Source organism: Cervus canadensis, chromosome 29 (assembly GCF_019320065.1).
Source record: "Cervus canadensis isolate Bull #8, Minnesota chromosome 29, ASM1932006v1, whole genome shotgun sequence".
NCBI lineage: Eukaryota > Metazoa > Chordata > Mammalia > Artiodactyla > Cervidae > Cervus > Cervus canadensis.
The window spans coordinates 37,595,500-37,736,042 of record NC_057414.1 but is presented as its reverse complement, the minus strand read 5'-3'; the positions used below and the strand labels follow the sequence as shown (position 1 = coordinate 37,736,042).

General features: G+C 55.5%; 2 protein-coding genes across 10 annotated transcripts in view; one reads left to right on the top strand and one right to left on the bottom strand.

Annotated features, from left to right (window-relative positions):
• Positions 1 to 708, bottom strand: part of DAGLA (diacylglycerol lipase alpha) — a 75,838-nt gene extending 75,130 nt beyond the window's left edge. Inside the window, exon 1 of one of the 2 annotated variants that reach the window (XM_043451933.1) lies at positions 576 to 708. The gene's annotated coding sequence lies outside the window, so the exon portion shown is untranslated. The remainder of the gene's footprint in view (positions 1 to 575) is intronic. The other variant, XM_043451937.1, reaches the window with a different exon arrangement.
• A 74,939-nt stretch (positions 709 to 75,647) lies between these two features.
• SYT7 (synaptotagmin 7) lies at positions 75,648 to 138,569 on the top strand. Of its 8 annotated transcripts, XM_043452015.1 has the most exons (13): positions 75,648 to 76,039; positions 101,296 to 101,399; positions 105,957 to 106,036; positions 109,744 to 109,875; positions 110,770 to 110,997; positions 114,418 to 114,786; positions 118,686 to 118,808; positions 123,618 to 123,753; positions 128,184 to 128,454; positions 131,350 to 131,519; positions 132,161 to 132,275; positions 132,785 to 132,984; positions 135,093 to 138,569. In XM_043452015.1, exons 1-13 carry the CDS (start codon positions 76,009 to 76,011, stop codon positions 135,195 to 135,197), a joined length of 2,064 nt encoding a protein of 687 aa, XP_043307950.1. In that variant the 5' UTR covers positions 75,648 to 76,008; the 3' UTR covers positions 135,198 to 138,569. The 8 variants fall into 8 exon arrangements, with proteins under 8 accessions (XP_043307950.1, XP_043307952.1, XP_043307953.1 ...); XM_043452017.1 differs by lacking the exon at positions 110,770 to 110,997; XM_043452018.1 differs by lacking the exon at positions 114,418 to 114,786.
• The last annotated feature ends 1,974 nt before the right edge of the window (positions 138,570 to 140,543 follow it).

Genomic DNA, 140,543 nt, shown 5'->3' with positions numbered 1-140,543 from the left:
TCCCCTCGCAGGGCCAGGCTGCCCCAGCACTAGGCTGTGCCAGGGCCATTTCTCACAGTCACAGCCAGGAACTCCTGCCATGCTGAGGACACACATTCTTCAAGCCCTGGGTGCCATCACTCCAGACCATCTCAAGGCCAGAACCACTGGACACCTTACTAATGAGAGCATTTCCTCACACCCCTGCCGAGGGCACCACCATGCGCCCACCAGCTGGCCACCGCCACCCCAGCAGGAGTCCGATGGCCGGGCCCATCACCTGCCCGCACAGAGGGCTGCGCCCGCCTCACACCTGGGCGGCCACCACCACACCAAGGTGGGGGTGAGTCTCCTTCTGACACCCGTGCCGGGAAAACCACGCTGCCCACGCCCGCGCCACGCATGTCACCCTTCCCGCATCGGTGCCAGGGGCTCCACGGATCCCACACCTGTCACGGGCGCGCGCGGCAGCCGCACCTCCGCCTGCGGACCCGTCGGGCGGGCCATCGCGCGCCTTGGACACTGCCCAGCTGCCGCGCCGCTCTCACCGCGCCCAAGCCCAGGGCCCGGCCCGCCGCACCCGCGTCCCCCTTTACCTCCAGCCCGCCGCAGGGCTCGGCCCGCCGCCACCACCGCGACCGCCACCTCCATCCTGGGCTCCCCAAGGCCCCGATTCACTAACGCCGCTTCCGCAGGGCGCCGGCGCCGGCGCGAAGGCCGCCTCCGCCCCCCGGGGGACGCTGCGTCCTTTACGTAAACCCCACTCCGCCGCCAGCGGTGACCATGGCGACGGCCGTGGGGTGGCAGCGCCCCCTGGTGCCAGGGAGGGGAGTGGCGCCGAGGCAGGAGGGAGCGGAGTCTTTCGCGGGCTGGGGCCCGGAGCGTGGGGGCGGTGGGCGCCGGGCTTCTGCCGCCGCTGGGGCTCCGTGGGCGGCCGGGAGGGGCACGACCTGCCGCGGGGCATGCGGGGAAGGGAGCCGCCTGGGTCCCCCTCCTGCAGGCCCCGCGTGACCGGGTTTAGCGTGGGAGAGGGGGAAAAAAAAAAAGCGTGTAGGATCACTGGAGAACTAGTTCATTTGGGGGGAGGAAAAAGGGAGCTGGATTCCACCTCCTCCTGGTGCAGAGCGCTCCTTGGAGTAAGGGGGATGGGGGGCGGTCAGAGCGCATCTTCACCATCTGTGTCCTCTCGCCGTCCACCCCGCTGGGGCCCAGCATAGCGCCTGGCTTCCAAAAGGGCGCTTGGTCAATTTTGAATTCCTGGCAAATGAAGAAAATTGCCCTTCCTCTTCTGCTTCACACGCATCCATTCATTCCCTCAAAACACCTTCCCTGAGAGCCAGCCTTGAGCAGGGAGCGCCACTGTCCGCGTGCCTCGTGCTAAGCTGGGGGAGTGAGTGGGCACAAAGATGAGCAGAACCCAGGCCCAGACCTCCAGGAGTTGGATCTCGGGGGTACTAGCCCATCACAGTACAGGGTGCTTGCGGTGTAGGAGCTCAGCAGAGACTGCGGGCGGTGGAGCTCTTAGATGGACCCTTAAGCAAGCCCTGGGGGAGGGAGTTGGGTCTGGAGGCCAAGAGGACCCAGCTGGGTCTCAAAGCTGGAGTAGAATTCAGAGCAAAGAGGGGAGCCGCATATTTCAGCGAGGGGAGTGCTTCTAAAGTGTTGTCGGGGGCCCTCTTTTCATCCCAAGGAAACAGGGTGACCCACCGCAGTTTGGTGTAAGTAGGAGCTATGTGAAGGGGAACTAAAGTGGATCACCCTCCTGAAAATTTTCTGGACTTTTGCTTTAAAGTGAGACTGAGTCCAGGGCAGCCTTCCTCTCTGTTGAAGCATGTGGGAGCTACTTCTGGAAGGAGTTCTGTATTATCCATGGTTATTTTGAAGGCAAACTCCAGTTTGCTTTAAAAAAGGAAAAATGGAGGCAGGGAGGACAAATACTGGATTGGATACCTTAGGGGATTCAAGAAAGAGGTGGACCTTCCCAGCCTCGGGAAGAGCAGGGTATCAGGGAGGATTTAAGGACTGATTGTGGCATAGCAATTCAGGGACCTTCTGTCTAGATCACTGCAATGGATCAGAATCAAAACTGCCAAATTAAACGTCCCCTTGGTTCAAAGTTCTAGATTCCCAAAAGAAAGAGTTTTGTTGGTCCAGCTTGGGCCATGGTCAATCATAGCAGCTACATTCCACCCCCTTAGCTGCCCAGTGCATACAAATTCACACATGTATGCACGCGCGCGCACACACACACACACACACACCCTCCTCCCATTCATTCAGAGTCATTTTCACCAAACAATATTGTATTCCAGTACTCCCTGGTCAGCTACCTCCAGACTTGATGTCATAATGAAGATCCAGGTTCAAGATCTTCAAGGTGCTGTCCATGTCCATTTCTCCTCAAGGTTACGGTGATCCCATCTGAGCACTTAACAACTGAGTTAAAGGGTACTTAACTACCACCACCATGTCCTCTGAATTCTTGATGCTCATAGGGTGGCAGCAGCACCATGGGGAGGGGGGTGCTTGTGAGAAATGCAGAATCTCAGGCCCCCACGTCTCAGCAGGTTGACATGATCCCTCAGTGTTATGTATGCATATCACCATTTGAGAAGCACTGCTGTTCCAAATACGGATGGAAAGGAGAAGAAAATACATGAAAAATGTGTTTTAATGGTGATCGTTGCTGTTTAAAAAGAAAAGCAGGAGGGCTGATTTATTTAATCTTCAGCCACTCCAGTAACCAACAAGATAGTGGCTGCAGTCTTTATTTTTGCAACTGTTTGCAAACTCCTAAAAGGTGTTTATGACTTCCTTCCTCTAACTCCTGCCTGCATCTCATTTTCCTGGTGGACTGACTGACCCGAGCCCCCATCCTTGAAGGTGTGTGTTAGTCGCTCAGTCGTGTCCGGCTCTTTGCGACCCCATGGACTGCAACCCGCCAGGCTCCTCTGTCCATGGGATTCTCCAGGCAAGAACACTGGCGTGGGTTGCCATTTCCTCCTCCAGGGTCCATCCTCGAGGCCCTGAGCTATTGGTGATCCTGAGTGTAAAGCATCACAACAGTCTGCCTTTACCGTAGGGCATGAGGGCGTAGGAGGTACTCCGTGGGGACCCTGCGTCCCACCCGTATCGCTCTTATGTGTGTGTCTGTGTGTGTGTGAGATGAGTGTCCCCAAGTGGCCAGGTGGGTCCCAGTCTCCAATTCAGTGGAACCGTTATTGTGCCCCCTGGTGGAAACGTCCCTCCCTTTAGTTCTGAAACCACCAGACAATCGAAACTCAAGAATCGCCTGAACGGGAGGCAGACAGCAGACATTTTGACTCTGGTGAAACTCACATCACCGCGTCCACCCCTAGTTCTGAGACCCTTTGGAAGGAACGTACCCTACCAGACGTCTGGTTGGGAACACATGTTCCCTGGGGGCCTTACCTGGTCCAGCCACCAGGCTGCTCCCTCTCCACTTCAACATCCCATCTGCCCTTCCTGCTGAAAGCCGTCAGCCCTGGTTCTGACAGAGTCTGGCCAGGTGTCTTTGTAGACGGCCACCAGAGCTGCGAGCAGACTGGAGTCAGGGAAGAGGACAAGACTGAGGGCTCCAGGATGGGCGACGAGCCATAGATTGGTCCCGGTCCAGCTGCTGAGCTGTGTTCCCTCAGCTCGATGCCAAATTCCCACTCTGGCCTCAGTTTCCCTCTGGGTCCCAGTGGGGATAATAACATGGCTCCTCCTTCCAGGGGGGCTGTGTGGATTAACTAATTAATGAGCATGACATCGTCTGCTTCTGCAAAGGGGCTGATTAAATGCTGAGTGTTGTTATTAGAGCGATGAGGGTGTGTGACAGGCAGAGTCAACTGCAGACAGATCTACTCCCCTTGCTCGCCTCCTCCCCGCCCTGTTCCTCCGTCTGCCCCACACTCTGCAAGCTGAACATCTTGCAAGACAAAACCAAGATGATTTTTGGCACCCCAAAGACGGTGTCTAAGTTTTGCGTGTTTCCCCTGTACTGGAATGTGAGTCACGGCCCAGCTCCGTAGAGTAATCTGTCTCCGACAGCTGGCACAGCTGTGCCCTGCCTCAGACTCTTGGCTCCCGGCAGCTGCAGGGTGGGATGGCTCGGCCAGTGATTGCATCGGGTTAGAGCTGCCTGCGGAAAGACAACTGCAGCATTCCTGAGCTGGGCACCAACCCCCTGACTGCATTACCCCATAGTCCCAGCAACTGAATGATTGCCTTTCCTCACAGCCCGAGGGAGGGAACGTCAATGCGGCCTACTGGCTTACGGCTTAAGCGGGAATTCAGAGCATGCAGTGTTTTAAAGTATAAAGTATCTGCTCATGGCTGCTAGAGATCCAATGACTACATTTTAGCTTGGATGCAGGGTATAGGATAAGGCATGAAATCAGCTCTGGACATGGTGACTTTAGCTTGTTCCCAGATGTCCAAGTCCCGAGTGACATAGTGAATGTGACTTTCCCAGTAGTCAGTGTGAAATCATTGCCCACTCACCAGTGCTGGGTCCCCCATCTCTGAGTGTTGTAGGATGCTGGCTCCCACCCAGAATCCTGGCACCCATGGTGGGGCGGATGGGAAGGGATGGCTCAGTCCCACCACCAGGTAAACCCCACCGGGTAAACATCTGACAACCACGAGAAATGTTATTTACCCAAATAGCACGAACTCTGCCTGTGGAGAGGAGAGAAAAGCTCTGGAGGCTGAGCTGTCAGACTCCCACAGGGAGAGAAATTAGCCAGTTTCGAGGTCTAGGGAATGAATGCATGTGAACTGGGGTTTGGGACACCTGAGCCAGCTCAGGATTACCCGGGGTTTCTCATGGCAGGATTTCAGTCCTTTTTTCCCCTAAAAATCGCTGCTCTCCTGCCTTCTTGATCCTCCCACTATGAGATATAGGAATGGGTCATGGGGGCAGATAGCCTTAGGGGCTGGACCCATGAGGATTAAAATCAGCTACCACTGGGATGTGCTGAGGTCTTGTGCAAGAAGCAAGTCGTCCCCTCCCACCCGAGGGGAGCCTGCAACCCATGCCTTTTACCTGAGTGAGCATCATTTGCAATCAGAGTCTCAACACATTTGTATGGTGATGGAGTGATAACGGTGGAGATACTGGAGGAGGTGAGAGTGTTGATGGTCTAGGTAGTGGTGTTGATGGGGAGGAGAAAGGACTGATGGCTTCCAAGGGGGTAGTTCTGGAAAGTTTTTTGCTTCCCACCTCATCCTCCATTCACTTGGGTATCACTAGTACTTTCACTGTAATGCCCAAAGGATTGGGGGATCCTTGCATCTCATTAAACCAGCCTATTTGTAAGTGTCTGCTCCCTAACGGGCATTGTAGTAACTAGTTTTTCTCCTTGGGGCACTAGGGAGCTATGGGATTATAAACACAGATGTCTCAGGAGAAAGACTGCATGCTTATTGACTAGTGTGATTCATCTGCACTTTCTGGACAATAATAACAAGAGTAGAGAGTCCTCTTGAGGGTGTTCATCCATCCGTCTACCCACTCAACCACCCACTTATTCTCTCACCCCCTCTTCACCCACACATCCACCCACCCACCCACTCACCTTCTTCCATCCAGTCTGTCCGTTGCCCACCTACCTACCTACCCACCCACTCACTCCTCCATTCACCCACACATCCGTCCACTCATCCACAAATGCATCCATCCATCCATCTATCGATCCACTCACCTGTCCATCAACTCTTCCATCTCTCCACCTATCCAACTATGTCTTAAATCTTGTCCAGTTGATTGTCCCTCCTAAATATCTTTACAACTATCTACTTCTGTCCATTTCTACCAGTACCACCCAGGTACGGGCCACACCAACCTCTCTTCAGGGCCACTGCCACGGGCTCCTAACTGCTCCCACTTCTCATCCAGTGTTCCACCCAACAGATAAAGCGACCTCCTATAAATGAACATCAGATTACATCATGTCACTGCTTAAAACCTCGCTGTGGTTTCTTATTGCTCTTAGAATACAGACCCCAATTTTTGTTGGGTATACAGTAAACTGTACAGATGATGAATTTCCCCATATGTGTATACCTGTGATCACACCCAGATTAAGACACAGAGTATTTCCAGTTCTTTGTGCCCATAAAAGTCAGTTACCCCACTCCCCAATGTAGACACTAATTGTATGTCTACACTTTAGGTTTGCCCGTTTCTGAACTTCCTACAGATGGAATCATAGAGCATGGACTCTTTTGTGTCTGGCTTCTTGTGAGAAACATTATGTCTGTGAGAGTCATCCATGTTATTATGTATACCAGTAGTTCACTGTTTTTTATTGCTGTGTAATATTTCATTAGGGTTTTCCTGGGGACTCAGTGGTAAAGAATCCACTTGTCAATGCAGGAGATGCGGGGTTGATCCCTAGGTCAGGAAGACGCCCTGGAAAAGAAAATGGCCACCCACTCGAGTATTCTGAACAGAGGAGTCCAGTGAGCTACAGTCCATGGGGTCACAAAAGAGTAGGACACAACTTAGCAACTAAACCACAACAGCAACAATATTTCATTAGATAAGTATACTATGATTTTTTTGTTTATTCTGCTGTCCTGGCTTTTTCCAGCTTGGGATTCTAGTGTATAAGGCTGCTACATTCTTGTAAAAGTCTTTTAGTGGATATTGCACTTATTTCTCTTGGGTTGGGGGTGGACAGGATAATGACCCCTAGTGATGTCCATGTCCTAATCCCCAGAACTTGTATGTTTAATTATAGTGTGTGCTTGCATGCTAAATCGCTTCAGTTGTGTCCGACTCTTTGTGACTCCATGGACCCCATGGACCCCAGGCTCCTCTGTCCATTGGATTCTCCAGGCAAGAACACTGGAGTGGGTTGCCATGCCCTCCTCCAGAGAACCTTCCTTACCCAGGGATTGAACCCACATCTCTTACGTTTCCTGCATTGGCAGGCAGGATCTTTACCGCTAGTGCCACCTGGGAAGCCCTCAAGTATAATACAAAAGGGAATTCAGGTTGCAGGTGGAATTAAGGTCTCTAATCAGCTGATCTTGAGATAGAGAGATTATCCTAGATTATCTGGGTGGGCTCTGTGTAATCAGAAGCTTCTTTATAAGTAGGAGGGGGAAGCTAGGTGAGAGAAACAGATGACAGTGTGAGAAAGACTTGACCAGCCATTACTGGCTTTGAAGATGAGCCAAGGAACTGGGAAAGGCAAGGAAACAGGCTATCCTTCTAAAGCTTCTAGAAGGAACATAGGCTTGCTGATACCTTGATTTTAGCCCAGTGAGACCCATTTTGGACTTCTGAACTTCAGAACTATAAGATAAAGATTTGTTTTAAGCCACCAAGTTTGTGTCAGTTTATTACAGCAATAGAAAGCTAATACAGATAGATGTGAGATTTCCCTGGTGGTCCAGTGGTTGAGAATCCTCCTTCCAATGCAAGGAACACAGGTTTGATCCCTGGTGGGGGAACTAAGATCCCACATACCTTGGGGCAACTAAGCCCACTCCCCACAACTACTGAGCCCACACTCTAGAGCCTGTGCGCCATGACAAGAGAAGCCTTCAAGCCACATCTGGAGAAAGCTTGAGCATTGCAACAGAGAGCCTGTGCACCACAATGAAGAGCCAGTGCAGTCAAAACAACAACAGCAACAACAGGTAGATACTTAGGAGTGGAACTGGTGGAACTGCTCGGTCATCAGATGGACAAAATCCTCAAATTCTTCTTCATGCCACCATCCAGCATGTCTGGCCCTGCCAACGTGTCTGCCCACATCTTGGGCCACTCTCTGCTCTTCTGTCCACCCTCCCGCCAGGCAAGCCTGCCATGATGTTCTTCAGAGATGTCCCTTGCGTGTGCTGTTCCCCCTGCCAGGATGGCCCTCCCGTCCCCCACTCTTAAGCTCCCAGTTCCCAGGAGGTCAAGTTCCCAATTACTGATGGGCTCTCCAAGCACTCTGGTTTTTTCCTCCAGACCACTTGTCAAGGTTTCTTGTTTAGCTGCTAAGTCATGGCAACTCTTTGCAAACCCATACTGCAGCGCACCAGGCTTCCCTGTCCTTCACTATTTCCTGGAATTTGCTCAAACTCATGTCCACTGAGTCAGTGATGCCATCCAGCCATCTTATCCTCTGTTGTCCCCTTCTCCTCCTGCCCTCAATCTTCCCCAGCATCAGGGGCCTTTTCCAATTAGTTGGCTCTTCACATCAGGTAGTCAAAGTATTGGAGTTTCTGCTTCAGCATCAGTCCTTCCAATGAATATTCAGGGTTGATTTCCTTTAGGACTGACTGGTTTGATCTCCTTGCTGTCCAAGGAACTCTCAAGAGACTTCTCAAGAGATCAAGATTTACCATGATGTGTTCATTTAAGTGGAGGACAGGGGGGCCTGGCGTGCTGCACCCCACGGGCTCACAGAGTCCTACACACCTTGGTGACTGAACAACCATTTATTTAAGTAACTGAGTTTGCCCCCCCGCCCCATCCTTACGCAGCACCCTATCCACAGACGAGAAGCTCCCTCTGGGTAGGGACTGGGTCACTCTCATGTCCTTAGCACACAGCTCCAGTGCCTGGCACATAGTAGGCCCACAGCAGCTAACTGCTCCCTGTTGAATGAGTGAACTTCTGTTTGATAGGGATGGGGAGATGTCTGGGTACAGTGAGGATGTCAGAACAAGTGTGGAGAGAGGGATGGAAGAGGAAGCACGGAGACAGGAGGAGAGACAGAAACACACCCCGGAGACCATCGAGCCCCAGACTCTACCCTCAATTTCAGTCTCATTTCACTGGCCTCCCCAGGGCAAGGAGACTCTTGAAAACCATCCATGTGAATCAAACCCACAGGAGGGAAATGCTGATCTCTTAGTGAGAAAGGCCCTGTTTTCCTTTAAAGACAGCTCGATGCCTTTCCAGGGACCTGTGACTCATACCTACTGCCTTGGAAACAGTCGGCCTGGCCGCTGAGGAAGGACGGGTTTTATACATAAGTCTGGAGCTGACCTCGACCCCAAGGTGGGCGGTGGGTTTCCCAAGGCTCCCCCAGCGTGTTAGAATCAGAGCTGGGATCTGAAACTGGAGCTCTTGACTCCCAGCTCGCTGCTGGGGTGGCGTAGGGTTGCCAGATTTAGCAAATTAAAAAACAGGATGCCCATTTCAATTTGAATTTCAGATGAACAATAAAAAAATTTTTTTTAGTGTAAGTGTGTCCCAAGTGTTATATGAGACATACTTATACTAAATAATTATTGTTGTTCATCTGAAATTCAAATTTAACTGGGCATCCTGTATTTTATCTGGCAATGGGTGGGGAGTAGGACTACAGGGCGGAGTTGGGGGAGCAGTTAATCCCAGCTTCACTACCAAACAGGCTTATCTGGGGACCCAAGTCCCCATGCTCTCTAGAAAACACAGAGTCTGTTTGTCCCCTGGGCAGAGTTGGCTACCCTCTGACCTCTTTGGCTTCCTTAACTCACCAGCTTCGGCCTCGGAGCAGACCCCGGCCTTCTGCTAGGACACTGGTTCTCAACTCAGAACCTTAGAATTACCTGCCCAGGCTGCACCCCAGGCCAGTGACAGCAGACTCTCTGGGGATTGCACTCAGGCATCAGGAGTTCTCGAAGCTCCCCAGGCAACCCCAGCAGGCAGCCGAGGTTGAGACCACTGCGTAGCAGGACCCGCTTGCTTCTCGGCAGCTGAGGGCGTGTTAGTTCTGCTTTTGCCTCCTGGAAGAGCCTTGGGAACCACCACAGTCTCAGCTGCTCCCCTTTACAAAGCAACGTGCCACAGGCCCTTCTGCCCTGGGCTTCTCTCAGCCCTTTCCGGTTGATTCTGAGGAGTTCTCCTTTCAGAGAATGACAGTTCCTGTTACCCCATGGCTCAACAGGAAGGCAGGAGTGGGGAGCCCCCACCCCCAACCTCTATTCTGGGATCCATGTGCCCCTACTGGGATCTGGAGCAACCAGAGAGCCTCTTGGGGACCCAGGGTCAAGGCCAGGAGGAAAGCAGGTTATCCTCTGAGCTGATTCTTTGAGCCCCATCCTTGCGGCCGGGTTGCATCTGTCGGCTCTGGGTGTCTGTTGCCCCTCCATTCCTCTCCCCCAGAGCAAACGGTGCGCATTGCTTGCTTGTCACTCTGTCTAGCTTCCCCACCAGACCAGCTCCAGCGGGGCAGGGGACAGGTCTGTCTTCTCAGTCCCCAGACCTTGGCTGGTGGCTGGAGCAGGGATATTTGTGTTAACTGGTGGATGAACTTTTGCAATTATGAATTCTCACCCTGCCCTTGTATAGACAAGGAAACAGAGGCAGAGAGATGGGCAGGGACCCCCCCCCCCCGGGTTGCACAGCGTGATGGAAGCTGAGTGAGGACTAAAACTCAAGACTCTGATTCCCATTCTGGGGCTCTTTCCACTCAGGAGGGCCCCCACATCTACTCCCGCCCGTGTCACCCCCCTCAGCCCTGTTCTGAGTCATCGACTTCTCCTTTCAAGCTCTCCTCCTTAGGGACAGACAGACAGACAGACACACATGCATACACACACTATATACTCTCCCGAGGCGTCCCTTCTGGAAAGGGTCAGGGAGACCCTGACAGTGGGTGAAGACGCAGGCAAAGGTGGGAGGAGACATGTGTTCTGTAGAAAACACTGGAAGTCCTTCTAGCTGAAGCCTCCTCTACCAAACAGACTTCCAGTGAAGGGGCCTGGCGGGTGTGCAAGGACTTCTGTGTGGACAGGCTCCGCAGGGTGGACATTGCCCTCCTCCCTCCTCCTCTCACCTTGGAAGAAAGACTGAGCTGCCCCCAAGCTCAAAGAGCCTCCTTCTCCCTAGAGCAGTCCCCAGCTTGAAGGTCCACAAGCAGGATTTGGAGCCGAGTCGAGCCAGCCCACACACCCCTCTCCTGGATGTGAGACCTTCCTTGAGGCTCAGTTTCCTGATCAAGAAAATAATAATATTGCCCTGGACAGGCAGTGGTGAAGATGATTCGCAGGGTGCTGAGCTTGCTGTTAGGTGCTCGGCCAAGGCGCTTTCCGGGAGCCTCTGCCCTGGGGTCCCAGAGACATTATAAGCCGCACACGCGCACAGTTAGCAGGAACTCGATGCTGACCCCCTGATTGGACAAATCGATATCATCAGTTTCTTTCTGAGTTGTGAATCAGAAGGTGGCCTTTTTGGTAATTTCGTGAATGACAATGACTTCCCAATGGGCCCCAAAGAGACCAAGTACCTTTCAGAGACTTCCCTGCCTTTTAAGAAACTGATTTTATTGGAGTGTAGTTGATCTACAATGTTGTGTTAATTTCTACTGCACAGCGAAGTGATTCATTTATACATATTATGTTCTTTCTCATAGTCTTTTCCATTGTGGTTTAATCACAGGATATCTGATGCAAAGGGCCGACTCATGGGAAAATACCGTGATGCTGGGAAAGATTGAAGGCAAAAGGAAGAGGGGGCAGGGGAGGATGAGATGGTTAGATAGCATCACCAACTCAATGGACATGAACCTGAGCAAACTCTGGAAGAGAGTGAAAGACAGGGAAGCCTGGCATGCTGCAGTCCGTGGGGTCGTAAGGAGTCGGACACGACTTAGCGACTGAACAACAACAAAAAAAGCTGAATATAGTTCCCCATGCTATACAGTAGGACCTTGATGTTTTCCCTGACTTTTGAAGTCCTGTCAAGAAGGTAAGCAAGCATTTGCACCGCAGGGCATTGGAGGCAGATTTGCAATGGGTCTTCCTGGGAGGGTAGATGTCAGAGCAGACAGAACCCAACGGACTTCAGTGGACAGAAAGAACCCCAGAAACCTCAGGGATGGCATTTGCTCTCAGACATCTGTTTCTTAGTAGTTTAAAAAAATGTGTGTGTGTGTGTGGTGGTGAAATAATTTGTTGTTGTTGTTCAGTCGCTAAGTTGAGTCTGACTCTTTGTGACCTCATGGACTGTAGCATGCCAGGCTTCCCTGTCCTTCACAATCTCCTGGAGTTTGTTCAGATTCATGTCCATTGAGTCAGTGATGCTGTCTAAACATCTTATCCTCTGCCAACCCCTTCTTCTTTTGCCTTCGATCTTTCCCAGCATCAGGGTCTTTTCCAACGACCCTTTTAACCATTTTAAAGTGTATGGTTAAATAAATAAATAAATAAATAAATAAAGTATAAGGTTCAGTGGTGTTAAATACATTCACATTGTTGTGCAACCGTCTCCAAAATTTTTCTGTTCCCTCATAGTTCAGTTGATAACAAATCGGCCTGCAATGCAGGAGACCCAGGTTCAATTCCTGGGTCAGGAAGAAGGGATAGGTTACCCACTCCAGTATTCTTGGGCTTCTCTTGTGGCTCAACTGGTAAAGAATCTGCCTGCAATGTGGGAGACCTGGGTTCGATCCTTGGGTTGGGAAGATGCCCTGGAGAAGGGAAAGTCTACCCACTCCAGTATTCTGGCCTGGAGAATGCCATGGACTGTATAGTCTATGGGGTCGCGAAGAGTCAGACACAACTGAGCGTCTTTCACATCCTGAAACTCTGTATCCATTCAACAGGGACTCCTCATTCCCCTCTCTCCCCAGCCCATCCCAGCCTCTCTCCTACTTTCTGCCTGGATGAATCTGACTGTACTAGGTACCTCCTATAAATGGCATCGTGCAATATTTTCCCTTCTGTGTCTGGCTTATTTTGCTCAGCATAATATCTTCAAGGTTCATCTATGTTGTAGCATATGTCAGAATTTTCTTCCTTTTTAAGGCTAAATAATGTACTGTTGTATATATAGACCACATTTCATCCATCAATGGGCGTTTGAGTTGTTTCTACTTTTTGGCAGTAATAATGCTATGAATGTGGATGTACAAATATCTGGTCAAGTCCCACTTTCGATTATTTTGGGTATGTATCCACGTCAAAATATAAACTGAGGCATGTTAAATTTTTTAAGATTTGAAAAAAATGGATTCAAATCAGGCAGCAGTCAATCTAGCAGACAGAAAGGAGCTCCAAGGAACTGAACAGAAGGAAAGACTTTTGTGAGCAGAAGGGAACAGGAACAAGCAAGTTACACAAGGCAAAAAAAGTGGGTTGGTTATTGCAAAATTACTTTTCTTCCGGGCTTGGCAGGGGTCAGTCAGGCAGATGACCTAACTAACGCTGATCAGACAATTCCTGATTGACTGGTTTAAGATTCCATTTCTGGGAGAGCCAAAACTGTCACTCAGCCTCAGTTTGGTGACATGGGCTTTAGCATGCACAACTTTATTTTGGTCCTGTTACCTTGTTTTTAACACCCAGAAGTAGGATTGCTGGATCATATGCTAATTTTATGTTAGACTTTTTGAGGAACCGTCATACTGTTTTCCATGGCAGCTGCACATTTTATACGCCCCTCAGTGATGCCCCGGGGTTCCAATTTCTCCACATCCGTGCCAAGATTTGTTTTCTGGTTGGCAACTTATTTGCTCATTTGTTTCTGTTTGTTTTATATTTTGCTTTGCCGAAACACCTATTTGCTTTGTTTTCATTTGGTCTATTTTTTTGTTTGTTTGTGGGGTGTTTTGTTTTGCTTTGGCCATATACCACGTGGCTTGTACGATCTAAGTTTCCTGACCAGGGATTCAGCCTGGACCCTTGGCAGTGAGAGCGCAAGGTCCGGCTGTGAACATTTGTTTCTACGTCTTGGTGAGCATGTGCGTGCACCCATTTCTGTTGAGTACATTCCTAGGGATAGATTTGCTGAGTCATAGGATATATGTATGTTAGGTTTGGTCAGTTCTTCCAGTTTCACAAAGTGGCTTTACCAATTTACAGTCCTGCCAACCATGTATGAGAGTTCCCGTCACTCCACATCCTTGCTAACATTGGGATGGTCTCTTCTTTCTGTTTCAGTCGACTTTTCATCCACTTTTTTTTTAGGAATGTGACCCAGTTTGTTTCCTTTCCCACCTCCTGTAATGACTCCATTGGTCAGAGCTGATAGCCCTGGGCTGGCCCCCATTCTGAAGGACAAGACAGAAGGTCAGTTAACTCCCTGGTGGGGGTTGATCTAAGCTTCACCCCGTGGAATCATTCTATAATAAGTATTCAATGCTCTGATTCAAAAGAAGTATACCCTTGGTCATTCATTTGAAATATATTTCTCCTGTATTTGGTTCCCGTCCACGGTTCTTGGCTCACAGCTCCCCAAGCCCTTGGAATTTGCTTTGCAATATGATCAGTGGGAGCATCTTTTTTAGTGATATGTGGTCTCTTGTCCTTGCTTCATGAAATCTATCTTCAGAGACACAGAGGTGAAATGAATGGTTGGTTATTCGTGTTTGTGTATGTGTGTGTGTGTGTGTGTATTTAAGTCTCTTCAGTCGTGTCTGATTCTTTGTGACCTTATGGACGGTAGCCCTCGCAGCTCCCCTGTTCATGGGATTCTCCAGGCAAGGGTACTGGTGTGGGGTGCCGAGCCCGCTTCCAAGGGATCCTCCTGACCCAGGAATCAAACCTGCGCCTCTTACCTCTCCTGCATTGGCAGGCAGGTTCTTTACCACCAGCGCCACCTGGGGAGCCCTTTTTTATTCACAACAAACCCCTTTCCACCGCAGCTAGGTTTATGTTAATGAGCTGACTTCTGTATGCACTATACAGAAGCCTCCTAGGGATGGAGGCTTGTTGTCAGGGGAACCACCATGAATACAGGAGTGGGACTGATTTCCAGGTTGGGGAAAAGGAAGTTGAATCGATTGCCAATGGCCAATGCATTAATCAATCGTGCCTAAGTAATAAAGCCTCCATTAAAAAACAAAAGGAGTGAGGGTTCCGACAACTGACATGTAGGGGAAACAGAATGCTTCCCTGTGCTGCCTCAGTTCAGTTTAGTCACTCAGTCGTGTCTGACTCTTCGCGACCCCATGGACTGCAGCATGCCGGGCTTCCCTGTCCATCACCAACTCCCGGAGCTTGCTCAAACTCATGTCCATCAAGTCGGTGATGCCATCTAACCATCTCATCCTCTGTCATCCCTTTCTCCTCCTGCTTTCAATGTTTCCCAGCATCAGGGTCTTTTCCAAGGAGTCAGTTCTTCACAGCAGGTGGCCAAAGTATTGGTGAGTCAGCTTCAACATCAGTCCTTCCAATGAATATTCAGGACTGATTTCCTTTAGGAGGGACTGGTTTGATCTCCTTGCAGTCCAAGGGACTCTCAAGAGTCTTCTCCAACACCACAGTTCAAAAGCATCAATTGTGCTTCCTGGCCAGCCCCAAACTCCCGGAGGACAGAGGCTCCTTTGTTCGAGACCGCACCCTCTTCATCTGGCTGTTGAGTCGGGTTCTTTAATATCCTCTGTAATAAACCCGTAATCTGGTGATTGAACTGGCTTCTTGAGTTTTGTGAGCCGCTCTAGCAAACTTACTGCACCCGAGGAGGAAACTTTGGTTTACAGTCGGTCACTCAGAAACACAGGTAACAACCTGGGTTTGTGTCTGGCACCTGCAGTGGAGGGCAATCTGGATGAACTGAACCTTTAACCTATGGAATCTGATGCCATCTCCAGGCAGATGGTGTCAGCACTGAACTGAATTCTCAGACACCCTGCTGGTGTGGGGGAATTCCTTGTTGTTGTGAGGAAGTCTTCTACACACATTGAAATTGGGGCCAGGAATCCCAGAAAGTGTGGCATTAGGACCACCCAGTCAAAGCCTTTCCTTGGGACATATAGTATCAGCAGGGAGCAGGTGACATGGGTCAGGACTCTTGTGGTGACCCTAAGCACCCCCGCCCTATGGGGTGATCTGGGACCTGGGGGATTCTGTGACTAATGCCTGCCTCTACTATGGCTTCTGAGCTTCCCTGCTGGCTCAGACCGTAAAGAATCTGCCTGCAATGCAGGAGACCCAGGTTCCATCCCTGGGTCAGGAAAATCCCCTGGAGAAGGGAATGGCCACCCACTCCAGTGTTCTTGCCTGGAGAATTCCACAGACAGAGGTGCCTAGCCAGCTACAGTCCTTGGGATCACAAAGACTTGGACACGACTGAGCAAGTAACGTACACACACACTATGGCTTTCATTTCCCACCTGTGACCTCAACCCAGCATTGCCGGTAGGTTCCTCAAGCTTTGTAGCTGGAAGGCATTTGGCTTCTACATAGGTAATGTTTTTCAAATGTACGTGGATCCCATTGTGGTTAATAACATTTGAATTGACTGAAAGCTTTTCAGTATTCACAGTCATCTTTTGTGTTATGTTTTCTCAGTTCGTGACTTCACAAAAATACAACTATTAATAAATGGGGTGGGAATAGGTCAAACTGAAATGTAAGAGTTCAGAAAACAAAAGAGATCAGAAGGCCTTGGCTGTCAGTCAGTGTGGCCACTGGAGGTTACCGAAGCATGGGGGTGTGTCATGGAATGCTTCAAATCTTCCACCTTCCTGGAGTACCCCTGCCTTGAAAGATCCAGGTGAAGTGGCTTCAGACCCTCTTCGTACTGGGAACGTCAGTCGTCCTTCACCGCGTCTCCAAGTATCTCCAACGGATGCTCATGATTGCTCTCTTGGTATCTCCTAGTCTAGATTCCTGCAACCTCATCGCAGTATCCCCCCACCACACATACATACCTGTGCTATGATTTCTCTCCAAAGTGCTTCACCCAAGCACAGGCCTGGCCCTTGCTGATGGGGTGATTAAGCTGGACAACAAGGGCAAGACTGCCCAGGTTCAAAGCTCAGCTCTTCCATTGACAGACAGCTGACTGACCTTGGGCAAGGTTCTCTGTCTCTCTGGGCTTTGATTTGCTCATTATAAAATAGGGGCAAGTGTGGCCCCTCCTCTTCAGGCTGGTTGACGGTCATATGAGTTGATGTGGGTAAAGCCTCCAGTGACTGGTAGTTAGGGGGCAGAGCCATTATTTTTATTCATCCCCTACCAAGTACTACCAAGGGCTTCCCTCATAGCTCAGTTGTTAAAGAATCCTCCTGCAATGTAGGAGACCCTGGTTCGATTCCTGGGTCGGGAAGATCGCTGGAGAAGGGATAGGCTACCCTCTCCAGTATTCTTGGGCTTCCTTTGTGGCTCAGCTGGTAAAGAATCTGCCTGCAATGTGGGAGACCTGGGTTCGATCCCTGGGTTGGGGAAATCCCCTGGAGAAGGGAAAGGCTACCCACTCCAGTCTTCTGGCCTGGAGAATTCCATGGACTGTAATGTCCATGGGGTCACAAAGAGTTGGACACAACTGAGTGACTTTCCCTTTCACCAAGTACTACTGTTTACGACTGATTTTATTTTAATATTATTTAGAAAAGAAAAATCTTTTGGCCATGTTTCTCTGCATGTGGGGTCTTAGTTCCCCTACCAGGAATCGAACTCTCACCCCCTGCAGTAGAAGCTTGCAGTCTTAACCACTGGACTGTCGGGGAAGTCCCTGTAACTGATTTTATGGAAGGTAGACCAAGGAGGGGGATTACAGTGCAGAATCAGAACAACTTACGATGAACCCCAGACCTCACCACGTTTAGCATCTCTTGTCTATCTTAGGAAGTGCCCACCAGCCTGCTATCTCCTCTGGCCCAGACCTGAGGCCATTTCTTGGAGCCTGTTCACCAACCCCCTCTCCAGACCCTCCTCTCCAGTTCCTCCCTCCTCTTAGCCATCAGAAGGTGCAAAGTTGATTTTGCAGGGCATCTACATTTTGGTCTCAGCTGCTGTCTTGTAGAAGAGGCTCTAAGACAATGATACTCAATTAGGAAGGGTCTGGGAAAACTGTAAGGGTGTTTTTCTTTGTGACAATGTATGTGTGTAACCAGTTATTATATATAAACACCAAGTAATTTTGCACGCTTCTAATATGCACAGAATCTTCCAGGAACACAACTCTATTATGTACACGGAAGGAAAAGATTGTCCTTTGTTTTGTTCGGAATTTTGCCAGGACTCGTTGCCCATTTCACGTCACCAGCCTCAGCACGGCTCGTGGTGTGTGAGTCACCATCAGGAGGACCACTTGGGTCCGTCTGCCTCTGTGGCTGTCATGTTCCCAGTGGGGCCACTAGGAGCAAGTGTCAGGGCTACGTCAGCCCGTTTCCTCCGCAGTCGGCTTGTGCGTTTTCACCTTGAAATTATTTTATTATAAATGACTTCCCTTTAATTTCTTCTTCATACTATGGTCAGGATATTACATCGATTTGCTTTAAAAACATGTGTGAGGGCATGTGTGATCACTTAGGAATTCCATTTCAGCTTGGCAACAGGGGAACAAAATATTTGCAATGTTGCTGTTTAGTTGCTAAGTCATGTCCAACTCTTCTCGGCCCGTGGACAGTAGCCCACCAGTCTCCTCTGTCCTTGGAATTTCCCAGGCCAGAATACTGGAGTGGGTTGCCATTTCCTTCTGCAGGGGATCTTCCTGACCCAGGATTCAAATGTTCGTCTCCTGCACTGGCAGGCGGATTCTTTACCACTGAGCCGCCGGGGAAGCCCTAAGATATTTGCAAAATATTTGTCTTCTGAAAGGGGCTTGGGTCTGCCAGCTACCTCTCAAAGGCCCACCTCTGCATAATTTAATAACCCATTCTTTTTCACACAAACAATTTAACATTGTTTATTTTCAAAGTTCAGACTTGTTATTACTCTCACTTAAATAGTAAATACTTGAAATCAGCAATAAAGAAAACCTAGGTATTAAAAACATTTAACAATTTTTACCCCTACCCCCCAAAATAAAATCCCTCCTTGAGCTCTTGCCAGCCAGGAGTGGTTGTTTCTGAAACGAAGTTCTCAGCTCACTCGATTGTGGAGGCTGCTGCCGTCATTTATTCCTTTTTTTTTAATTTGGCTGCACTGGGTCTTCACTGTGGCACTCAGGCTCGGTCCTTGGAGCACACAGGTTTAGTTGTGGCAGGTGGGGTCTTGGTTCCCCGACCAGGGATCAAACCCAGGTCCCTTTCATTGGAAGGCGGATTCCGAACCCCTGGACACCCAGGGAAGTCTCCATTTATTCTTTTAAGCAGCTCTTTTCTCTCCCCTGTAAATGCTCTGGGTTTACAATCCCACTGCTGGTCCCCTTACTCCCAGACCACTTCCTTCTTGATTGAGGCTCGCACAGTGGCCCCAAGAGATGGTCTCAATATCTGAAGGTAACAAGGCCACATCCGGACCTAAAACCGTTCTGTGGCCCCACGTTGAAGTCAGAGTCCCTTAGCCTGGCCTCGCTGAGCCCGGGCACAGGACACGGCCTCCTCTCTGCTCACTCCCCCCACCCGCGTTGCCATCCAGCCTCAATGCCTGTGCCCAGGCTCCTTCCTCTGCTGGATCCCCAAGCCCCACCGCCGCCCTCAGCTCCATCTGCCAGGGATGTCCTATTCTCCTCTTCACAGAAACTCAGTCCTGAAGGTCCACTGAGAGACGACGGGCTTCCACTGGGGCCTGGATTGAGCAGGAGAGCAGTGGCCACTGGGGAAGGAAGAGCAAGATGCCTGGTTTTAGAGAATTCAGTCAAGATCCCTCCTCATTTCTCCCTCTGGGAGAAACACACAGCAGCTGCACAGACAGAGATCAAATTGATTCCCTCTGTGACTTCAGATCCTTGGCCAAGGGCACTTCCTATGACCCCACCCTTGAACTTGACCTTCACCCACCCAAACCACCCAATCCCCCGCCCAAGTGCAGATGCGTAAAAGCTTCCGAAAGAGAAGGGGCTGGGCTTGGCGTGCCCAAGCAGGCCTCCCAAACTTGGCCATCAGTCACTTCTCTGCAGGGGAGGAGGAGGGCGTGAACTACAGAGAGAGGCTGGAAGATGACTGCAATTCAATGGACACTCCTTCTCGTGGAAACATGATGGGAGAGGGTGGGAGGAAGGGAAGCTGCGATGAAGACACCAGCGCCTGGTCAGTGTTGAGGACAGGTTGGAGACGGGGCAGAGGCTCAGAGAGGAGGCTAAGGCCAGAGGAAACCATCAGAGTTAGGGACTGTGCAGAGAAATTCTCTAACTTAAAAAACTTTGATTATCGCCAAAGCTGTATATGTACATCGTAGAACGTTGGAACACAGAGATAAGCAAAAATAAGAAAACAAAACCATTTCTCTTCCTACCATCTGGGGAGGATCACTGTAAATACCTTATTGTCTGTCTTCCCAAATCTCTGTTTATGCATATAGATATATATAATCATCAAGACAAGCTCATAACGCCCTTGTTGCATTGTAATCTGCTTCCCCCTCCACCCAACCGCCCCCCCGCCATTAACAATCTTGACCTCTCCAACAAAACACTTTTGTCTTACCTACTGCACAGCACATATTCAGAATCCTTCTATGTCCCCCAAAACATCCTTTAAGCCGATGTAGACTCCGGTACTGCCGTGACACTCTGGTTGGCTGCACTTAGGTCTCTTGTGGTTTGGCAAGTCCTTTTCTTATGACGGGCTTCCCTGGAGGCTCAGACAGTAAAGAGTCTGCCTGCAATGCAGGAGGCCAGGGTTCAATCCCTGGGTCAGGAAGATCCCCCGGAGAAATGGTCATCAGTGTTGCCATACTGCCATCACTGCGGTATTCTTTCTTGCCTGGAAAAATCCCCTGGACGAGGAACCTAGCGGGCTACGGTCAATGGGGTCAAAAGGAGTTAGACACGACTGAGCGACTCACACTTAACTTTCTTATGACAAAGACTTGTGAGGACTAGACTGGTTGTCTCGCCAAATGCTCCACCTTCAGCTTTCGCCTCCTTGCTTCCCTCTGGCCTTGTTACGTTCACTCTTCTGTCTCCTGTGTCACCAGGAGGATGTTGGACTCAGGTTACGAGGTGTTTTGGAGGAGGACACGTGGTGGCTGACAGTGGTCTCCTTCACAGAACATCACCCCAGAAGCCACGTTTCATCTCAGGAGTCATGCTGACTTGCACTGACCATTTCTTGCAGGGCTGGGCTGAAGCGTCCTTTGAGCTCCTTGCTCTCATTTTAGACGCAGAAACTGAAGTCCAGAAAGTGACCTCCTGGGGCCCAAGCCCTTAGAGATTACGGAGGGACTTCTCCCTCCAGGGAGCCCGTTTGGAGCTTCTGTGCGGCACCAAGATGCAGGAATCGTGACTCTCATTCCAAGGAAACAAAGGCTCCGTGTGGCTAAGGGACCAGAGCTGGGAAGTGACCGCTGGTTCCTGCCTCCAGGTCTTTTTCTTTCCCCTGGACCAGGCCACAGGGCTCTGTCTAACCTGCCCTTCTCTGTCAGGAGACACCTTGGCGTATCTGACTCTGGAACCCTCTGGACTCAGCCTATGGGTCCACCCCAGGGCCCATTGACTCCCTGAGCAGGTTCCACACGTGTCCTTGCCTTTCGGAGGCACAGGCCTTCATCCTGGGCCGGGGGGCACGGGGACACAGCTGTCTAGACCCCAGAATGTGCCAGCTCAGCAGGGCTCAGATTTCCCTCGGAGGACAGAGCCTGTCACAGGCCGCGAAGGACAGGAGAGAGACCTTGGCATTGGCTGCCCTGCCGCTCCCTGGCTCTCCTTCCTGCAGGCTCCCGCTTTAACCTGCAAGTGAACTGGGTCTCAGAGAGTCTGCAGAGCCACCGGCCTAGGGATGCCCAGGTGGGTGGGGCAGAGCCAGGACGGGAATGTGGGACCCTGCCTCCTAACCTAGGGCAGCTTCCATGGCCCTCCATCCTCCCACACCATTCTGGAGGAGATTCCCACTCACCAGCCAGTCCCAGCCCAGTTAAAAGCTGGGGGAAGTAAAGACAGCACTGGATGAGGAGTTCTGGTCTCGGTCCAGCCTGCTGTCTATCAGCCATGCCCGTTCATTCATTCGTCAACGTGCCTCATTTCCTGACAAGCACCACGTTTGCTTTAAGTGTGCTGGATACAGAGATAAAAAACGTTTTGGAGTCAGAAGGAATTGTTTTCATACCTTGGCTCAGTGACTCACGTGTTATGTAACCTTGGACAAGTTATTTAATCCCTCTTAACCTCAGTTCCTTTATCCACAAAACAGTGATAAGGTTCTCCGGTTGCTTTGTTGAGAGAATTAAATGCATGGACAGTGCTTAATAATAGGAGCTCACACTTATATAATGTTTACAGTGTGTGCCAGGCCCTGCTCTACACATCTCAGACAAATTAATTTGTTTCATCTGCACAACAGAAGCAGGCAAAGCAGCTTATTAACATCTTCATTGGACAGGTGAGATACCTGAGGCTCAGAGAAGTTGCATGCTGGGTCACACAGCATGCAAGTGGTGGAGCTGGGTTTCAAACCCAGGCAAACTGGTTCCAAAATAACCTATGCTTATAATCACTAGGCTTGGACTAAGGCCTGGCCACAACCTTCATAAACATAGGATGCTATCACTGGGTCGCAGAAGGGAAATGCTTTCTGTTCAGACCCTTCTTGTCACTATGCTTGGTCCCTAATGTTCTCTGGACCAAAAGAGTTTAGGGGTATGTCTGTCCACTGCATAGTCTGGGAAGGTGTATCAGGCAACGAAGGCAGCAATAGTGCTGTGTAACAAAATAAGCCCAAACTCAGTGGCTTATTTCTTTTTTTTTTCATTTGAAGGTTACCAGTTTTATTAAGGCTTTTTAATTTTTGTATTTTTTGCTGGACTGGGTCTCCTTTGCTGCGCGTGGGCTTTCTCTAGCTGCAGTGAGCGGGGGCTACTCTCTAGCTACAATGCTTGGGCTTCTCTTGTTGAGTAGCATGGGCTCTAGGTGTGCGGGCTTCAGTAGTTGGGGCACATGGGCTTAGTTGCCCCGTGGCACGTGGGATCTTTCCAAACCAGGGATTGAACCCATGTCTTCTGCATTGGCATTGGCAGGTGTATTGTTAGCCACTGGACCACCAGGCAAGTCCCCAAACTCAGTGGCTTAAAAGGACAGTCACAACTTCTCACATTCATGGGTCTGCAGAGGGGCTGGGCTTGGCCGTGTGGCTCTGCTCCACACAGAAGGGCCAGCTCAGCTCAGATGCACGGCTCCTCCTGGGGCCCAGCCTGCAGGGACCCACATCTGGATGTATTCTTCCTGGGGATGTGGCAGATGTGCAAAGGGGGGAGGGGCAAGCTCAGCTGGAAAGCAGGTTTAGAACCCCCATTCACCTCATCCTCCAAGGGTCAAAGCAAGTCACATGATCAAGTTCACAGTCAAGAGCAAGAAGGGCCCCCCTTCCACCACGAGGCCCCTGTGAAAGGGTAACGTCTCAAAGCCACTACAGGGCAAGGAAGAACTGGGATCAAAATTTCAAACCTCCAAAGAAGGGAAGGGTCCTGGGCCAAGTGACTCAGCTTGGGCCCACATCAGGCAGGAATCTCTCGTGAGCCCAGAGGCTCTGGGCTACATCCAGTTCTGGAAGCTCCCAGCTTATTTAAAAAAAAAAAAAAAAAAACAAGACAAGCTCATACGGCTTACGATAATTGTGGCATATTTTAGATGTTTACATTGAGCAAATTAATGCTTTTAGCACGCACACAAATTGCTAAGCGATATAATTACTCTGCTCACAAGAAAATTATAGGATTTATTAAAATTATTAATTGCTGGTCTATTGCAGGCGGCGGGGGCCAGCAGTGGGCCACAGGTGTGAAGTTTTCTGGTTCAGTCAGGCCAGCTCTCTGTCACTGGACAGACGACTTCCTTGGGAGACAATGCCCTAAGCCTAACCCTGAGGCCCTCATTGTGCATTAGAAGCACCCAGGAAGCTTTCCTAAAATGCTGATGCCTGGGCCCTACCCACAAAGTTTCTGATTTAATGGGACCTGGGGTAGAAGGGCTTGGGAACCAAACCTTTTTTTTTCCCCAAAAAAACTCCCTGTGTAATTCTGACATGCAGCCCCAGGGTTGAGAACCATTGGATTACAGGGTGGGAAGTTCTAAGTCAATCTGTGTTCATAAGATGTGAGATAGAATTATTTGAAGCTTTTGAAATTTGGGGGAAAGAATCTTCCTTATTCTTGAAAGAGATCTGGAAAGCTACATGTCTCTTCTGATGGATACAGACAGGGAAACATGCTGTTCCCTCCTACTGGTGACATGTCTCAGCTATGAGGCAAGCCAGCCTGAGGACAAAGGGGATACAGAAGAAAGAATTCAGAAACAGCTAGAGTCTTGATCTCACTGTATCTGAAACCTACCTACCTTCAGTTGTACGAGCCAATACAAATCTCTTCTTGCTTAAATGCGTTTGAGTCTGGTTTGCGTCACTTGCGCCCATAGGCATTGAATAATGAAATCACTTCCCATGGGCCTTCCTGGTGGCTCAGGCAGTAAAGAATCCATCTGCAATGTGGGAGACCTGGGTTTGACCCCTGGGTTGGGAAGATCCCCTGGAGAAGGAGACGGCAACCCACTCCAGTATTCTTGCCTGGAGAATCCCCATGGACAGAGGAACCTGGCAGGCTATAGTCTATGGGGTTGTGAAGAGTAGGACACTACTAAGCGACTAAGCATGGCATCCCATGCAGGACTGGGGGAAGGACCAAGAGAGATGCCGCTTATGAGTGCACCATTGATGTTAGCTGCAAGGGGTGCTGGGAGAACGGCTGCCCCAGGAGAGGCTTGCTGTGTGGCAGAACCTAGGCCTAGGACCTATGTGTGGCAGGTGCTTAATAAATGTCTGCCCAACAGGATGGGCGCTTTATGCTTTCATTTCCCTTTCTGTAATGTCTGGTCTCTGCCAGATGCAGGGGAAAGAGTAATCTGATTATCTGATTAAAGTAATGTGGTCCCGAGTACCAGCAACTCCATGGCTTAAGCCACAGGGCAGATTGGTGTAGGTAAGAGGCTTACCACCCCAACAGTGAAATAATCAGGCCCTCAGGGGAGCGATTAATTAGACAGATGCTTCCTAAGAGCCTACTATGCGCCAGGCACTGTGCCAAGCCAAAGCAGCTGAAGAAGCTTCAAGACCTTAGCTCCCACCAGAAAGCCCGCAGGGACCTCTGAAGACAGAGGAACACTTCCGCCCCTTACCTATGCCCTCACCTACATGCCTGGGCCACAACAACGGAGGATGCCCTGATACCCAGCCCTCATGCAATCCAAGTGCTCTCTCCTCCGAGGCTTTCCCATGTCCTAGACAGGGGGATAGCAGGGACTGGAAGCCACGGTTTTGCATGTGGTGTGTTTGAAATCATGATGTTTCAACCAGGTAATTCAGTGCCGTGAATCAAAAATTTAAACAGTATAAGATGGCAGAGTCTGAGAAGTCAGTCTTGTTCCCACCCCGGTCCTATGCACCCCACTTTCATGTCTCTAAGGGCAGTCACTTCTTAGTTCCTTGGGTGTCCTTTCTGCAGTGGTTATAAGGCCAGTTGTAATCTGTTGTGTGCTAGCTGTTAAATATTCTGATTATCACCTCGCCTGCCAGCATCATGATAAAGTACAAGCAGACAAAAAATATTTTCTCCCTTTCTTACTTTCTCACACAGAAGTAATGTTATGAATACATGGTTCTGAATCTTGCCCTTTTCACTGAAAAAATATCCCAGTGCTCTTTTCCTAGCAGAATAGAAAGCGTCCTCATTCTTTTTTACAACTGTATAGTAGTCCTTCCAAAGATTATTTATATACAGTGCATGTTTAATTTGCCTCCAAGCTTTTGTTATAATAAGCAATGGTATAGGGAGTAGCCTCGTACTCATTTATGAACAGCTCTACCTATCGGATAAAAGGTAGATATAGGATCGCTGAAAAGCGAAAAAGTGTTAGTCGCTTAGTTGTGTCAGACTCTTTGCAGCTATAGCCCGCCAGACTCCTCTGTCCACGAAATTTTCAAGTCAAGAACACTGGAGTGGGTAACCATTCCCTTCTCCAGGAATCTTCCTGACCCAGGGATCGAACCCAGATCTCCTGCATTGCAGGCAGACTCTTGACCGTCTGAGCCACCCAGGATTGCTGAGTCAAATGGCAAATGCATTTGCTACTTTGATAAATGTTAAAATGTTGCCCTTTGTAGGGAATGCTCCATATCGAATTCCCACCATCTGTATATGAATGTTGTTTATTTTTTACATGAACCAAATAAAATACTTTTCTTCCTGAAAATGAAAATGTGTCCCTTGTATTGTACCTAACTGGGAAAATACAAACACAGAGCAGAAAACACAAATTACACTTGCTCCAACTGTGCGGAGATCCCTCCTATCCACAGTCTGGTGTATTTTCTTCCAGTCTTGCTTGGTACCCTGCATGTTATTCCATGAACTGATTTATTCACTGAACTAATATTTTGTGAAGGGTTTCTCATGTCGGTAAATTTTTTTCTACCCTCGGAGAAGTGATAGAACAGAGATATTAAGCAAGCGGACTCTGGTTCAGAGTTTAGCCACACCGCTTTCTAGCTGCACAGCCTTAGGCAAGTTACCTAACAGTTCTCTACTTTCATCTCCTCATTTAAAATGGGGATCCTAAGAGCACCTACCTCATGTTTTTGTCATGAGAGTTGAGCCATGAGGGCCGGCACATGTGAAATGCACAAACAGGCTTTGGCACTATAATAAAAGTGAGCTGATACTGCATCATATTTGACTGCATCGTATTCCCTCAGATAGCAGTAGCATCGCTTATGGAATGAGTTCCCTATTTTCTTCGACACCCAGATTATTTCTGTGTTTCACTGTTCAGCTGTGCTGCAATGATGCAGTTTTGTGGATACAACTTTGCCCGGGTCTCTGGTTATCTTCATGGAAGCGGGAGGGAACAGTTATGGCCCACCTTTCACAGCTGCCCAGGATCTGCCCCCTTGGAGCTTTTTAGGGTTGGTTTCATATCCCTGCCCCTCTGGGTATTCCTTCACGCAGGCTTGAGAGGCAGCGTCCAGCCTCCCAGGTGCCATCCTTGGCCCCTCCACCGGGGTAAATCCAGTCACCTCTCTCGGCCAAGATAACATCAGAGCCTTTAAACCATCTGGCAACTGATGAGTGGATTTTTTTAATGTGATGTCGCCATATGGAATTGGTACATGTTACAACAAGGATGAAACTTGAAGATATAAAGGTAAATGAGAGAAGGTGCAAACGGAAAGCCACGTACATTCCATTTATGTGAAATGTCCAAAAAAGACAAATCTGTAGAGACAGACAGTCGATTAGAGATTGCCAGGGGCTAGCAGGAGAGCTGATAGGGAAGGATTGCTAATAGGTACAGGGTTTCTTTTTCAGGTGATGGAAGCTTTCTGAAATCTGCTGCGATAATGTTTGTACAACCTTGTGGAACATACTAAAGCCCACTGAACTGTACACTTTGTGCTGTGTGTGCTTAGTCGTTCAGATGTGTCTGACTCTCTGCGACTCCATGGACTGTAGCTCACCAGGCTCCTCTGTCCATGGGGATTCTCCAGGCAACAATGTCTGAACAACCTACTGAACCATACACTTCAGAGGAAGTGATTTTTCTCCAATAAATAAATAATAGAAGAGAACTGAGCAGAACTGGACATAGGGAGATGGAGGAAGCCCCCTTCTGCCCACCCAAGGCTTAATACCACCTGGCAGAATAAATAAAGCTTAACCTCTGGGTCTTGTCCCAGTCCTCCATGCATCTCAGAATCACCTGGGATGCTTTGTGATCCCAAGGCCCAGGACGCACCCAGACCAAGGAAATCCAGTGATCCCTATGCAGAGTCGGGACTGAGAACCAGTGCCCACATGAGCCTAAAAACAACAACAACAACAAAAAAAAAAACAAAGCAAAACATCTGGCCTGTAATGATAAGGACTCTGACGCCCGGAGAGGTGAGTCTGTTTGCTTGGCAAGTCACGGGCTACCCCACTTGGCAGATCCTCTTGCATAAGAGCATAGATTCTGGAGCCAGGCGGACCTGAGTTCAAATCCTGACTCTTACTTAATTATCTAAACCTCCCTGAGCACCAGCTCTCTCTTCCACAGGCTAGTCATTAGTACCTGTTCCTCAGAGATCAGATGAGATGCCATATGAGTAAGCACTTATTTTATGCAAGTATCTGGCAGTCTCCAAAGTGCTCGGAGAAGGGCAAGGGAGCATGACTCCTAACCCAAAGTGTCTGCCTTTTTATACTCTTAATAATCATAATAACTGTTGAATCTTGCTCATTCCAGGTGCTTTGTGGGAGAGGGGGTGTCTTGACCCAGGTCCCAGGCTGACCCCCGCGTTCTCTTCCTTGTGGGTGGATATGGGAGTACAAGTCGGCAGGGAACAGCCTCTGCAACGCTCCTGATGGTGGGTGTCCTTGGGGTGGTGGGCTTCTCTTCTCTCTGCTTCCACAGCACCTAGTGCCAGCTTTGGTATTTAATAGGGACTCAAGAAAGATTGCCACACAGAGGAAAGTCCCCAAAGGAGCTCCGCTCCTGGTGGGTTTCCCAAGGAGACGGCAGTCCCCCGTGAGGCCACTAGGGGTCTCCACGCTCCACCAAATGGCTCCGCTAGGGTCTCGTCAAGGGTTCCGCGGGCATTGGTTAGCTTGGGAGGAGGGTCCATCCCGCTGAGAACAGGCTTGGTGGTGACCCCCTGAGGATGCCATGGCCTCTATGATGCCACCCTTTCCCCTTGCCCTCCCCTGGGATCGGATCACCAACGACGGTGAGGATCAGCTTCTCAAACAGCTCAGTACGACGTCAGCATAAGGGAGAGGGGTCATAAGGTGGTCAGCACAAGGTTGGAGGGAGGCGTTCATGGTGATTGAACACCTACTACGTGCTGACTCTTTGAGCCGGCTCATTTTCTTTAATCCCCACAGCTACAAACCTGTGAAGCAGACGTCGTTTTCTCCATTTTATAAATGAGGAAACTGCAGCTCAGAGAACCAGAGCCATTGATGGGGCTGGATTCCGGCTCTACTGCGCCTGGTTTCAGAGACAGCATGCTCTCTGGGGCCATCTGCTGCCCTCGTCTCCCCTGGGGCCTGGCTTCTGGAGGGACTGACTGTCCCTCACCCTACACACTCAGTCACTCACACAGCACACTACACACACACACACACACACACACACACACCCAAAATCTCAGAGCCCAACTGAGACATCTCAGTCCCTGGAACCAGGGTTCTCATGGAGGGAGGGGAGCCTTAAGGAGTTATTACAACAAGATCAGTTGCTCTGATCTAACCGTCTATTTTTAAACTTTTTTCTTCCCTCTGAATGTACTTTGCATCAAGGGCTTGTCTTCTTGGTTCCTATGAGAACGCTGTGCTATTCCTTAACTGAAGGTTCATTTATGGTATTTTTTTCCTGGTCTTACAAAAGCAGTGTGTGCCATTGCAGAAAACAGAGAAGCCAAGAGAACAGAAACTCCCCTCCCCCGTGCTGAAAACCCATCGCCCATACAGAAGACTGCCCTTCCCCACACACACCCTTCTCCCACCACCGGGCCTGGAACCCCCACTGCATCTCAGCTGGTTCCCTGAGACAGAACTCCCAGGCAGAATTCAGAGGCCAGGGTCTTCGTCCTACCCTGCCGCAGTATCCTGTGTGTCCTTGGGCAGGGCCTGCCTGTCTTGGGGTGGGCCTGGGGTTAATCTCAAAGGGCTCTAACATTCAAGGACTCTGGGCCTGTCTGGAAGGGCTCAAAGTCCAGGGAACAGCCCCAAGGGCCTCCTCATGCAGGACAAGTTGGATGTGCCCAGTCACAAATGCTTCTGGAATAATCTAGAGACCAGGGAAGGCAAGCTCAGGGAAGCCCTCATTTAGATTAAGCATCGAGCAGAATGGCAGCCTTCCTGAGGACAGACCACGAAGTCATCTCCTCATCAGGGCCAGCTCCCAGGTGTCTAACATGTGCAGAGGGTGGCAGAGGATGAGATGGTTGGATGGCATCACCGACTCAGTGGACATGAATTTAGGCAAACTCTGGAAGATAGTGAAGGACAGGGAAGCCTGGCGTGCTGCAGTCCATGGGTCACAAAGAGTCAAACACAACTGAGCGACTCAACAAAAACATGTGCAAGTAGCTCAGGGACCGAGGCTTGGGATCGTATTCTGCTGTCGCTACCTTGAAATTCTTAACCATTTTTTAACAGGTACCCCACATTTTCATTTGTCCCGGATTCTGCAAATTTTGTAGCCTGTCTTGCTCCTAATAATAATACCTATTACTGATATGGGCTTCCCTGGAGGCTCAGTGGTAAAGAATCTGCCTGCCAAGCAGGACACATGGGTTCGATCCCTAGGTTGGGAAGACGCCCTGGAGAAAGAAACGGCTACCCACTCCAGTATTCTTGCCTGGGAAATCCCATGGACAGAGGAGATGGGCGGGCTACAGTCCATGGGGTCACAAAAGGGTCAGACACGACTTAGCAATTAAAGAGCAGTAGCAACAATTGCAGCTCCAGATCTCGCTGTGTGCCAGGAATGACCAGCTTCTCCTAGTTACAGTTCATCTGTCCTCCACGTTGGCCGGGTGTACATTGCCTCTCTTGGACTTGGTCAGCTCAGATGATGATGTTTACTGGGAGCTAGGCATTTTTACATATGCTGGCACTCCTAAGGCTCTTAGCAATGCCAGAGGGACTATGACCGTCCACATCTGATACACGAGGCCCCGAGGCCCAGAGCGGTTAAGCAACTTGCCTGCAGTCTGTAGGGTCGTAAGGAGTCGGACACAGCTGAGCATGTAAGCACTGCAGTTGTGGAGCAAGTGAGGGGTCACCCGCTATTTGAATCCACGCTTACACACCCTGGCCCTCCTGCCATTGTGTGGGGAGCCCACTGAAAGCCAGGGGTCCCCCCAGGAGCTCGGCTGCCCTGCCCCCACCAGCTTCCAAGCCAGCTGTGGTGCTGGGTGCCCAGCGGTGCCCGGGTGGGTGAGCTGCCAGTTTCCATTCCCTCCGCCTCCTGATCCTCTGACAGCTTCTGCGCTCTGCCACCTCCCGTGCCCAGGTGCGCGATCTGCTCCCCGGCTCAGCGAGGACCCGTGGGGCCAGGAAGTGTCACTTTCCATTTCTGCCCGCAGTGCTGAGCTCCCTGCGTTCCTGGCTGCAGCTGTGGCTCCAGGGACCCTGGGCCGCCGGCGCCGGTCAGCACTGACGTGATAACCCAGGCGGAAGGGTCTGATGCGGCTGGAAGTGGGGTGGCCAGACCAGCGCGCGGACACGCTGCCGGGATAAAGAGAGCAGGTTCATCAGTGAAGAATTGGGGGTCTGGGGCACACAGTCTTGAGTTCAAGTCCAAGATTTGGCACTTATCAGCCATTTGACTTAGGTAAATTACGGAATTGAATTTCAGGGCTCCCTTCTGTAAGAAGACAGCAAGAAGGAGGCATCCTGGTTAAGAACTCAGACATAACGGGGACTTCCCTGGTGGTCCAGTGGCTGAGGCTTCTTTCTCCCAATGCAAGAGGCCCAGATTCGATCTCTGGTCAGAGGACTATTAATACATTCCACAAGCTAGCAAGCTAAGCTACTTCAGTCATGTCCAACTCCGTGTGACCCTATGGACTGTAGCCCACCAGGCACCTCTATCCATGGGATTCTCCAGGCAAGAATACTGGAGTGGGTTGGCATGCCCTCCTTCAGGGGGTCTTCCTGACCCAGGGATCGAACCCATGTCACATGTCTCCTGCATTGGCAGGCAGGTTCTTTTTCACTAGAGCCACCTGGGAAGCCCCAATACATCCCACATGTGGCTAATTGTTAATAAGACCTGTCGAGGCCAAATAAATAAATTTTTTAAAAACTCAGACTTGATAGACTAATGGAAATTCAAATCCTAGCACTTATAGCACTTGTGTGCTAAGTCCTATCACTTTGTACAACTCATTTCAATCTTTCTGAGCCTCAGTTTCCTCATCTGCCAAGTGGAGATAACCCCTGTGGCAACCTCATGGTGTCCTTGGAAGCCTGAGCCTCTTTTCCCAGTGCCTGGAGTTTAATACGTGTTCAGTAAGCCACTGTTATGACCAGGATCTCTCAGGGTCATTGTGAGGACCTGATGGGAGTGCTGGATGTCACAAGACCCAGTGCCCTGCTGGAAGGGCAGGCTGGGGAGGGAGCTGGCCAAGGGCAGGGTATCCTCCACGACTGGGCTGCAAAGAAGATAGCCCATGTCCCACCCAGAGGCCGAGCCTTGGGAACTTGTAGCTGAGCCCCGGAGGGCTGACCAGGAGGCAGGTAACTGAGGGGCTGAGCCTGGAGTGCTGAACTTATTCAAGTTCAAGACCATGGCAGTGGTGTGGGAGAGACACACCAAGCCCTTATCAACCTGGGCCACCTCCCCCGCCTCTCAGCGACCTCTCTTTCCCCCAGCCCCCAGCCCACCTACTCTTTAAGCCCCAAAGGGGAGCTTCTAGAGCTTTACTATTCAGAGGAACCCCAAGTGGGTCCTGGGACCCCACATTTTCTCACCAGCCCCCAAGTATACTGTTGCTGCTGGTTCAGGAACAGACATGAGTAACCAGAATCTAAAACACTGCATAAACGTAGATCATGAAAACGAACAATAATGTGGGTTGTTGGATTATTATCTGGTCTGACTTTAGTTGTCTTCAGGATCCTGTCTGAGAGATGATTCTCCCCAGAGGTCAAAGTGAACACCGTCCTCTGAAAGTCAGAGGGCACTAGGATATGATTTTTCTCCTAGGAGCAAAGAGAAAGGGAGAGGGGGTCCTTCCAGCTTGGGTAACATGGACAGTAGTTTCCAAACTCTGGGTCACATGCCACCTTCATTTGAGCTACTTGGGGAGCCTAAAAAATATAGAGGGACTTCCCTGGTGGTCCAGTGGTTAAGAATCCACACTTCCAATGCAGGTGGCCCAGGTTCAACCCCTGGTAAGGGAACTAGATCCCGCATGCTGCAACTAAGACCGGCACAGCCAAATAAAGACAAAACAATTTTTAAAGACAAGTGCTGCATGATTCCACTTAAATGAGGCATCTAAAGTAGTCAAATTCAAAGAAACAGGAAGAAGAGTGGTAATTACCAGGGCCTGGGTTGGGGTGGGGGTGGTGAGTTCTTTAATGAGTGTTGAGTTTCAGATTTGTAAGATAAGAAAAGTTATGTAGATCTTTTTCACAACAATGTGAATTTACTTAACATGAGAAGGTACCCTGAGAAACGGTCAAGATGATAAATTTTATGTAATGTATTTTTTTAATCACAATTTTTAAAAAAATTACTGATTCTGTCCCTGATTCCTGAGATCCTATTTAGGTGTATCAAGGTAGAGCTTAAGAATCTGTTTTTTAAAGTCTCCCCCAGGGATTCGGGTGCATAGCCAGGCTTGGGGACCACTGGTTGGCAGTGGGGGGAGGCTATACCCTGAATATCTCCTGAACCTGCTCACCTCTCCTGTCTCAGCCCCCATCTTGACAATTAGAAGTCCCATGCTCCCTCTCCCTGCCTCCCTCCACCAGGCAGTTAGCTGCCTCGTGACCTTTTGAGATCACAAATCTGATCCTACAAGCTCCATCAAAACTGTTGCCCAGCCCCCCATTGCCCTTAGTACAGAAAAGGAAAAAGCACGGCCCCCGTTATCAGAGCCCAGAAGTTAGGTTCGTTCCGAGCGTCACACCAGGGAGGCTTTGGAGCTATGGCAGAGGTGTGTACACGGACCCCAGGGCACCAGGAGGCAGGGACTGATTCTGCATCAGAGAGAGGGTGGCAGGAAAGCTTCTCTGAGAAGGAGGCATTGGGATTTCCCTTCCAGTCCAGTGGCTAGGATTCCGTGGTTCCACTGCCGAGGGCCCAGGTTCAATCCCCAGTCAGGGAGCTAAGATCCTGCAAGGGTCTTGGAGGACAAGCTGGTGTCTGTCAGGGACTGCAGTAAAGGGCCAACTAAGCAAAGGTTGGGAGGGGATGACCCTGAGGGGAGGAGTTGGGGGGGGTAGATGGGAGAAAAATGAAAGTGGAGGTGGGGCAAGGTCTGTAAGGGGCTGAACAGGGAGGAGGTAAGAGCTGGTTCAGCTGGGATCGGTAGGGGAGAACTTCCAGGGCTGGCTCCACCCTCACCTCATGGAGCCGTCGGATCCCCAGTGTGGATCAGTTTACCAGCTTCAGGCCGAAGTGAGCCCTCACTGTCCCACACCCTCGTGGGGGCCTCCCTCTGCAAGGACACCTGTCTGGGAGGGGGCTCAGCTCTGTCTGCTTGGAGCCCACACAGCGTCCCAACCATCCATTCACACTCCTTGCTTGGCCCACTTCCCAAGGGCCTGACTCTAGCTTTGGACCCAGTGCGTGTGTGTGTGTGTGTGTGTGTGTGTGTGTGTGTGTGTGAGAGAGAGAGAGAGAGAGAGTTTTCAGGGCTGTGTGATCACACAGTCTCTTTGTGTATCTGTGTACTTGTGGGTGGTTTGTTAAAATCTGGGTATACAGCACATATGGGCTTCCTGGGTGGCGCGAGTGGTAAAGAATCTGCCTGCCAATGCAGGAGACACAAGAGACACAGGTTCGATCCCTGGGCCGGGAAGATCCCATGGAGAGGAAATGGCAGCCCACTCCAGTATTCTTGCCTGGAGAATCCCATGGACAGAGGAGCCTGGCGGCCTACAGTCCACGGGGTCACAAAGAATCGGACATGCCTGAGCCACTGATCACACGGAGCGTTTACAAATGTCGGAGTGCAATCCCTTCAGATTCTCAGTGAGGCCCCAGGGCCCTCCCAGGCTGAAAAGGGGGATTCTAGGGGTCACAGAGATATGGACCTGGCATGAGGGAGTCAGAGAGGCGCTCCAGCCTCCCCAGATAAGCACAAAACCCAGGTAAAAAGAGCCCACTGGGCAAACACAGCATCAGGCAGGGCCAAGATCCCCTCTGATCTCCGTGTCTCCAGGGTCGCCCCCATCACCACCATAGAGGAATTCAAGAGTGTGCATTTCAGGAGGGGCCCTTTTCATTACAGACCAAGCAAACTCGTGCTCTGAGGCTGGGGCTTCCCTTCTGCACCCTCCTTCTCCCCTGGGGAGGTCTCTTTTATCTCCACCTCCACCCCCGCCCCCCTGTATACACATGCAGTTTCTTACCTGGAGCAGAAACAGGGTCCCATCTGGGGCCTGGTTGAGCTGGTCAGCCTTGCATGGGGTCACGTGGCCCCAGCTGGAGGGACACGACAGCCACCTCAGGGCTCACGGGAGGCTTCTGTCTTTTGAAAAGGAGATGGGAACAGAGATATCCCAGCCAGCCCTGGAAAAGATATCATGTCCCATAACGGTTGGCAGGAAGGTTAATTGGACACAGCCGTAAGCTTGTTCTGACAGTGCTAAAACATCTGAAAACGTCTAGAGACACAAGGAGGAATTAAAAGGCCTGGCGAGTCCAAGGGCATGCTGAACAGCACCCAGGAGTGGAAAGAGCACTGGACCGGGAGTCTGAGCCCTTGGCTCCTTACCCTGACTCAGCCACAACTCGCTGGGCCCCTCGGGCGAACTCCTGCCTCGCCGGACCCTGAGAAACATTACTGTACGCGAGGCACACGGAAACCTCGCTGGGGTCCCGAGCGGTGGTACTGTCATCATCAGCTCCGTTCGGAGGATGAGGAAACAGAGGTTCCCTGGGGAGAGGTGGCTTTTGCCAGAGCTGGCAGCGATGGGTCAGGACTGGACCCCGACTCTGAGCTGAGAGCCATTCATTACAGGGCGGGACTAGAAGCTGGGGGACTGTGTCCTCTGCTCAGGTAGACATTCCCTTGGTGTCCACTAGGAGGCGCCCCAGACTTTCTCCTGGGCATCAGCATCTTCCTCAGACTGTGCGGTCTCCCCAGCTCTGAGCTAGGCGGGCCTGGGGGCCAGCTCCTGGGACAAGGTCAGAAGGCACACTGGTCCTCCCTCTCCCTCCCCACCCACCCGTTATGGTGGAGCCTCTTTCTAAGGGTAAGGGAGTGTACAGTAGTTCCTTCCTCGGGAGGCCGATGTGTGTGTGTGCATGCAGGCTCAGTCGTATCTGGCTCTTCGTGACCCCATGGACTGGAGCCTGCCAGGCTCCTCTGTCTGTGGGATTCTCCAGGCATGAATACTGGAGCGGGTTGCCATTTCCTCCTCCAGGGGACCTCCCTCCTCTTCCCGAGCCAGGGATCGAACCTACGTCTCTTGCGTCTCCAGCATTGGCAGGTGGATTTTTACCAGAGCCCCCCCGGGAAGCACGCCAGATTGGGGTCAGCTACAAATGGCAGAGGCTCAGAGAGGGTTAGTAACTTGCCCAAGGTCATACTCCTAGGTATGTCTGGTTCTAAACACAGGAGCCCGGCCCTGGTTCAGGTGAAGCTCTGGGCAGGTGTACTGGACTCAGCCTGTCACGTGGCCCCCGGCAGGCAGGAAGGGCTCGGTCAGCTGGGCCTGTGAACCCTGGTGGTGACAAAGTGTCCCTCAGTCCCGGCAGTCGGGGACGGGCGTGGAGGCTTGTTAAAGGGCAGGGCGGGCACTCAGCAGGCAGCTGGTGGCTGTCCTTGACGCTGGTGTCTTGAATGGAAAGTGGGGTGGAAGTGGGGGGTGGGAGCAGAGGGGGTGTGTGTCGGGCTCAGGACCCCCAGGTCATTCTGGCTCAGAATTCAGATTTGTCAGGGTACTGGGAGGAAAGGGGATGGTGCTGACGGGGGCCTGGGGTGGGGAGAGGCCTTCGGGGATGGGGGTGGGAAGGCTGTCATTGGGGGAGGGGGCTTATGCACAGGATCCAGGTGTAGCGTTGACAGGAGGGGTTGGGCTAGGTCAGTGACAGTGACATTAAGTGTGGGGCTGCAAGACCCTTCTCTCCCCTGCTAGGCTTCCTGTGGGTTTGTTTGTTTATTTTGTTTTTGTTCATTGGGTGTGATTTTTTTTTTTTTTTTTTGGTTGCACGGCATAGCAGGTGGGACCTCAGTTCTCCAACTAGGGATCGAACTTGTGCCACCTGCATCGGAAGCACAGAATCTTAACCACTGGGGCATCGGGGAAGTCCCCCGCTTGGCTTTCTGAAGCATGGATGCTACTCTGACATCCAGGGTGGGAGACCTGGACCTTCCAGGAAAGCAGGGGGGAGGCTGAGTATCAGGGGAGAGAGCCTCCTTGCCTCCCCAGAGTTACAGCCAGCTCCTGCCCTCCCACCCAGTCGGGGCTTCTCGGCTGGAACCCTGCCCAGAGCAGGGCTGAGTCCCCTCCCCAGTTAGATGGAGACATCTAACCTGAGCCTGTGGCTCATGGCAGCAATGGTGGAGGCAGGGTCCGGCCCAGGGCTGGACTCCGGCCTCCAGAGATGGAGAGGAGCGCAACACAGACCCCAGGGCACTTGGCAAAGCTGGGGAGACAGGAGACCATCTGCATGCACCGTGATGGGGCTGCTCCAGGTGTGGGAGCTCCGTCTCCCCCGTCTTCCAGCAGACAGATGAATGTTGGGACATCAGGCCAGTGGAGCCGTCCTGAAAACTCCGAGCCCTTCCCCAGGCAGGTCACAGAACCTGCTCTCCCAGCCTGGGGCCCCTCCCTCTCTCCGGGCAATGTGTCCAGGGGCACCTGACTTGAACAGGCTATAAATAGAGGGATGACGGAAGGCTCCTGAAGCCCAAGGGAGGGCAGGAGAAAGGGTTCTGATTCTCCCCAGAGGGGCCTAGGGAGGCTTCACTGACAAGACAACGCTTTCGTGGTGAGTCTTTGGGGTTGAATAGGGGACCCCCTGGCGGAGGAGGCATTCAGGCAGAAGGAGTAATCTGGCTTAATGGAGCAGGTGGGGGGCTCAGAGCCACTGGGCAAAGGCTGCAAGGGGTTACAGCAGGCGATGAAACCCAACATCCAAGAACCTTGAATGCCAGGGTAAGGGCCATGTTTCGGGAGCCAGGTCTTGCTCTCGGAGTAGTTCTGGTTTTGTGATGACGAGTCAAGAGTAACACATGAGAATAAGTTGAGGGTGAGCCCAGGGTGCCTGGAACACACTGCCAGAAAATACATGGCCAGTGAAATGGAAGAACATTACGGTGTGCTAAAGACTGCTAACTACTCCCCCAAATCTGTGCTCCTCATCTCCTTTGCCATAGTACTCCTGACTTTTTGTTGGACACATAACCATTTGAAATAAAGATATTTCCCAGCCTCCCTTATAGTTAGCTGTGACCACATGAATAACCTCTGCCACTAGGGTGTAAGAAATGTAAAGACAGAGGTTTTCACCTTTTCTGCCTCTTCTTTTCCACTGGCTGGAGTGTTTATGTGATTGCTGGAGGTGGAGCAGCTACCTTGGATCATGAGGTAGACACCACATGTTAAGGATGAAGCTCAAACAAGAAGGAGGTGATCTGGGTTCTGATGTTCGTTGAGCTGCCACTTTGGTCCTGGACTAGTCCTTCCAAATGTTGTTTGCTTGGGAGAAAAGAGATTCTATATTGTTCAACACATTATTTCTTTGAACTTTTCTGTCTCCTTCAGCTGAACATAATTCTAAACAACACACAGGTCAGAAGAGAACCTCGAGAACCCTTATACCCAATTGTTCTGCCACTGAAATAAATCTGTAAACAAAACCAAATGAAAAAGGAAAACCCCAGGGGGCATTTACACCTGTTAAGCAGTAACAACAGGCACGAAACAATTCTATTCCAGGTATCATCCCTCACCCACTGGATCCTTTCCAATCTCCCTTCCCTGTAGTTTCAATAGAACGCTTGGAAATGTACCATCTTTACTGCAGATAATATACAACACCCTGAGAGACCTTGGTTCCCTGTGCCAGGCCCCACATCCAGGCTGCCTGTTCTGGATGCTGTCACTCAGGTACCCCATCCCCCAGCCGGAGAGTCACATGCCCAGAGAGGCACCAGAAGGCTGAGCCACTCACTGTTGGAGGAATAAATACAGAAGAGAAACTTTCGTTACCCCTTCGGCATGCCTCGGTGGGTCACTTTAACCCCTTTCTCAGCGCACAGGGTTCTGTGGTCTTTTATCTCTGATCATTTGTTTCAACATGATCATGATGAAATGATCATGAGAACTATGATAAGCTGCCACTTAATGAAGTCCTTAAAGTGTTCAGCTCTCTCTGAGAGGACTGGTCAAGTGGCCTCCCCCCTCGGCTGAGATGGAAAGGGAGAATGCAGCCCCTGGCTAAGGATTTAATGGAGCCCTTTATGGGAACAACCTTCTCTTTGCGTGGCTGAGGAGTAGTTGTTAAGGGCCCCAGAGCTGCTCTTAGGCTGATACCACTTACTGGATCCCGGGCAGGAGCCAGGTCGAGAAAGGGAGGCAGCTGGGAAAACATTTCTAAGCCTCCTAAGGCGGCTCAGGCCGTTTGGTCTCTGAGTCTCGTGTTTACCTTCAGTAGCGGCTTGTGAGGCGCCCAAAGCTTTCAGCCAGGCCACGCCTGCAGAGGGAGGCGGGGTGGGCCGACAGGGGCCCTGCCAGGATGACCTGGGACTATCCTAGGACTTGCCCACTCCCTCCTTCCTGGCTGGAGCGGCAGGGAGGGCACTGCCTGGGCTGCTCCTCAGTATCCTGGCTGAGGAGGATCCCAGGGGGAGGGTGCCTCCTGTAGTCAGGATGCAGCTTCCAAACATGGGGGTGGATGGGGGATGGGAGGGGGGCTTTGCACCAGGGACAGCAGATGGTGGCAGGAGGCTGAGGCTGGTGGGGTGGGGGAGGGACGAATGACTGGAGCCAAGCTGCCTCTTGGGTTTGGTCCCGGCTCCACCACGAGCTCTGGGATTCGCCCAGTGACTTATCGTCTATGAGCCTCAGTTTCCTCATCTGGACAATGAAGAAATTCACAATTCCCCTCCTCTCTGGGCCATCATGAGGATGAAATGAGTTACATGCCAAGAGCATGTAGTGTATGAAATGGGCTGGAAGAGTATTAGCTGCTAGTTGTTTTATTATTCTTAAATATTGCAAGAGAGAAGCTCAAACTCCACGAGCCCTCTCAGTGAAGGGAACTTCCGGTGAAGAATCTAAGTTCTGAGCTGTTACCTCAACACCTTTCAGCATCACCTCCCACTCTGTAAAGCTGTCTAATCACCCCAGCCCATCAGGGGAGAAGGGCTAAACCCATCCAGGGCGGCAGAGGCATGTAGTCATTTCCAGCACAGACTCTGGGGCCAGACTGCCTGGGTCTGAACCCAAGTTCTGTCCTTCTGGAACATTCCTTAACCCCTCTGGGCCCCTAGCTCCCTATGGTGATGTAGGATAATGCAAGTGCCTTCTCAGTGAGCTGTAAGTGTCTTGTGAGCCAGCCTGACAGCCTGGCGCTAAGGGTGTGGGGAGACCAGGGCCCAGTGCCATGGGACTGGCTGCCCCAGCACCCCCTGTTCCCCAGTGTGCCCCTGAGGGATTGTGCCCAGGAGCTCCAGGGTGGCTAAGAAGCGGTGCGTGTGTGCATGCATGCGTGCATGCATGTGTGTGTGTGTGTCAGACCTATATTCAGGGAAGTTGCCCAGAGGGCCCACACCTGCCTCATCAGGGGAAACAAGAGATTCAGGCTCCACCCTGCCCAGCTGGAGGCCCCTTCCACAGGGGGCGTGGGGTGGGTGCCCAGCTGGCTGCCCCACTTCATCTTCTCTCCACCCCAGGAGGCTGGCATTTACTGTCCCATTCTGCAGGTGAGGAACTGAGGCCCAGGGACCCAGAAATGGGGGTGATCCCAACCTTGACCGATTCTGGTGGCCCCTACCCTGACCAGGACACCTTGGCTCCAGCCTCCAGTGTGAAGCCACTGTCACCGTCTCTGGGGTGCAGAACTGGGGAGGCACATTTTCCCCCAGCTGACTCCCTTCCTCAGGGTCCAGCCTTCTAGTCCCACCTGCTGGCCCCCTCTTTGTCTATTTATCCCAAACAGCAGTGACTTGGAGTTTACCGCAACTCTCTCCTACAACCCTGAAGACAAGCAACAGCCAAGCCCTGCCCTTGAGGATCTTGTCCTGGAGCCTGGGAGGGAGCCGTGGTCAGCAGCAGGCACACGCTGCCCCTGGGGAACACGGGGGCACCTGTGCTGGAGCCGGCCAGGAAGGCTTCCTGGAGGAGGTGGGCCTTGAGACCATCTGTTGGGCACCCGCTTGGTGCTACATGCTTTCCTTGCATCCTTTCATTTCAATTTCACGATTACCTTACTTGGGAGATCCTATGATTGTCCTGATTTTTCAGATGAGGAAACACACCCAGAGAGGTTTGCTGACTTGCCGAGGGTCACACAGTTGTCCGGTGGCAGAGCAGAAGCTAGGAACCCAGGGCTGTCTGATATCTGAGCCTGTGTCCCTAACACTCTGACCGCTTTCTCTGACCCTCCCTCCCAGGCTTCCCCATCATTAAGAAGGGCAGGGGCGGGGAAAGTGGCACTCTGCTCCGCCATGACTCAGGGCCCTGTTGTCAGTGGCAGCAGCAACGGCCCCTCTGGAGCCCAGTGCCCCCAGCTGGCCTCTTAGCAGCATCCCTGACCCACCCTGGGGGCAGTAAGGAGCAGGTGCTGGGTGAGAAGCCTTGTCCTGGGGCTCATTTTCCTGTCTTTGCTGAGGGTGGGGGGCTTGATGGGGAGGAGTCGGGTCCCCAGTGCCCAGGCTCTGCTGGCTAAATTTAGGCGCTGGAATATGGAAGGAACAAGAGTAATTAGGGGTGTTGTGCCACTTTCCAGCTGCCTCTCACGTCCCCTGAGCAGTCACACGCCACTCGGGAAGGAGGGAGGAGGCGTGGGTGACACAGAGGGGAGGGGCGGATGGACAGTTGGGGCCGGAAGAGGTGGGGGGGCCCATAGCCTTCGCCCCAACCTGGAGGGCTGAGCAAGCAGGGGCTGCTGCCCCAGGAACCTGCAGTGGGGGTGACTCAGGGGGAGCCGATTTTCAGCCAGATATCACAACAGCTTCCTCCAGTTCACATCATCCGTAAACGGCAAGTCCTGCCCTGGAAGGTGTGACCCTCTCGTCACTGGCAGTGCTCTGCCTGGGGGGACAGCCACCAAGGACAGGTCACGCACAACATGCAGCAGGATTTACGTGTGTGTCCTCATAAAGTGCTTCCAACAAGGCCATGAGAAAGGCATTACAATTCCATCTCACAGAGGAGACACTGAGCAGTTAGCTGCCCAGGTTTGCATGGCTGAGACTTGGGGGTCTGGGTGTGAACCAGGCCAGCTGGCTCCAAGTTCCCAGCTTCAGGCTCCAAGCAACAATGATCCACTGCGATGTGGTCACTATCACTCTGAGAAGCAGGGAAGGATTACCAAGAAGGCTTTACTGAGAAGGTGAGAAGGGGAGGCAGTAGGAACCAGGTCTGCAATGACTAAAAGCCAGTCTGGGGAATTCTTTGGCTGGTCCAGTGGTTAGGACCCCACACTTTCACAGTCAAGGTCCCAGGTTCAATTCCTGGTTGGGGAACAAAGATCCAGCAAGCCACCCAGTATGACCCCCCCCCAAAAAAAGGCAGTCTGCCCATCCCAACATGCACAGGCTAATGTGAAAGGAAGCATGAGGCTTCTGTGTTGGATCCATAGTGATCGCTGCTGTATCTTTACAATTATTAAAACCAGACTTGGCCTGGGAGCTTCCCTGGTGGTCCAGTGGTTAAGGCTCCGAGCTTCCCAACTCAGGGGGTGCAGGTTCGATCCCTGCTCCAGAAACTAAGATCCCACATGCCATGCAGCATGGCCAAAAAAATAATAAAATAAAAATAAATGAAAAAAACAGACCCGAAGCACCCAGTTCAAAAGCAGGCAAAGGAATTTAATAAGCATTTCTCCAAAGAAAAGATCTGCAAATGGCTAAAGAGCACACGAAAGATTGGTCATCTGGGAAACAACACCATTGGTGTCGAACAACACCAATGACCAACACCATTGGTCATCTGGGAAAGGCAGATGGAAACCACAGTGAGATCCACTAGGCAGGCTAGAGTCAAAAAGTCAGACAATAACAAGTACTGGCAAGGATGTGAAGAAATCGGAACCCCTGTGCATTGCTGGCGGGAATGCAAAAAATGGTGCAGCCACTTTGGAAAATCATTCAGCAATTCCTCAAAAGTTAAATACGGATTACTGTGAAAGTGTGTTAGTTGCTCTCAAACATGTCCAACTTTGTGACCCCGTGGACTGTAGCCAGCCTCCTCTATCCATGGAATTCTCCATGCAAGAACACTGGAGTGGGTAGCCAGTCCCTTCTGCGGTGGGTCTTCCTAACCCAGGGATCAAACATGGATCTCTCACATTGCAGGCAGATTCTTTACCAGGGAAGATCCAGCAATTCTACTCGTAGGTATACACCCAAGAGAACTGAAATCATATGCCCACCAAAAAATTGTACGTGAATGTTTATAGCTGCATTATTCACAAGAACCAAAAAAGCACAAACAAACTGCCTATCAGTTGATAAATGCATGTCAACATGGTGCATCCATGCGATGGAATGTTATTCAGCCTTTAAAAGGGGTGGAACTCTGGCACATGCTACGACATGAATGATCCTTGAAGATATTACGCTGCATGAAAGAGGCAGACACTAAGGCCACATGTATAATCCCATTTATATGAAATATCCAGAATAGTCACATTTATAGAAATAAGAAGTAGATTAGTGATTTCCAGGGGCTCAGGGGCAGGGAAGGATGGGAAGTGACTGCTAATAGGAGCAGTGTTTCTTTGTGGGGGTCATCTTCTGGGATTAGATGGTGAGTGGGTAGATAAATAACATTTTTACCGAAAACTACTGAATTGTACACTTGAAAAGGATGAATTTTATGATATGTGAATTATATATCAATAAAACAACCTAGACCTATCTCTAATATTTGCAGGAGCATAAATGGAGATCCACACACCATATGCCTAAATATTTAAAAATCAAGCAAACAAGCTGTTAAATAAAATATGTTCCCTTCTCTTACCTTGACAAATATACCTCCATAGTGGTAAAATTGAAAAGTATGTATAAAGCTATGCTTTGTATATGCTTGAAAGCTGGTGTGTTTGGGTATTCTGTTGATGGAATGGCTGTGTTTGGACAAGTGATAAAATAAAGACATACATTATTCATAAATTATTATAGTTTTATTCCACAAAAAATGTTCATGCCTTCATTTCACTAAAAATACTAATTTGCGTTCTAGTGAAAGGAGTGATCTGAAAAGACTAAAGAGACAAAATATGTTTTCATGACAATGATGAATTATAGTAAAATGTAATGATGTTTTAATATTTTTCAAAATATATATATTTCTAACATATTAAAATTACTTATTGACATTATAAGGCAGAATACAAATTCAATTAAGAAAACATCTAAAAGTCAAATTTGAATTTTTATTTTTTAATTAATTAAAATTAAATGTTATGAGACATTAAAAAAATAATAATACTCTCAGCCATTCTAGTGTTCAATGCCCATCTACTTGGTAATGTAAAGAATCAGTATCATACTCCACTCATGTTATATCTAAATTTATCTGTACGGATTTAAGAGTAATAGAAATTGTTTAAACATTGCAAGATAAATGTTCCTCAGCCACCACGGACATCGTTGTGGATACGGCATTAATTCACAGGAACCGCTGGAACCAAGAGTCACTACATGAAAAAGACCCAGAAAATGACTCTCGACCCCTAGTCTGAGGGTGGGACTGAGGGAACTGCAGACCCTCCCCAGGCCCCTCATCCCGGTGGGTTCATTCTCATGAATGTTTCCATGCAGCTGGCACCATTCTGCATGGTTGTCTAAACTGTGTCTTCGGAGACGCAGAACATCTGAGCCAGGAGACACCTGGGGGCTGGTTCAAACGCTAGCCCAACGCCTTTTCTTCTTTCTGGCTTGTCGCCCACTCCTCCACACTCCTCCGTGTAGCAGTGTGGCTTCTCAAACCCCAGGGCTGACCTCCACTTACCCCCCATCCTCCTCTCTCTTCTCTGCCGCTCACACGGCCGCTCCGAAGCCCCTCCCTGCCCAGTGCAGGTCCCACTCCCTGGCACCCTCCTTCCCTCCCTTCTCTGCCCTCGGCTCTCACATCTCCCTGGCTCTCCTCCTCTGGAACGGGAGCTCTCTGGGCTGACCTAGGGCGTGAGCCCTTGGAGGGCAGGGACCTGCTGCCTGGCTCAGGGCTCCTTCCCAGATCAGGCCCTTGGCCAAGTTGGCTGAGCAAGGAGGCACCAGCCCAGGGGGCCAGGAGAGGGGCTGGGCCTGGTTTCCTCCATAAGCTTTTCCTCTGGTGATAACTCAGAACAGTGGGTTCTTCCCAGAGGGGTCTGGGCCAGGTGGGCAGCATCTCGTGATCCCGTCATGGTCTGGATCACTGAGGCTGGGGGCCCTGGGGACAGACTCCTCATTGCCTGGTCTACCGTGAACCCTCTGACTCCTTCCCTCCCAGATCCCCTCTTTTAGTCTCCCTTGACTTCCAGCCCTCATCCGAGACCTCAGTTCCCCAAGCTCAGCACAGTTGCATATGACAGCTAAGATTCTGGGAACCTCCAGGGCCATGCTGTCTAGAGCAACCATTCTTCCTCCGTAGCATGTTCTTTGGGCAAAAGACAAAATGATCAAGATGGTTTCCTTGACCCAAAAGTGTGAGGGGAGGAGAACAGAAAGTGTGGGCTGGAGACCACAGACACAGAGTAAATTTCAGCCTCAGTTTTCCTCATCTGTAAAATGGGAACAGTAAGGGTTCTGCTTCATAGTGCTACTCTGAGGATTAAATGAGATAATACTTCATATAAAGGGTATAGCAAATCCTCAATATATGGGATTGTAATAATAATAGTAATAATGATATGACAATTATTATTATTATCATAAATTTATATAAACTTGATCCTTACTATCCACTCAGTCAGTTAACAGGCAAGCAATAGTGCCCAGGGTCCAAATATCCTACTGTGGCCTAGAGCAATGGAGACATTCACAGACAGATTTCAATCTGCATTGGTGAGAAAAACATTTGATCACTAGCCAAAGAAAACCTGAAAACTGTGGCTTAAACATTTCAGGGATTTCTCTTCTCACATATCAAGGAATCTAGAGGTAAGGCCATCCTTAGATGTTGGCTTTCAACCTCATGGTGCCACAGTGGCTGCCATTCCTCCAGGCATTATGTCTAGGTTCCTGGCAAGAAAAAGAGAAGTTGGAGTCAAAGGAACATGACCAGCTCAGTCTGCCTCTTATAAAAAGCAAAACTCTCCTGAAACCCCACACAATTAACTTCTGCTTATGCTTTATTGGTCAGACATAGATTCATGGGAAACTGGGGAGCATGATTAGCTCAGGTTAGCCCCGATTTATCCATGGGGATGGGGGACAAGGCAACCCTTTGCAAAATTGGAGTGTGGTTAGCAAGAGGAGGATGGGTATTACATGGGTAGTTAGCAGCATTTGCCACAAGTCACAGGATGGAGGGGGCTTAAAGCTCATCCCCTCCGTATGGATACTAGGGCACTGGGATTTAGAGAGGTGAAGCAACTTGCCGAAGGTCACACAGCAGAACAAGGGAGCACTGGAACCCAGACCTTCTAAGGCCACAGGCAAAACTCTTACCCCTCCCCTGGCCAACATGACATGGCTCCATTGACAAGCCCCCATCAGAGGACTCAGGAGCTGGGGACCTCAAGGCTCTGGCACCCAGAATCTTTCTGGAGGAGAGGAGACACTGTCCATAGGAGGAGGTGAAGGAGGACTTCTCTACTGTCACCATCTCCGAGGGGCAGAGCCGGCCACTCGGGGTGGCTAGCTGGCAGGCAGCTAATTACCCTGTCACCCACTGTTTTCTGGGAGAGACAGCCATATAATCTTCCTGTCAGCTGGACAGAGGAGGGTCCCCCCTCCTCCACCCCCTGCTGGGGCTGACACTTGGCTGACAGGGGGGTGGCAGGGTAGCTTGTGAGGGAGGGGATGATGGGGGGCCAGCTGGTAGGCAGATGGACAAGTGAGAGAAGAGCAAGGATGCCAGGCACCAGAGCACTGTTAGGATGGGTAAACTGAGGCAAGACCAAGGCTCAACCTCTGCCAGGGGATAGCGTGAGCTAAGATGTAGGGCCTCTCCTGTGCCTGGGTCTCCAGGCTCCTTGGAAGGTGTCCTTAGAAGACCCGGGGGTGGGGCGGGCACTGAAGTCCAGGTGGGGGTGGAGGGCAGGGCCGAGGATATTCAAGTTGGAGGAAGCAAAGAAGGGCAGGAAAGGTACCCAGGCAGAAGGGATGGCATGAGCAAAGGCATGGGGACCTGCCAGCCTGTCAGGGCCTGTTTTGCTGCAACTTCCAGGGAGCAGCAGCTAGAGGCATGCGGTGGGCGTAGGGACAATGGAGGCAGTACCTGCTGCAAGCAGGCGCTTTTCACTATCTCACAGAACCCTCCCGCAGCCAGGGGGTCCTCTTTGCATTCCCATTTTACAGATGAAAGGGCTGAGTCTCTGAAGCCACACAGCTCATCAGTGGCAGAACAGAGACCCAAGCTCAGATCTGCCTCCCTCTCGAGCCTGCCCTCTTAGCCTCCACCTGGCTCAGCTGCTGGCCGTTGGGAGGATGGATGAGGGCCCTATAGGGGAGCCTGGACTTTGGGGAAGGTGAGTCATCGAAGGTCTGAGCAAGAGGAGGTTATATGTCCCATCTGTAGTTTTTTAAATAGTTCTTCATTGGTATGTATTATCTTCTTTACAGCACGTGGGATCTTTAGTTGCGGCACTTGGAATCTTAGTTGCGGCATGTGGGAACTAGTTCCCCAACCAAGGATCACACGGTGCCCCCTGCATCAGAAGAGCAGAGATCTAGCCCCTAGACCATCAGGGAGGCCCCGCCCCCCATCTTCATTTAAGAGGAACCTTGGTTGTCTTTCTAAACGCCACCCCCAATGTCTACATTCTTGATTTTCCTCTTGTTTCCTTTATGGGGATGTAGAGTGGTGGCGAAGTGCATGAGATCCAGAGCCAAACTGCCTGGGTTCAAATCCTCTCTCTGCAATATGCCAACTATTGGCAATGGACAGGCAATCTATCCAAACTTTCTGTCCCCCAATTGGCTCATCTGTAAAATGGACATCCTAAGAGCACCACCTACATCACAGTTTTGGTGCGGAGGTTAAAATTGTTATATAGGGACGTTCCTGCCAGTCCAGTGGCTAAGACTCTGCACTCCCAATGCAGGGGGCCTGGGTTTGATCCCTGGTCAGGGGACTAGATCCCACATGCCACCATAAAGATCCCGCACGTCAGAACTAAGACCTGTCGGAGCCAAATAAATAAATAAATATATTTCTTAAAATTGGTACATAAAAAGCCTTGTAACAGAGCCAGGCAGGGAGCGAACACTCCGTAAAGGTCAGCTACTGTTAGCAGAGTGCCCTGCTTCTACACGTTTGTTAATGGGCCCCTGTAGCCTTGCTACACTGTAAGCTCCAGTGAACCAGAACGGTGTCACCTACTGTATTCATTGCCTAGAGCTGCTGTAACAAAGTACCACAACCTGGGTGCCTTACACGTGTAGTAACGCATTGTCTCACAGTTCTGGAGGCCAGAAGTCTGAGGCCAATGTGTCAGCAGGGCTCTGGTGCCGCTGAAATCCGTTGGGGACAATCCCCTTTGCCTCTTCTAGCTTCCGCTGTTGCCGGAAATCCTGGCGTTCCTGTACATGTAGACGCATCTCTCCAGTCCTGGCCCCTACCGTCACGTGGTATTCTTTTCTTGTGTCTTGTCTTCACATGGCCCGTCTTCCTTTTTCTGATAAGGACACCATCAGTCATATTGAATTAAGTTCTGCCCTACTTCGGTACGATCTCCTCTCAACTTGATTCCGTCTGCAATGACCCTTTTTCCAAAGAAGTTCATGTTCAAAAATCTGGGGGTTAGGCCTTCAGTGTATCCTCTGGAGGTGGGTCAGGAGGAGGGGGATATGTTTCAACACATAACACTCATCAAAGCAACCCCAGCACCAGGTTCCGGAGAGATCTGTGGGGTAGATGATAAATGTGAGTACATGGGGTCTTCTGATTGTGAGCCCCCAGGGGCAGGAGTCACTGTTCCTGGGAGCTGGGCAAAGCCTGCTTTCTTGGAGGGCTTTAGATGACTCAGATGGTAAAGCATCTGCCTGCAATGCCGGAGACTCAGATTCGATCCCTAGGTCAGGAAGATCCCTTGGAGAAGGAAATAGCAACTCTAGTTGCCCATTCTAGTGTTCTTGCCTGGAGAATTCTATGGATAGAGGAGCCTGACAGGCTATAGAGTCCATGGAGTTGCAAAAGGTTGGACGTGACCGAACGACTATCACTTAGATGGATTTTAATTTAGATGCATCTGGGGGAATTTTCCCAGCCAGCTGCCTGACCAAGCCACCCGTGACAAGAGTCCTCTGGGGCCGGGAGGGGTAGAGGGTAGAGGTTTCTGCCCCTCAGAAGGGCAGGCTTGACTGCTGAGCCCAGAAAAGCTGCCACTGTGCTCAGCACTGCTGCCACTCAGCATAGACGGGGCAATCCTGGGGGAGATGCCAGCCGGGGGCGACCGATGTCTCAGTGACATTGCTAATCTGGGGCCCAAGCTGCCCATGAGTCAGGCAGTGACTGGGCAGGGTAGGGGTGGGGGGAGCTGACGCTGAGTCAAGGGACAGTGGGCTCCCCCTGCCTGGATGAAGAGGCAGGCCCACCTCTCAAGTCCCCTGCCCAGCAGTCCCTGGCCCCCCCCCGCCTCTCCTATTCCAGAAGACTCCAGCATCCAAGGGACGGTCAGCCAGGCTGCGCCCAGAGGCCTTGACAGGAAAAGGAGGACTCAGGCAGCGGCTGTAAAGGTCAGCAGCCCTTGGGGCCAGGAACATCCACGATGCAAATGTGGAATTTACACTCCCGGGTGCCCGCTGGCCAGCCTGCCTGTCTGTCTGTATGCCAGCCAGCAGTTCTGGGCAGCACGGGCACAGCAGATGTCCTGGGCCATGCCCGGAAATGGGGAGCTCTGGGATTCCCCGTGGCTGCGGGCGCCTCCCCACGGAGGCCCCGGGTGTGATGGGGAGGGGCCTCGGCAGGGCTGGGGGCAGGGAGCGGGGGCTGCTCTGGCTGGTGTGGACTGGGGCCCATCTGGGTGGACTCTGGCTGTCTGCCTGAAATTTCCACCACTAGCTCCCCTGGCTCCACGGCTGAGCGATTCTAGGGGCTAGACAAGAACAACTGGACATCAACCAGCCCTGCTTTCTGCTTATCTGGATTCTGTCTGGGGCCAGTTCCATTCTACGAGACTGTACTGACCTTCCCGGGCAGAATCGTGGAGCCCAGCTACAGGCCAAAGGTTTTTCTTTAAACCGGCTAACATCCTGTTGTTATCCTGCTGTCCCAGGAGATGAAACTGAGGTTCAGAGAAGAACCCTCCTGACAAGATCACACGCGTGTGGAATGTTGGGGCTGGAACTCAGACCTGGGTCACCTTCATCTCCAACAGGCAGCGAGCAGGTCTCTACACTTTCCTCAGCCCCCACCATTCTCAGCCACCTTCCCTTCATCTGCTTAGCCCAGCAAACCCCAAAAGATGCCCTCCGCACCCCACATCAGGCATTGAGAGTCTGGGTATGTGTTCGGCTCAATTGCTTGGTAGGAGGTGCCTTACAGGGAGCACTGGGCCAGGAGTCCCGGACTCAGGACCCGATTTGTATCCGGCTTGCTGAGTGACCTCAGGACCTTCACCTAGCCTCTCTGGGCCTCAGACTCAGCAGAGACCCCAGGGTGACAGTAAGGGATCTTTCTAAGTCAGTCGCTCCTCCGTGTGTCCGGAATCCCCTGGGACTGAAGCCATCTTCTCTTTTTGCTTTGTGAGCTCCATGTGCCCCCAGCAACCAGTGATGAGCTTGACACCCCGTGGGTGCTTGATAACAGCTCATCCTTGCCTGAGTGACAGACCTGCTACTCTGAGTCCCCCGGGACGCTGTCCACGGCCTCCTCGGAAGGCTTCCAGGCAGAACACTTTCCAGGGCTCAATCTTCGTTTGCAAATTTACTCGATCTCTCTCTCTGTCTCTCTCTCTCCCTACTCCACACACACACACACACACACACACACCCCTGCCCTGGGGAGCCCTTCTCCACAGCACTATTGCACTGAAGAGGTGAGCCCAGAGTTCAGAGTTTTGGGTGTTTGGGGCCCGAGGGCGTGGAAGAGGGGAAAGGCCTTAGTGGTGGAAGGCTCACAGTTCCCCCCAGGAGCCACCTAGTGGGTGGCATAAGGGGAATCGCCCCTCCTGGGCAGCTGGAGTCTCCTCAGCCTTCTTGGACAGAGGCCAGCCTGGAGGAGGGGGCAGGTCAGGGAAGGTACTTAACGTGTGGTGAGGTGAGGCCGGGAAGGCAGAGGGACCAGCCCAGTATCCCTGGCTCAATGCCTTCCCTCCCCCACCTCTGGGCCCTCGAAGGAGATTCCAGAAATGCTCACCAGCTGATTGCTGGTTGTGCCAGAGACACTTGGGGGCGTGGACTCAGAGGGCAAAGGGGCCTGGCCCTGGGGGACCCAGCACTAAATGTGGACAGGCCACCGGGGCTGTGGGTTTCCTGGGGAGGACAGGAGGGGAGGACTCTGGAAAGGAAGAGGCCTAGGGGAGCTGCCCGCGGAAGTTGCTGCTGGGAAACGAACCCCCGTGAGTGCCTGCCGAGGGAGCTGGTATTGGCTCTGCCTTCTGGGATGCCACCTGCCTGGAGCTCAGGACCAGTGAGCCACCCTCCTGCTGAGCCTCTGCCTTAGGAGGGCGGAGCAGGGGCTCTGCGAGTCCTTCTCAGGGAGGCCCCACCCCCGGACAGGGCTGGCGGGACCAAGTCTCGTCCATCACCCACTCCTGGGAAGCAACATCCTGGGGGTGGGGGGGCCCAGAGCCCAGGTGTGGTTGGGGGGGGCTAGGAGGGGGTGCTCCTCACCCTGGGGGATCCTGAGCAGCCCAGAGCTGGAAGGCAGCCAGAAACAAGCAAGGAGCATGGGCTCCAGGCAGACAGCCTGGGTTCCAACCTCCCGTCTGCCTCGTGAAGGCTGTGGGACCTCAGGGAAATATCTAACCTCTCTGGGCTTCAGTTTTCTCCCGTATAAAGTCAGACAGCTGCTATCTGTTTCCAACGGTTCTCTGTGAGAAATGAGCATAATGTCACATGCAACACGTGCTTGGCACAGTGCCTTCCTGCTCAGTAAACAGCCACCGATATAATTGCTGTTTTAAAATTTCTAACCACAGCGACAAACCATTATTCAAATATCTGATTGGCAAAGCTCACAGAGTTTGATAAAACACAGTGCTGGCAAAGCTGAGAGAGGACAGGCAAACGCAGGCACCACTTTGGTGGTGGGAGGGGAGGATGAGACAGCCTCAGCGAGGGCGATTTGACCCCCTCCTTCTCCTTCACGGGTGCTCCTAGCCACGTCCCAGCCTGCCGTTCCACTTGGGGGAATTTGTCTGCAGGCTCGCTGGAACACATTTGAAATGGCACACGTACACGGTTGTTTATTATAATATTTAATGTAATTACCCAACACTAGAAACAAGCTAAAAGTGCATCAATAGGAGATCGGTTAAATGATTTGCAGTCCTTCTCTACAATGAAGTAAACTGCAGCCATAAAATAAGAACGGGGAACCAGTTTTCAGCTGACAAAGAACAATAACCAAGAAATAGTTTTAAGGGAAGAAAGCCAGGAACAGAGCAAGATGTATATGCATTGAAAAAGAGAACAAATGAGAACAGGTGTGAACGTGACGGTTCTCTGGAACCGTCTGGAAGAACAGGAGCTGGCAATACTGCTCCTTTCTGGAGAGGGGACCTGAATGGGCAGGCCAGAGTGGGGGAACGACTTTCCCTTGTATGTCCCTTTTGAATTTTGAATCATGTAAGCTCATGACCCACTCAAAAATACAAAGGTGAATTATTTTTAAATTAATTTTTGTAAATTATTTTTTAAAGTCCATGTTTAAAATTAGACTCGCCTATGGGAATTCCGTCAAGGTCCAGTGGTTAGGACTCTGTACTTCCACTGCAGGAGACATGGGTTTGATCCCTGGTCGGGGAAGCCAGATCCCACAGGCCTTTTGGCATGGCCAAAAAAACCCCAAAAAACTAGATTCTTGGCTGAGACCAAGCTTCAGATGTGCTTTTGGTTCTGTGTATCCACTGGTGGAAATAGAGACCAGGGAACCTCAGAAGCTATGCCCAGGGTCCTAGGCAGTGAGGTGGGACCTCCTAGGACCTCAAAGTCTGCCCCAAAGGTGGGAAAACACTGGGACTGAGGAGCTATATAGGCACCTACTCAACCATGGCCCCAAAGCTGGTATAAAGTCCTAGAGTACAGATTGGCCCTCATTACATTCTGCCCACGTCCGGCTGAGGTTGGCACAGAGCGGACACATTGAGGAGGGGGAGAGCGGATGTGAAGAGGTGTGGGATGATCCTGGAGCTGAGGTCACCACTGCCTCTTGTGTGAGGGAGCATTGAACACTGAACATTCCCAACAGCCACTGTCAAATCCTGTGCCCTCCCCACTGGTTTTCTGCCCCTGCTGGCCCCCAGGGTGTTCAGAATCCATCAGGGAAGCCTCTCCCCAGTCTCCGAGCACCTACGTGCCAGCTGCTCTCCCTCCCCACGGAACAGGCCCGGGGCAGCCAGAACCACCGTCTCACCTGCCCATGCTCCCATACTGTCACCGGCCCCCCCGGAAAGTGCGCGTCCGAGGCTGGCCCTGTCTCCAGCCTCCCTGGCCGGATGCCGGCCCACTCCCAGGGTCCAGTCAGCCCTGACGCCAAAGCGCCTGCGGCCCCCGGGGTGGGGGGGCCAGAATCGCAGACACCCATGCAAGGCGAGCAGCCGAAGCCGTGCTGCCAGGAGACCGTCTCCCTGGATTCTGACTCTTTGAGGAGACAGCAATCTGGAGGAGGAAGGGTGCCGTCCACCCCCTCCCAGCGGCGGATGTCTGGTGCTGGGCTCTCGGAGATGGGGGTGGGCCCTCCGCCAGGACTGGTCACAGGGTACCGAAACCCCTTCCCATCTTTGCTATTAGTGGTGGGACCAGAGCAGAGAGGACTGATGTTAGGTGCTCCCTAGAAACAAGGGCCTCAGGTGATGGCTTTTCCTGCATTGTGAACCCCAGAGGGTCTTTCCTGAACTCCACATACAGAGGCAGGATCAGCCCACATCTGTTCCAACCGGTGGTCATAGACCTGCTGTATCGGGACCATCACCTCCATCATCATTAGACCTCATGAGAAGCTGGGATGAACATTCCTATTTTGCAGAAACTGAGGCTCAGAGAGCTAGTGACTTGCCCTGAAGTCACATACTTGCCCCTAAAAGCCCCTGATTTCTTTTCTGCCTCTCCCCCCGCCCACCCCACCTTCTCTCATTGTGCCTCTGAAATGGCTTGTATGTCCTGGGTCAGCTCAGTTACAATGGCCAGGGGCACTGGAGTCAGTTAGAACCTACAGCAATGAGCGCATGTTCCAGGAAGAGGGCACAGTCCCCGCAAAATATCTAGAGGTGGGACCGTTCATAAAGTGGATGAGAAGTGTGAGATGTGCGCTTGGTCTCTACAGTGTGGAGGGTGAGCACGGGGAATGCAGGGAGGTCGGGAGGCCAGTCAGGAAGGATGGGGTTCAAAAGCCAGGATGGGAGCACTGGGTCCCCACTGGGTGTTTCTGATTGGGGGAACAGGCAAAATGAGAAGTGTCTTTCTAAAGGATTCCTAGAGGAGGTGATGTGGGCACCAACTCAGGAACAGAGGCCCTGGAGCAGGTGCAGTGACAAGCAGAATACGGTAGTTGAAAGACAGGCTTCTGGAGTAAGGATGCTGGGACTGAAGCCCAGCCGTACTGCCCAGCTGTGTGACCTTGGGCCAGTTACTTAACAGCTCTGGGCCTCAGTCATCTCATCTGTAAAATGGGGATGATGGTAATACACCTCTTAGGGCTGTTCTGATGACAGAGGGAATTAGAACATGTCCAGCATGCAGAGTAGAACCTGTTAGAACATAGTAAGCACCAAGTCTCAGCTGTTCTTTGTTATTACTGAACACCCTGGTGTTCAGCCCTAAGCTACGTGACATGTTGGTTCTCTCTTCCTACTCTGGGAGGAAGCAGATGGGAAGACAGGAAGCCATCGGGGAGGGAGGACCTGCCCTCACTGCAGATGACGGTGTCCGTGACCCGGATCTAAGCGGTCCCCTCTGTTTTCAGACGCCTGGTCAAGGTGACCAGACAGGCAAGGATGGGTCCTGCCACACCCTGTCCTGCCCCAGTTCCAAGTGGATGGGGGCACTTTATACCAGTTTCCCTGGACAGGAATCCTATGCCCACTCACCAATGCTCCAAGGCAGGCTTCAGGATCCCCCTGCCAAGCGTGGGAGGGGGGGGAAGGGCGATGTCAGGGCAGAGAGCTGGCAGGCACACCCACGAGGCTCTAATGAGGCGTGCGAAGGCCACAGAGGCTGCCTCGGAGTCATGGTCACGGGAGGACAGGGGTGCAGCGGGCCTGGCGTCACGGCTGCAGTCGCGGCGATCTGCCCTTTGCTGGCGGTTGCTGGGGTGAGCTAGTGCGCTCCGAGTCATCCGGCTGTAATAACTCTAATCCGCTCATTACCACTCCCGGGGCTGCCAAGGGTCCCTGCCTTCCTCACCCCCGTTCGCCCCGCCTCCCTCCACCCCTCACATCTGTGCAACAGCTGGGCTCCGAGACAGCCAGTTCTCCGCAGGCCCCGCACCATCTGCTTCCCCTGGGGAGGAGGCTCTGCAGAGGGTGTGCCAGGGCGCTCCTGCCCCTGGAAGGGCAGGTGGGCCTGAGGTTCGCTTGGCCTGGTGTTCAGGGCCCTGAGCCTCGCTCTGCCTCCCACCAGCGGGTCAGGGATGTAGGCTGTGGGCTCAGGAGGCTGGGGTCTGTCTCTGGCCCCTGATGGACACTCAATGCTTCATTTCCCTGACACTTGAACCTCAAGGTCTCATCTGCACGGTGACATAGCTGTCCAACCCCCTCCCAGCTTCTTCAGCCAATTGGACCCAGTGTGTGAAGGTGTTTCCCCTATGTGTCTTTCCTGGGGCTCCTGTGTGTGTTAGGGTCCAGTAGAGGACACTTCTCTGGGCTGGGGATGGGGTGCAGTGGAGAGGGATGAAGGCAGAAGCACTGCTGGCCCCACCCCACCCAGGCTGCCTACCACCTCTGGGGTCCTTGGTCCCCTCCATCCACCCCCTGACTGGATCATGGGACTTGCTCTCCATGGCTGCCCCTTCCCAGAACTGGGAGGAGCCGTCAGGACCCTCAGGAATAACAGCAACTGGACTCCCCAGGTGGCGCTAGTGGTAAAGAACCCACCTGCCAATGCAGGAAACACACGAGACGAGGGTTCAATCCCTGGGTCAGGAAGATCCCCTGGAGGAGGAAATGGCAACCCACTCCAGTATTCTTGCCTGGAGAATCCCCATGGACAGAGAAGCCTAGCGGGCTACAGTCCATGGGGTCGCAAAGAGTCAAACACAGCTGAAGCAACATAGCAAGCATGAGGCTTACCGAGCAGCCCCCGGGCACCCTTTGAAGGCTTTATGCCAGGTGACCTCACGGGGGTGGGGCGGGTGTTCTCCTCATCCACAGGTGAGGAGCCTGAGGCACAAGGGCCCCAGAAGGTGACACAGCTAGCAAATGGCAGCCCTGGGGTGTGAGTCACGGCCGGTGTGACCCTGGAGCCCCCTCACCAAGCCCTAGAGCTACACGCGGCCCCAGTGCAGACTCTGGGAGTGGGGATCCCCTCCTCAAGCCAGAACCTGGTCAGGCTGTCCCTTTAGACTTTACCCTCGCCTGGCACAACAGGGGCGCTCAGCCCAGCCCCTGTTTGGGGCAAGAAGGAATCCTCAGGCAAATTGCTTAAAGCAAAACTGCTCTGGTGGGAACAAAGACGGAGTCCCATTGGAAAACTGCGAAAGTGCTTCTCTCCCTGCCTCTCATTTTCAGAGAGTAAAGCTGAAGTCCAGAAAAGAAAGGGCCTGAGTTGGGGGGCGGGGGGACGGGGACAGCACCCATCAAATTGGTGGCAGAGTCAATCTTGGACCCAAACAATGGAACTTCCCCAGTGGAGCGAGACAGAGACTCAGGGTTCTCTCTCCTCCCAGAGCGGGTGGCCTCACTCCCCGGTCCCTCTCTTGGGCTGAACCAGAGCCCAGGAAGAGGGCTAGAGACCCAGCCTGGGCCACGTTCTCTGAGCACCTCCACTAGCGGGTATAAGGAGCTCCTCGGGTGTATCAGGCTTCCTGGGCTCCTGCTTGCTGACGCCCTGCGCAGAGACCTCCATGGTTCACTCCAGGGACAGCCCATGTGTGTGTGCAGTTCAGGGCCACCTCATTCCCCACTGTTGACACACCCGTCTCCCTTATTCCATCAGCAAACACTGGGCCTGAAGAGACAGTCTAATTGGCTGGCAGTGCCCTGCTCCCAGCTCCCCTCCTTGCCTAAACACACAGCCCTGTTTATCCTGTGTGCCCAGCCACCAGGACCTCACTGTCGCCCAGCTCCCTGCCCCGTCAGCCACTCACCCCCGTCTCTCTCCCACAGTGCCCCTGCCAGAGCAGGAGAGCCCCACGGAAAACTCGTAGGACACCCCCTAACCATCTACCCAAGTAACATCACCTCCTCGGAGAGATGAAACAATGAGAGAGGGAAGGGAGTGGCTTGAGGTCACAGCCCAGGAGGACAGGACCTGCTTCCCATCGCTCACTGGGGCTTGAGCACCACCTCTGTGCCTTTCCGTGTGCTGGTCCTTTAGCCAGGAAATCGCTTCCTTGGTGCAACCCCAGCCCACTGAATGATTGACAACCTCATAGAAAACCCCACATCAACCCCTACAGTTGCCTCAGTTACGGACAATAATACCCACTACCTTCTATGGGTCTGCCTGGTGGCTCAGACCATAAGCAATCTGCCTGCAAGGCAGGAGACCTGGGTTCGATCCCTGGGTCGGGAAGATCCCCTGAAGAAGGGAACAGCTACCCACTCCAGTATTCTTGCCTGGAGAATTCTGGTGGGTTACAGTCCATGGGTTCATAAAGTTTCTGTATTACCCTGCAAATTCCTGGGTGTTTCATCTCCGGCCCCCCAGGCCCAGCCCAGAGTGAGGCCCTGATAAAGGACTGGCAGTGAGAGGATCAGCGGGCTAGAGCCAGGTTCTCAGTCCTGTTCTAGCCTGGCCCATCCTTGGTCCCTCAAGTCCCCATCCCTGCTCCCCTGGCCAGGGCTATTCCAGGAGCCCTTGTGCACGCTGCTCCCCTGGGTCCAGGAGCCCAGCGGGCTTTTCAGATCGTGTCTCCCTTGGTTCCCCGAGCCTGGGCCCAGCCTGGGCAGAGCCTCCTCTGGGCTGTTGTGGGTGAGTCACGGGCAGACTGTAAACAAGTCTACAGAGCACTGGCTGTACCACCAAGGCCCTGGCACTCGTCCTAGCCGTGCCGGGGGGATCTAAAAGAAGCCATGGCTGGCTCCCACGCACCCACTATGGAAAGGAGAGGGTGGAACAGAACCAGGGAAGCTTCCAGATTTGCATATCAACCTGTGCACAGGGGTCTGCAAAGAGCCCCATCCGAGAAGGGACTAAGCAGAACCTGGGGGTTGGAACAGTATTAGTTGCTCAGTCATGTGCGACTCTTTGGGACCCCATGGACTGTAGACTGGCAGGCTCCTCTGTCCATGGAATTCTCCAGGCAAGAGTACTGGAGTGGGTTGCCATTCCCTTCTGCAGGGGACCTTCCCGACCCAGAGATCGAACCCAGGTCTCCTGCATTGCAGGCGGATTCTTTACGGTCTGAGCCGCCCTCACTGTGATTGGGGTTGGGAGGGGGCAGTTAATCAGGATGAGATATGCCTGCTGGGAGTTTCAATTTTTTGAGTACCTACAAAGTGACAGGTACAGATGCAGGGCTGAGGATACCGCAGTCAACAAAACACAACTCTGTGGTTTGGGGAACAGGAAGAGCAGAGCAGGGTAAAGGAGGGTGTGGGGCAGTCACTTTATTCATCATTTGAAAGATAGTGTAGAAAAATGAAATCCTGGAGTACTTTCCAGCCACTTGACAAATGGGGAAACTGAGGCACTGGAGGGCTAAGCATTAGCCTGAGGTTACATAGTGAGACAGGGCAGAGGCAGGTCCCAAGACTATGTGTGTGGGCTCAGAGGTGACGCTGACGCCAATGCGGTCCGTATGGGGCCTCATTTCTATAGTTCGGGGGGTGGGGGCTGATGAGTACAGAACCCCTCTCCTCTGCTTCCTGGGGGAGAGGCTCCCGGGTACTCGGCAGCAGCAGAGACTCCTGGGTGAAACCAGGCTCTGAAGTCATTCCACGGTGGGTTCCCAGACCAGCCTCCTCCGTCTCCCCACGCTGTGAAGAGGGCAGCTCTAACTCCGTGCTCCTGGATGACCTCCCCAAGACAAACAGGTGCTCCCCAGGGAGCAGCCAGCTAAGGCTGCCAGTATGGTCTGGCGTCAGAAAACTCTCCCACTTCCACCGCAGCCCGGCCGAGAGCTCTAGGAATGCTGAGTGACTCCATTTCCCCGGCTTCAACAGTCTTGGCCGCTGCAGGGTCAGACCACGGGCACTGAGATTTTAGAGGCTCGCTCTCGGCTAAGTGAACATTAGACACAGCTTACTTAGCTGCTGAAATCTGTGGCTGCCTCCTACATGCTGTTTGATAAGCTTTTAGTCACCTCCCTCTGGTGCTGTATCCCCAGGTCCTGGGGCAGCTTGTTTGCCAGGAGCCAGGATGCTGCCAGGTCAGGGGGCAGGGCAGTGGGTGGCACAGAGCCCTGGCTGGAAGCCGCTACCCAGCTGAGCTACCTTGAGCACAAGGCTTGCCCTTTCTGATCTCACCTGGAACGGCTCTCCATAACGTGACCCGGCTTCTCTGTCTAGCAGCCCTTTCGCCAGTCCGCTCCTGGGTGCGGCCCCAAGTTTGAGACAAGGTGACCCATTCTTGGGTCACTAAGCCAGCCCCCCACCCCCAGCCCTAACCCCTGGCCCAAGCAATCATTCCAGGATCCTCACATCTCTTCCAGGCAGAGTCTCCTAGGATCCCTCCTCCAATGCTGCCCCTCTGTTTTCTGAGCTCCTAGCACACCCTGTCTAGGCTCACCCTGGACAGTGTCTTAGACCACTATGCATGTGGGTGCTCCATGGCGCTGGGGCTGAATGCCCGCCATAAGCCTGGGACATGGTTGATCTCTATAGGTGTCCATTCAGTCATTCAACAAACATCTCTTGGGGCAAACTATACCCCGCTCCATGCTGGGTTGTGGATATGGATATTAAAGGCTAATAAGGCACAGCCTTACCCTCAAGGAGCTCCAAGTCTGATGTCGAGAAACACAACCACATAGCAGGTGATTAGCGCACTAGTGGGGGAAGCCCAGGAAGCAGTTGGGACCACACAACGGGGCTTACTTGACCCTGGGAAAACCAGGGAAGGCTCCCTGGAGGAGGCAACATCTAAACTTGAAGGATCAGTAGAAGTTAGCCAGTGGAGGGAAGGGTTCCTGGAAGAGGGAACAGCTGAGGCAGTCTGGAGTGTAGAGGAAGCATGGTTCATTCTGGAAACTATTTGGGCTAGCCTCCTGATTCCTGGCTCTTTCCCACCCCTCTAATATCAACAAAAGAAAGGAGATCATTCTCTCCCATTGAGTGAGTTTCCCAAATTCCTATCCCTGCTTGAAGAGACCAGGGGACTCCCAAGAGGTTGACCATTGGCCCCATGCCCCCTGAACCGCCAGTCACTTCTCCACTCTGAGCCTCAGTTGCCTCATCTGTTAAATGGGCTGGGGCCCTCGGGCCCACATGGTTAATGTTTTGAGAGACTCAAAGGAAAACAGAGCAGGCACAGGCCTTTCCCGGCCTGGCCAGGGGGTGCAGCCTGGGTTGGGGATGGAGTCTGCAAGGGTCGGATGCAGGGAGATCTTGCCCATCAGTCTGAGCCCAGGCTGTGGAGTCTCTCTGTCTCAGAAGTCTCTCTTCCTGGCCCCCTCTCTCTCCCAGCCACTTTCGATGGGGATAAAAAAAGAAAAGAAAGAAATGGTCCTCCCACCACCTGGCAGGCGGTGCCCAGGATGAGAAATGCCTTTCTGCAGAGCCTTCAATACCACCCAGCCCTACCTGTCGTGATCTTGTGGCTGCACGCCCCCGGACCTCCTGGGGAGGGGTGGAAAAGGCATCGCTCATGGTGGCCTGGGGACCGGGAACCTAGGTGTGGGGGCCGGAAGGATGGAGGGGTGAGGGGGGCCCTAGGGCCAGCTTCACGCAGGCCATTCTTCCCCTCCTGGTTTACAGGGAGAGTATGGGGAGGCAGTGGAGTCCACGACCAGCAGACACACTGAGCCTGGCTCAATTCCCGGAAAGCCTGACCCCCATGATCGACTTGATAAGCTTATGAATCAGACTGGCAGAGTTGGGGGGCAGCAGGGATGGTCTCATCCAAGAAATGGGATTCCCAGATGGTGCAGTGGTAAAGAATCTGCCTGCCAATTCAGGAGATGCAGGAGATGCAGGTTTGATCCCTGTGTCAGGAAGATCCCCTGGAGGAGGAAATGGCAACCTGTATTTCCAGTATTCTTGCCTGGAAAATTCCACAGACAGAGAAGCCTGGTGGGCTATAGTCTATGGGGTCGCAAAGAGTCAGACACAGCTGAGCATACAAACATCAATAAATGGGAAAACAGGCCCAGAGGGGCCTGGGCTTCTCCAAGGTAACATAGCAGGTTAAATGAGGCAGAGTCAGGACTAGACCTTGGGCCTTCGGAGTCCAGTCCCGGGCGGGGACCAGCGGTGGGGATGGAAAACAGGGTTCCCTTGAGGACTATGACACAGCCAGGCCAGACTGCTACGGGGCCAGAGTCCAAGCCTGACCACGGCTTCTATGCCTCCCTATGCTGAAAAGGTTTGTCCATAGGTGGGCTGGGTTCCCGTTCCACCAACTGAGGTGAATGGCAGGGAGAAAAAGAATTCCTGCCTTGATTTTCCAGGAAGCCAGACTTCCAGATCTTTCAAAATTCCAGAATTCAAGAATGCTGGAAGGAACCTTCTGAATCACCTATGGATATGGGAACTGAGGCCCCAGGAGGAGAAGACTGTCTCAAAGCCCAGACCCCAATGAGTGGCCAATGCACTCCTTCTGTCCCCTGGTCCAAGTTCTCCTGGTATATCAGTGGTTAAGAGGCTGGGCTGCTGCTGGAGGCTGACTGATCTGGGCTGGAATGCCAGCTCTTGCCATTCACTGGCTATGGGGCCTCACTTCACTCCCTAGTCTCTCTGAGCCTCAGTTTCTCCATCCCCATGCAAGCTGGGGATAATAACACTGACCACCACTATAAGGATTTAATGCCATAACAAGAGCCCCACAAGGATAGACTTGGCCTCATTCATGGCTGTGTTCCCAGCACCCTGACACATGGCACACCCTCAATAAAAGGGAAAAGTCATCATCACCGTGTACCACACTACTGTGGCTTGACATCTTTAACTCTCAAGTCCCCCGGAGGGAAGCGGGGGAATCTGGCTGCAGTACAGGAAAGTAGCCAGGGTCCCAGGAAGAATGGCAGTGCCCCTTAAGCAGGTGCCATGCCCTTCTGTTTGGTCCCTTCCCACAGCACGAGGAGGACATTGCTGAATGATGACTGAAGGCCTCCAGCTCCAAGAGCTGTTCCTGACTTTGCGCCATGGCCTTGCCTGCAGGCACTGACCCGTACTCTCTGGGGTACCCTAAGCACGAACTGAGGGTCAGGCTGGACATAAGGGATGGGAAGGAGGCAGGAGCCAGTCTGCGAGGCTCTCGGGAGCCTAGACTGTATTAGGCTGCCTGCTTGCAGGACGCACAAGGGATCAGAGGAGGCAGGCATCAGCGTGGCCTGAGAGCCAAGCTGACGGTGGACGCTTCCTGGTTCATTAGAGGGGTGAGGGGCAGAGCTAGCTGAGCACTTCATGGGCCCCCACTTCCACTCCAGCCTTACCACCACCTGCACTTAGCAGCTCCCTCCCCACCAGGCATTTGGGAATGTAAGGAACGTTGCGGCTACTAATAGACTACACAGCCCATTCTGGCCATTAGCTCTTGCTACCTGCAAGCCTCCATGAGGGTGTCTACCTCCAGGTTGCAAGCGGGTGGGGGGATGAGTGAAAGTCCAGGAGCCAAGAGGCCCCGGTTGGGCAGAGTGGGTCCCAGTGGCAGGGCTGTGAGCCCCAGCCTAGGGAGGGCAGCTCCCATCCCGAAGTCTTTCCCTGGTGTGTTGCTCCCATGAATCCTTCTATCCTCTCCCTCCACACACACACACCCCTTCAGCAGATCCCTTCCCCCTCCACATCACAGCCTCAGTGGAGGGACTAGTCAGTGGATTATTTTCCAGGGATCTTGGAAGGTCCACACCTGGGAGTCTGCTAAGTCTAGAAAGTTCTGGGCTCTGGAAAGAGAAAGTAACGTTCTTGAAGAAAGTTTCTTTAGATGAAATGGCCTCCAGGGGCCAGGGAGGAAAAACAGGAAGGGCCTGGCTGGGCAGGAAGTCCCGAGGGTGGGGCCAGGCCAGAGGAAGAGGCGCCCCGGGAGTGGCCACTGTGGCCCTGGCCAAGGGCTGAGTTAGGGACTGTCGTGGGTTATGCTGGGGGGGAGGGGGTTGTCTCCAGTTGACCGCTGCCCACCCGAGAGTTAGGTCAGGACCCTCAGATCACACGGTGGGAGCTGGGCAGGGCGATGGGCCGGAACCCTCTGTGAGCAGGGGACACAGATCCCTCACCAGCCCTCTTCTCCCCACTCCTGGGCTGCAGGTTCCTAGAGCAAACTCCCCTCCCCTCACTCACCAGGCCTTCACCTTTCATGCACTGAGCCCTGCTCTGCGCTCGGCAACAACTCTTACCATTGCCCCCAATCCACAGATGAGAAGACTGAGGCATGGGGACACTAAAATGCTTGTCCTGGTTTACCCAGCAAGTGAGTCAGGGAAGAGAAGTCAAAGGCTGGCTGCCTGACTGCACAGCCCTTGCTGGTAAGGGGAATGCTAAAAAAGAGACCCTCTCCTGAAGGAAACAGCAGAAAACACCTCAAATCCCGGGGCGTGAGGGGAGGCCTGGGAAAGCTGAGGGGCTGGGCGGCTGACCTGAGCCCGGGGTGGGGCAGGAAGCCTCACTGCCGCTTTCACATCTGCCACCCCCCACCCCCGGCCCGTGCGTGCGTGCGGGGCGGGGGGGGGGCGCTATTTCTCACCATCTCCTCTCCTCACACCCACCCCCGCCTCCCCCACCCTCACTCTCAGCTGTGACCTTGCTTCCCACTCCCCCAAGACACTCCAGCCTCTCACAAGTGCTTCCAGATTCGCAGGGGCACAGCCGCCCCCACCAGCATCTGCACCCACTCGCCCTGCCTCGTCCTAGGAGACTCGACTACCCACGCTCCATGCGCCACTCGGAGCCCAAGCTCTGCTCTGCTCAAGGACACCACTCCAGCAAGCCTCCCCACGCCGCAAGCTCGTCCTCCGCCCCCCGTCGCATCATCAGCTTTACCCTCTCCATCAGATCCTTTCCAGCCATCGATGAACAAACTGTTTTCCTGCCATCCTGATCCTACTCCCCCGACCACCACCGCCCCCCCACCCCACCCCACTACCGCCATTCCCCTGCGCCCCTCTCCAAGGGAACTGCTCAGAGTTGATTGTATCCATTGTCACCCATGTCTCTCCTGCTTCTCTCAAAATCACCCCAGCCTGGCCTCCCCACCCATCACTGCACAGGAAGTGCTCCTGTCCAATGGCCTCTGTGTGGCTAAACCCAGCAGCCAGCTGGGTGTGGCCACACTGGCCCTCCCCACAGCACTGGACAGTTGGGCAGCCCTCCCCCACCCCCCAGCTGTTGTGCTCCCCTGGTTTTTTCCCAGCTTCTCTGGATATGCCTCCTTGGTCTCCTCTGCTGTTTTTTTCTCTTCTCCCAGGCCTTGCAGTTAGGGTTAGGGTCACCCAACTTGCTCTAACACATGCATTCTCCATGGGGGCACCATCTCCCCCAAGGAGGGGGAAATTGGTTTGGGGGAGGAATAAAAACTCTTAAATATTGAAGTGGTTTGTGACTCTCCAAAGGGTCAAAGTACATAAACATATATACATCACAGCTATGGAATTACAATTTCGTTCAGAGGGGATGATTATAGGGGAAGAGTCTACAAGGCTTCTTGGGGTGGATGGTAATTTTTTAAAAGGCTGAGAAAGAGGGTTTGCAGTAACACAGATTTCTCATTCCGGCGGATGGCAAGCCCCTCCTTCCAACTGCTCAGGCCAAAACCTTGGGAGTGATGTGGCCTGTTCCCTTTTTGTCGCAACCCACATCCAATCCATCAGGAAATCCTGTTAGTTCTGCCTTCAAAATAGATCCGGAATCCAATCACTTCCCCCCACTCACACCCCCACCCCCATGGCAGCTACCCTGATCTGGGCTGCCTCATTGCTTGCCCGGATTATTGCAACAACCTCCTTCCTGGTCTCCCTGCCCCTGCTCCCTCGACACATAGCCAGAGTGATTCTTTTACAATGTAAGTCAGCTCACGTCCTTCTTCATCCAACTCTGCAGAAGCTTCCCATCTCCCAAAGTTCTCACGATGGCCCTCACTCCCCGCTCCCGCTTCCTCTCCTGACCCCCCTCTGCTATTCCTCTCTCCCTCATTCATTCTGCTCCAGCCCCACAAGCCTCTGGTGAACCCTCCAGGCACCGTCCCACCCCAGGGCCATTGCACTGGCTGTTTGTGATCCCTGGTTCACTCTTACCAAGACAGCCACAGGTCTGAATCCCTCACCTCCCTCAAGTCTTTACTCAGATGCCACCTTGTCAACAAGGCCTGCCCTGACCACCCTGTCTTTTTTTTTTTTTTTTCCGTACATTTATTTACTTATTTGGCCACCTCGAGTCTTAGTCGCAGTGTTCAGGATCTTTGTTGCATCTCATGGGGTTTCTTTGTTTTGGCACACGGAGTCAGTAGTTGTGGCTCATGGGCTTAGTTGCTCCACAGCATGTGGGATCTTAAAATAGTTCCCCAAACAGGGATTGAACCTGTGTCCCCTGTATCGCAGGGTGGATTCTTTACCACTGGGCCATGAGGGAGGTCCCTGATGACCCTGTCTTAAGACTGCAGTCCATCCCCAGTATTCCAGATCACCTTTACTTCTTCAGACCCTTCCTTTCTTCCCTAACACACCTAATACCATGACATTTACTTCCTCTGCTTACTGCTGATTGCTTGCTAGATGCCAGCCCCCCAGGGGGCTCCCTGTTTGGTCACTGTTGTCCACTCAGCAGGGGGAGAGGAGGAGTGTCTAATGCCCCCTGGACACCCACTTCAGGCAGGTTTCAGACTTTTTCCCCCAGGGCTCATCATGCCTCCCACCTTTGCATTTGCCTGTTGCTTTCTCTGCAATGCGCCCTGCCCCCTGCCCCCCACACTATCCATTACTCAGAACCCTCTCAAAGAACACTTCCTCTCTCATTAGATCAGGAAGGGCCCAGCCTGCCAGCAGGGGAGGGAGCTTTTCCCCAGGAGCAATGGGAATTCATGAAAGGGATTTGAGCTGAAGAGTGACATGGTCACATTTGTGCTGTGATGCTCATGGATGGTGGGTGGGAGGGGAGCTAGCTGGAGGCAGAGGAAGAGACCCAGAGAAGAAGCTGGTGAGAGGCAAGAGGACCCTGGCCAGGGTAGTGGATGAGCATCAGGGGGGAAAGGGGAGTCTGGGGCAAGCTGGGGAGGTAGCCAGGAAGGGGGAAAGGCCGGGTCTTGCCACCAACTCACTGTGGCAAGTGAAGAAGACAGGGGAGGTAGGAACATGGCTGAAGTGTCTGATTTACAGGGTTGGATGGGACAACGAGTCAGCCAAGCCCAGGGAATGGGATCACACTTCACAGGGGAAAGGAGGTTTCTAGAACCAGCTTCTCTCCTCCAGATCCAGCCTCCATCCCTTTTTGCTGGGGCATCTTGTACCCCAACACTTCTGGCCATAGAGGAGGCAGCTCATGGGGGTTTGGAGAAGGATAGGGTTTCCCCAGAAGAATCCAGACCTTGGACCTGGGATGGCAGGGAGGCGCCCAACAGGGGGCTTTTTCAGAACAGAAGGCTGAAGCCTGTACCTCTAAATTTACAGAACTTCCGGACTCCGGTGGAAAAGTCCACACTTGCCTCACTTTCTGCCTAGCCTTGTTTGGCCAGAAAGACAAACAGGACAGGGAGTGGCCTTTGTGTCACCACGGGGACTCCGGAGCGAAGCCCAGGGTGTGCCGGACAGTACGATGGAGGGTGTCTCCTGGTCAGCCCCAGCTGTCCCCGGAAGCAGCAGCTCCTTGGAGGAAGAAACTCGCTCATCTCACATCCTCGCCTTGCAAATGGGAAAACTGAGGCCCAGAGAGAGGTGCGAGCTATCATAGGGTACATCTGGTTTTCCCAGGGGGGAAACTGAGGCTTCCTGGAGAGAAGAACTTGCCCTTCCCACAGGGACAGACTAATAATGTCATCGAAATATATATATAGCTCATTTCTTCCCGAGAGTTCAGAGTGCCGCACATCCATGATCTAATTTGTCCACGAGACATCCCACTGGGATGGGTGGCAGGGCCACTCCATGCAGATGTTGTGAAATGCTCAGTCATTGCCCTCCCTTCCCTAACCTTCCTTTTCTTCTTCAGTCTCTATTATTTCCCCTTTCTTCTCCCATCCAATCTAATCCAGCAAAGATGTAAGAGGCCTCCACTTGGTGCAAAGACTGGGTATTTGAGAAGCTTCTGGATTTCCGCAGGGCAAAGTCACCGTTCTGTTCTCTGTGGTCTGAGAGCACTTTGTTCATACCTGCATCTGTGTGCATGTCATCCTGTTTCTATAGATCAACAGTCCTGGAGTGGGGGCTTGGTCTTATTCGAGCTTACTTTCCTGAATACTGTCCAGGCCAGGGCCTGGCATTCAGGAGCCTGGAGACACGCTTGCCCAGGGCATTCCTCCATTAGTGTACTTGTCCCACTGTATGCCAATTACCCCAGGGATGAGCTCAGAGAGGGATTGTGAATATGCAGTCTCTAGCACATAGCAGCACAATGTCTGCTGAACAGATGAATTTAAAAAACGAAGAAAGGAAGATGAGGATGGATAGGAAGGGGCTATCTTTGCCTTTAAAGAGCTCCCAATCCATGGCATGGATGTGGGAGGTGGGCAGAAAGCAGGACTGGAGAGATGTACAAATACATCGGAGTAGTGATGAAGAAATACCACGGGCCTGCAGAGGAGGAGAATCACCTGAGAGAATCAGGGATGGCTCCCTGGAGGAAGTGGAATTTGAGATGGGTCTTTAAGGGTGGAGACACCTGGCAGAAACTCAGGAACAGTTTTTAGCTGAAGGTAGGGCATTGGGCAAGACAAGAAGGCCAAGGTCCTCAGACTGGTGGTGGTGGCGGTGGGATGGTACTCTGGGTCAGGCCAAGTTGCTCATGCCTGACTCCACCAGCAGTGGGGAGCCATCAAAGTCCTTGGGGCCAGAGATCAGAGTGTGTTGGGGCCAGTGTTAAGAGTGTCTAACTGAGGGAGGCAGCTGCCAAGTTTGCAGTGAAGGTGTGAGAGGCTCCACAGAGGAAGACTCTAAAGGATCTGGAAACCCATTAGATGTGGGGGCAGAGCAGGGGTGGGGGCTCTGGGGCACCCATCTGGAGTCTGGGAGAGTGATGAGGAATTAACAGGTATGGCGTGATCCTGGGAGGGAGGGACTGCTTCCCAGGGAGAAGATGAGTTCATTCCACCGGGGTGGAGACGCTTCATTAGGAAGGCAGATGCCAGCTTGGGAGGGAGGTCAGGGCCCTGGAGACAAGAGTTGGGAGTTGGGCTAAAGCAAAAGCTGAGGCCCTGGGAGCGGATGAGCTCATGCAAGACAGAGTGTGGGGTGAGAAAGAAATCGGACTGAGGACAGAGTCTTGGAGAACCCTCACAGTTGTGGGGGGAGAGGAGCAGAAAGACAGGGGATCCAGGAAGAAAAGGGAGTTTTCAGAGAAATGGGGGTGGTTCCCCTATCTTCTCCCTCTTTTCCAGTGCTACCCACCTTCTTCTCCCCCTTACTTCTCAAGAGGTGGGGTGGGGGCGGCCCAGAGGGACCCTGGTGCCTGCGCAGGCCCCGGAATGCTCCCAGGTGAAAGGCAGTCAAGCCAGAGATTGGAGTGCTTGGGTTCTAGAACTGCTCGGAACCGGGGGAGGTTCGGCAGGGGGGACTGCCCCCTCCCTCACCCTTCCTGGCTGTGTGACCTCAGACAAGCCACACCCCCTGTGATCTTCAGCCTTTTCTTCACCTTCCCGAGGGGATCACAACAGGACTTCCTTCATCGGGCTGCTGCGACTATTAAGAGGGATAATGTGCGTTATGCACTTGGCACTTGGGCCTGGCAAGCCCTCAGAGCTCAATAAATGGTGGCTGCTGCTATTATGATTATTACAGGGCTGGGATTGGATTCTGGCGCTCGGTCTAGCCGGGCCAAGGAGCCCAGGAGCCCCCAGAGCCTTTAGCGAGGAAGGGGGCCTGGCAACCTGAACTCGCCCAGCTCCGGGAGGGCTAGTGCCCCTCCCAAGACCCTCCCAAGCGCAGAGTCGGGTTTCGCGGAACTGGGGCACAGTCACAGCTCTCTGTGCGAGGAAAACCGTTTCATCTGCTGAGAAAGGGGACCCTACCCCGACTAAAGTCTTCAACTCCAGGTGGGGGGCGGGGATGGGGGGGCTCAGTCCGCGGGGAGCCCCGCGCCTGCGGCGCCTCCTCCTCCGGGGCGGACGTGGACGCGTCCTCTCCCGTACGCGGTAATTCACCAGCTCACGCGGGCTCCGCGGCGCCCCCTCCGCGCACGCGCGTCCCCGCCTCGGCCCCCGCCCGGCCCCAGACTCTGCTGCGGGCGCTGTAGGTGGGTCCGTCCAAGTTGACGAGAAGGACAGCCGCGCTGGGTGGGGGCGCCCGTCGCCGGGGGCTGGCGGCCTCGACCCCCATGCCTCGTCCCCTGCCTCCCGCGGATTTTGCCGCAGGGGCCCACCCGAGGCGCGTCTTCTGCGCCGCCCTGGAGGAACGGGAGCGCTGAGGGGCGAGTGGCCCGGGCTGTGCTGGGGGCTTGCTGAGGGGGCGAAGGTCTTGAGTCGGTGGCTGCCGGCTCCTGTCCCCTCACAGACTGAGACCTGTACCCCAGACTTTTGAAAGCCTCGTTTTCCCCTTCTCAGACTAAGGGATCTTTTACTGGACCCTGGAAACAGGTTAATCGATCCCGTGGGCCGCATGCCCGTCTATGCAGCCTCATTAGAGAGGGAAGAAGAGGCGTGTTCCGCCGGAGTCTGGGGGATATTTACTCCTATCCCATCCTCTCTGGACCAGGCGAGGGGCGGGAGGTGGGGGGCTGCCTGCGGGGAGCGGGGCTTGACTGAACTGGACCTTCTACCAGCTGGGCTCGGGGACTGTGGTCCCGCCACTGCAGGCCGAGCCGTCCAGCGCTGAGAGGCCCCATTAACTAGGCCACCGCTGGGGGTGGGCGGTGGCGGCTGGAGCTGACCGGCTTGGGTCTCTGGGGGAGGTGGCCGCAAGGGCCAGGGCTTTGAACAAACCACAGAGGATTCTGCAATATCAAAAGAACTCTTAGTCACTAATATGTGGGGGGAGGGAGGCCGTTGGTGAAAGAGCTGCTGCCTGGTTCCCATCAGCGGAGGATCAAAAAGCATTTGGTCAAAGAACCTTTAAATACCTTGAAAGGCAGGTGGAGCCTGTTCAGTAGACTACAGGAGATACTGAAATGTTAAGTCTGAGCTGCCAGCAAACTGGCTCCAGCCACACCGAGTGCTGGGGGGAGGGGGCCACTGAGGCAGGAGGGAGAAAGGGTGGGGCTAGACCACTAGCCCACCCCCAGCGTGACCCAGGAATCCCTGCTGGGTAGGGTGAGTTGGGTAGAGAACTGGGCTCAGACTGTCAGAGCTGGAAGCCACCTTATAAACCTCTGGCTCAGGGATGTTTATTTGGAACCTGTAGGACCCTCTCCCCCCGACTTATGGACAGAATGTTGTGTCTGTATTTGAATATGCGTTTTCCTAGGGAAGAGAGGTCCATGGAGTTCATTAGATTCCCAAAGGAGTCCAAGGCCAAATCAAGACTAAAAATCAACGTCCTTGTGGTACAGACTGGTAAACTGAGGCTCAGAAGGATCAAATCACTTACCTCGGGTCACTCATCTTGTAATTGGCAAGCCAAGGTGCTGCCAGAGTGCACCTCACTAGTCCCCTGTGGTTCTGTCTCAGGGGCCCAGAGTTGTCTGAGACTGGGGTAGGGGTGTCTCAAAACAGAGGCCAAAGGCCAAGATTCTGACTGAAACTCTGGCAGGTAGGGACTGGCAAGGACAAAGGGCACTAGCTTTCATCTTTTGGGGTGACGAGTGATTTGAGTGGCTGAACCAACCCTCAAGGGTGTCAGAGTGACCATGGAGAGAGATCCAGAGCCAGAATCTGGATACGGAGGAGGTTACAGGGAGAAAGGATGTGGGTGGGGTTGGGAGTGGAGAAGAGGTTTCTGCAAAGAGAGTTTCTGACCCTATGACATGACCCAAGGACGTGGAATGGGGGCCCAGGGCTCTCGGAGGTCAGCTTGGAGTAGTGTCTTTGGTACTTGGGGTCACCCCCAGGGAAGCAAGAAAGACACCTAGCCTTGCCTTGCCATCTCCCAAGTGTATTCTCACTGACCTATGTGGTACAACTATTAGACCTATTTTATGGATGAGAAAACTGAGGCCCAGAGGTGTCAAGTAACTGGCCAAGGCCAAACAGCTAGATGGTGGCAGAGGCAGGACCAGAATTTGAGTCTTGGATTCTTCCTGGGATGCTGCAGGCCAGACCCTGCCTCTTTAGTATGAGGTATCCAAAGGAGGACCAGCAGAAGACTGACAAGTGTGGGCCCTGGGTAGACAAGCTTGGGGTCTCCACTGTGATGAGGCGGGCAGAGAGAGGGCTGCAGCTACCTTCTAGAAGTTTGCCATTGCATTGTTTGTGGGGAGATGGCATCTGTTAATGTGATACCTTCTCCAGACTTTTGTGTTCTGTAGATGAGGAAAGGGAAGCCTGGGGAGGATGTATCTGCAGGGATGGGGGACAAGGTGGCAGAACAAGTCACTCCTGGCCTGGCACATTGGCAGGCTCTGCCATTGCCCTGCGCAGCTGCCTCTCAGAGCCCGCCCCTCCTGAATCGGGAGTGGTGCTCAGCCTGAGCCTCTTGCTACATGGATGGTGGTGATGAGAGAGGTGTGTTTGTTCTGTCACGTGAGCTGCACAAACGGCTTCCTCAGCATTTTATTAATAATTCAGCCTATGGCCAGAAGGGTGGGGTAGGGGGGGACGGGAGCTGTGGGGAGACAGCAGCATTGGAGACCAGGCCAGGTGGAGACCAGGGGAACCCAGGAGCCCTGCCTCCAGCCGTGACCTAGCAACGGAGCCAGGCGGCCTCAGGGGCCCTGTTTAGGAGAGTGCAGGCCTGGCATCTGCTCCTGCGGGGACAGAACGTCCCTCCCTGCTCCCCGTCCCTCCCGAAGCCGACCCAGGACACCTGGGCTCTGATGACAGCACCGTATCAGAAACAGGCCTGAGGGGTCCGCAGCAAGCACTGCACCAGTCCTTGGAGAACCTGGTGCTGCCAGCATTTCCTGCCACGTCATGGAACCCAGGACACAGGGGCCAGGAGCATCAGAGAATGCGAGAGAGATGGGAAGGGGAGAGGCAAAATTCCCAGACCCTCACCACCTGCGAGGGACCAGGCAGAACAGGGGTGATTCACACCCTCTGATCTCCTTTCTCAGAGAAACTGCTCGCTCCCCCAGGCTTCATTTCTTGCTTGTGCCCAGTCCTCAGGGAGTGCTCAGAAGACAGGCACTCACAGCTGGCTTGGCTTTCAGTGATGCTCCATCAGGAGAAGGTAGCCTTCACAAGCAGGAGAATGGTTCAAGGTTAGACATCTGGAAGAACTTCCCTGACAGGCAAAGCATGGGAAAGGGGAGTATGTGGTATCCCTGTTAAGGATGAACAGATGATAATGGCATTCAGAATCAATCAAGACTAAGTGCTATGCTCTCAGTATCATTTTATGTGCTTTAATTGTACCATCTCATTTAATCTTTATAATAGTCGAAGGAAGTGGGCATTATTCTCTCCATTGTACAGATGAGGAATCTGAGGCCCAGAGGTGTCAAGTAGTCTGCCCAAGTTCACAAAGCCATGAATGGCAGAGCCACATAAATCTATATTCTTTCCTCTTTCCGATGACTCTGCATCCCCTAGACAGAGTGACTGAGGCCCAGTGAAAGAGTGTCTTTAGAGCTTTTCCTGTGTCAAGCAGGAAATAAAAACCCACCTGAGGTTTCCAGTGCCCCCGAGGCTTAGATTCCACAATGATATCTCATGGGGTTTATCCAGTATGTCCGAGGGACTGTCCAGCTCTGACATTCTGAAACAATGGTTGTCTAATGCCTGCTAACAGGGAATGAAATTGAAGTTTTTAGTTTTGTAAGGGATAAGCTATAAGCTCTCAGGTGGGAGCAAGCACTGGATCTTCTCACAAATCTCACAGTGGTTGGCACAAGTCTGGGAGTCAGGACCAAGAGTTCTACTCCTGGTTCTGTCACCAGCTCCTGCGGCTTTAGCTCTGGGCCTCTAGCTTCCCCTCAAAGCCTCATTTCCATCATCTGTCACCTGAGGGGTGGCCTGGGTCATCTCTCAGAGGTCCTTTCCACCAACTTTGAAACACTCCATGATTCTAGATGCTTATAAAGACCTAGTGAGTCACAGTGATGAATTCTGCAGTACCCTTTCTGGATTCTCCAGTTGATGGATTCGGGAGGTTCCTGAACCAGGAGTTTTTTTGTGCAGTATCCATTCATGACGGGTGGGGGCAAAGGGGTGGAAAGGGTAGGTGTGAGGGGGGTGCACTATTTGCTCTTCACCAGGGCACTGGGCTTCCCTAGTGGCTCAGACAGTAAGGAGTCTGCCTGCACGGCAGGAGACCCGGGTTCAATCCCTGGGTCAGGAAGTTCCCCGGGAGAAGAGAATGGCTACCCACTCTAGTACTCTTGCCTGGAGAATTCCATGCACAGAGGAGCCTGGTGGGCTCCAGTCCCTGTGGTCGCAAAGAGTCGGACATGACTAAGCGACTAACACAGGGAAGTGAGAGAGGCCGCTGGGGGTGCGGGTGGGAATAAGCCAAGCCTAGAGACCCTGGAATCCCAGCCTGTTGGCTTGGCTTTCTGGGTTGTGCGAAAAAGGGGTGTGTGGAGAGTACCTGAATTTTTGGCCGTGGATGTGACTGGCTGCAGAGTGTGTGAAACACAATGGCCATTGACCAGGGGCGGAGGAGCTGAGATTTCTGGCCACTGAGGAATTATAGGCTAGAACCTACAGATGCCTTTTTTTTTTCCCCTTCCATTTTTAATTAGAACATTCAATCCAAGGAAATCTGTTCTCTACCGGAACAATCTTCATGGAGGTTTGCTTGGGGGAATTTCCTTGTCTGTTTCTCAACCAGAAAAGCTGTGGGTGGAGGTGAGTGTGTGTGTGTGTGTGTGTGTGTGTGTGTGTGTGTGTGTGTTATAGGCTCCATGTGAGTTCACGGAGATGGTGTGTGTGTGAGTGAGTGTGCTGGGGGAGACTTGAGATGGAGGCTTGTCCCTGGGGTGCCGGCTGCCTGCTGCTCTGTGGGAAAGTGGAGGTGCGGCTGGGTGTGAGACATGCAGTATAAAGTCCATTTCTCGAGGTGACAGTAGGAATCCTTGACTCTGGGAAGCCTGGTTTCCCTGCTGACTGCATTCTCAGTGGAGGGGAGGGGTCGATGCTGCGGCAGTCCCCAGGATAACACCCTCCTGCTTATCCCTTCAGTTCAGGGTAGGGGCGGGCCCTGTATCGTTTGACGCTTTGGTGTCTGTACCTCTTTGTGTAGGAGTGTATTTGTGTGCCTGCGTGTGTGTGTGTGTGTGTGTGTGTGTGTGTGTTGGGGGCGGGGAGTGCTGTGGAGGAGGTGGTGTCATTGATTAGGTGTGTAGGTAGGTTACTGGACCTGAAACCAGCAATGGTTCGGTTCCAGGCTTTGACAAGCCTTGGGAGATGGCCCCTTCTCCTCCCTGCCCCAGAATCGAACAGTTCCAGTTCTGTGGAGAGAGGAGAATTAGGGTTCACCTGACTTGGACTGTGTTGAGCTGACAGAGGCTGAGAAGGCCAAGTGAGCCCCAGGGTTGGGGGGGGAAAGAGGCCCTTCCTTCTTACTCACTGAAGGGCTGCGGCCAAGGAAAGCAAGAGGGCAGTGGAGTGGTGAGAGGGAAGCAGGGACAGAGGTTGAGATGTCTGTTTTCTTCTACTGCGTGGCTGGGTTAAGTGGGGAGGGTCACTAGGCCTAGTCCCTCGCTGAGGGTCGAGATGTTAGATCTTTCGGTTCCAGCTGTGCGCAAGCTGTGGGCATGGCCAGGGTGGTGGACCCAGCTCAGCGTTGGCAAAACTCCACTCCTGGTTTTTGCACACACCAGCTTCCCTTCCCGGGACCGCCGCTCTGTCGAGCCCCGAGCTGACGCCCTTCAGCCGCCACCGAGTGGAAAACGCGGAGCGGATCTGCTCGCCTTTTGGAACGGAGTCAAAGGGCACCTCGGAGGAGGTGGCCGGCCTCGCCGCCCTGCTGGGTTTGAAGCCGCTGCCATCTGGGGCGCACCGGCCGGCTGTGGCGCCCAGTGCGGTGGGACCCGCAGGCCCGAAGAGCCCCGCCGGCGGGCTCCGTGCCCTCCCCGCGGGGGCTGCGGGCGGGCGGGGCGCGGGGCGGCGGCAGTGCCCTCGGGGCGGCTCCGGGCGGCGGCGGGCGCGGGCTGCAGTACGGCTCGCGGCCGGCAGCGGGCACCGGCGGACGCCAGGCGGTGGCGGTGGCCGCGGCGCTCGGCGGCTGGCGGGCGGCGCCGGCGGTGTCCCGGGCGCGCTCACACACGCGCTCACACACACACATACACACCGCCTCGTACACACTCACACACGCTCCGGCGCGCACACGCGGCGCGCAAGCCGGAGGGAGGAGGCTCGGCGCGGCTCGGCGGCGGCGGCAGCGTGCTCGGCGGGCGGGCGGGAGGGCTGGCGGGCGGCCCCCGCTCCCCGGCTCCGCGGCTCGGTGCAGCCCGCACGGCCCCCGCCCTCGGACCCGCCCCCGGGGGTCGCCCGGCCCCATGCCCTGCAGCGGCGGCGGAGCAACGCGCGGCCGCGGGCGGCTCTGAAGAGCCCGGAGGGAGCCGGCGACGAGGGGACCATGTACCGGGACCCGGAGGCGGCCAGCCCAGGTAAGCGCGGCCCCGCGCGGTCTGGGGCGCCCCGCACCGGTGGGCAGGACGGCGGCAGCGCCGGGCGCCGTCTCGGAGCCCCAGCCGGGGGCTGCTGTCCAACCGAGCCGCACGGACTCCCCTCACCCAGGGTCACCCCAGCCCCGGGGGCGCGGGCTGGAGCGGCAGCAGCTCGGACCCCGGTCCCCCGCAGTCAGTCCGGGCACTGCCAAGCTTGATGCCCGGCGCCGGCTTCGCAGTGTCCCCACAAGGACCTCCCCCCCCCACCCCCCGCAGCCCAAGGACAACGTGTGTGGCGGAGAGGGGAGCTAACGCCCCCGCAGTGCCCTCAGAGGCACCCCTGGGTCCCCTAGCACTGGTACCTACCAGTGCTAGGGGACCCCGGGACTGGGATCCCGGGCAGCTTTCGGCCAAGGTTGTGGGCACCGGGAAGCGGAGTGACATCGGCCGTGACAACTGTGAACCGAGAGGGTGCCAGGGGGCAGGTGGAAATCTGGTGCAGCCGCAGGGGAGGGGGGCTTCTGGAGGGCGGTGAGCCCCGGGAACGATGAAGAGAGAGGCAGGGGTACCTGAAGGGAAAGAGAGCAGAGATTGGTGAGAATAGGGGTGCCAGGGGAATGTTCTCCTGGCCTTGGGGAGGGGGGAAGCAAAGAACCCCAAACTCACTCCTGTCCTGTCGGGGGTGGGAGGGGGAGGGGCCGTGCTCCTTTGCATTTCTGCGGAGCCCAAGCCGGGGAGTGGCCTGAAAGCCCACGTCTGCTAGGCGTCCTGGAAGCAGGAATCTTTCCACCTTTCTCGGGAAATTGCTCTGCCATTTCCTCCTTGGCTCCTGATGACGCCTCCTCACACAGTGCCCACCTGTAGGCAGGTCCCCTGCCACTCCTGCCCAGGCTCAGTCTCAACTCCCACCTGGGGTGCCCCACCCCAGACCCAGCACCCCAAGTCTGCCAGTCCTAGCAGCAGGGTCTCTGCTTCTGGGTTTCTCTCTGACGCTGAAAGCACAACACACAAGCCGGAGGACTTGCTCCCAGACCAAGAGCCTCTAGGCTTACTGATGCTAACCTCCGGGGTCTGGGGGCCCTGGGGGGAGGGGGAGGGACAGCTCTGAGGCCCTCTGCAGAAGGGGCCTAGAGCCCCAAGGCTTTTGAGGGCACTCCTGTGGTGCCAGCTTTACCTGCTCTTGCCCCAGCCCCACATTTGCTCTTTCCCTCTAGGGGCAGGCTCAGCCTGTCCCCGCGTCTGTCCTCACCCTCATCAAGTCATAGCAGCTTGAGCCCACCCAGGAGGACCTCCTGGGTGCCAGGCATTGTACTCATTCTGCGCTTGCGTATATGCGTGAAAGAGGACTCAGTCTCCCACTCTGCAGCCTCATGGCCACCTGTGAATGTCCTCTAGGTGACGGCTGAAGGGACATTGCCTTTGGAGACCCCTTCCTTCATCTCTCGGGACCCAGATCACCCACCCTGGCATCTTCCCCCAAGTGGGCTGCCAGCTTCCAACACTGGGACCAAGGACAGAGGCGTTCTCTTGCTTTGATCGCCCTCTCAGAAGCCAATAGCTCAGTGCAGAGACCAGCTCTGGGGTGTGAAAATGGAAGGGGCGATGCAGTGAGAACACTCCCCTCCCCCTGCCAGGCTAGCAGCCTCCTGTTAGGCCAGTGGCCTGGGCCCTGCCCTTGTCCTTCTCCTTCCCTCCTCTTTCCTCCCACGCCTGGGCACCATGACATCACCACAACCCCAAGCACCTCTGCCCTCTCCACGGAGGCCAACTTGATGTGCTTGGCATCTTCTGGGCAGAGGGCCTGGAACCCAGTGCTGCCCCCTGGCCTGCTGGCAGCCCCTAGACTTTTCCTTCTCCCCCTTGAATGGGCCTCCCTGTCTGGGTCAGAGACCTGTCTTGCCCACTCCAGTTGCAGGACTCACCAGTCCTCTGGCAAGGCCAGTTCTGGTGTAAACAGACTGGCCTTACTTACGACGAGGTTTACTTCTGTCTGAGGTGGGCAGTAGGCTGGATGGGGTCAGAAATAGGCAGCAGAGGGCAGAATTTGCTTTTGATCCTAGATCTCTGGGGATCTCTGAGGAGCCAGGGACCTCAGTCTGGACTCTGTGCCCCCTGGCATCCCTGCCCACCTCCTCTCATCCCTACAGCTCCAGGCCAGGCTTTCCCCCTTCCCCAGCTCACCCCAGGCTCCCCGGACTCTGCTCCCCCAGGCAGGGAGTGTGTCCCCCAAGGCTGGCACTGGGTGGGAGTAAGATATGCCAATGAATTGCTGTGTGATTCAGGCCCATCCCTCTGGCCCCCCAAAGGCTAGTGGACCTTTTACATCCTCATCACTTCATCCCACTGCCTGGAACACCTGCGGCCCAATCCTTTCAAAAAAAGATCTTCGTCTCCTGTCCTCTTCTCTCCCCCATGCCCTAGGCTGGTTCCAGAAGGTCCGCGTGGTACTCCCTCCTGTAACCCATGCCCTCTGCTGCAGGTCCCCACAGGGCTCAGCCTACTGCTAAGACCCTTACCCCAACAGGGGACAGGCAAGCTCTGTGTGGGCCCCTGGCCCCCAGGCCCTTCTCTTCCGGATCTGGATTCTCTTCCTTGGCTGAAGCAACGGACTGTGGAGCAAAGCCCGAGCCTAGTGAAGAAGGAAGACCAGCCCCCTACCCCACACCTCCGTCACTCCTGCTCCAAACTCTGCCCCGCCTCCCCCCGGCCAGGTCTGCAAGCTCTCCTCCACCCTCCCATAGACAGGCAGCCCTCTCCCGGCCCACGGCCTCCATCTTCTGTTCATCCCGAAGCTGGCCTGGCCTGGCCGCTCTGTGTCCCTGTCCCCTGGCAGGGCAGGGCCTCGGCCGGCCCACAGGGGTCAGCGTTGCAGTGGGCAGGCAGGACGGCAGCAGAGAGGGAGGCAGGGAGAGATGACCTTGCGGTGAGCGAGTGAACAAGGCCAGAGAAGGAAAGCCTGGGCTGGTGCGGTCGCTCTGGGAGAGAGTTCAGGTCCTGAGGGCCGCCAGCCCTGGCCCCAGCCGTCTCTGAACTTGTCCTTGGGGAGAGTAGTACTTAAAGCCTCCTCCATCTGTCCACCTGCTAGCGGACTCTGCTCCCCGCCCCCTAGCAGCTCTGCCGGGTACGTCATTCCTAAGGAGTGTGGGGATACCCCACGGGCCAGGGGGCCTTGGCATAGCAGGTCTTCTCTCTTAACCCCAAGACCAACCCCTCCACCCGTGAGCACAAGTGAGGGGCAGAGGCTGCTGGCTGTTGTGTGGGACAAGAATCAGGGCCTGGCCAAAAGGGCAGATCGGAGCTGTACACTGTGAGGGCCATCAAGGTTAGGGGCGGGGGCTGGGGTGTGGGACGGCCCAGGGAGGCCTGACCGTCTGACTGCTTCACTGACAAACTCTCCCCTCCCACCTCCCACCCATCCACCTGCACCGGCCCAGACCTCTCAGGCCTGCCTCCTGGGCTTGAGTCAGAGTCTCGAGCTGAAGATCACAAGACCTCCCGATGGGCCATGGCCGGTCTGAAAGGCAGGGCTGGACGTGTGACTTCTGTGGGGCTTGGGTCAAGGTAGCCAGCGCCCCCAGGCTGTAGCATTTCCAGAAAGACAGGAGCACCCCCCCAACCTTGGCCTTGGGTCGTGCTGTTCAGTGGCCTTGTGGGGACAGCTTGACTAACAGGCTGGGGGGCTCAAAACCAGGGGATGGTGGGGGGGAAGAGAACCTCACAGTCCCTCCTGGTTCGGGAAGAAGGGCTCGAGCTGGCTGGACCGGCATGGGAACCCACAGGCCAGCAGGTGACAGGTGAGGGACAGCTGGAAGGCAGAGGAACAGGTGGGCGTCAGGTGGACAAAGACAGGTCCCTGGCAGCTAGGGCCCGGCTGACCCCAAACTCAGGCCCAAGGGACAGTTAGGGCAGCGTGGGGTGACAATTCGTGACAAGAGGACTGTCCCCTCCTCGCCGGCTCCGGCCTGCCCAAAGGACAGGCAGAGGAGGAGTGGGTGGGTAGTCCCCCCTTCCCCCTCCTCCTCCCCCTCCCACCCCCCCCACCCCCATTCTCTCAGGGACTTTGAATTTTTATTGAATCCGCTGGACCATTTTCAATAGCTGCTTCCCCCAGGGGAGTGAGGCCTGGAACAGCAGAGAGAGGCATGGTGAGGAGGGCCTCGAGGAGGGTGTGGGGGCTGGGGGTAGGGGCGGGAGGCCCAGTCCTGAGCAGAGGACTCTTGGCTGGAAGAGGAGTCAGCCGCACAGGCTCCCCAAAGGCGCCCAGGTCTCTCAGGTGGGCCCGAGCGGCCCTGCATGGACCCAGCATCATGTCCCCTGGGCATGCCCAGCAGGTGGCACATGCCACCCGTAAGGTCAGCGCTGTCTGTTGGGGCGGTCACTGGTCTGGCCTAATGCCGGAGCCAGCCTGTGCCAGACCTAGCCCGGGTGCCCGCCCGCCTTGCCAGGGAACCCCAGCCAGTGGTACCAGGTGGACCGTGCCAGTTCCACAGACATGGACGTCCCTGACCTTCCGGGCAGCGGGGGCAGCCTTGCTGGGCCTTGTCCAGCTAGTGTCTAGAGGGCAGGGCTTCGTCTCACCCAGCAGAATTCCCCAAGGGTTGGAACAGAATTGGCAGACAAAATGGGACCTGTGGAAGGGGCTGGATGGCTCCCAGAGCCTGTGCCTGGAACTCTGGACCCAGCTGGTTGGAAGGTGGGCTGGCGCGTCGGGCCTGCCCCGGGAGGCTCTGCAGCATCTGCCTGGAGGGGTCTCTTGGCAGAAGTGTATCGCCTGCGGGGCTGAACTGGGAGCTGACTGGAACGGTGAGCTGGGAGGTTTGGGGAACTGATGATCGGAGTGACTGCGGGTGTGGGGCCCCAGCACCCAGGAAAGGGAGGGCAGGGTGGGTGGGCAGAAGTGCCAGGCTGTGTGTACCTGGGTGCGTGCGGGTAGCAGCTGGACAGCCCTAATAGCTCATCCAAGCGCCGTGCCCGCTGTAAACAGGAGCTAATGAGTGGATTTGTAGCGAGGTGTGTCAAGGTGCGTGGGGAGCTGTGACAGAGAGCGTTGGGGGAGGGCCGCTCCCCTGGCCCTGTACCCAGCCAGGCGGAGCCTGTGCCCTCCAGGGGCCCTGCCTGCCCCCTGCCACACCCTCCCACCTGCCAGCTTGGCTGCCTCCAAGGCCTCCATCTGCTGGGAGCAGGGCCTCACCTGGCTGTTCGGCGTGCACAGCAGGGATGTTCAGGGGAGTGGCGGGGGGGTTGGAGCTTTGGTGTGTACAGATACAGGGAGGTCCAGGACAAACTGTGAGTTTGTCAACGTGTGTGTGTGTGTAACTGGGTGTGTATACGTGTTTCTCCGACTCGATGTGTGTGTGTGTGCACCCCTTCCCAGAGCTCTCAAAGGAGAACTGCCCCCCTCCCTCTTGGTAGTGGCCCTGCTCTTCCGATGCCCTTCCTGGGGCGGAGGGAGCTGGGGTTCTCCAGCTGACCGGGGGAGAAAAAGGATGACCCTTTCTGCCCATCAGAGGAGGTGGGCCGGAGGTATTGGTTGCCTCGGCGAAAGGGGAGAACTTTGCACCTGTAGAACCCCCGCCAGCCCCATGGCTCCCGAGCACTTAGGAGCCCCCAGAGTGAGGGACGAGAGGTGCCAAGGGGTCCCTCCTAGCAGGTGGGGGTCTCACAGAGCCGGCTGGCAAAGTGTGCACCCTGCTTCCAGCTGGGGTGGGAGGTGGCGTGGGGTGTGGGAGGCCTCGAGGGGTTCCGGCGTGAGGCGCTCCATGAGGGGAGCAGAAGAGGGAGCTGTGTGGCAAATGTGTCCAATTAAATTACTTCAAACCCTGCCGCAGCAGCTGCTCCCGGCGGGGCCCTGGGTACAAATTGGATCCGTCTCATTACCGTGGGGTGGTGTCAGCGGGGCCATAGAGCAGTGGCCAGCTCAGCTAGCGCACGGCCGGCCCTCTCCCGCCCTGCCCAACCTGGGCCCGCCGTGACACCTGCAGGCACTGGCTCCCTCCAGCATCCCTCGGGTTCCTCAAGGCCCCTGGGTCCGGATCCTGGGCTCCCTGCACACCTCCTTGCCATCCCAGCCCCCACTCCCGGCAGCCCAAGGCTTGCTCTGCACCCTCACTCTTTCTCCAGGAAAATGGAGTTTCTTGTTTTATGGCAACCCACTCCCATATCCTTGCCTGGAAAATCCCATGGACAGAGGAGCCTGGGGGCTACAGTTCATGGGGTTGCAAAGAGCTGGACTTGACTGAGTGACTGAGCCCACACACCCTGCTTTATAGGGGGTCCAGCCTAAGGAAACCCCTCTTAGATCACCCAAAAGACCTTGTTCTCTCCCCTGATAATAACAGTAGGACAGTAATAGAAAGTTCTTATTTGTGGAGCATTTGGTATGTGCTACACACGTCACGTCCATGCAGCAAGGGGTGGCTTGCTTAAGCCAGGTCTGTGGGGTCAGACAGCTTCTGGTAGAAACACTTGCCACTGTGTCCCTAGAGCAAGTCCCCCCACCACCCTGGGCTCAGTTTCCTCCCCTGTTAAATGGGTATGATGCTGGTTCTTACCTCCCGTGGAGTCAGAGGATGAGGTGAGATAAGGCAGGAAACATCTTTAACAGAAAGCCCAGCACATAGTAAACACTCAACCAGCGACAGCTGTTATCAACATTACCCTGCACTGAGTGATTGACATGTGGGATTTGGGTTCTGGAAGCTCCAAGGATGACAGGCCTGCCTCAGCCCCACTCCACCCCACTGCCAGCAGTGCAGAGGGCTTCACGGAGGCAGTGTCGATCCGTCTACTTCAGAACAGCAAAGACATGTGGAGCATTCAGTAGATGCCAGCTGCTATTCTAAGCCCCCAGCGTACGTTAGCTGGTCCATCCTCAGACCACCCTGGGACGGGGGGACTTGCAGTTAGAAGTTGATTTGGGACCAGCCACACTGCCAGACCCAGGAGCATGAGCCTTGGGTCCTGGATTTTGGGTTTTGGAGGGAGAATAAGAGCTTGCCATGTGAGCAGGCAGGGAGGAGTCGTTCCGCGTGGTGGGGACAGCACGTGCAGTGCCCCGGAGGTCTGTCAGATCTCGGCCGGTCAAGGCAGCAGTGGATGTCTAAGCCTGCAGGGCTAGAACGGAGGTCTTTGGGGGGCAGTAGCAGGAGTCGGAGGGCATGGCAACCCAAGTCAGTATTCTTGCCTGGAAAATCCCCTCGGACAGAGGAGCCTGGTGGATTACAGTCCTTGGGGTCGCAGAGAATCCGACACGACTGAGCAGCTAAGCACAGCAGGAGTCGAGGCTTGGGTGCAGCAGGCTGGGCCAACTGATGAAGCTCCTGTCATTCTGAAGTAGGAAAACTGGACTTTTTTTTTTTAATCTGGGCAATGGCAGACTATGGATGGCTTTTAAGCATATCTCTATGAAGAACTTTAACGCAGCAGTGTGGAGGGTGGGAAGCCTGGAGGCAGGCCCATCTATGGAGCTGGATCCCCAGCCATTAACGTATTTGTTTCCACTCTTGTCCAGCCCCTCCACCGTCTCTTACCTGCACAGGGCTGTGTCCAGAGCACCCGTAGCAGGAGGACTGGGGCCCTGCCCTTGGAAAGCCCGTGGTGGGTGATAGGCAGTCAAGGGAACAGCCTGGTGCAGGGGGGCATGACTGTACACCCCCAGGGGCTTACCTAGGGGGCCAGGGCATCAGAGGAAGTCTCCTGGGTAGAGATGTAGAGCCAAGTGGGGTGGTCCCAGGGCCCAGTGAACACAGTTAAGGCTCCTGAGAATCAGTTCTGCACCCTACCTCCCCACCATGGGCATCAGGGCCTGGCCCTGGAGGAGCCATATTGCTCAAGCTCCAGCTGCCAGGCCTGAGCTCCAAAGCCCCACCAGAGCCAGCCTGTCTCCACAGCAACTAGGCAGGCCGCCCCCCTCTCCATGCCCACGGCCCCTGGCACAGGGGCCCATTCACAGCAGGGCCTGGGTACGTCTTCCCACTTCCCTAAGGGGGTCATCCCAGAGCGAACGCCCTCACACCCAGGCACTGCAGCAGATGAGCATGTTGGCATTTGGGTCCGTGTGCACGCACAATGGGTATGCGTGCCCTGTAGCAGGAAGCAGGGGGTGGGGATGGTATATGTTTTCTGCCCACCTTGGCTGGGGGACTGGTTCCCTGGGGGAGAAGGTCCAGTGGGTACCAAAGAGGATGAGCTCTGGGCTCCTGCCTCAAGGACCATGGTAAGGAGGAGGATTTGCTGGTAGGGGAAAGCCATAAGGAGGCTCTCTCAGCAGTGCCTGGTGGATCCACAGACCACCTCGTTCTACACATACGGCTTTCATGTAGCCCTCGCAGGAGGAGCCCCTCGAGGGAAATATTAGCGCTGTTGTACAGATGAGGAAACTGAGGCCCAGCAAGGTGGAGCATCTCTCCAGGTCACTCAGTAGAGCAGGGATGGAATTGCACGTCAGCCTCACTCCCAAGTCCTGGTCTTAACCATGGCGCCACACTGCCCTCATCCCACTAGATCTGAGCCAGCCTGCCTCTTGATCCATCGCCCAGAAGGGAGGGCTGGGGATGGGTACTGGCCGCAGAGCTGGACCCAAAGTGTGTCCCAGCACCTGCTTTCATGCCCGGCGTCCCCTAAAGCTTTGTTCCCAGGCCCCTGGAGTGGGGCGGAGCCTCCTTCCCAGCATATCTTCTCTCCCTCTCTCTGGGCGCCGTGGAAAGATCCTCTCACTCAAAAGGAGGCACCCCTTACTCCCTACTTGGCACCTGCCAGCCCTGGAGGAGCCTGATGAATCGGCTGTGTGTGTGCCCCCCCCACAACCCCGTTCCTCCCTCTCCAGCCCCCGCCTGGTTAGGGAGGTGCGAAGGGAGCGATTTCACAGCCTGTCAGCTGAGGCCTAAAAATACACAGAACTCCGAGATGCTTGGGCAGGGGGAGGAGAGAGCAGGGACCAAGGATGGGGTGGTGGTGGGGGTGCACCGGTAACTTGGCCAGAGGAGCCCTCTCGGCACCACAGTCCTGCTCGGCAGTGGTGGACAGACCCTCCGTCCCCTGGTTCCCCATCTGGCCCCATATCTGACAATGACAAAGGGGAGTTGGCATCTCTACGGTCCTGAGGAGCTCAGCTCTGCACTCAGACCTAAGGGAAGGCTTAGTGTCAGATGGGAACCATAGCCCCCGGGCCCCCAGAGCCTCCGATCGATGGCTCTTTCTCCCTCTCCTCCCCCGGGTTGGCTGGCATCTTTGGGCTGTGGGAGCCAGGCTGGGCCTGTGCCTGCTTCCTTCCTGGAGAAGGTGCCTGCTTCTGTTAGGGGAGAGGCGTGAGGAAGGCAGCGTGGATGGGGGTGCCGGCAGGTGCGCGATGTGACGTGTGAGCCACCCAGGCACTGGGGCGGGGGGGTGGAACGCAGAGGAGAAGGGGTGTGGCGGCCCACGTCACCGCCACGTGCCATATGCCGAAGCCTGGCACACGGCTCCCTCAGTCAGCCAGTACCCAGAAAGGGGGCCGTGCGTGCGTGTTCATGTGGGCCTGCCAGAGCTGGCCTGTTCTTGCGGACACGGACGGTCATGTGTGGCTATTCCAGACAGAAACTGGGCGGAAGCACAGGAGTGGGCGTGGCAGCATGAGCAGACGCATGTTGTGTTATGCAGACATGTGACGGCGGGTGCACTTCCCATGTGGAAGCGTGATGGCGTGTGTGCCAGGGCTGAGGGACATAAGCGGATCTCTCTGGGGCACCAGGCAATGGCCGAGAGAGTCATTAGGGAAACAGTGCAGAGTGGCAGGCAGAACGTGGGCTCTGGATCAAAAGTAATGGGGCCCAAATCCCAGATCGGCCATGTATTGATTAGAACTGTGGCCTTGGGCAAGTTACTTAACCTTTCACTGCCTCATTTTCCCATCTCTAAAACAGACAATAATAGCTCTTACTTCAGAGTGGGCTGGAAGGGGCTGCTGAGTTAATGTCCATACACTGCCTAGAACTGTGTCTGTCACAAAGTTAGTGTCATATATACCAGCTCTGCCAGGAGAACTCCATGGACAGAGGACCCTGGTGGGCTACAGTCCATGGGGTTGAGAAGAGTCAGACATGACTGAGCAGCTAACACACACACACACACACACACACACACACACACACACACACACACTAGCTCTATTATCTGGTCCTACCCTTTGATGGAGAAGGAAATGGCAACCCACTCCAGTGTTCTTGCCTGGGAAATCCCATGGACAGAGGAGCTGGGGTGGGTGGGGCTACAGTCCATGGGGTCACAGAGGGTCAGACATGACTTAGTGACTAAATTACAGCTCTTTGATGATACGGGTGGGAGAAGCAAGGCCCGAGAGGGCAAAGGACCTGCCCAACATCACACAGTATGTGAGTGGCAGAGCCAGAACTGGAACCCGGACACCAGCACTGTAAGACAGAGCTTAGTGAAGTCTAGGATCTCCTTTGGGCCATTGGAAGCCTCCACAACACAGAACTGTAACCCCATTGGCATCTGGGGCCTAGATTCTACCAGGGCTGGGCTAGGATCTTGCAAATTCAGGGCTCTGAGCATCTTCAGATAATGGCAGGGTGCAGGGGTCCTCAGAGCAGTGGCCAGCCACCCAAGCTAGAACCGTGCCACTGGTTAATCTGCAGACTTGGCCAATTACTCAACCCTCCTGAGTCTCCGTTTCTTCCCTATAATAGAATAACAGTAATACATACTTTATAAGGTTATCGTGGGGATTAAATGAGATCTGCATGTAATGTCTTAAGTGGCTGGAACACTGTACCTAGTAAGTGCTCAATAATGTTAGCTGCAATTATAACCCATGCAGAACCCTCCCACCCAGGGCTCCATAAATGGTGACTTCCTTTGCTTCCCTTCCAGCCCCTGGCAACCCTCGTTCCCTTCTGCCTGCCACCCCACACTCCACAAGGCTTAGACGGATCAGGGACTGACTTGCTGGCAACCAGACCTGTCTTGTCTCCTTGGCCCAGGAGGGAACAGGACCCACCACTGAGACTTAGCCCCTGAGCCCTTTTCATCTGGCCTCCTCGCTCACTTGTTCTGTGACCTTGGACAAGCTCTGTTTCCTCTCAGGGCCCTTGATCCTCCCCTCCATAAAGTGAAGGGGCTGGACCACACAGTCCCAGAGCCCCTTGGTCACATGGCTTTGTGACCCAGGCGGGTCGTGGCTTAGCCTGCTGGAGGGGGCGGCAGGTTGGCAGAAAGGAGAGTCGGCTGGCTGCCCTGGATGAGTGAAGCATCTGGGGCCTGAGCCGGCTGGTGGCCTGCCATCCTGCCCGCCCGCACCTGTGGCTGCGTAGGAGGGCAGGCAGGCCCGGCTGGCTGAGCACTGACATTGGGGAGGTTCAAGGACAATGACGTAGAGAGAACCCTTCTTCTTGGGGCCCTGGGAGCGGCCACACCAGCCGTCCTCCCCCGCTCTCCTCCCCTCCTCCCCAGGACTTTCCTTCAGCAATGCCTCCTTCCTCTCTCCTTCCCCCTTCCTGGAGTCCCCCGGCATCTCCCCGCCCCTACCTTTTCCACTTCTGTCATCTTGACCATTTTCCAGGGTTCCGTCTTTCTCTCCCTCAGCAGAGGGGAAATCTCTCCCTCCTCCTCTGTCTCCCTGCTTCCTGAGATGCCTCCTTATTCCTTCCTATGACGTGTCCCCGTTTCTCTGGATCTTCCTGGCTCCCCCTGCTCCTCCTAAGCCCAGGTCTCTCTCTCACTCTGCCCAGCATGTCTACGCTTCTTCCAGCTTCTTGTCCCCTGGATCTCTCTTAAGTCAGAGCTGTAGCATCCCCACCTCCCTTCTTCCCATTCCTTGGAGCACCTGACCCTACCACCCGTCCCCCCACCCTCAAAAGTTTTCTGGCCTCCTTCCAATGATGGGGCTGGTCCAGGCAGTTGCTGTGGCTGGTGCTGCTCCCTAGGATCTCAACAAATCCCCCACCCCTGTGAGTTGAGAAAAGGGGTCAGCCCAGGGCCCAGGGACTGGCAGTCTTGCCTCCTAATTAGCAGGAAGTAATTGCCTGGAAAAAAAATTTCATTTCGAATGAGACTCCGAGACTCCAAGTTAGAGCTGAGCCAACTGATGGCCCCTAGGGAGCAGGAGCAGGGAAGCAGCTCAGGGCAGGGCCTCAGGAAGCCCCCAGGAGATGAAGGTCCTTAAGACCGCCTCACTGGTTTGCCTGCGGGACCCAGCCATGAAGAAGTAGGGAGAGAGAGCACTGGGCTGGGAGCCCCGCCATCTTCACCTGCGTTCTGGCTCCATTACTCATTGTGTGACTTGGGACAAAACTTATTCCTTTGAGCCTTAATTTTGCTTTTTTTTTTTTCCCTCCCCTGTAAAATCGGAAGAGGGCCTCAGTATCATGAGAGTTGATTTGAACAGTGGATTTGAAAGCAATTCGCAGGTTGTAAAGTGCTGTGGGAGGGTGGAGTGTTACTGTCTTCCTCCATGTGGCTCTCAGCTGAGACATGAGGATGGTGGAGGGGTGGGGTGGCTTTGGAAACTCCTAAGGGGGCAGTGAAGCCTCCCAAAGAACATGGAAGGATGGGGTGGTAGACCCAGTTGAGCTGTAAGGTTAAGGGCAGATAGATGTGGTTTCCCTTGCTGGTCTCAGTACTCATCAGCTGCACCAACTGAGTGGTCACCTCACCTCTCTGAACCCCACTTTCCTTATCTGTAGGATGCTTCCCTGGGACATCAGGGTTTGGCCAGGCTAAATGAGATAATGTTCACAGAGCTCTCAGCACAGCGCCTGTCCTGTAGTAAGTGCTCAATGTATATTAGCCACATCTGCTGTAATTAAGTGGCTTTCCTGGTGGCCCAGCTGGTAAAGAATCCGCCTGCAATGCAGGAGACCTGGGTTCGCTCCCTGGGTTGGGAAGATCCCCTGGAGAAGGGAAAGGCTACCCGCTCTAGTATTATGGCCTGGAGAATTCCACGAGCTGTATGGTCCATGGGGTTGCAAAGAGTCGGACACGACTGAGCAACTTTCACTTCACTCACTGTAATTAAAGGCTATTATCTTTACTCCCTGCCTGGATCCAGAGAAGCTGATTCGGGGTGTTGTCTTCAGGTGGTTTGATTTGTTTTGCTGTTTGTTTTAGGAAGAGGAGAATTTCTGCACCCAATGAGGCTAATACAAGCAATCCCTAGAGACACCAAGTGGCTCTGCCTCTCCAAGAGACCCTAACTGTGGGGTGGGGAGAACAGGCGTGGGCTGCAGCTGTGGCCCTCTCCCCCAACCCCCATTCTTCATGGGAAAGAGCTGTGGGCACGATTCTTATTTGAGTGGATGTGAGGTAGGGAGTCTGTGCCCTGGTGAAGGCATATTACAGGCCTTAGTGTTCATCTTGTTAGGACTGGCCTGGCAGCAGGAGAAAAGGTTATATTTGTTTAAACAGGTCTACCCCACTCACCTTGGAGGAGAGAATAGGAAGTTTCACCTGGTAGGGTCCAGCTGTGTGGGTTGAATTTGCTGTGAATGGAGCAGCACAGCACCCCAAGGCGGCCGGAAAACAGTTGGCCAGCCTGCAGCGTTTGGGTGTTGGGCAGCGCTGCAAGCTCAGAGCTCCAGATTGCCCCAGGAGGGGTGAGGGGGCGGCGGGGGCCCGACCGTCTGCCGCTCCTTCCCCACACTCCCGGCGCCACCGCTGGGGACCTTCTGTGTGCCTGCTCTGAGCGCAGTACCCGCGCCAGCCGCCAGGAGGCAGTGTGGTGGGGGGCTACCCTGAGGGAAGGGGATGCCGCATTTACGTTATCTGAAAAGCTCTTTTTATCAGGAACAGGGCTGCTGACTGCGGTTCTTGGCATCTGTAGGCCTCACCCAGGAAAGGGTGGCTCTTGAGGTTGGCTGCTCGCTGCTGTGTCTTCAACTTGGGACTTATCAGGGAGTAATTAGCAGAGGAAAGTGGGACCGCCACGCTGCAGTCCCGGAAAAGGGCGCAGCCCTGGGACCGATTTCTGTTTCAGCACCAAGGACAGAGGCAATGTGCCAACCGTTGTTTCAGTACCGCGGACAGAGTTCAGAGCAGCGGGCTCTGTGAATCCATCCAAACAATTTGTAGTGCAAATAATACCACCAGAATATGGAAGAACAACACCCCCAAGAAGGAATCTCAGACCCCTTATATTCTAACGCGGAGACGGGGCCCAGAGAGTTGAGTTAGTTGCCTAAGGTCACACAGCCACAGTGACAGTGGGTGGCAGATCCACAGTGGTTTCTCTCCATCCACCTCCCCCCACACTTGGATCCCAGCAAGTTATATCCCTCCTTCTTGAACATCTTCGGGAGCAGCTTCACATTATGTTGCATCCCCAAGAACTTTGAGCTGGCAAGGATTAAGTGTACCCCCTCTTCCACCAAAAACTCAAGTCGGGAATCTGAATCCCAGGAGAGAAGATTCCTAGCCCCCATGGCTTTCATGGCTCCAAGCCTCAGGTGGGAAGGTGTCACGGCAGGACAGGTGCCCTGTCCTGTAAGGAAGTGTGTGACTTGGGGAGGTAGAGTTGAGTCATCAGCATAAGGAACTCTTAAGTGCGCTGAGGTCCTCAAATAAAATATAGCACACCATTCCAATCCCAGCTTCTTTGCAGCTGTGTATTATTAATAACAATAAGATGCTGATTTAGGCTAAGGCACAACAATGCATTATTCATAAGAGTAACTAGTGGTCAAGGCCTGCACTTAATCATCACACGTCCCTGATCCTGCCCCCGCTGCACACTCCTGGTGGAGAGGCCCTCAATCTGAGCTTCTCCTTTTTCTGGGCTCTTGCTGCCCTGATGGACATCATCATTTTCATGGCTACCCAGGAAACTCATCAGCTTTGGGGTCAGGGTGGGTGACAGGTTCCAGGCTAGCTTCTGGCTGGACACCCTTCAGTCTGAGCTCCCTCCTTAGAGCTGGCACCTGATCCTCTCTGTCCTGAGTGGCTTTCACCCTGAAGACTTCCAGACTCACTAGGTCTCCGATGTCTACAGATGTCCTGTCACCCTCCCTACACACACCCTCTTTTGAGGCTGAGGACTGAAGCCAAATGCACCAGATTTCCCTAAGCCAAGAATTGTAGGAGTTTGGGGGTGTGGCTGTAGTGAGGGGAGGGAGTCACCAGATAGAAGATACCCCCAACACTTCCATTAAATATGACAGTGGATTTAAAACCCTCAGTAAACTCTGGAGCACTCTGTCAACTAGGAGTTTGGGGGTGTGGCTGTAGTGAGGGGAGGGAGTCACCAGATAGAAGATACCCCCAACACTTCCATTAAATATGACAGTGGATTTAAAACCCTCAGTAAACTCTGGAGCACTCTGTCAACTGTTCTGCACTAAACAAACCTGAGCCGTGTTACCAAGGCCATGCTCTCTGCTGGAAGACAGCAGAGGTAGAGAAGGCGTGGATGAGGTCCTCGTAGTTCACCAGGCCCCACTCCCTGATGAGGAGTCGGAGTTCTTGTGGATCCTGGCATGTCCCCGTCCAAATTCTTGCTGGAACGGCTCCTGGCCCATCCAGATAATCCTTCATTCGCTGTTTACTCACTTGGCATCTCTTCTGAATTCTAAACTGTCTGCATCCAGCCGGCCTCTGCGGCCCCTGCCAGCACACTCTCCCTGGCTCACTCACGCATTATCTGTTTTTATTACAGTCAAGGTTGAGGAGGCTTGCTCGTGCTAAGCCCCTATTTTCAGCTACTTGTAACTTTCCAAAACAATTCCCCTCAGGCCTCCTCTTTCACCAGCCTTGTTCCTGCCCCAGGTGAGGCCAGAGGGCTTGTGGGTGCCTCCGCTGGTTTCTGAAGGACACTCAGAGAGACTGTCTGGAGGGTATGGGGGTAGGGCCACAGCCCAGCTCTCCTGGGAAACGAGAGGCTCTCTTTCCTCTCCTTTTTCTTCTTTCCTTCTTTCCTTCTACCTGTCCATCTCATTTTCTTTTTCTTGTTGGAAGGAATGAGCTGCCCCCGTTCCCAAGATGGGTGGCCTGGAGTGGGGGAGTTTTCAAGTGAAGAGCGGGCAGAAAATTCAGCATGACAGGAAGCCTGGAGCTTTGCCTGGCTGTCTGGGGTTCAGAGTTTAGCTCACTGGTTTTCTGTTGCTTTCTCCCACACTCTGCCTTTTTCTGGCTTCCTTGTGCATGTTGGGTCGAGAAGAGGAAGGGAGGTGGGGTAGGCACCAAAAATGTTCCCCTTCCCATGCCCAAATAGCCCTGGGGCTGGTAGGCTCTGCCCTTCCCCTGCCACCCTCCCCCATTTCCATCTGCTCTGCGTGCACGTGGAGGGGTGCTTCCTGTGGAAACCTGTGACTCCAGCTTTCACTGTTTTCCCCCCCGAATGTCATCCTGCAGCCACCAAAGGATGGTGGGGGGAGGTGCTGGGGCATGATACGTTGTGGTGCAGAATCAAGTGGGAGGAGGCAGCATCGGGATGGGAAAGTGATGGCAGATGTAGCCCCAACCACCCCCAACATCACTGCCTCATCTCTGGAAGAGTGGTTGCTCCCTAGTCAGCACCTGAGACAGGGCCCTGCGTGAGTCCTCAGATACCCCACCCACCCCTTCTTCCTGCTCCTACCCTGTCCAGCCCCAGACACCCAATCCCCAACCTATTCTGAGACTTTAGAGCATCTCAGCATCTATCTGATGAGGATGCTTTACTGAGGCCAAGGGCTGGACCAGTTGAGGAAGGAAGGAGCAAAGATGTGTGGGTAGGAGGGGTCTCTTACCCACTTCTCTCCAAGAAGTGCTTGGAAAAGTTTGTGGGAAGTGGAAGCCCTTTCCCTTTTGATGTGGCGCAGTTTTACATTTTTTATTGAATTTGCTACAGTGTTGCTACTTTTAAAAAATGTTTTGGTTTTTTGCCACAAGACACCTGGGATCTGAGCTCCAGACCAGGGATAAAACTTGCACCGCCTGCATTGGAAGGTGAAGTCTTAACCACTGGGCTGCCAGGGAAGTCCTCCTGGCTGCTCTTTATATTTTGTGTTCACTCGTTTCTTTCTTCCCTTCTGTCTATCCTTGAAGGAACTTATTTTAAGGCTTAACTCCCGTGGGGCACAGAGTTGAGGCTTTCCAGATTCCAGGTCCACTCTTGGCTTTGTCTCTCCTCTGCTGTGCGTTCCCAGGCAAGTACTTACCCATTCTGAGCCTCAGTTTCCTCCTTTATGAAATGAGGATAAGAGGATTTACCTTCAGAGGGCTGCTGAGGACCTGAACGTGATTCAGTGTTGAGCATACACTAGTTACTATGATTAAAGTAACTTGGTGAGGAAAGCAAGGCCTTGAGATCTGAGTTCGCCCCAAAGAAGGATGCAGTTTAGGTTAGGAGGGTGTGAGGGTAATGGGACAACTTTGGAAGGGCTGGATGTGGGGAGTGTGAATGTCACCATCAGACTGTCAGAGCAAGTGAATTCTGGGGGAAAGAGCCTGTGTGCCCAGATTCCCAGCATGTCCACTGGTTTCTGTATATTGTGTCCTGGGCTATGGGCCGTGGGAGATCCAAGCACTGAGGAGAACCCCATAGGCCCTGCTTGAGGGACAGACCTACTCCCAAGAAAAGGATGTTGGACAGTAGACAGTTACATCAAGTTTGGAGAAGGAAGAGACTGCTGTGAGCACTTGTCATCGGGGAGGGCTTCCTGAAGGAGGTGAGCTCACGTGGGGCCTTGAATAATTTCATGCATTTGTTTAGCATTTATTTATCCAGCCTCTCTTGTGCACCAGACCTTGGGCTACAGAGATGAGTGATCCGGGGGTCTCAAACCTTCAAGTGTTCCCAGTAGGGGAAAGACATGGAAAATGCTAATTATTAATCCACAGGGATGAATTGCCATAGTTACAGAGGAGGTAGGAAGGACTGTGGGAGGAAATGAAGACCATCTTTGTCTAGAGATCTTGAGAATAAAAGGAATAGATGGTAGAGAGTAGAGGGAAGAGCCTTTGAGACAGAGGGAACAGCCTATGTGGAGCCTCAAGGGTGAAACAGGTTGGCCTTCGTGAAGGAGGGGAGTGGGTTGTGGCTGGCCGGTGCAGTGTGGCATGTTGCAAAGCCTCCCACATGCTTCAGCTCAGAGGAGGGCAGCCCTCGCAGGATCAAGGCCAAGTTCACGTTGCCTTAATTTTCCATACCTGTTCCTTCCTCTGCAAAATGGAGATAGTATAAGGTTGAGGAGATCACACCAGATGGTGCATATAAGCTTCCTGGCACAGTGTCTGACACAAAAGGCACGTGTTCAATGACTGTTAGCTATTCTTCGATCCTGATGTCACCCCAGCAAGAGAGGTCGGGGTTCTTATCATTATGTGGAGGTAAAACACTGAGGCCCAGAAGAAGACTTGCCCTGGGCCACAGGCCAGGTGCAGAGGTGGGACTTGAACCCAGGTCAGTTGCCTCCAAGTTTACTTCCTGTCCCACTGCTCTGCCCCCAAAGACAAACAGGGTCCACCGGGAGAGGTGCATGAACACTTAGACCTCAGGGACAGCAGAGTGGGCTAGGTATCTGTTCATGACTGTGACCGTGGGTGTGTATTCACTTGTGTGTGTGAGAGCATGGGTGTCCATTCATGGGGTAAGTCAGGATGGCTTGTGTATATGTATGTATGTATGTGTGTGTGTGCATGCATCTATGCATGGGGGAGGGGGGCATAGATGTCTGCGCCAAGGGTAAGTCTCCATGACTTGTGTATGTGTATATGAGCCTTGGGTGTCTCTGGCCTGTGTGTGTGTACCTGCTCCCCCTCTGGCTCCCCTCCTGTCCCCCCTGGGCAGCTGTGAGCTTGCCTTCAGAAGTCCATTGCGTCTCCAGCAGCTCCCCAGGGCATCCCAGCAGCTGCAGCCTGTTTGATTCTATTCATCTATAAATCATGGCTTGCTGAGGACATGAGGAGGAGTTGGGAGTTGGGGCAGAGTCCTGGCAAGGGATGGGGTCAGCTCTGCGGTTCATATCTGAAGCCTTGCCTGGCTTCCAGCTGTTGCCCTCCTCCCCCGCCCCCCCCCCCCATCATGCCTCAGCTCTCCCCATTCCTTGTTATAGGTGTGCACTGAGGTTTGCTCTTGTTAAGCCCTGGGCCAGGTCCTGGGGAAGGGGTCAGGAGGACACAGGATTGAGTGAGACATGACCCCTGGCCTCTGGTATCCTGGGAAAACTAAATGTGTTTTTAGTATTTCATTCACCACTCACTGAGGGCCAACTTCATGTCCCAGATGTCTCTAATGCAGGGCTCGATGTGGTAATATTATGATAATAGCTAGCATTTATTGCCTACTTATTCTGTGTCAGGCACTGTACTAAATGCATTGTATGTGTTAATTCCTTTAAACCTCACAATAGTCCTATGAGGCCTGTACTATTCTAGCCCCTGTTTATAGATGGGGAAACCAAGGCACACAGAATCAGAATTTGAGCCCAACAGTCTGGCCGCAGAGCCCTGGCACTTAATCACTGCACCCTAAAAGAAGAGTGCACACTCAGAGTGATGGGAGCTCAGAGGCAGGAGAAATTCCCACTGGGCGGATTGTGGAAGGCTTCCTGGAGGAGGTGCTTTTCATCTGGGTCTAGAAAAATCAGGACTTGTCAGGCAAAGATGGATATGGGAGAAGACCAGAATGGATCCTAGGGTGTGTATGTGTGTGTGTGTGTGTGTGTGTAAAAGAGAGAGGCTCTCAAACCCTCCCATCTCTTCTCTCCTATCTTGCTTGGGTGACAAGGGAGGTCACATATGCAAACACTGGGCATTCAGCAAATATTTACTGAGTACCTTGCATGCATTGGCCTGTCACAGAGACTATGGGAAAAAGCAAAACAGAAACAGCCCATTCCTTTATAGTCTGGTACACAGTAGGCACTTAATAAATGGTAGCCTCTATTATTATAATTACCCCTAGAGGCTTGGAATTCCTCCTCATGCATTCTTTCAACAAGCCTTTATCAAGCACCTACTATATGCCCAGCTGTCCTTGGTGCTGGGAAGACAGTGGTGAACAGGAGGTCCAGCCCCCTTCTTGTGGAGCTGATGTTCTAGAAGGGTAGACTGTGTGTGGACATCTTGTACACCTTCAGAGGGGACCACTTCCTCGAGCACACAAGTTTTATTTACCCTGAGAGCTCCCAGTGGGATGGCATGGTCAGGACCATGGTCTCTGCCCACAGCACCTGGCGAAGCCCACAGCACTCCACCAGATGGTCATCAATCCTGGGCTCTGACCCGTTGACATGGTGGCCACAGTCCTGGGCAGAGGGGCAGGGACGTGCCTGAGTTCACATCTCTCATCCTGGCACCCCTGGGGCTGGACCCCGAAGGCCTGGCTCTCCTTGTTCCTGGCTCACCCTGCCTCCCAGGTCTCCTGAAGTCATCTGTCTGCCCTTGTCTGTGTCTCACCCCTGGGACCCAGATGTCTCCTCTGCCCAAGGGTAGGTCGTGGAACTCAGCCCTGTCAAAAGTCTGACTAGGGCCGCATTATTTTGTTTCCCCAAATGTTAATATGCTGACGCTAAGGGGACTTGAAACCATGTATGTCATCGGGGGAAGGGTTAGAAGGGCCGGGGCGGCTTTGCCTGGAGAAGACCGGAAGGGGACATGAAAGCTGTCGGCGGGGATTTGGAGGCCTGTCATGCGGCAGAGGGAGCCGGCTTGTTCCCAGCAGCTCCGCAGGGCAGGCTTAGGATCTCAGGGGGAAGATCGAGGGAGACAGGCACAGCAGCCATAGCTGCCAGTGCCCGTTCGTGGAGGGTCTGCCTCCTTCTGAAGCAGCTTCCTGTCCCTGGCAGAGCTGCCCAGGGGGTTTGTTCATTGATGGGACCTGACTTCCGAGGTCCCTTGCAGCCAGAGACACAATGACCCCACGCTCTGGGAATGGTTTCACTCTGGCTGGCAGGCAAGAGCATGCTTGCCCCCTTTGGTGGCAATATCGCGTGCTGGTCAAGGGCGTTGTGCCGCTTGTTTGTGGTATCAATGCAGTTTTGCACTGGCAAGCATTTTGTTTTACCCTAGATTCAAGGGCTGTTCGAGGGTTGCTTGACGGGGGGCAGGGGGTAGGCAGGGAATCTTTGGGAGAGAGATCAGCTGTGTGGAAGATGATAGCATCCACACAGGCTGCAGGGGGTCCTAGGGTCACTGATCAAGGAGGGTTCAACTTTCCTTAGTGATATTTCCCTTTCTTCACATTGGACGTTCCATGATATGAAACAGGGAAATCAGGTTCTTTTGGTTGCAAACGGCTTGAGGGGACACAGCCCTATCTACTCAGCATCCATCTCTGTCTGTGGCCCCTGAGAAATCCCTGGGAACCCTAGGTGTTCCAAAAAACACACTTGGAAACCACTGATCACCCTCCTCTGTAGTGGGTGTGATTTCTGGGCAAAGAGTGTAGGCTCGAAGTCAGACTGGGTTTGAGCCCTCGCTCCAATACCTACTAGGTGAATGACCTTGGACAAAGTACTTGACCCCCTTTGTGCCTCAGTTTCCACGTCTGTAAGATGGGGACAATCTTAATGCTCCCCTCAGCTGTTGTGCGGACTAAGTTGTCACTGCATGTAGAACACCTTGAACACCTGTTCCTCATCAGAGCAAGGACAGGTCAGCTCTTCCACACAGGAGGGCACTGACATCTAACAGGCTGAGTGCCTTGCATCTGGTTAGTGGCCAGAATAGGGCTTCGGCCTCCTTCTCCCAGACTCCCAAGTTCGGTGCTTGCTCTGCATGCCCGCAGAATGCTGATTGCTTAAGACAGGTGTTTTCTGGATCTCTGGACCGTTCAGAGGGGCCACTGGCTTCTGGGATTGACAGGCTTTGTCCTCAGGGGCTCTTCAACTTACAGCACAGGTCAAGGAGCAGTTTTTGATAAGGACCTTGTTTGACAAAGAGAAAAGGGAGCTCCAGGGAGGTGACGCCGTGGAGAATTGCCCTGTGGCCAAGAGATGGGGGGCAGGGTGAGTGCAGAGAGGCACCAGAGCAGAGGAATCACCTGGAGTGTAATTGCCAACCACAGCTCCCAGCTCACGAGCTTGCTGACTCCTGCCTCTGATCCTGCTCTCCCCCCTGCTCAAAAACCTTCCATGGCTCCCACAGCCCACAAACACAAGGAGCCCCGCAGTGTGAAAGACAAAAGCCCTCTCCATCAGGCCCTACTCTCATTCCCAACCCAGCCTCCACCACTCCCTCCCCATCGCCTAGTCCAGATCTTCCAACAACATGCCTGACCCTTCTTCCCCTCTCACGCCTTTGCTCTTGCTGTTCCCTCTGCCCAGACTGTGCTGCCTTCACGTCCTGTCCTTCTCCCAGACCACACCAAATACCACCTCCTCGGGGAAGCCTTCCCAGATGGCTCCCTCGTCCAGCAATCACTTCTCCATCTGTGCTCCTGGAGCTCTCTGTATCGCTGAGAAAGAACCGACACTGCCAACCCTAATAATAATCCATATTTGCTCAGTCGCTTCAGCCATGTTCAACTCTTTGCAGCCCCATGGACTATATAGCCCACCTCTGTCCATCGGATTCCCCAGGCAAGAATAATGGAGTGGGTTGCCATGCCCTTCTCCAGGGGATCTTCCCGACCCAGGGATCAACCTGCGGCTCCTGCATTGCAGGTGCTTTATGTACTGCTGAGCCACCGGGGGACCCCCATTCTGTATCTACTGAGTACTAACAGCAACCCCATGAGTGGGCACCATTATTATCTTCACTTTATTATTTTTTTTAATGTGGTGGTGGGGGATTAATTATTTTATTTTATTCTTTTGACCATGCTGCTCAGCATGCAGGATATTAGTTCCCCGGCCAGGGATCAGATCTGTGCCCCTGTGGTGGAAGCTCAGAGTCTTAACCACTGAACCACCAGGGATGTCGCCTGTCTTCACTTTGTAGGGAAAATGGAGACACTGAACGGTTAAGACACTTGTTCAAGGCCACCCAGCTATGAAGAGGCAGACTGTACTCACACCTGAGTCTGTTCTTGGGTCTTCTGGAGTCTTGAGCTTCAGCCTGGGTGTCAATCTGCCACTCCCTGGTTCTAGGACACATGATGTCCTAAGAACAATTAGCTGACTTCTCACCTGCCCCCTGGGCCTCAGGGTTGGTTCTTAATAGATGGTGGTTGAAGAAAGCTCAGCCCAAGGAGGGAATAACTTTATTTTAAAAAGTGAGTTCAGCAAAGGAAGGTCTGCTCTCCCAGCCCACACAGCACCCCACCCCCATACCCCCTGTGGGGGCAGGGGCAGCTCCCATGGAGAGAGCTGGAAAGAGCGCTGGCCCCATTCCCAGAAGCTATGACCGCATATCTCTTGACCACAGGCCTGAGTCTGGGGGCTTATGGTATTATGGTCCCTCCGTACCCGCTGGAGCCTGAAGGTTCAAGATGGAAGCCCCCCATCTGGCCTGAGAACCATGACACAGGTGGCCCCTCCAGCCTCAACAGAGCTGTGCTCCTCTGCTGGAGGGAGGGAAAGGCAGGACCACTTTCCCAGTGTCTGCAGGCTGTCCAGGCCAGAGCCCCTGGGTGCTGTGGACTCTGAGGTTGACAGTCACCTGGGTGCAGTGGCTTTCTGGGGGCCGAGGCCAGGGACTCAGGACAGGAGGAAGTGTAGATGACCTGGCATGTGGACACGGAGGGATCCGGGAAGTGTGGCCTTTCCCCACAGCTTGGAGACTCCAGAAGTTGGAGTGGGAGGGGTGGAGCCCAAGGGGGATTCTGAGGAGACCAGACAACAGGACCGGCTGCCCAGAGCGCTGGAGTCGTGGTGGGAGGCTGCCCAAGGGCCCTGAGCGCTGGAGCTGACCACTGGGCTCTCCTCCACGAGGCCCCACGGCAAAGCGACAGGGACCAGGCACCCAGAAGCTAAAACCGCAGGAACCAGGAGCAGACAGATATCTTCGACTCTTAATTACCACCATCACTGAAACCAAAAAGCCCACGCAGGCTCCTCTGTAAATAAACAGCGTCTCCTTGACTTGAAGATCCATCCGGGCGCACACATATTTACAGAGCACGTGTGATCTGTGCCGGTCTCTGTCGACTCACTCCCCTACACGATAATCTCTGGTCAAGTTTCGCCTTCCTTACATTTAGGTTTGAGCTCCTGTTCACAACCACCTGTGAGGAGGGAGGGAGGAGGGTTAATCCACATTTACAGCAGGAGAAACCTGAGCAGTTAAGTGACTAAAGCCGCATAGCTAGCAAGCAGTGGGATTTGCACAGAAACCTGGGCTTTGGCTCCCAGGGCAAGTCCATCAAGGTTCTCATCCTGGAAGCTTAGGGCCCCTGGGCTCTTAGGATGGAAGCTGCGGGGCACACCCTTCCCCACCCACCCCTGCCAGAAGCAGGCAGGGGCACTGTGAGCAACCAAGGCGATGCTGAGCTGGGGTGAGGGGGCTGGTGCGGGGAAGGACTGGAGGCAAGCCCTGGGACTAGGGCAGAGGAGGACAGGGTGTGCAGAGGTCAGTTGGGTGGGCTTCCAGCCCAAGAAAAGCTGAGCTAAAGGGGATGAGGACTGCTCAGGGGGTTCCAGATTCCTTCTTTGACTACCCATGTGGCTGGCACTTGCGGAGGGTCTGTGAGGGCCCATAGGGCACATGGCCTCAAAGGGGCTGTGGGAACTAACCCTTTTGGCAAATGAGGCTGCAGTTGTGGCTCAGAGTATGTGTGTGGGGCCAGGGGCGGGGTGCGGGTGGGGTTTGGAAGCATTCTTGGCAGAAGCTCTTTAAGAGGTACTTGAAAGCCCAGTGGGGGCTTCCCTGGCGGCTCAGACAGTAAAGAATCCACCTGCAGTGTGGGAGACCTGGGTTCCATCCCTGGGTTGGGAAGATCCCCTGGAGGAGGGCATGGCAGCCCACTCCAGTGTTCTTGCCTGGAGAATCCCATGGACAGAGAAGCCTGGCGGGCTACAGTCTATGGAGTCACAAGGAGTCAGACACGACTGAGCTTAGTCGCTCAGCACAGAAACCCCAGTGAGGTCTCCGTAGGTTAGGGGCACACTTGACCTCTCCCTTGGGGGGCATGAAGTTTCCGGGATGGGGAGTACCCCATGCAGGGTCCATGCAGTGAGGGACTGGGAGAGACCTACCAGAGGCGGCCATTTTACAGATAAGGAAAGGGAGGCGCAGAGAGAGGAAGAGACCACCCAAGGTGAGCCCTCAAAGCAGAGCTGAGTGTAGAACGTGGGGCGCACAGCTCCCAGTGTGGCTTCCGCGGCTGTTTTGGGGCGGGGCTCCGGGCTGCGGGAGAATGGCTGGCCTTGACCAGTGAGGGTCTGACCTGTGCATGTCCTCTCCAGGGGCGCCCACCCGCGATGTCCTGCTGGTCTCTGCCATCATCACCGTCAGCCTTAGCGTCACTGTCGTCCTCTGCGGCCTCTGCCACTGGTGTCAACGCAAACTGGTGAGGCTCCTCAGGGCCCCCGGGGGACGCGGCCTGGCCCTGCACCCCGCCCTCCTCAGTGACAGGCTCGTGAACGCTCTCAAGGGCGCGCGCCCACGGCCCATCTGCCCTCAGAGCCGGGCACACTTCCGTGGAAATTCACCCCGGCACTCTGTGTCTGCTGGGGTTTGATCCCATATGTCTGTGTGCACACCCAGAGCCACACACCTAGGCACACACTGGTAGACAGACAGGGGTCTCACGGGCTTTCGCACGCTCGTGACTACGCGCACACACGCCCCACTTCCCGCAGAAAGGACCGCAGGCACACACGCGCAGACTGAGAATGGAGACCCCCCCCCCACCACCCAGCGCCGCGCGCCCCCGCCCCTCCGCCCGCGCGTTCCCGCCCCCACCCAGGGCTGGGCGTGGCCGAGCCGCGCCTCCTGTCCAATGAGAAGGCTCCGCCCGCCCCGCCCCGCCCTCTCCCCCAGCCCCCGCCCCGCCCCGCCCCCTCCCCCAGTGCCCGCCCATCCATCCTGGTTCTCCGGGGTTTGTACAGGCACAAAAGGCTTCTTTTCATTTTTAACGAGGGCTGGGAAATTAACGAGCAGGATTAGGCCATCAATAAGTAACGAGACCGTCAGGAGGGACATTCATCACCGGAGGGCGCCGGGAGGGGGAGTCAGCCTGAATCACCCTCCTGCACCCCCGCAGCTCCCCAAGGGTGGCTGCCCTTGAGGCCGCCCCCACATCCCCCCTTCTGCTGCCCCAGTTTAGAAGTGCTGCGGGGTCTCTGAGGACTGCAGGGGGCACCCCCGGAGGTGGGCCCAGAGATGTCCCAGGTGTGGGGCGTTTCTGAGGCTTCTGTGAAGGGTCCCTGGCAGACACCTTCCATGCCCCAGATCAAGGATGGTGGGAGTGAGGGCAGGGTGCCACATTTTTCTCCCTGCCCGATCACAGAGGGGCAAGGGGCGGGGAGGGCTGTGGGCATGGGTACCATGTAGATGGGGGCTCCATGCCTCAGTCCTAATGAGGAGAAGGGACAGATACCCCTGGGGCCAGACCCAAGAGGCCAACATGCTCCCTTCAGGAAAGGCAAGCCCGGGCGTTGGGGGTGTTCTTTATCCTGGGATGTGCAGTTTCAGGCAGCCCTGCTCCCTGGGGAGGAGCCAGGGAGCAGGCCAACCCGGCCCCACGCGCGAGAGTGTGCGAGTATGTGTGTGTGACTCGGGCCCACTCCTTGCGTGCAGGTGCCAGGCTGGCTGCCCTGCATTGTTCCTGGATTTCCTGTCTCTGTGTCTGTCTCCGAATTCCAGGGGAGGGGGAGGAGGGGGCTTGGCCACGTGCCTGTGTGTGCCAGTGTCCTCGGAGGCCTGGGAGGGGTTGAGCCTGCGCTGCAGCCCTGTGCGTCTCGTTGCAGGGCCCCTCAGGCTGCCCATCTGTCTGTATTTGAAGGCAGGGGACTGTTGTATGAACAGGCACTGCTGGTGACCTTGAGTGGGGGGTCTTTTGTGCTGGGGGTGTCAATTTTGAGGACATTAGTGCTGTGTGCATGTGTGTGTGTGTGCTGCCCTGCATGGTGGGATGTGGATCATCTCATCACATCCCCATGTAAGTGCTGCAGTGTGTGTGTGTGTGTGTGCATGTGTGCGTGTGTCTGTGCGTGTGTGCGTATCTCTGTGTTTGTTGAGGGCCTCACCCCCACTCACCTGGGGACAGGAGTTCAGAGATGACAGCTTTTGTAGCAGGTGGGGGGGGGCTGTCACTGCAGGAAGTGCCTTGGGAAGCTGAGAGCTGCAGAGCCTTCCCTGGCCCAGCCCCTCCTCCCAGCCTCCAGCCAGGAGCTTCCTCCAGGGTCCAGACCAGACCAGCACGTGTCCCTCTTTGACTTGATCCTCTGAGCTGCTGCTAGAACATTACTTTGCCGAGGACTCCCCAGTGCTGCCTCCCCTTCCCCCCTGCCCCTCCACCCAGGTCTCAGAAGCCAGGGAGCTTTTTGTCCAGATTGTCTCCATGTTCCACGGAAGGGGCTTTCAGCTGCACCCACCCCCACCCCCACACAGTTGCTGGGCTCTCCTTGCCTGCTTGTCCCCTCAGCAGCAGTGACGTGATACCTGACAGCCCAGATCCCATTTCCAAACATTAATAACTTCCTTAATCTCCAGCTGGCTTTTTCCGGATCAGCCTGGCCAACCCCCTCCCTGCTAAGCAGGCTGGGGGGATCAGGCTCCTTTGGAGCCACCTAAGTCTCCAGTGGGGGGGGCTTCTTAAATGGCGCTAGTGGTAAAGAATCCACCTGCCAATGCACCAGACACCAGGAGACCCTGGTTTGATCCCTGGGTCGGGAAGATCCCCTGGAGAAGGAAATGACAACCCACTCCAGTATTCTTGCCTGGGAAATCCCATGGACAGAGGAGCCTGGTGAGCAGGAGTCCATGGGGTTGCAAGAATGCGCCACGACTGAGCACATATCAGCAGCAATGTCTCCAGGGCCCCAGCTGGGGTTCCTCTCTTTGCCCCATTTACTTCCCCCTGACCCCTAAAGCAAGTCCTACCTCGGTTCCTGTCCCCCATATGCCCCAGCTCCTCTACAAAAGGATCGTTGCAGCTGGAGGGGAAGCTTCCCTGAGCTATGGCAGGAAGGGAGGCAGGCAGAAGCTTCCAGAACACCCTGGGTGAGCCAAGTGCTTGGGCTTGGGGCAGGGGCAACAGACCAGTCTTAGAAGAGGGTGCTGAGCAGAGCAAGTTCCCTGAAGACCAGGAAGAAAGAGGAGAAGGGGTGAGGGGTAGGGTGGGGACCACCAGCAGATGCTCCCTGCCCCAGGCCGCCTGAACAGCTGGAGAACCGCGGGGTCGGAGCTTCAGACTGAGAGTCCTGCTCATGAAGGGCCCTGGGCCACCAGAGAGGTGCTCCAGGCTCCTCACCTTCCCAGGTGGAACTAGGAATTGTTTGGGGCTTGAACTTCTGGGTGGACAATGGGAGGGACCAGAGCTGAGCTGAGAGAGGGCAGCTTTTGTGGACCCAAGGGATCCAACAGCTCTGGTTTTGTTTTTCTTTTTTTAACTCTTTGGGTTCTGGCTCAGAGCATCAGCCTGAGGCTGGGACGCCAGAGTGGGTGGGGTACCACACCAAGTCCCAGAGCCCACACAGTCCCTGCCACTGGGGGGCTACCTTCCCAGGGCTGGGAGCTGAAGTAGGTAAAGAGAAACACTAAAGCCGTGATGAGAACCTTGAAGGGTGAGGGACGGGGGCTCATCCGGGGATGCCACACCATTTCAGGAAGGAGGATGGGAGGCCGGAGAGGGTGAGGGACAGGGGTGCTGGGCGTGGCATGAGGCCCCTCCCCCAGCCCCACCCCCCTTCCTGCGAGCTCCGCTGTTGTTGGCCCTCAACAGGCAGCTCCGGTCCCGGGAAGGGGCTGCAGCTGGCAGGAGCGTCGGGGAACACGGCTGTGCGGCTTTTATTTTGCTTTAGGGAGAATGGAATAATTGACTGTTGTGGCTATGGTCTTGGCGCGCATGACGGGATGTTGGGGAAATGTATGCCTGCTTTTGTGTGTGTGTGTGTGTGCGCGCGCGCGCGCACACGCGTGCATACGTGCGTGTACGCGTGTGTATGTGTCCCTGTCCCTACTCCGCTGGGCAGGGACAGGCCAGTGCCCAGTGGGTGACAGCCCCAGCCCCTGCACTCCCCCTTCCCTGCCCAGGCCCGTGGCCCCTGGGTGCGCGTGAGGACGATCGGTGGCCGCCAGGAATGTTAATGGTGCCGCGCTCTGCAGGAGCTAAATTTAGACACCCAAACCGAGAAGGTGAATGGTGCTCACCTTCCCAGCAGCAGGCCCAGTCACCGCTGCAGCTGTGGCCCTTGCTCCAGCCAGGGGACCTGGCGTGCCCACCCCGTGCCCGTCATCCTGCCCGGCCCAGCCCTCCACTCATGCTGGTTGAGGACCTCTAAGCGGCTGAGCCTGGCCGCCCCCAGCCCCAGAGTCCGTGGGCAGCCCTGCTTCCTCCCTACAGTGGTGGGTCCTCAGGCCCAGAGGCCCCAGGCCCCTCACGGGCCCAGAGCAGAAGCGCCTCAAGGAGCCCCCAGACAGTAAGGGACGCGGCCCAGCAGGACTAGGCACGGGCCTTCTCCCCGCCCCCACTGCTCACGTTACTGGCCACTGCCAACCTTGCCCTGCAGGATGCCACCCCCACCATCTGGGGGCAGTGACGTGGCCCGCGTGACGTGGCCAGGCGCCTGAGAGCCGTCTGTCCATGGCAGAGGGAGATATGTTTCTGGGAGCCGAGCCAGAGCCCCAGGAGACAGGCAGGCGGGAGGGGCCTCATCCCCGGGGGTCAGGGATGCGGTGCAGGTCAAAGGGGCGGGGCATGGGGCCCAGGAACTGCCAACTGGGGAGCAGGGATGGGTGGGGGCCGGCACCCCCGGCTGGTGGCACCTCACACGTTGGCCCTGGCCCTAGCCGCCGAGGCTGGGCTCCCATCCACTCCCCTCCCCGCTGGGACCTTGCTCTGGGGAGGCAGGGAGAGTCCAGGTCCTGTCTCCCAGGAGTGACCCTGGTGCTGTCTCCACAGGGCAAACGCTACAAGAACTCCTTGGAGACGGTGGGCACGCCAGACTCAGGGCGTGGGCGCAGTGAGAAGAAGGCCATCAAGTAGGTGCCAGGCTTCGAGTCTGGGGTGGGGCACGCAGGCAGTCCAGGCGGGAGGAGGCCCCCGGGTGTGGTCACACACAGTTTCCCCCTTACACCTGGGTGCCGTTCTCTCTCCGCCGCCCCCACCCCCATATACGCCCTCCCAGCGCCTCAGAGTGACTCCAGGGCTCCGCCTTCTCTACCCATGCCTCCCAGAACCCTCTGAAGGCTCCAGGTCCCCCAGCCCCAGCCCTATCTCTGGCTGCCTCCTCCCTCAACCCACATACTGGGTGCTCCATCAACCTGCACATCCCACATGTGGTCCCCAGCCCTGCCTGACTCCCCTGCACCTCCAAGCTCCTCTCCCAGCTGGGGAGCCCCTCTATTGGGGGGGTGGAGGGGGCTCAGACCCCACCCATGTTCTGAGGGTCACCTGGAAGGAGAACAGACAAGAACCCTGGGCACCCCGGCAGAACCCAGTGCTGGGCAGCTCTTGGAAGCAGAGCGATGGGGGAGGTCTCCCTGGTCACACCTGGTCCCCACTGCACGTCTTGCTGCCCCGACTCTGCAGGTTCCCCCATTTGGCTCTGCGATCCCTCTTCAAGTGGGCAGGTCTGCCTTGCCCTGCAGACCACTCCTGAGGGTCACTGGGGACACTGGGATAAACTCCCAACCCCGCCACTGGGGACTCTAGAAACTGGGTGGGGGGGAGACCTCTTCCTAGAGGACTTTCTGCCCTCTAGCCCAATGGATTGCCCTCTTCCTCTCTGCCTAGCCCCGGCCTTCGCTGAGAGGTGGCTGGGCACCCTTCCATCTTAGCCTGCCAGGACCGAGCCTGCCAGCCAAGGGCTCTGACTGGAAGCGGGGCCTCCCCCAGCCCTCCCTGCCCAACTCAAGGCCCCACTGCTCCTGCTCACGCCTCCCCTCCTGCCCTCCCCCTGGTCCATCTTCCTCTCTCCCTCCTTCCCCCACCCCCCGCCCTGCTCCTGAGGGCTCCCTCCCTGCCCTTCCTCAGGCCCCCCTCCTCTTTTTTCATCTCTTGCTCTGACCCTGTTTGGGGCCTTCACAGAAGCTGTGGGTGTGTGTCTGTGGGGGGGCGGGTAAGTGGAGGGGTGGGCCAGGCTGAGGTTGGGGGTGGGGAGGAGGCTCGGGAGGAGGCTGCCAGGAGCCTTTGAAGCTGGGTTTGGTTGCACACTCTCCAGTCTTCAAAGCTGAGAGCTGGCAGGTCTCAGGGGCTGTTGCAAGAGCCCAGGCCCCAGGCTTTCGGAAGGAGGGGAGGGACCATGTGGGGGAGCACGGGTCCAACCCAGCTCCTGTGCAGCCTCCAGGCCCGGACTCCAATTGCCTCTGTAGCCACAGTCTGGGCCAGGGGGCCTGTCTCTGCCAGGGTGACCATCATCTTCCTGGATAAGGGTGTGTGTGTCCCAGATAGTCCTAGAAAGGGCCATGAGAGGAGATGGGATTCCAACAGCGGGGAGAGTAGGCATCAGGGTGGGCAGCAGGCTCTGTGGGCTGGGACAGGGTCCACAGGTATCAGACCCTCTACCCCAGGCGAAGGAAGCCACATTTCATGGCTACATGCCCCCCGGTCCCTAGCCTTTGGTTTTTGCCTGGGCCCAAGCCAGTGGGCTCTCCTGGCGGCTCTGACAGTAAAGAATCCGCCTGCAATGCGGGAGATCTGGGTTCGATCCCTGGGTTGGGAAGATCCCCTGGAGAAGGGAGTGGCAACCCGTTCCAGTATTCTTGCCTGGAGATTTCCGTGGGCAGAGGAATCTGGCAGGCTACATGGGGTCACAGAGAGTCGGACAGGACTGAGTGACTAACACACACACACAAAGCCAGTGGGGCGGCAGGAAGCAGGGTTTACCTGCTGCACAATCTCCCCGTGGGCTTGGGACCTCCTCCCAAAGGATCGTGTTAGCAAGGGTTCCGAGAACCTGCATCCTTTAATAGCTGTTTTTCAAACTGTTAATAGTGTTTCTCAAGCCGTGTTCCTCAGAGCACTCGTGCCCCTGTAAAAGATTGATAGTGATCCCATGGATCCAGGGGTCCGTGACCAACTAAGTCTGGGAAACACTGATGTGCGTGGGTACGTTAAAGTCCCTGAGAAGCCTTGCAGTAAAGGAATCAGTGTTTTGCAGACTGCTTTAATGAAAGAGCCTCTTTTCTGGTACTACCACGTACAACCTGAGGGACTATGGGGCTTCTTGGAACACAGCAGAGGAGGCCAGCCTGGCAGTGATGACCCCGGGTGGATCTTTCTCTCCAGGACCCTGGGTGGGATGGGCCTCAATTTTGGAGATCTGGAGGGGACAGAGGAACAAAGGCCTTCCAGCTGTTCCATTGCTCTGTTACACTAGGGGAGAGAACCAGAGCACGTCTCTCGCAGAGTAGGGAATAGGGTCTTCTGTGGGGGGAACCTCCCCGGGGAGTCCCCCACCACCACTAGGGTTCCCTCCCAGTGGCCTCCCTTGCTTCTCCCACCCCCGGCCCCCGCTGCCCCCTGAGCTGGCTGAGGGCTTGGGCCTTGGACCCTGCGTCCAGAATTCCCTGTGAGACATTTCCAAGGCACACTCTGGACTGGCCGAGACTCTCCACACCAGGGAGGCCCAAGGGAGACCTGCCTGCCCACCCTCAGGCCCGGGGCGCTGTCTCCTCCTGGCCTGGGGAGACTTCTCAGCTCTGCTTCCTCTTTTTCTCCTTTGTTCCTCTATCCTCAGGGGTTGTGCCTCCTGGCAGTGTCCCCCCTCCGCCCCAAACAGGGCCCTCAGCTTGGCCTTGAGCAGTGGCAGGCCTAGGCAAACACCACGCCCACCCCTGGCACGCCTCCCCAAGCCCCTTGCCGTCGATGCCTTCCTGAGGGCTCAGATGTGACTCCTTTCTGGAATGTTCCTTTGGCCTGGGGGTTGCCCTCCCCTCCCTGTGCTCCAGTTCTGCTCTTGGGGGGCTTCCCAGGAACCCGACAAGCTGGTGGAACCCCTGGTCTTCGACTCCCGGGTTTTCCAGGCCACGCCTCCTGCCGAGGCTTCTGCTGCCCACCACCAAGGGAGCAGAGGAGGCCAGGGGGACCTGGGGCCAGTGGGAGGGAGAGAGACCAATCAGGAGAGGGCCTGTCCCCAGAGTGGCTCCCTTAAGTAGATAGAAGGGCGGGGAATTTCAAGTCTTCCAGAACTGGGGCCTCGACCCCAGCCTGGGAATGCTGATGGCCCAGTGTTTGCTGCCAACCTTCCAGTTTGACTAGGCAGGGAAACCAAGGCCAGGAAAGGGGGCACCTAGCGGGTAGGCAGCAGGGTCTGATCTACTTTGCAGTCATTTCCAGCCAGAAACCAGCACACCCCGTCCTCCTCCCTGTCCCCATGCCATCAGCATCCCACCCCAGGCTGCGTCCCGGCCCCTCCTCCCCCCACCTCCTCTCTCACCATCTTTCTCTCTCCCACCAGCTTCCGGGGTGCAAGGCTCCAGTCTGCCCGCCTGCAGCTCGCCTCCTTTCACCGACCTCTCCCGCCCTGGAGGGTGTGTGTGTCTGTGTGTGTGTGAGCGCGGTGTGTGTGCGTGCACATGTGCGTGGGCCGCCCGCCTCTCTTCCTCCCGCAGGCGCCGACCCCCCACCCGCCCCACCCTCAGTTCCCCGCCAGGGGGGCCCGGCCCTTCTGCCCACACGGGACTTGGGCGGTTCTTGTTTCTTCTTGTATCTCCCTGTTTTCTCCCCTCTCTCTCTGCCCCTCCAGTGATCTAGACAGAGACTTTTGGAATAACAATGAGAGCACAGTGCAGCAGAAATGGAGCTCCTACCCTCCCAAGGAGTTTATTCTAAACATTTCACCCTACGCCCCTTATGGCGACCCACGACTGTCCCTCAAGTGAGTGACTTTACCTGGTTTGATCATATGTACCCACTACCCTCGCTCGCCCTCCCTCCCCCTCCCGGCCCCCCCCCACCTCCCCACCCCTGCACCCCATGGGCAGGCTGACCATGGAGACGAGCAACCCCTCCTGCCCCCCCCCGACCCCCGCCTGCCTGCCCCTCTCCCTTCCCGTCCCCCAGGGCCAGCCACCAGGAGCGCCCCCCACCCCACTCCGCAGCCACACCCGGCCCCCCAGATGGTCCCCACGGCCCCCACCCCCTCTGTGCAGTCAGGATGGGGTTGCCCGTTTGGTTTTTTTTTGGTTCCCCCCCTCTCTCGGTGTGGCTCGCTTTTTCCTCCCTGCTGTGTGCTGCTGCCCTGGCTGCTCCGGTTGGTGGTCGGTGGTCTCTCGTGGAGGTGGTGGCGGTGATGGTGGTGATGAACTCTGACTAACACGGCTTTCTCTCTCTCCCTGCCTTGGGGCCTCCTGGCCTGGACAGCCCGCTCTTCCTCCGTCGTTAACCCTCCGTTGTCCTGTGGGATAGACTTGGAGGTGGCTGCCCTCCCCCACCCCCGCCGCCCGGGCCCCAGGCGGTGGGGAGGGGCCCCCCTCCGTTGTCGTGGTGCGTTGTTCTCCGACCCCCAGCCCGCCCCGTCCCCTCTCTCCTCTCTGCAGGCTCCGCTGGTGACCCATTTGCAGTGCTGACGTCTCTCTCTCTCTCTCTGTCTGTCTCTTGTCTGTCCGTCTCTCTGTCCTCCTCCTCTCTCACTGCCTCTTTCTTCCTTTTATCTGTCGTTGTTTCTCCTACTCTGACACCCCCGCCCCCACCCCCGTGTGGCCTGCCCTCTCCCCCACCGCCACCCCCGGTTGCCCCTCTGGCCCGGCTGCCTCATGGTCCTTACGTCCAGTGGCACCCTTCTGGCGGGCGCCAAAGTGGCCGCCGCGGCGGGGCTGGCGGTGGAGCGGGAAGGCCGGCTGGGGGAGAAGCCGGCAGCGGCGCCGCCACCCGGAGAGGACGCCTTGAGAAGCGGCGGGGCTGCCCCCAGCGAGCCGGGCAGCGGTGGCAAGGCGGCGGGGAGAGGCCGCTGGCGGACGGTGCAGAGCCACCTGGCCGCCGGGAAGCTCAACTTGTCCAAGTGAGTGATGGCCCCACGGCCGCCGGAGCCGTGAGCTCAGGCCTGCCCCCCCATCTCCGCCCCCCCCCCCCGCCAGTGTGGACAGTGGGACCCCTGGCATGCCCGCTGCTGCCCCCAGAGGTGCCGTCCTCGGCCCCTGGCTCATCCCATCCCTTCACGAAACTCCCATCGTCCTTGCCACCGGCACAACTGACTCAGCCATGCACCGTGCATCTCAGCCTCCGGTTGCCACCCCCATCCGTTTCTCTCTTTGCCAGCGACCAGGTCATTTCATTTTCTGCCCCCAGGGCAGCTTCATTTCAGCCCTTGGGTCATCCCATCCTCTTTGACTGGCTGCCCCATCTCGACCTCCATGGGCACCAGGCCACAATTGTTAGCCACCGGACCATCCATCCGTGGGGAGCTGGCCCAGCCTCAGCCTGTTTTCTGCTGCTCATCTGCCACCGGGCCTTCCCTCTTGCAACCAGCACAAAGCTCTAGACCCAGAGGTCGAGCCATTTCATCTTGACCATCAGGTGACTCCATTGGCTTATCCCAGTCTTGCTTGTACCATGACACCATTTGTTCCTTGGGCCCGCTGTGAGCAGCTGGGAGGTCCCCATTGGCTCATCCCTGTCGGCTGTCCCGGTCTTGGTCAGTGACCTGTCCCACTCTCAGCTGCTGGGACTGGATGTTCTTGGAGATTGGGTTGTTGAGTCCCCAGCTAACTTCTCTTTTCTGATGCGGGTGGTCTGGATGTCAGACAGAAGAGCCGTTTCCCTTTTAATAACTTCTGAGCTAGCCAAACAGTCAGTCCAGTCCCCGCCCCAGGAGCAACAGACATAGGGTGGGCCTCTATTCTCTGCCGATATTAAGTTCCTCCCTCCCCCCATGGGGCAGCCTTATTCTCATCTTGGCTCTTAGAAGCTTCCATTTCCCCACAGCTAAGCCTCCCAAGCTCTAAATCCTTTGAACTATGACCGTTCTCACCTACTGGGATGTAGGTTCCATTTTCGGCTTTTAGAACCGCCTCGTTCCCAGCTAATGCAGGAGCCTCTCACTTAGAAGGCCAACAGCCCTGACCCCTTCTTGGTGGTCGGGCCAGTTCTCTTCAGCAAACCTGTGGTTCCCGCCAACGGGACCACTGAGGACCACCACGTTGAGACCTCGTGTGCTCATCGGCCTGAAGGAGCACGAGCCGATGTGCCCCCTAACGTGGAGCCTCAGGAAGGCCCCAGAGGGAAGCCCCACCATCCTTCAGAGAGCCAGGCCCAGCGCCCCGCCCTCTCAGAGTTACTCCGGCCACAGACTCTAGGCTGGCTGAGGCCTCCATGCCCTCCGCTGGCTCCAGGCCTGGAGGAACCGATGTTAGTTTCCCTGTGACTGAGAGGTTGTAAATTGGACTAATTCTGGATGTGATAGAAAACCAAAATGAGGTCAGTGAGGAGGAGGAGGCGGCCACCCCGGTGCCGGCCTCCCGGCTCCTTAGCCTGCCCCCGGGGAGTGTGGGCCCACCCAGCCAGCCAGGCCAGGGCCTGCCCCTGGGGGTCACCCCGATGCCAGGCCTGAGCCAGGCGAGGCTGCCGCCCCTGCCAAGACCCCAGCTGAAGCCATATTTTGCTTTTCTCTTTCTTCCTTCCTTTCTGTCCTTTCTTTCTTTCTCTCTCTCCTTTTCTTTCTTAACTTTCTCTCTTTATTCTTCTCTGGCTTTCTGTCCCTCTTCTCGCTTTCTCTCTCTCAGCCCACAGGGGCAGCCTAACTGTTGTCCTTTTGGTTCCCAGGGTGGGCTCAGGGGGTGAGCCAGGCTGCCTGGTTGTGGTGGTGAACGTGGCTCCGAGGGCCCCGGGGCCTCCCTAGGGCAGCTCAGGGCGGGGGCGGGGAGGGGGTGTCCCATCCGCCCTGTGGCCCCAGACTAGGAGGTGGCAAGCTATCTCTCTAAGAGATCTGATAGGAGATAGGCTTTGCAAGTCAGGTAGTCTCTTTTATGACTACTCAGTCCCGCTTTTGCCGCCCCAAAGCTGCCATAGACAACATGTAAATGAATGCCAGTGGTTGCATTCCAGTAAAACTTTATTCACGAAAACAAGTGGCGAGCCACATTTGCCCCACAGGCCAAATGACTAAATGAAATGAAATGAATGAATTCAGTCGTCCTTGGAGGACTGAATGAAAGACGGAGGGAAGGAACAAAAGATGAGAAGGGTGGGCCCCCTGAGGCTCTGGCCCTGCAGGTGCTGAAGTCTCTGGCCTGGAGACAAAGCAGATGGGTTGTCCAGGAGGCCAGTGGTCTGAGACCTCCTTCTGCCTCCATTTCCTGAGACATCTGTAGCTTCCCCTGGCAAGGGAGCAAGGACCAGTAGCATATTTCCCTGGGTCTGACCTCTTTAGGTCCCCATGGCAACCCTGTGATGGAAGCAGCTCGGAATTTTTACCCCATTTTACAGATGAGTAAACAGAGGTAGCCTCCTTTTCCCAAAGTCCCTCAGTGAGGAAGCGGCCGAGATGGGGCCTGGACCCTGGGTCTCTCTGAGCCCAGACTGCCTCTGATGAGCCATGTCCTTCCTGTTGCCAGCGTGTTTCAGAGATGTTGGTGGCCTGTGAGGTAGGTGCCCTATGGCAGCTGCCTAGAGGACAGGATAATTACCCTGTTCTTTGTCAGAACTTGGGTAATTCGAGTTCTGCCAAGCAGCCGGCCAAGTGTTTTCCTAAGTCCCCTCGTCCGACTGGGAGCCATTCCCAACATACTGGGAAAGGAAACTAAGCCTTGGAAACAAGGAGCCCCAGAAGGGTTCCCCGCACCACAGCGCGAACCCTGAGGGAGCGCCGGCCAGAGAGCAGAGGTCCCGGAGGCCCGGGACACGCCCCAGCCTCCGAGGACAAAGCAGGACAACTGTTGGCAGCTCCTGACTCACCGCGCATTACTAGGCCAGCTCCATGCTGGCCTGGATTTCCTGGCGTCTCCAAAGGCCAGTAGTACTTAGAGCACAGAGGCGGACTTTCTTGGGGTCCCCCAGTGAGATGGCGGGAGGGGGTGGCCCAGCTCCCTCCACCCCCCTCCCACTCCAGCAGGACAGGCAGCCACGGGGCCCTGGGACCCGCCTTCACCACGCGGCCAGCGGCGCAGCTCTGCGGCCCGCTCAGACCAGCACAGAGGTCGGCTCAGACAGGAGATATTGGGCACTAGCTGAGCCAGGGCCGGGGTGGGGGGCTCGGCGGACCGCCCGGGGGGCCTCTGGGTGGGCGCGGGGCCGGCGGCGGCCTCCTGGGTGAGTTGGTGGTGGCGACGGCAGCGGTGACAGCTCGGATGGAGGCCCGGCAAGGTATTCCGGCAGAGCGCGCCCGGCACTGGGGCCTCCTCGTCCTGGCCCTAGGTGTCTTTCTCCTCCACTGTGATCCCTTCACCTGCTTCTCCTTTCTCTCCTCTCCTCCACCCGCCCCAAGTTTCGAGGACTCCACCCTGTCCACGGCCACTACCCTTGAGTCTATCCCCAGCTCCACGGGAGAGCCGAAATGCCAGCGACCCCGCACCCTGACGCGGCAGCAGAGCCTGCAGCAGCCGCTGAGCCAGCACCAGCGGGGCCGGCAGCCCAGCCAGCCCACCACCAGCCAGAGCCTGGGCCAGCTGCAGGCCCACGCGGCCTCGGTGCCCGGCCCCAACCCCCGGGCCCACGGCCGGGGCCAGGCACGGCAGGGCTCCTCGGCCGGCTCCAAGTACCGGCCGGCCGGCGGCCGCAGCCGCTCCAACCCAGGCAGCTGGGACCACGTGGTGGGGCAGATTCGAAACCGAGGCTTGGACATGAAATCCTTCCTGTAAGTGCCCCACTCGAGCGGCCTGGCCCCCACCTCCCTGACCCAGCCTCTTTTCCTCCCCGTTTCCTTCGGAGCGGCTGGCTCTGAACCACGCTTAGCCCCCCATCTCCGAGGCAAGGTGCCCGGCAGACTCGGGCACCCTCTCCCCAGCCTCTTATGGCTTGTGGCTCATGCCTGAAGCGCCGCCCCCCCCACCGTGGAAGGACTTATATCTGAGCCACCCCCTGAGGACCCCAGCCCCCCTTGGTGCCCTCCAAAAGCCAGTGGAGACACTAGAGGATGCTCCTGAGGTCCCCAGACCTGTCTGTCCCCTTCTGGCCAGGCCCAGGCTCTCCTGGCCCCCCTGTCAGCTCTCTCCTCCTCTCCTCCTAAACCTGGTCTCCTTGACTCCAGCGCCCAGGCCTCGCTTCTCCCGTCCCTGTAACCTGAATCTGCTCACCTTCCAGCCCTGCACTTCCTCCCTCCCTCCCTCCCACTTCCCCTGTCCCTGCCCTGGGCCCTGTCCTCTGTCCCTCCGACGACCTTCCACAGCCACCTGCCCTCCACCTCCCCCCCTGGCTCCCACTGTGACCCGCCCATTCCCTGAGAACAAACCTCACAACGTTCCCCCAAAGCTTTAGAAAGTGTCTCTGGATCAGAGGCTTCTTTGACGTGCACAGGTCAGAGAGGTAACAACACCCCGTCTCTGTCTGGCCCTAACCATCCCCCTCCGCTGGGTGTGCCCCTCACCCACCCCCTGCCGTGTGTCCGCTTGCCCCCTCCTGCATCGGCAGGGCCCCACCCAGGGCACCCTCTGCCCAGTGTCCCTCTGGGCATCTACACACACTCTCTGAGCCCAGGGCAGACCTGGGCTTCAGTCCCTGACATCACCTCCTTCCTCTGGCCTAACGTGACCTTCCTTCCAGGCTCTGGGGATTATTCTCAACACCCAGGTCTTTCCTGGAAGCACTTTTCATGGAGCAGGAGACCAACACACTAAGCCTGGGAGAGGAGAAAGGGAGGAGGAAGGGGAAGGCCAAGGCTCACTGGCAAAATGTGAGGATTCTGAACATCCTTCAGAGCTCGTGCCTCTGGCTGAGACCCCAGCCCGAAAGGCGGTCAGGAGTGCTACCCCTGGTAGGGGCAGCCCAACGGAAGACACCCCACCGTGCCAGCTTCCCATACCCTTGGCCCCAGCCAGGCAGGGACATGCCATGCCGCATGTGACTCTCCTTGGCCAAACTAGGCAGTGCATCTGCTGGGGCTTTTCCCCACCCAAGGACCGTCAGGAATTCAGCTGGACGCCGGCCTGAGACAAGATAGCCGACAGAGCCTCCTGGCCTCCAGAAGGGCGGCTTGTCCTGGGGCGGATGCCGTGGCACCGGCGTGGATTGGAAGAGTGATGGGAATCGGTTCTGCCGTGGCTTGAGCAGGACGGAGAGGCGGCCGGAACACTGCACCCCTCTGCTCCTCCTGGCTGCAGGCGGCCCTCTGCACAGTCATCACCCTGCCTCCCATTCTGTAGCTGTCACATGGGAGCAGGACCCATGCCCAGCCTCCGGGAAGAAAGCAGCCAGCCTCAGAAAGGCCACTGGTACCTCCTCCCCTGCCCTCCCCCTCTCCAGCCAGCCAGAATTCGATGAGCATCACTCTCGAGTGGGCATCAGCGTTTCTTCTGCCCACGACGGTGTTCGCGCCCCTCACCAGCCAGCCATCCCCAGAGCTCACCCCAGTCCTCCACCTCCTCCACTTGTAGTCCCTCACAGCAGGGGTCAGCAAACTTTTTCTGTAAAGGACCAGATTTATAAATAATTTAGGCTCTTAGGGACACGTGGTCTCGATCACATTTAAAAAAAAAAACAACAATCCTTTAAAAATGTACAAACCATTCTTAGCTTGTGGGCTGCACAAAACAGGCCACCAGCTATAGCTTGCCGGCCCCTGACCCCTGTCACAGTTCAGCTGGTGTGCTTCTGACATCCTTCTCTCGCCCCAGATGCTGGGGGCCCACACAGAGAGTCAGGGTGAGAAGGCTAACCAGGCCCCCCGAGACCCCACCCCCTCTTGCAGGGAGAAGGCATTCCTCCTGCTTCCAGGATGTGACCCCCCATAACACCGCCAGCTTCTCCCCCAAATCTCCTCCTCTTGCCCTTCACTCACGCCCCTGCGGCCTGCGATGCCACAGAGAATGACAAATCAGGAACTTATGCAGAGCAGCCGTTTTGTTTTTAAGAAGAGCCAAAGGAGTATCTGAAAAATGCATTAACCAGGGAAAAACATGTTTTCGTTGGGTTTGACTTCCCCCAGCACAACCAGCTTCCAGGCAGTCAAGTGGAATTTTACCAACTGTGAAACAGTACCGGTGGGCAGGGAACAAAGGAAAAAATGAGGATTTGTCCTGAGGAAAGAGGGCGTTCTTTCCGGAAGTTAGATGCCAGTGCAGGTGTCAGCCTGGAGCAGCCATGCCCAGGACGAAGATGCAAAGACAAAGAAGTCAGCATCCACCAGCTTCAGACCCATGGAAGTCCCCCGTTTTCCGAGACCCCGCCCCTCCCCTCTGTCGTCATGTATCACTCGCCTTTTTGACAACCTCTCCAGGAAACCACCACATCCAGTTGGTCCTCTGTGAACTTCACCCTCTTGGATGGTGGTTGAAGCGGGAGACCTCCTGGCCCAGGAGTCCCACCCTCCGGGACGTCCCATCAGGCTGGCCTTCTTTCCCTCGGTCTCATGCCTGCCGCTCCTGAGAATCTCTCTCCCCATGTTCAGCTGAGAAGCCAAAGCTGGGGGAGCTCAGCCAAGCACCTGGAAAACACCCACAAACTGCAATGGCTTAGAGGGGCAGAGGGGCACTTTTCCCCCCTGGAAAGGGCAGGCGGCCCCACAACTGCCCAGCGGTCCTCTGAGAGAAGCTGGCCCAGAAGACGTCACCCCTTGACTTCTGGCCCCACGCTGCTGCCCACTTGATGATTCCTGGGCCACCTGAACCAAGCCTTCCTCAGCGCAGGATTCCTCCAGACCACCCTGATTGCGGGCACAGGTCCCTCGAGTCCTGCCAGGCCCGCTCCAGCCCTGGCCAGCTTCCTGCACTTTCTGTCTCTCTCTCTCTTTGCCCCTTGGCACCTTCTGGACTGAGTCTCCAAGGAAAGGCCCCTGAACTGGACCCCAAAGCCTTGGTGGCTATTCCCGAGATCTCCAGGAAGGGGGACACAGGAGAAGGCGCAGGATGGCCGGTCTGCCATATGCCAGAAGAGACTAACCTTCTCCTCCAATGGGCTGAGTCTCTAAGGACCTGGGAGGGAGCCCCCCAGACCCACCTCCTGGTGACCCCGACCCAGGGATGTCTTGATGAGGGACTTCACTGGATGCAGCGCCCTCTGGGTTTCCCAGCTTTCTAAGAACTTCCTGCCTGGAAGCCCAAACCCCTGCCCACAGGGTCCCCAAGCAAGATAGCAGCAGAGGGCCTCCCCTGCTCTTCTCCTAGGGGCCCAGGTGGTCTGAGTAGCCTCTGGCCTTTGTTCAACTGGAGATGAGTCAACCTTGGATACGGACCGAGTCCGGGGGCCTGGGCTCCACTCTTCCTAGCCTTCCCCTCGGGTTTTCTTGGGGCATCCCAGCCACATGCCTCTGCCCAGCCCCTCCCCCATGGCGAGCTGGGTCTCAGGCTGCAGATACCTCCACTCCATTCCCCTCCCTTCCCCACCCCTACCACCCGCCTCCTCCCCTCCTCTGCTCTACAACTGTTGACAGTGCTGAAGTTTGGTTTCTCTTCTGCAGGCCCAGTTTCTTACGCTTTTTTCTTCTCTCTCTTTGTCTCTCTGTCTCTCTCTCTCCTTCCCCTCCCTGCCCCCCACCGCCCCGTGGGGCCGCCTCCTCCTCTCTCCCTGGCTGGTGGGCTGCCCACCCCGCCCCCCGGGCAGGGAAGGCCGGATGGTGGTGCTATCCTTGGTCTTAGGGCTTTCGGAACAGGATGACTTTGCCAATATCCCTGACCTGCAAAACCCAGGAACCCAGCAGAACCAGAACGCTCAGGGGGACAAGAGGTACGCGCACGGGCGAGGGCCTGCGGCCGTGGCAGAGAAGGAGGCGTGGAGAGGCTGCCAGCCTCGACCCCCGGCTGCTGGACGAGGCGGCGGTGCCTTCTGCGGATGCTGGAGCGGGAGGACGACCCGTCCCCAGCCGGCGCCCTCACACCCACCACGCTGGTGGTGTCCCTTGGGGCCTGAGGCCAGTGTGGCTGTCCTGGGACCATTCTGGATCAAGCCTGCTCCCCGGGCCTGCCTGCCCTTGCCCGGAGCAAGCCAGCCTTTCGGCCCCATCTTCCTGCTTGGCTCCCCCTCTGCCGCCCCCTCATCTTTCATTTCTGTCCCACCCAACCCAGAAATCCCAGTTTCTCTGGCGGTTGGTGGGCGGCAGGGATGTTAGGGAGGGGGTGCCAGCCTGTTCTCCCTCATCCCCGCCACCTCAACCTCCTTCTTGCCTGGAGATCCCTCTGGGGTGATGGTCTCACACACACACACACACACACACACACACCCCATCCCTGCAGAGATGTGACCTGGCTGCTCAGGGCTGATGGAAGAGGAGGCCCTGGTGGGGAAGGTCTGGGGCCTGAGAGAGGCCCAGGAATCAGAAAGAACCAGAAAGGCAGCCCCCCTTCCACCTGGGCCTGAGGTACCAGGAGGAGGGAACAGGAGAGAGTGGGAGGGTGAGAGCAGGTGGCAGGGGCTGGTCGGGCCCTCTGTCACTGGGAGCCTGGCTGCTGGCCTTCGGGGAGTAGCCCGCGTGGCCCCAGCACGGGCTGAGCAGAGGGCATTTAACCATCCATCGCCCTGGTCATCAGGAGCCGAAGGAAGCATCATCTGATGCCCCCGTCTCAAGGAGGGAGCGGAGTGCTGTCCTGGGGAAGGGGACCAGCAAAGGTCAAGGGGCCCAGGGTTCAGGCAGCATCACTAAGGCAGGATGACCCTGCACCTGGTCTGGCCTCCTCCTCCCGCCTGGCCTTGGGCTGGGTCAGGTACATACCTGTAATTGCGGGAGGAGGGTGCATCCCCTTGATTGGGTTGTACTTTCCATCAGACCAAAGGCCTACAGGAGAGCTGTCTGGCCTGGCAGCCAGGCCACCTCTGTCTAGCTCTGGTTTTGAGACCTTGGGCAAGTCACAGCCCTTCTCTGGACCTCTGCTTCCTCGTCTGTCAAGTGAGGGATTGGACAGGGTGACCCCTTCCAGCTCGGACATGCCAAGCCTCTAACGAGGGAGCAGCCCCTCAGGTTGAGGCACGGGTTAGAGCCTGTCCGCCAGGCAGGGACCCTGACCCTCACTCACTAAGAGCCTGGAAGGCGCAGGAAAGACTGTCCAGGCTGCTGCCAGGGGCCTGTGCATGAGGGGAGGACAGGCCGAGTTAGCCGACTTGCCTGGCTCTGCAGTGGCTTCTGGAAACCCAACTCTCCTATTTTTTTCCCGTCCCAAGTTCACAGTTGCATGTCTGGTGGGCAAAGCCGCAAATGACCGGAGAGTGGGAGGGGAGCGTGGGACCAGCTCTCCCTCTCAGGGGCACAGATGGTGTCACACCCTGAGCCCAGGTCCTGGGATGCAGGAGGAGCCGAGTCTGCCACCTCCAGGCCACTGGAACCACCGGAGTGCCAGCTTCCCGAGCCGGGCCGCAGACCGGCCAGAGGGCGGTGGGGGAGAGGGCTAGGGGCCGCAGGAGCGGAGCTGGAGCCCTCTGAAAGCCTTGCTAAGAGCCCGAGCTCCTGGCCGACAAAGGTGTGAAGCGTGAGGGAGCAGATGCAGGCTGGAAACGAGATTTCACATCACCCATGTGTTAATTAACTGGCTCCATTTTCACCCACCGCCTATTTTTACCTCCTTGCCACTCAGGTCTCACTCCATATTTTAACACACTCATGCCTTCTGATCATTGCATCAGTCATCCCCTGCCTTTCTGGGAAAGGTGGGTGTGGAGGTGAGGGCCCTGTGCCCTTGCCCCCACCCAGCCTGACTTTCTGAGTGGACCCAGGCCATTCCCACCCAGTCACGCCTGCTCCATCCCGGAAGCTCATTTCTCATGGCTGTCGGGGTGTTTCTCGGGCGATGGGCCACGGCTAGGGTGCTTTCTGCCCGGCACTCTCCCCTCCCCCAAGCTTGGTATTGGCGTCACCCTCCGGGCACCGGGCAGTTTAGGGTCCACCCCTCTGGGCTCCTGGCTGCATGGACCTTGCAATGGTGAGCTTGGGTCAGCTGTTCCCTTCCTCCTCAGCTTCTGCCTCCACGTCCAGGGATCGCCCTCCAGTCTCAGTGTCCCCTTCTCCACCCAGCTGACCCCTTGGCCGGGTGTCGCTGGGGTAACAGATGGGTGGCCCTTGGCTGTTGTTGGGGAGAGCATCCAGCCCCCCAGCTCTGTTAGCCGCAGGTTCCCGGGAGATAGGAGGGCCCTTAGGAGGAGGTGTGGCCACTCCAGGTCCCAAGCAAGATGGGGGTGCATTTAGCAAGTCACTGCCCCCCACTCCCACAGTTCTTGGTGGCCCTGAACCCCCCCATCCAGGATCCCCCCGGGCCCTTAGGCCTCAGCGCTGGAGCCCCAAGAGATGCAGACAGCTCCTGGGACCACGAAGGGGAGGGAAGGAGGCCACGGCCGCCCCTGGCTCCCATGCCCTGCTTGCCCGGCCCACCTCACCCGCGCTGCCCTGCACCCACGCATGCCTCATGCCCCGTCCGTCCCTCTCACCGTCACTTCTCGGGATCCAAATGGTTTCCACCGTGGCCCCACCCCCCCAGAGTGGGGCCAGGGGGCAGGGCGGGACCCGGCCACCCCATCGCTGCCCCCCCGCTCCGAAGCCACCATGTCTCCGTCCCGGTGTGTGTCCCCGCCTCCTCTCTGCCTCTCCTCTCGGCCGCCTCGCTCCTTGTCGCCTTGTCCACCCTGCAGCCTCTTCACTCGTGTCCGACTAACCTTTCTCGGCCTCTCTCCCTCCCTCCCTGTCTCCTTCCTCCCATCTGCTCCTCACAGGGACGCCCCTGGGCCAGGCCGGGCCCCCTGCCTCTGTGCCCGCGTCTCTCTGTCTCTCTCTGTCCTGTGACCTCCGGTAGCTTCAGTGGCGCTGACCATCTTTTCCCGGGCTGCTTGGCAGCTGTGCTGATGCTGTGGTGTGGCCAGAATAACTCCGACTTTCTCATGCCTTCAGCGGTCAATCTCGGCTCTCTCCTCCTCTCCCACTCTATTTTTAACCTGACTTTACCTCTCCAGCTATTTCAGTCTCCTCTTCCTCCCCGTGCCTGTCTGCGTGAGCACATGTCCGTGTCCGTGTGTGCGTGTGTCTGTGGGGCGTGCATGCGTGCGTGTGCTCTGCTGTGGCCCGCCTCCGGGAGGGTGCCCCGCGCGCCCTGGCTTGGCTGGGGCGTTTCCGTGTTGTCTGGACAAGGCCAGGTTCTCACAGCAGCTGCACCGTGCGTCTGAGTCCCGTGGCGTCTGTCCCCGAAACTGCTGCCTGCTGAGTGTGTCCCAGTTCACACGCACCCCTTGGCATGCCTGGGCCTCCCCGAACGTGTGTCCTCCTGGAATCTAAGTGTGCACAGCACTGCGTGTGCGTCGTCTTGCTGCTCTGGTTGATCCTCCTGGTTGCCCATGCCGTGTCTCTCCCTGTTGCCTGGGTGTCTGTCGTACTTGTGTGCACTCATGTGTGTTTATGTGTGTGTGTGTGTGTGTGTGTTCACACACCCTGCTGTTGGGTCCTGGCATCTCCCCTCCAGGGCCTGGCATATTCCATGCATGTCCTGTCTGCCTGTCGTAGCCAACTGTGGGTGCTGGTGGCTGGTCCATTCCGAGGGCCATGGCTTGCGTCCAGCCTGTGTGTGCCTCCGAGTCTATGGCTCTGGTAGCCTCGAAGCTGTTCTACCGTAGCCCGTCATGAGCCCCATGCTCCCCACCACACGGCCCCTTCCTCGCTGCCTGCCCCCACCTCTCTCCCTCATGGGATGTTCCAGCCTGGTCCCCTCCCCGGGCAGGCTTCCTGAATCCTGGCTAGATGGAGCCTGGCTCACCACCCAGCCGCTGGGCCAAAGAGCCCAGCTTCCCGGGGGGCCGCACAGAGTCAGGGTGTAGATAGGGGCCTGGAGTGGAACCGTCAGAGTCGGGGGCTTCTCAATGGGACCCTGTCTTCCTCTGACCCTGGGTGAGAACCTTATCAAAGTGCAGTTCTCAGAATGCAAGGAGGGTGGAGACTGGGAAGCAAGGCGATGTAGAGTTGCCCCATCCAGTAGGTGGCCATTTAAATCTAAATTACGTCAATCAAAAGAAAAAATTCGGTTCTCAGTTGTGCTGGCCACGTTTCAAATGCTCAATAGCCACATGTGGACGTGAAAATTTCTAGTGGACAGGACTGGGTGGACACTGGTCCCAACCTCACCTGGTCAGTCTCGGGTCTAAAGGGCACCTGTATTCCTGCTGAGCCTGAACAAACAGGTGGGGCCTCCAGGAGACAGGAGCTCTGGGCGTGTTTGCCAAGGGAAATGACGCGGACAGGGGAGCTGGACACGCCGTCTCGGGAGCCTCCCTTCTGGGCTGGGGCCAGCAGGGGTGGAGGGAGCCTCTAGAGAGGGCGGGTGCTCAGAGAGCACCCCGTGAGCAGGGACTACAGGGTGGAGTACTTTCTAGGGGATGGGCCAAAAAAGCGCCTGCCAGGGGATGTCCAGCCGGATCACGCAGGGGCAGAGGCAAGGGGGAGGGTTCCTGCTGGCCCACAGGAGGTGGCAGCCGCTTGAGTACCAGAAGGTCCTGCCGCCTCCCAGGCCGGCGGCCCCCAGCCCAGCCCACCTCCTGGCCCACACTCATTCAGATCCCTCCTGCCCCCAGGTTGCCTGCAGGAGGGAAGGCAGTGAACACAGCCCCAGTGCCCAGCCAGACGCCCCACGATGAGTCTGACCGCCGGACCGAGCCCCGTTCTTCTGTCTCAGACCTCGTCAATTCCCTCACCAGTGAGATGCTCATGGTGAGAAGGGCAGGAGGCCTGGGGTGGGGGGCGGGGGGTGTGGAGTGTGGGGGTCAGTCATGCAGGAGAATGACCCTGGTGGCCGAGTGAGGCTGCCCTGCGTCCTTCTCCAGCTCTTTCACCCCAGCAGCCTCTCTGTGCTCCAGTTTCCTCATCTGTCAAGGCAGACCAAGAATCCCCATCCTCCTCCTGTCTCTGGGTGGAGCCAGGGCCTTAGAAAATCTGATACATGATCCTTGGAGGAAAGGCTGGTGGGCCAAAGACTTGTGGGGGAAGGTGTCCCCTCCCTTGGAGGGACCGCCCGCTGCGTGGAGGCGTCGGGTGGCACTCTGGGTATCCCCTTCCCAGGGACCCCATTGCTGGGGGTGCGCTGAGGCTCAAAGAGGACAGGAGAGCAGAACTCCTCTGGTCCTAGTCCTTCTGTGGACCCTACCCTCCTGGGATCCCAGCCCTTGTGGATCCGAGGTGTTTTCGCAAGGGGTGAGGGTGTGGCTTCACATGGCGCCCCCTTGTGGCGGCACTGAGTCACAGCCATTTGCCCCACCTGCACTTTCCAAAGAGCTCCTTGGAGGGCCCCTGGCCCCAAGGCAAGCCCTCTGTGATTGGGCAGCCGCAGAGGTCAGGCCGGAGTCAGTCAAAGGCTTGGCAGCCCAGAAGTCCTGGGAAGGCTTGGCGAGGACCTGAGGGTGGGAACCCAGTGTCTGCTAGATTCCTAGTGGGGACAAATCATTTCCCATCCCTGGACCTGGGTCCCCCTCCCGCCTCCCCTTAGCTCCTCCCTGTCTTCCCCGTCCCTCCTGTACAGAGAGAGGGAAAGGGGCTTGGTGGGCTCCTGGGCCCTTGCTAGACCTGACATCATTCAAGTCAGTGTTCCCTTGCCCACCATTCTGACACCGCACTTCCCACCTTCCCAGAGACCCCCAGAGCCCCAGGCCCCACCCTCCTGCCGTTTAGGGTTCTGGTTGGCTCAAACCATCCATCCACACTCCCCTTTTCTAGATTGTGATAGGCACACACATCACTGGGAGATCTCGTTAAAATGCAGATTCCCAGTCAGCAGGCCTGCTAGGGACCCAAATCTGCATTTCTCTGGAATACAGACTAGGGTATCAGATTTTTCCACATTCCAGATCTGAGCTTCCTTCAGCCTCTCACCTGGCCCCTTCTTCCTGCCCTCCCTGAGCGCTGCCCGCCTGGTCCTCCACCACCTTCCTGCCTGTCTTCCCCCACCCATGTAGATCAGCACGGCCTTCCACTCCTCTGGACGGGCCTTCGGCACAGTCCATCCCGCCTCCCTGCACAGCCTCTTAATTGGTTCCAGCTTCCCGGTAGCCAGGTTCCCAGAAGGGACGGCCCTTTCCCAGCCTGCTCGCCTGCCCCTTGCTGCCTCTGGGGAGGGGCCGGCAGCCTCAGGCAGAAGAAGGGAGTGCAGGCCCCAGAGCCCTCTCACGTGCTCAGCGGGATGCTCGGAGGTGGGCAGGCAGGGTCTAATTGCCTAGCCTTAGGCCACAGCTGGGTCACTGGCATTAACAGTGATGATGAAGATGAATAGGGCAGAAGGAAACCAGGCCCCAGGCTGATCTCCAGGTCCCAGACTGTCCGAAGCTCAGGGGTCAGAAAACAAGTCGGGCACCCAATATAGACTTTCGGACAAAGGGACTGAGGGGAAGGGGTCAGAGAGGAGGCCTAGCCATACCCCCATCTGGGTTACTCCTGCCTGCTTACTTCTACCAGAGCTGGGGCTGAGGTAGCACCTCCTCCAGCCCTTGGTGGGGAGGGCGGGGGTGGGGAGGTGGTGGCTAGCTTGGTTGCCACGGAAACAGATCCAGGAGCTGCCCCAGCTGGTTAATTAGGACTCAGGGCTGTAGTTTGGGAAGACTGGGAGTGGGCACAGAGCCACTGCCCACTTCTGAGGTGAAGTCAGTGGCCCAGGTTAAGACTCTCAGCCTAGACCACCCTGTTTGCGAACCAAGAGCCAAATAACCAGACCAGGTGGGGCTGGAGCCACCTGCACTCCGGTCACCAGGGTCTTCACCCCGATTTTAGAAAGCATGGGGAGGGGCGAGTGGTCCTGGAAGGGACTGCCTGCCCCAGGCTCTCAGTCCATGGCCAGCAGTGACAGGGGCCAGGCTGCAGAACAGGACCATAGAAGGGTCCCTTTAACCTTTCCTGGAGCCCCATAACATAGGTCTGTCTCATGGTCCCACTCTATAGATGTAAAAACAGATTCAGAGGGAGTGGGGCCAGTAGGAGGAGAAGGAAGGAGCTCCCGGGGAAAACTGGACTTGAGTTGGAAAGCCAGATTCTCAGCAGGCCTGGATGGAGCTTGCACAGGGCTGCCTGGATCCGGCCAAGGGGTGGGGCTGGGGGGACTCACTTCCACTGTGAGAAGAGCAGGGGAGGCAGCTCCGCCCTGCTCCCACCTCCAGGCAGGACCAGGGGTGTGGTTGGTGAAGCCCCAGACACTGGATCTAAGTGTGAGAGTGAGGGCAGCTGGAAGGGCATCATTCATGATAGCTGAGCGCTGACCTGCATTCAAATTCTGGCTCATCACTTAGTCACAGGCTGCTTGAGGCAGTAATCTCTGTGCCCCAAACCAGACTAGAGCCCGGCAGTGTCTGCTTCATCGGGAAGTTGGAGGGAGTAGCTGAGGGCACAGCAAACAGGACTGGGCCCAGGGTGGTCACTGTTGGTGTGATCTGGGTGGCCTCTCACCTGCGGCAGGGGAGTCCACACACTGGCTTGAGAGGGGATGGTGGGAGAGTCTCAAAATCACCCTGGGATGTGGGCCTGCTCTGGTGGAAAGAGTGGACTTTCAAGTCAGAGAGAATCCATACTGCTATGCAATCTTGGACTTGTGACTTAACCTCTCTGAGCCAGTCTCCTCAGCTGGATAGTGGTCATAACTACCTCTCCCGGCTATTGTCAGGATTCAGCAAGAAGGTGATGTAAGAGACTTCCGCCGCGGTCAGTGCATATCATACCCATTCATGTCACCTGTATTAGTTAGTGGTTCAGAGCCTGGGGCCGCTCCAGGAGGAAGGAGGGGGCACAGGAAAGTCTCCTGCAGGGGAAGGAGGGAAATTAAATCGGTTCCAGCAGTTTTGTCTTAAATGTGGTACCCTGGGCCCCACCCTGGCTCTTAATCACCTCAGACGCTTTTAGAGACAGGAATTGTTATTGTTCAGTTGCTGAGTCGTGTCCAGTTCTTTTGCAACCCCATGGACCGTAACCCACCGGGCTCCTCTGTCCATGGGATTCTCCAGGCAAGAACACTAGAGTGGGTTGCCATTTCCTTCTGCAGGGGGTCTTCCCGAGCCAGGGATCGAACTCAGGTCTCTGGCACTGGCAGGCAGATTCTTTACTACTGAACCACCTGGGAAGCCCAGAAACAGGAATGCCTGGACCGTGTGGATCTCTGGGTCAGGGGTGGGATCTAGGATAGGACCCAGGGAAGGACGCAGGTGGCTGGGGGAAGGACAGGATTCTGAAACCTAACCAGGTGTCCCCAGTGAGCAACCACGGCTGGGAACACTTGGCTGAGAGACCTTCCCCCAGTTACTTCCCACTTTTTCAACCTCCCCCCGGGGAATGGGACACCCATGCCACCCCCAACATCTGCTGGTTGCTGGGTTGGCCCAGCCAAATGCCAGCCCCGGGGATAAGGACCGAATGCAGGTGTGGCCTCCTCTGCAGCCATCTGGGCGCAGTACTGTCATCCGAGGCTCCTAGGGAAAAACTGCCACCGAGGCCCACCCCAGCCCCCAAAACAGGAGGCTCCCCAGGGATGCGGCCTGGGAATCTGCACTTTGCATGTCCCCGCTTTACACAAATAGACATTGCTTCTGAAAATCCACCTCTCTCATTTTGTAAATCTCTTTATCCTCAGAACCCCAGAGAGTCCCTTTCTAAAGAAATGCCGTGGTAAACTCTTTTGAGATGAGAACAATCTCCCTCATCTGTTTCGTAGCCCAGGTTTTTGCGTTGGTGTATTTCACAGGGGGCCCTCCCATAGGGCTGATGGAAGGGTGGAAAGGAGGAGGAGGGAGCTGGGGTCCCAGGGCGCACCAGGGGAGGCGAAGCAGCCTGTGGTGAAGCTGGGGGTGGGGGGCAGACCCGGGGCTGTGAGGAGAGGCTGGGGCTGGGGAGTGGGGTGCACACGGCTCTGGGGTTCAGGGGTTGTCCTGGCTCTGCCCCCTCTCCCTGTGTGATCCTGGTCAAGGCACTTGGCTTCCGCCTCGGCATCCTCACTGTGAGCAGGAGAGGTGCTGCCACCAACCCCACGTGGTGATGAGGCAGGGGCAGAGGCAGCTCTCCGAAGCTGGGCCGGCCTTGGGCACAGGGGGACCTCCCAACCCCGCTGGGCTGTGGAGGGGGCCTCGGGGAAGCAGAATTCTCCCCAACGCTGCCTGCCTCTCCCCTGCCCCCAGCTCTCCCCAGGCTCCGAGGAGGACGAGGCCCACGAGGGCTGTAGCCGAGAGAACCTGGGCCGGATCCAGTTCAGCGTCGGCTACAACTTCCAGGAGTCCACGCTCACCGTGAAGATCATGAAGGCCCAGGAGCTGCCGGCCAAGGACTTCAGCGGCACCAGCGACCCCTTCGTCAAGATCTACCTGCTGCCAGACAAGAAGCACAAGCTGGAGACCAAGGTGAAGCGGAAGAACCTGAACCCCCACTGGAACGAGACCTTCCTCTTCGAAGGTGAGACCATGCCGCCCCCGCCCCCGGAGTCCCCTCTTCCCCTTGGCTGTCCCCCACACTGCCCAGCCACACACACACACACACACACACACACACACACAGGCCTAGTAGCTCAGCCCAGTTACCCTGATGCATTTCATGTCCGGCTGGAATGAGGTTACAGGGCTGAGTGGAGTCAGCATCACAGCCAGAGGGCAAGGAGGAAAGCTGGGCCACTGCCGGGACCCAGGACCCATCCTCAGGCATGCAGGAAGGAGGGGAGGTAACCGCAGGATCCAGAGGAAGAACACCTGCAATGACCATAGTGTAGGGAGTAAGAGCCCAGGCTGCGGCCCAGGCTGCCTGAGTTCAAATCTCAGCTCTGCTGCTTGCTAGCTGTGTGACCTGAGGCAGGTTCCTGAACCTCTCTGTGCCATGGTTTCCCCATCTGTAAAATGAAGATAATAGTGAGGGTTAAACAAAATCAGCGAATGGTAAAAGCACTCACAACACCCAGAAAACACTTCATATCCGTTTGTTAAACTCCCTTTGGCCGGGTGACAGCCAGCTCACCCACTAAATAATTCCTTCAGAGTGAGCTAGTGGATGCTTGTTTGTTTCTCCCCTCCTCAGTTCTGCATGGGGGCCCGTTTAGAGACGGCATAACCAGTGAGAGGCTCAGCTGTCTGCTGGTGTAGGTGGCCAGCTGGTCGGGTGAAGTTTACGGGCAGAGCCTCAATCCACTGATCCCTTCTGCAAACATTTACCCAGCATCAGCTATGGGCTGGGCACTGTTCTGGGCACTGAGGGTACAGAATGAGGCACCATTATGACCCTTAAGGCATTCCTTGGAAAACACAGATGTGTAGATAATTAAACCATACATTGCATGGCAGATGCTGCAAGACTCCAATGTAAACTCCTGTTGGTGACACTGAAAACTGTTTCTCAGAGGCAGGGTCATTCATGGTGGGTTTTGATGGATGAATAGGAGTTTTCCAGATAGGAGACTGGTGTTGAAGAGAGCTGACTCAGGTTCAGGGACTTCTTTGAGCCTTCAACATTTCCAGAACACTTGTCCGCATGCATTTCACCGAAACAGATGCCAAAGATCACCTAGGGAATTCCCTGGAAGTCCAGTGGTTAGGACTCCATGCTTTCACTGGTAAGGACCTGGTGTCCAATTCCTGGTTAGGGAACTAAGATCCCATAAACTGCATGGTGAGGCGAAAACAAAGTCACTTGAACAGGTGCCTGGGGTACTCCAAAGTGAGCAAGACACAGCCCATGGCCCCCCTTGATATGGGCCCCCTCTCAAGAATTCAGAAGCTGGAGTCTCAAGGGACAAAGAATTTCCTCTTCGAGTGCACCTGCTCCTATCAGAGGCAACTCTGTGCTTCTAGCATCTTTGGTGGAAGGCACTAGAATCCTGCAGAACTCTTCCTCTCCCTTCATCTTCTCCACCAGCTGAGCCAAGATCTTAAGTATTCTCTCTCCTTCCTGCTCACACCCTGGTTCAGGATCGCATCACCTGAGGCCTCCAGGCTGGCCCACACCCCCTGCCCTCCCAGGTCAGCTCTTGCTCCTACTAAGCCTCCCAAAGCCCAGTGATGGACTCAGGCTTCAGACCTTCCTCTGGCTCCCCAGTATCTTCCATCCTGTCCCAGCGCCTTGCCCTGGCTCTCCTCTCTGGCCTGAGGTTCTGTTCCAGCCCAGAACACTCCAGCTGTTCCATCAGGCCCTTTCACGGGCATTTGTTCAATGATTGATTCACTTAACAAATATTTAATCGAGTGCCTACTACAGCATGCCAGAAATGGTGTTAGACGCTGGGATCCGGTGGTAGCTGAGGACAGAGATGCCTTCCTGGAAATTCTAGCCTACTGGGAAAGCCAGACTCAAGGAAACATAAATCTCTAGTGCAGCCTGTGATAAGTGCTGCGAAAGGAACGGGCTAGTGTATAAAACAGGGGATCCGAGCCCCTCTGGGACGTTGGGAAAGAAAGCTGAGACCTGATGGAAGAGGATAGGCTGAGACATGGCGTGGTGGGGCCAGGGCAAAAAAAGCCAGGGTGGCTGGAGCCCAGTCACTGAGTGAAGAGCGGTCACGAGGTGAGCTGGGAGAGGACGGCGGGCCAAGTTATAGAAGGACTTGAAGCCGAGGCAGGGCACCGGGCTTTTATCCTAAGTGCACTGGGAGCCATTGAAAGGCTTTAAGCCGGAGAGTATCATGATGTGATTTCTATTTTTAAAAGCTCACTCTGGCTGCTGTGTTGAGAATGGGCTCTAGGAGAAAGCTCACGAGCAGGGAGGGCTGTTTGGAGACTCTTGTGACTGTCTGGGCAAGAGGTGCCAGTGGCTTGGACGGGAAGGTGGCAGTGCAGACCGGGATGCTGCTGCTCTGTTGAGGAAGGACGGAAGGACGGGCTGATGCATTCGCGGGAGGCTAGGGCGAAAACGCGGAGTCCTGAGACAGGTGTCTGGTGCTGTTTCTCCACGTTTGCCATTTCCCTCTGTCCTGTGTCCTCCTGGGTCTTGCTCTCTGGCAGCTGTGGCCATCTCAGGCAGGGCCACATGCCCAGGCTTGTCTCGGGATGATTGGCAGCGGCAGGACTGCGCAGAAGGCAAGGGGGGCCACTGCCTGGCCGCCAGGATGGACTCGTGATGAACGAGTGAATGAATGGTCTGCTCTTGATTAGCTGTGGGACTTTGGGCCGATAATGTAAGCCATCTGAGCCTCAGTCTCCTCATCTGTAAAATGGGCACAATACCATCCACCTCACAGAACTGTCCAGGGAGACAGATGAGGCGGTCCTTGCTGACACTTCAGGGAGGTCTGAGTGCACATGTTCCTGCCCCGCCCGGGCTCCCTGTGGCCGCTCCGCCCTGCTCCTCACCTGCACTGTCTGCCCCCAGGTTTCCCCTACGAGAAAGTGGTGCAGAGGGTCCTCTACCTCCAGGTCCTGGACTATGACCGCTTCAGCCGCAACGACCCCATCGGGGAGGTGTCCATCCCCCTCAACAAGGTGGACCTGACCCAGATGCAGACCTTCTGGAAGGATCTGAAGCCATGCAGCGATGGGAGTGTAAGGCCCTACCTGCAGGTCCCTGGCTGGGGAGCTAACAGACCAGGTCCTGGCTGTTGTTCAGTTCAGAGTTATGTATGACTCTTTATAACCCCATGGCCTCCAGCCCGCCAGTCTTCCCTGTCCTTCACTATCTCCCAGAGTTTGCTGAAACTCATGTCCATTGAGTCTGTGATGCTTTGCGATCCCATGGGCTGTAGCCCACCAGGCTGTCCATGGAATTCTCCGGGCAAGAGTACTGGAGTGGGTTGCCATTCCCTTCTCCAGGGAATCTTCCCCACCCAGGGATTGAACCTACACTTCCTGTCCTGCATTGCCGGGGGGTTCTTTACCATCTGAGCCACCAGGGAAGTCCAGATGGGGTCCTGGTCCCTCCTCAATGGAAGGGCATCAGGAGGGTTGTGGGCGGGGTGGGTGGCCGGGGCCTGGCAGACCCGAGTTCCCACGAGCCGTCTCAAGGCCAGTGCCAGTGCTCAGCACTTGGGGAGACTGGGCGGTGATAGAGAGCCTGGGGAGCAGGGCCCAGACCTGCCAGATGAAGGGAAACCAGCCATGCAGCTGTGACAGAGGGGGTGGGTAAGCACCCAGGTGCAAGGGGAGGGGTCCCCTGGTCCCCACGGCCCTCTTGTTCTCCCTCTCAGGGGAGCCGAGGCGAGCTGCTCCTGTCTCTCTGCTACAACCCCTCTGCCAACTCCATCATCGTGAACATCATCAAAGCCCGGAACCTCAAAGCCATGGACATCGGGGGCACGTCAGGTGCTGGCGCCTCTCACGGCCGGGGGCGGACGGGCCAGGGAGCTTCTGGTGCACACCAGTCATGCTGGATGTGAACAGCAGGGTCCTGGCTGTGGGCTTCACCCCCGACCCCCAGGCCCCACCTCCAGGCCCCACGCCTTTACCTAGAGCCCTGGTGGCGGCTTTTGGAGTACCCTCAGGGTCAGCATCATCTTGAACTCTGCCCTGCTCAGGATCGGGAAGAAAGTGAACACAATGGTGGGGGGGACTTGGGTTCTAGCCCCAGCTCCGACACGTTTTATCTGTGACCTCGAGTGAGACCTGGGCCTCTCAGTCTTCCCGTTTGTGTTCCCAGAAGGGCACTGGGCAATGGCTACAGTCCCTGGCAGCTCCTCCATCTGCTGATGCCCCAGGCCCCCCCACCCCGCTTCTTCCTTGGGCTTTCCTCACCCCTCAGGGAAAGCGCACAGCCCTTCCTGCCCCAGCTTCCCCTCTCTGCTCCTCTGACCCTTCCCCCTGGTGTCCCCCAGACCCCTACGTGAAGGTGTGGCTGATGTACAAGGACAAGCGGGTGGAGAAGAAGAAGACGGTGACGATGAAGAGGAACCTTAACCCCATCTTCAACGAGTCCTTTGCCTTTGACATCCCTACGGAGAAGCTGAGGGAGACAACCATCATTATCACCGTCATGGACAAGGACAAGCTCAGCCGCAACGACGTCATTGGCAAGGTAGGAGGGGGAGCGCCCGGCAAGGGTGTGTCCTTAAAAGGAGCTGCCGGGGGTAGTGAGTGAGCGCAGGCTGGACAGCAGGAGGGAGAGGGGGTCGGTCTCTCTGTTTCATCTGAAAAGGAGAGGACTGGTCGAGATTTGCCCCTCAGCATCCTCCCATGGGTCCATCAGTTCAGGACAGACCACTGGAAGAGCAGGGAAAGAAGGAAATGATAGGGAAAAGTATCCTGGGTCCCCCAAAGAGGGTTTTCTGGGCAGGACCCTCGACAAGGTAAATCAGTGTCGCCCTGGGTTCTGCCTGCAGAGGGTAAGCAGCCTGGGGCTTGCGTTGAGAGTTGTAGTCAGGCTCCAAAGACCTGGCTTCGGTTCCTCCCTCCTCTGCTCTTCAACAGCTGTAGGACCTTGCCTCTCTGAGCCTCAGGGTTCTCATTTGCAAAATGGAGCTTTGCAGGGTATTGTAAGAACCGTCTGAGGCATGTGGACATTCTCCTTGCAGAAACTGACCTCTCTTTATCATATACTAACCGAAAGTCCATGCCTGGCCTTGAGTTTTTCCGGGATGCAATTCTGTACCGTAAACCCATCTCTCTTCTACTTTGAAATGTCTATTCCTTTGTTTGGCTATGGCTTAGTGTTGAGAGTGTGGGCTTGAGAGTCGTCCTCCCTGGATCCAGGGCCCAGTTCTACCTCTTAACAGTCATAACGTTTATGAGCCTCATTTCTTCCTCTTGAAATGAGAGTAAGACAAACCTAGCCTCACAGGGTGCTGGGAGGATTAAATAACACAGTCAAGATGCTTAACACAGCACATAGAACATGTATGTTAGCTACTATCGTAATGAAGTGTATTACTGAAAAGTTCCCAGTAAGGGCACGGGTGTCCAATCAGGCATGGAGGTTTGACCAGGAACAGTGCAGGAAGTCAGTTGATCAGGTAGGTACAGGGGAAGGGAAGATGCCAGGAGCAAGTGAGGGGAGAACGTGGGTCACCCAGGGGGATGGCCTGGTATGAGGGAAATGGGAAGTGGCCTGGGCACCCACAGGGAAGGGGGTGGGTGCACCCCTCAGACAGACAGAAATGGAGAACCTAGCTATTGGGGGTGGGAGGGAAGCAGCTGGCCCCAAAGAGGCGAGCTGGCCCTGCCAGCCATCTAGCAAGGCCCAGGGAGTATGTATGACTTGCTGACCTGTGGTCTCAGGTGCGACGGGTCCCCAGGACAGCATCGCCCGCGTCCCAGTGGGACCACGAGGGCTGAGCCCTTCCTTCACCAGCTTAGTCTTTTCTCAAGCTTAGCCTTTTGGAGTTGGGTGAGTCCTACCTTCTGCTGGCTGAACCGAGATAAACGTGGATTTGTTCTCCCTTTGGCCCAGGTAGCTTAGGGAGCCCTATGCTCTGAGCTAACCGCCAGTCACAAGGCTGAGCTTAGCCAGGGGACCACGCACACAGCCCGCCTGAGGCTGTGAAGCTTCTCACATGGAGGCAGGTAGGATTAGGTTGATGATAGTATAAAGTCCACGGGGTCTCCAAGACTCGGACACGTCTGAGTGACTGAACAACAACAAATGAAGCCCCAGAGACCTAGATTTATATCCCTCTGCACCACTCATAAATCCTGTGACTATGGGTCAGTCTCTTAACTCCCTGCACCTTAGTTTCTCCATCTGTAAAATGGGGATAATCACATACCCGCCTCACCGGGAAGGATTTGATGATCTGTGTATGCAAAGTCCCTAGCTCAGCGCCTGGCAGGTAGTAAGTGCCTATGAAGTGTGGGAGTGTTTGTCAGTAAGGAGAGTTAGACAGTGCCCAGCAGGTAGGTGGGGGAAGGGCGTGGGAGAATCCTGCCTCCATCCCCATCCATCTCCCACCACAAAACTGGCTGGGAGTTTAAGGGCTAGGCACGCCCAGGCTGCCGAGGGAAAGCATAATAAGGAAGATAGGTCAGGCTGGTGGTGTGGGGTGGGTGGGATAGGAGGGGCCTCTGCAGGCAGAGATCCCCTTGGTCCCCACGATCACAAGCTAGGGTGCCACCATGGACATGGGGTGTCACCACCAGTGGGGGAAGGGGCAGGGTGCCACTAACGCCTCCTCTTCCCTCTCTCCCCAGATCTACCTGTCCTGGAAGAGTGGGCCCGGGGAGGTGAAACACTGGAAGGACATGATTGCCCGGCCCCGGCAGCCTGTGGCCCAGTGGCACCAGCTAAAGGCCTGAATGGGGCCAAGGGAGCCCCAGGGGGCCAAGGGCCCGGGTCCCCATCATGCCCTCACCACTTTATGCACAAGGCCCGGCCTGCCCGCCCCCCCCCCCGCCCCCAGCCACGGGTGAGGGAAGGATCCCGAGGGCTCGGCCAGGGAGAGGTCCCAGGAACCAGTCGGGCCCTGCTTCTAGGGAGCACCAGCCCCATTCCCCACCGGTCCAGCTCTGGGGGAGGGGCTCTGGGAGCCATTTTCCTGCTTTGCCCCTTTCCTTCCTGACTTGCTGATACTCAAGAAGCGGGGAGGTGAGCTTGAGAGCCAGAGGGCAGATCCCTCCAGAGGCCCGCCAGGTGGGCACGGTCCCCCCGTTTTCTTTAAGGCAGCGCCTGGAGTGGAGGAAGGCCGCCCCCTCCCCCGCCCCCAACGTGGGCCCAGGAGAGGGGAGGTCGAGGCGTTTGGCCCGGCCTGGGCCTGGCCTGACCGAGAGAGAGGCCTGTTCCAGGGCAGTTTCAGGAGCCGGCTGGGCCCTGAATGCCGAGGATAGTATATAGCCTGCTCTGGGGGTCCTGGAGCCTCAGCCCTGTGTACTTGTGTTGTATCCACCGTGCGTGTGTAATGTGTGTGTGTGCGTGCACATGTAGGGGTGGCAGCACGCGCTCACTGTGTCCCTGGGGTCACGTGCTGAAGACAATGCAGAGAGGACGGGGTTATGACCCGAGGCGGGCTGGAGGCTTGAGAAGTGAAGGCGCAGAGCTAGGGGGTGGGAGAGGAGAGGCAGGTGAGGAGGGCATGGGGTGAGGCAGGGTTGGAGGAAGAGGGGGGTGGGGAAGAGGGGCAGAGAGGAGCTGGGCTGCGACCTGGGCTCTATCCTTCTCCTCCCGCCTCCCCAGAGCTCTCCACCGGCTCCCTCCCCAGCAATGTCATCTCTTGAGCATCCGTTCATGCCTTTTAGGCACCCACTGTGTATATCACATTCCACCTCTGCTCCTTTCTGTCTCAGGGGTCCCAAGTCCCCACTAGCTCTGTTCCCTAACATCCCCATCCAAAGACACCCTCCCACGTCCCAGTTGTCACATCCCAGCCACACTGGCAGCCCTCACCACGCCTTCCAACGTCATTCCCCTTCCTCCTCTCTGTCTGCAGACCTCCCTGCCACACACATCCCTGCTCTCCTCCATCCCACCTCACGCCCCCACCCCCGCTCGGAGACCTTCCCTTTCATTCCATCGTGGTCTCTGTTCTTGCATCACTTGAACAGCTCCAGGGCTGTCCTCCCACCTTTCCCACCGCCCCTGGTCCCTCAGAGCAGCTCCTTCTACCCCTCGGTTCAGGCAGAGGAAGCAGAGAGCATTCCCGGATTCTGTGAGTTTTGAGGTTGCCCTCCTCCCCCACAAAGAAGCTGTGGTTTTCCTGCCTCCGTGGCTGCAGAGACCAGAACTGGCAGCCCCACGGAGAGAGAAGATTTCAGGATGATCCCTGCTTAAGCCCCCTCATCCCCACGTGGGTCCCGGTGTTGATACAAGAGAGCTGGCGACCGCCTTCGAATCCCGGGGTTCGCGCGCTTGCGCCTGACATTCCCGGAAGATGCCGCCAGGTGGCGCCCGCACACCACGGTCTGTGGACGAGGCCTAGGACCACGGCTCTACCCCCAAATGGGTCTGACACCCCAGGAAAGGAGACTCTGGAAAAGGTCCCCCACTTCGCACTGCAAAAGCATGGGCAGTTGGGAACCATGTTCCTTAAGTAGACTTCCCTTTGAGCTGAGCGTTCTGCTCACATTTTTGCCCATATCAAAAGTTTCTTACATAAACTCTCACGCCTTCGGCCCTACCCTTGACCCCAAGGATCTGGAGGAATATCATACAAAGTAAGTGAATCATTTTGTAGAGTGAAGAGTGCTAACGTAAAGCAAGTAGTCACACACATTCCTTGTAAATCCCAATTTTTCTATATTGTAGCTTTGCTTAAAATGGGGGTCTGCCCTCATGGCACGGCCCTTATCGGGCAGGCCGGGGGACCAACCCCCAGCGGGGAGGGAGGGCAGCGGCTCCGGAGACAGTGGAAGCGAAGAAAGGTTGCTGTTGGAAGCCCTGAGAAGCGGAGGGGCTCTGCCAGCCTCCATCCCGCCCTCAAATCCTGTGCCCCTGCACCCCGAGGCCGGTGGGAGAGCAAGCCCCGCCCCGGGTCCCCTTGCCTACCTACAGAGCTCTCGGGAATTGGACCAACTAGCACTGAGTGGGCGGGGCAACTGGGTCCCCGTTTTCCGAGCCCCGCCCACGAAGCTCTTAGCCAATCACATGCAGAGAGCATCACCGGGCCCTGCCTATTCCAAACCTGACCGCACCCAGGGTCGCGCAGCCATGAACCCCGCCTGGGGTTCTCCAACCCCCGACGTGCAGCCTGAGCTCTGGGACGCGGGGGAGGGGTGGCAAGCGGCGGGCCACGGGCAAGGTGGGCTAGCAAGGGAAGAGGCGGGAGGTATGGGTGAGGGCAGGGGAGGTCTAGGGCTTTAGGGAACAGAGAGAGGGGGAACTTGAGGGTGGAGGGAGGGCACTGCCCTGTCACCATCCCAGGACCTTGGACAGATCACCCACACTCCCGGGGCCTCAGTTTCCCCATCTGTAAAATGATGGTAATAATACTTCACCTACCTCATGGGGGAGGTTGTAAGGCCGCCGTCACCTGACCTGGGGGTGGAGGCAGGAGGATTCTGAAGGTGCTACCCGCGAGCAAAGTATTATTACCGCATCCTGAAGGCAAGGCCCGCCTGCCCCTCCCTGCACAGAGCCTCCAGGGATAGCTGAGGCCGGCCTGGGCCCACCTATCTCTTCTCCACTGTGTCCCTGCTCCCTTCTTGAGCGTCATCCACCATCTTTGTGGGCACCCTAGAGTTAGTCGTTATCTTGTTCAGGTATCCTTTCTTGTGACCATCACCCCACGTAACTGCTGTATAAATTCCACCTGCCCCAGGACCCCGCACCTGCCCACCGGCGCTAGACGCCAGGGAAGGGACAAGGAAAACAGCCACACAAAAAGCCAAGGGGAGTCCCCAGAGTCCCCAGTCCTGCTGGGGCCCCAGGGGTGGGGATTGGTGGTTTCTGTTTGTATTGTGTTTGAGTCCTTGAGCGCAAGTGTTTTATAAAAAACAAAACAACAAAAAAAAACTACGACAAAAACCCACTGTCACAAAAAAAAAAAAAAAATTGCAGCGAAGAGAAATGAAGAAAAACTGAAGAAAAAAAGGGGGAAAAAACATACAAAATTTTTCCACCACATGCACCCTCTAAGCCAGCAAGATTTCCTCTTTGCAAAATCATATTTTTGTGGGGATGGGCCCTGCTTTTTGTGGCAAGGCCCATTCTGATTAATAAAGGATCGTGAAAAAGTAGGGCCTTGGCTGTTTCCTCCGTGGGTCCTAGCCCTCCGCTATCTCCCAGGGGAAGAGGAAGTGGGGGATGGGGATGGGGAGCCTGGGGCCAAGTCTCCCCTCACCTGTCACCTTTGGGATTCGGCTTCACTTGATGAGGCCCTTCTAGCCTATCTTCAGGTTGAGAGTATGAACCCACCAGCTACCCAGAAAGCCAGGAAGCAGCCATACCCCCTGGATCAAGCCTAAAGCAAGGCTTATTGGGAGTGGAGTCTCCTTAGGGCTTACAGGGTGCCCCTCTAGTTCACCCAGCCCAACACCCCCTCCCCACAGTTCCCAGGGGACCCTCACCACCCTCCAAGGCAGGTGAGACAAACCAAAGGGAGACCCTTCGCCTTCCCCACCACCAACATGAACTCCAACAGGGCCACTGTGGTTTCAGGCCAATGTGTCCTCTCTGTATTCCCTGTGGAGTTCTGGGTCTGTTGCCTGGACCCGAGTCTTCTCTCCACCCTTTTCTGGTTTCATCCTATAGGATTAGAAAAGTCTCAACTCAAAAGTGCCCAAGGCAAGTCCCAGCCTGAGGACCTAGGAAGCTGGGCCCCAGTAGACAGAGGCCCCGGGGCAAGCTGTTTCCTTCCTCCTGGTCTGAGTTCCCTCCATCCACAGAAGAGCAATAACCTTCCCTGCCCTTTCTCCTTCCCTCCCGCACACAGCCCAGGGGAAACTGAGGCTTGGCAGCTCTCCAGGTGCTTTCAGAAGGAAAGTGCTAGACCTGTTATGGGCATACAGGCAAGGAGAGCCCTCCATTGTCATGTGTCCACCTGCTGGCCCCTGCCCACTCCTACTAGAGGGGTCACCTCACCTCTTGCTCCCCCGCACCTGGGGCTGGCAGCTTTCTCCCCACTCTGCACTAAGTACTCCCACCTGAAGCTGCCCACCCTCTCCCCTTCTGCCCCATACTGACAATATGGTTTAAATGTCTCTGGTTCAGAGGTTGGAGGGAGCCCTAGGGTCAGGTAAGTAAGCCTCACAAGCAGTTCTTGCCAGGACTTCTGCTCGATCTGGAAAAACTAGGCTAAAAAGCAGGACAGCGCGGCCTGGCAGAGGTGACAGCCCCTTGCCGTGGGCTCCAAGCCTCCCTCCTCCTGCATTTCTGTCTTTCTCCTGCCTTCACTTCGTGGGGTTTCTCTTCATCCCTGCCTGCAGAGACTCCCCCATCCTTCCCTGTGCCTGGGACCACTGCCCTCTGGTCTCTTTCTCCTGCAAGTCCCTCTTGGATTCCGCTGCTTTCTGGAAGGCCGTCTCAGGCCACGTCCCACTCTCCTCTCCCTCCCCCACAAAGACAGCCAGAAGGACAAGCCTTGAACACGCTGTATGCCCCCTCCGTGGCTCGCTGCCCACCTGTCTCCCTTGAAGATGCCCCGCTCCCCGTGTCTGTGTCCTGTGTGTGTGTGCTGTGTCACCTTTAGATTGTGAGCCCCACCCCCGGGCAGGGACCCCTGTCTGAATACATGTTCTGCGTGGCACACTCGGGTGTGCTAATAAATGTCCATTCTGAGAACAAGAGTGCCCCGGTGTCTGAAGGAAGCTTTGGGGCGAAGGCTGAGCAAGCCCATGTGATGGCACTGGAAGCAAGGGAGGTGCTTGTGGGCAGGGCCCCCAGTTTCTGAGCACCCTGTTCTCCTGCTTTCTGAAGCGGGAAGAGGGGGATGGTGGTAATGAATCCAGGAAGACATCCAGTCTCTGCTGCTCTGCCGGCTGGGAGGGCTGGCTATTGGGAGGCTCCAAGAGGAAGAGAGGCTATGATTCCCACACCCAGACCTGACCACCAGCCACAGGCAGGTAGCATCTGCCGTGGCTCAGATTGAGCACTGGGTTAGGAGGCCTAACATCCACTTATGGGCAAGTCACTTACCTCCCTGGGCCTGCTCCTTGCCCTGTTGCTGCCTCTGCTCTTGTCTCATCACCATCCCCAGAGCCTGCCTCTGCCCT

Excerpts from the sequence above, each read along its gene's own strand:
- SYT7 (XM_043452015.1), top strand. The coding sequence starts at position 76,009 with ATGTACCGGGACCCGGAGGCGGCCAGCCCAG. Across the intron at positions 101,400-105,956 it reads ACTGGTGTCAACGCAAACTG|GGCAAACGCTACAAGAACTC; the intron begins GTGAGGCTCCTC and ends CTGTCTCCACAG. Across the intron at positions 109,876-110,769 it reads GACCCACGACTGTCCCTCAA|TGGCACCCTTCTGGCGGGCG; the intron begins GTGAGTGACTTT and ends CCTTACGTCCAG.